The following is a 111,417-nucleotide window of genomic DNA, read 5'->3' as shown; positions in this document are numbered from 1 at the left end:
AGTTTCATATATCACCATGCATTTTGAGGAAAACTACTGCGCCAGAGGACGCTGGAAAAGCATTAAGAAGGAAAATCCCTCGTCTGTCTGCTCTCATGGCTCACTGGACAGTTATCTCCCCGAACAAACCAGCCTAAGGCAACAATGAAGCCTGAAACATCATTTTCTATCATTCACTTTCAACTGCTAACCTTTAAAAGATGAGCTTTTTATTGCACACAGTCCTCTTTCTGGTGTGTTCAAGGGAAACCCAGGACAACAGCATCACAGCAGAGAGTTAAAAAAAAAAAGTTGTCAGAAAAACTTGAGGAGTTCTTCCTGTCTGTCCTTCAGGCTTCCCTGCTCAGAGTCCTGCCAGGCATTAGGACAACAAGGGGGCAACTCAAAATAGCACCACAGCTGTGGAAAGTAATCAGCAGTGTTGGGGACAGCAAACCTGAGTCAGACCGCCTCAGCTGCTGCTGCACGGCCCTCACCCCACACAAATGTGTTTGCCGAGGTTTAGGGCGCCCAGCTCATGTAGACTGATTCAGCAGGTGAGTATGAAGGCTCTGGAACTGGTCTGAATTTTTAGCATTAAAGAGGATGACGAAAGCTTTGAAGAAAGAATTCGACTCACTTCATGTGTCCAATACAGGAAGATACCCTCGGAAAGATTTTGAGTCTGCTACTATCTCTCTACAAATTGTCCAAAAACTGATCATTAACTGGAAGAAAGTCATGATGTGAAGAAAAATGTATATTATATATACAAAAAAAATAGGGGTGGGACTTAAATGGGTTAGTTATGATTAATTAATTACAGCATTATTATGATTAATTAATTACAAAAGTAATAATTTGATTTAATCTAATTTAACAGTTTTCTCTCCAGACAACAGGGAACCTTTGTTAGTGCAGGAGTTCCTGGTCCACTGATCCCACTGATGCACAAGACATGTGGCAGCTAGGATGATAACAACAACAACAAACATGGAGGAATCCCTGATCATTAACTGGAAGAAAGGCATGATGTGAAGAAAAATGTATTTTTTTATATACAATAAAAATATTTTTCAAATTTAGTCTCTGAGCAAAATGACCTCAAGCGGCTTAACCGCTCAGTCTTTAGTATTGTAAGCATGGGTGGCACCAGAGCAACTGCAAACTGCAGCACTATTTCATCAGTCTCCTCTTTATTCTAACAAGCAGCAGTGTCATAGTTTTCCGTCTGCATCCTCCGAGTGTCCAGCTGTCACTTGAAGGAACTCCACCATGGAACAGGTGCTGCGCACTGTAAAAGAAGGCCTCCAGACGTGGGTCTGAGACCCAGACCTTGAGCCATCGTTGACAAAAAGCAGACTCCTTTTCTGCAAGTAAATTCAAACCCCTTCGACTGACACGACGTCTCTACCCGGGTGGCAGCTCTGGTCAGAAAATCTGACGTTTGTTCAGACTTTTTATGCCCAGGGGAAGCATGATGCTCAGAGATAAATGGATCTGCTTTTCTGCAGCACATCTGTGATTTAAAGTCGACGTCAGTCTGATTAGTTTACTCGGGTGGCGTAAGCAGGACAAGGCAAGATGCTACACAGCTACAGAAATGTCCTCAGATCAAGTCGGAGGAATGAATGAATGTTTATTTCAATCCTCTGATACATTACAAACATGTTACATGACAAGTTGTGGGACAGTTTTGTATGTATCATTCCCACTTTTCTCCCTATTTTTCACATCAGTGTTTAAGAGTAACTGTGCGTGAACCCGTCCCTTTGCTATGTCCTTGTGTGCATTTGTGCCCTTGTGGGGACCTTTTGCTGGTCCCCACAAGAGTAAGCCTCATTTTGAGGAATAAAAGTTCAAAATAACAGGGTCATTATAACTGAATTTAAGTTTGGTTTGGGTCCTGGTTAAGGTATGTTCACTCCCACTATTGCCGTGTGCATTACTCTCATTGAGGTTCTAGCATATGGCTGGTAGAAGTTCTTCTTCTTTGGTCCTCCTCATCAGGAGTTAGTTTCAATAGCCTTTGTAGATGATCTGGCTCTAAACAGGACCAGCAGTGTTTGTCTCTCTATTAGCTCAGGAAATGTCAGTACACTCAGTTCATCTATATTTGCTCAGTAATCTGCCTCATGTATTATTCTAACAGCCTTCTTTAGTAGCAGAAGCATTGGTCTTATATTACTTTGGTAGACGTTCCCCTCAGACCTTGACTTCTGGTGTAGTAGGTGTGGGAGTATCAGAGTAAAGTACAGTGTTCTCAACGCTCTCTCATTCAAGTAGAATTTGCATTCATTCTATACATATGCGCTGTATCCATTAGATCTGCTCTCTGTTGGGGTTCACGCGTGTGCGCTATGCAGAACAGCTGAACCCATGTTCAGCGGTATCCGGTGCCTAGAAATTTCACCTCTGATTCACGAACACAACTATTGCCACTATATGCCACGCTATTGCTCCCCTAGAAGACTGTAATACTCGGCAAGTTTCCCCTGTATACGTTTTCTTCTGGCTTGCATTCAGAAGGCCTCCTTGTTTCTATGCAAGACTTGTATGCAACGTTTATACATACAGTGGTACCTTGGTTTTCGAATGTCTCGGAATTAGAACAAATCAGAGTTCGAACAAAAATTTTGAGATTTTTTGCTTCGGATTTCGAACAAAAATCCAGAACTCGAACGCCCCCCAAAAAACCCGGAAAAAACATAACATGCGCGGACTGATGAGCTGACCCACTTTGTTATTGTGTATAACGTAGCCTCTGTATGCAGACGTGTCCCGTTAGCAACATTTACTGACTGTTTTTTCTTCATATTGAGGTGTAAAACCTTTCCTGTCTCCGCACTGGACCGTGGTAGAGTGTCACAGGGGAGGCGCTTGCTCACTCCAGGGTTTGATGTCCTGTTGTGGGCTGGAGCTGGGACAGGGATGAGGCGAGTCTGGGACAGAGCGTTACTTGGTTTATGACTTTGTCACAGCCAAACTGCACAGAAGCGCACATTCAGAGCTGGACACGCACCGGGCACCTCTTCACTTCTGGAGAGACGTCACTCACTCGGCAACCCCTCCCACATGCAGCGGCCACACACATAGACGAACAGCGCACCTGCAGCAGACACTCTACATTCACTCCTACAAAAGCCTGTTTTAAGGCTTGGAACGCATTATTTCTTTTTCCATTCATGGTAATGGGAAAAATCGATTCAGATTTTGAACAAATCGCTTCTCAAACGGCCGTCTGGAATGGATTGTGGTCGAGAACCGAGGTACCACTGTACATACATTGTCAATTCACCAGCGCTTAGTCCTGGTCAGGGTTGCGGGGAGTGCTGGAGCCTATCCCAGCAGTCATTGGACCAGAGGCAGGAATACACCCTGGACAGGTATTGGACGATATTTGCCACAGAAAAATAATACATATAGGTGTTTAATTTGAAAGAAAAACTATATTTACTCTATTTTTACCATAAATCTTTTGAGTACTTTGTTAAACTAAACTTAAAAAAAATGTTTGACCATGGTGTTAGGATTAGTATATCATATATAACTTACTAAATCAGATGTGTATTCATCAGATGTGAATGTAGTACAGTACAAATTGTCAAAGCAAAAGATCTTTTGCTGCCCTCTAGCGATAATAATACCGCATAACGTTCCAAACTTTCTTGACCGTCATTTTTACTTATTCGTACAAATATACTTTCTCGTGTCGCTGGGGATGTTTTCACCTTGTTATCTGTGATTATTATTATTATTATTATTATTATTATTATTATTATTATTAGTAGTAGTAGTAGTAGTCGTCCTATTGGTGTTGTTGTCGTCGTCGGTGATAAAGACGTATTATCATTACGGTATCACTAAATTATTATTAATTAATTATGTGATTAATATATATTTCCTATCAAGCCACTGTATTTTATCCCTCACTAATAATAAAAACCTGAGGTTCACGATAAATTTTATAATGCCTTTATTATACACCGTAATACACCGTTAAAAGAACGCATCTGTGAATTAAGCACAGTCTCTATAAAGTAGTGCGAAAAAAACGCACCAGAAATTAATAGTTCTTTATTATACGTTGAAATTAGTTCAGCACATGAAGTATGTTTTTGGTGATTTTTTTCAACTTATTTCTTTTATGGCAGGGTGATGTTTTGTTTTGAACTGTGTGCTTAGAATCACTTTGATATGAATGACTGTCGCCTAACTTGGAAATAAAAGAAATAATAATAGCAGTTCTCATTCGTTTTAATTTGTGGATAGATCCATTAATTATTGGGATAGTTCAATGGTCAGAAACAAACAATCTACAAACCAAAGTGTATAGAAACGTAGTCAATCATCTCTTCGTGCGTTTCGTATAATCAGTAACGTCACTGTTGGATCCACCCTTATTGACATCGCGTTTTAAGAGTGGAAGCAGACGCACGCGCACTTCGCTTGGATGACTTCCTGGTCCGGGAAAACATCGCGATAAGAAGAGAGTGGCTTTAGCGATTCATCTGTTAAGGGCCTTCTGGAATGTGAAACTATTTTTTTATGGAGCCCAAACAAACCACGAATTTTATCTTTTTTTAGCTCTTAATGCCGCTTCTTGTTGCTCCTCCGTGGATGTTCACATAAGGAAGTCACGCAGCCTGTGGTAAGCTTCATGAGCTTCTGACTTTAGCATGTGGCTAACATCGTCAACACTCCAGCGTCTGACAGCTGACCAACCAGCACTGTCGGGTAGCATTAGCAGCGTTAGCCGCCGGACAAACGGAGCAAATCTCACTCACCATGGATTACTATTTCAGGAATGTGTGGCTAAGCGGGTAACAACAGACTAAAAATACACCCTCGCTGCAGCGTGTGATTTAGAAAAGCCATCTGACACCGAAACTAGGCGTCTTGTTAACGTTGGCATGTCGTTGCTTGGTGCAACAGTGTGGATAAACAAACACGAGCTTGTCAAACTGCTTTCCAACGATCCGAGTATATGTTGATTTGAGTAGTTGTAGGGTGTAGCATGATTCGGACGTTGATGTCATCAGGTATGTTTTCTTATTTTATGGACATCTGTATATTGACACTATTTGAGAGACTTTGCTTGGCATGTTTGCTGCATGCTCCGGCTGTGTTGTGTGACAGTCCTTGACAGGCTCCGGAGTTGAAGCATAGATGCGAGTCCGATATATTTCATTTATTCATCTGCACAGGGGATGAGACGAGGCTGGAGCTTTGGGCTATTGCGGCTTTGGCCTCGGTGACTCTTGGTTTGTTGGCTCGGGATGGCGCAGGGAGGCTCTCAGCTCGACTACCACATCCTGCAGGACCTCAAGCAAAGATTCCCAGAGATCCCAGAGGCGGTGGTGTCTCAATATCTTCTGCAGGTACGAACAAAAACTTTATGAATTGGCATACATTGCGTTTGCAAATGGAGTCATACCTCCAAATCTAATTGTTAGTGTTATTTTTGTTTTGTAATTACTGACTCCTGACAAGATGTTTTTCATTTATTTACTTATCAATTACAGAAGGGGAAAATATGTATTTTTGGTGCACTATTTTAAATAATATGTGACTAAAATGAAGGATGGATTGCGCCTTTGCTGGAGTGTAGTAACCTTTACAATGGGATTAAAACAATAAATTTCCAGGTTACTGGTTTAAATTGCTTTAAGGTAGTGTACTTCCTGGATTGGTGATATACATAATCGGTCATGCTATGTCTTAGATAGTCTTACTTTATGATCTCAACTAAACCTAAGAGACCAACCTACATGCTCAAAACTTTAACACTAGAACACAAGGCATAATCCACTCTAGTCAGCAGGGTCCTGACCATTTAAATCTGGATTGTCTTGTAGACATTCAAATGAGTGTTTTTCCATTTGTTGTTTCCAAGTGACCCATGTAATAGTGCCGCATTACGTCTCAGTCATCGGCTATTAAGTCCTGCTTCACACACTTCATCACAACAAATGAACTTTCATAGTCACAGGCTTGTCTTTTTATTTGACAAAGAATTCACTGTGTTTCTCTGGTACATTGGTGGAACTCATCTTTTGTGTGGGGTTGAGTCACTTATTTGTTTTGGCATTATGATATTGGTATGTTTAACAAGCAATGGTGCCTGTGTGCAGGGATGTATGCAACAATAGTACTAATCTTGACTCCATATCTTTCTCAGAACAACAACAATCTGGACCTATGCTATCACTTATTGGCCCAGGAGAGTAATCGCTACCTGTATGAAGACTACAACCACAGTCCGGATGAGGGCCGGTTAAGTAGAAACAACATGCTTCACATAAGTTTGGCCCACCCAGGGTCTGAGGTGAATAAGGCAAATGGAGCCGGAGTGGGACGCTCCCTTGTGCACAGCACCAGTGACAGTCATATCGACCCCCAGCGGCCCAGCTACCCCGAGCCGCTATCAGCACCGGCCAACATGGCCCCTTCACCTGGTTACAATCCCTTTTTCATGAACGATCAGAGCCGCTCGGCCAGCACCCCTACACCCCCGCCCAGTGTGCAGGGCATGTCTCCCACGTTCTCCCCCGTCCAGCGATACGCCATGAACCCGATTACGGTCACGCTTTCACACAGTATACCCAATGTCCCCCAGGCACTGCAAATACCCCCCGGCCACTATGCTAACAACAGCAACGCCACCCTATATATCAGACCATCCCCATCTCAGAGCCCTCAGCCCGGAGCCTGGTCTTCGTCAAGCACGCCGGTCTATCAGCATCAGCAGTCTCCTTACAGTACCCCTACATATGTGTCACCTTATGGTTCCCCGCAGCATCAGGTCCAGCAGCAGCCCCAGCAGCCCCCCCAGCACCAGCAGTATGTGTTCCTCCCTATCAGCTCTCCAACCATTCCCAACATGCCCTACCACCACCAGCAGACGCCACCGCCGCCACAGCCTGCAGTCTACCGGCCGTACCACACAAAAGGTTCCATCATGAACCAGATAGAGCTCACGATGGAGGGACAACGACCTCGCAGTAACTCCCCGGTGCCCAACCCACACCCACAAAGTGCAATTTACATGGCCAACAGTCCCTCGCCCAGCTCCCCTTCGAGGGGCATAGCTATGACGGCTGTGCCAGGAGCGGCCAACTTCCACCCGGGAATGTTCTTGCAGCACACTGGCCCAGCAAGACCTCGCCCAGCCTCATCACCTCAACCTGGCCAATCTACCTACTCACTGAAGAGCAAGATGTCTCCAGGGGGTCAACCTCAGAGGCCCCCGAGCTCCCCACCTGTGGCCGAAGCCGAATCCCTCCTCAATATAGTTGACCATGGAGAGCACAACGCCGCACCACCGCCCATCCTTCCCATCTCAGTTTTACCTGGAAACATCACCAGTCAGTTCCCACAGATACCACGACGTTCAAGCTCAGGGTCTGATGACTATGCCTACACGCAAGGTACCTGTTTTCACATTCATAATGCAACTCCTAATATTCATGTCTGTTTTTAAATGTAATGCCTGGGGAAGAGGTTGGTTGGTGCATGTTCTCTGGCACTAAAGCGCTTCAGAGAATTCCTCAAATCACCAGCTGCAGATCATTTTGCTCTACTCTGTCTGCACCACAAGTGGGCAGTGTGGAGTGGTGAGCAGCATGTTCTGAAGGGTCTGAACAAGGGGTGGGATTCAATAAAAAATCTAATTAATTACAGAATTTGTGATGAATTAATCTCAATTAATCACAGTTTAATGGTATCAGAATATTTGCCACAAGATGCCACATTTTTAAATTTGAATGATTTGGTATATTACTGAATCATGATGGACCCATACATACATTTAAACAACAAAATATTGTTTATTTTGCATCAGTTTGTCAATAGCACAATAAATCACGATGGTGGCTATATTCAAGTTTTTATATCACCTTATTTAAACTGAAGCTCTTTCAATGTCTTGAAAATATTTGTATAAGAATTTCAATTTTATAAGAATTTCATGTTCATTCAGAGTAGTGGAAAACATCTCTGAACAAAAGCAAACAGATGCTTTTGTTTGCTTTTGTTCAGGGATTCCTCCATGTTTGTTGTTGTTGTTATCATCCTAGCTGCCACGTGTCTTGTGCATCAGTGGGATCAGTGGAGCAGGAACTCCTGCACTTAGAAAGGTTCCCTGTTGTCTGGAGAGCAAACTGTTCAAATTTAATTGAATTAAAACAATTAAAGGCTTAAACATCTTAACGCAGTTTTTCGCTGTAATTAATTAATCGCAATTAACTTGTTAAAGCCCCACCACTAGTCTAAACACAAGGTTTCCCCCTCAGTTCCCAGAGTGTCAGAGTGAATGACACACTCTCTGAGAACATTGAAGCCTTTTTCCTCACCATTTGTTCTTTACATGTATTTAATCATTTGGAACGTTTGTCTTGTTTACAAAATTCCTAGTAAATACCGTTGACTTGTACAAAGAAAGGACAGGCAGGCAGTAATTAAAATGGACTTCAGAGATTGTCTTGTAGGCTTTTGGTGTACCACCCTTAAATGTTGAATTGGTTACGCAGCATGAGATACGTGTAGAACATTGCTGTAGAGTACCATGGTGATTATGTGAATATTTGATAGAGGAATAAGGAAGTTTTGCTTTGCTTGGAAAGGAGCTGTCAACTGTCAAATGGTGATACCATTTCAGGAATAACCTGATATACTTGCAGTGCAAATACACACAGTGTGCAGTGCGGCTGCTGTACCTGAGATGTGCTCTAATTTAGTATGGAAATGTTCATTTGTTTTGGTTGTTTTGGTTAAGCAACTACTATTTTTTGCACTTGCATCGCAAAATAAAGTATTTGTCTCTCATACATAAATTCAGTGGTAATTAATTGACTAATTATGTAATGTAAAAATGCCTTAATTTCCCAGAACTTGCCAAAGGAATTAATTATTCAAGCTATAAAGCTGTTATAAAGCTGTCTCTCCATGCACACACCTCTTTTAGTGCTTGCCATTGTACCACCGTGTTTTCACCGTGGAAGTATTTCACATGACTGTATTTATTAAAAAGCGTAAAGCTGTTGCTTGTTAATGTGCATGATTTGTTATGATTTAATAAGTGTCATACTGTATGTGGTCCGGTAACTCCTGGATCTGTTGCTACTGAGACTTAACCATGTTGTTCGCCTCCAGCTCTACTGCTCCACCAGCGGGCTCGGATGGAGCGGCTGATGAAGGAGCTGCTGACTGAGAAGCAGAAGCTGGAGCACCTGAAAGCGGAGGTCAACAACATGGAATATGATGTTCTTCAGCGACGCTTCCGGCGTGTCAACACCACTGGCTTAACACCTCGGGTGTGTAGTTGTGAATGGGAATGTGTACACTAGGGCTGGGTATCGATTCTAATTTCAAGAATCGATTCGATTCCGATTCTCATGACTTAGAATCGATTATCACGATTCAATTCAATTCGATTCGATCCGATCCGATCTCGATTCAGGTTAGTATTTAAACCATTTTCTGAGCTGTTGGCATGATCACATGACAAGTTACACAACGTATTAATACTAGTATCATATTGACATTCAACAGGAAATGAATGAAGGATTCAGAGTAAATGATAATAAAGATCCAGACACAGAAGGCCAGATGTGACTGCTCCTGGGACTGGTGCATTATTAGAAATATGACATTAAAAATTCACCCAAAAGATGCTGCTGTTTAATACTAATGCGTTTTTATTTTATTACCAAAATGAAAAAAAGATATTCTCAGCCATTGAAAATGTAAACAGAGTGCTGGTGACTGACTTCACAGCAACCTGACGGTCATTGGTCAGTATGTAAACAGTTCTATGTGGTCTGTAGTACGTACGACAAGAGGTCCCACTCCTCAATATAGTGAGTTGTCAGATTCGTGTAAGATTGCGAAGATGTCCACGCATCACTTGTAATGCCCCCCTGACTGCTGACTGAAGCTTACTTTTCACGTTTTCTTTGACTGACTGGTGCATGTTTGGGATAACAGACGTTTGCGAGACACCGTAACATAGTGATGCTCTGTTACTTTCATTAGCCGCCTGAAGCCCTCGTTTCCAACGACGGAAGACGGGCGTATATCTTTGCAATCGCTTCAGTTATTTTGACAGAGCGTGCAGAATTACCCGCTAGTGGTAAAGTTCGCTCGAGTTTCATTTGTTGTGGCCCGGTAGATGGCTTGGACAGGAGCGCTGGGTGATGTCGCGTCACGTGACTCGTGAGGTGGGTCATATTTCCGCAATACTGCAACACTTCCAGTACCTCCATTAGGCATACGTGCTAATTGCTATGCTTTTGTCGAGCGCGTTTTTGGTTTGTCGCGTCTGAACGTTGCTAGTGTTGCCACTGTGAGGAGGCATGTTGTTTTGACTTTGGTGTCCCAGGTGCGCGCATGCGCACTTCACCCAGAGAATATGTGTTAAAACGTAAATTAATTAATCCGATCTTTGGACCTATGAATCGATTTTATGGAATTGATGTACGAGTCGATTCAGAATCGGAAAATCGATTTTTTTTAAACACAGCACTAGTGTACACTGACTGTTTGTGTGTTTCATTCTGTTTTCGTTGCTTCCCAGACTGAGGAAATGACCCGGTTGCGGAGTTTGAACCGACGGCTTCAGATTGACATCGACTGCACCTTAAAGGAGACAGATTTACTACAGTCCAGAGGTACACAAGGAGTAACAGAGTTCATCCATAAATAAATGCACATCCCTACACAAATGAGAAGCTAAATAGTTAGTGAGGAGATTGAGTCGACTTAGACAATGGGCTGCAAGGTTTGGGTCACTTAGGGGTTTGCTGCTGACATGGAACACTTTGATCTGGCTTTGTTTGTTTAGTTTAGTTTTGTGCCTGGATGTTTTCAGCGTTGTTCAATGACCCATTCAATGATGTCTCAGGACCAAGATTTAGAGACAAAGACAGCCTGTGCTCTTATTTGAAAGAATGCTGTGTTGTTATTTGTTGCTGGAATTCGCTTGATCCGAGATCTAATTTCCTCCTCAATAAACCTTGAGCTTGTCTCGATGATGGTGGAGTTTGGCACTCCACGCACACTGCACCAGAGCATACTGGTTTGTGCACACTTATGTAGCTTCTGTCCTTTGTTTTGAATTGAAAAATATGCCAAATTGATTTAGTAAACATACAGTAACTGTCACCCTCGGATTCAGTTCGTACATTGTCATTTTCCAGCCAAAATGCATGGATTTAATCATGTGCATAAGTGTCGGCGTCTGCCTTACGACCTTTGACCTTTATATTTTGAGTCATTTGTTTTTCATTTCTGGATCACTAAAACAATTATGTCGACTTTATGCCCCGTCACATGACCTCACCTGGGTATTGACCCAAACTGCACACACCCTCATTCATAATGACACTTATGAAACACATTGCAAGTACACAACCTGATAAACTGTAGTTCTCTTGAGTCATGTTCTTAATTTGTGTCTCTGTCCTTTTGATTTTGTCAACGTTTGAATCTTCTTCATTCAACAATTGACTTTGCCCTGCAGGGAAGTTTGACCCACAAGCAATGGAGAACTTTCATGCCAACCTCCCGCCGGGACCGATGGTGCCCCCCAAGCCTGGGAAGAAAGGTTTGTGTTCTCAGAATGTGTCAGCATCACACACATTTGTTCTTTCATCTACTTGTTAGGGTTTGGATTTGTCTTCAATCACATGGGAAATCTGGGACAGTTTTTTGTTTGCACTTTGAAACTACTTGAAAACTATTTTAAGTCAGGCTTTTGAAGTGTGTTGACATGGAAACTGGGTAGAACCAACAATCCTTACCATTCACATCCATCAGATTGTTGAGCGACAGCCGCACGAGCATGAAGATTGTTGTTGTTTTTTATTAACTTCATCACAGAAGATCAACATCTTTATCCGTGGTCTTCCTCTGTGTGTTCTTCAGACGCGGACAAAAACTCCAAACCTGTGATAGCGCCTCAGGGGGCGAGGGACGAGGACTTCGAAGGTGCTCACTGGAACTGTGAAAGCTGTACTTTCCTGAATCACCCTGCACTCAACCGCTGTGAACAGTGCGAGATGCCCCGCTACTCCTGAGCACTGCATCCCTTCCCCGACAATCCTTGGATGGTTTGGACCCCCTCCCACGCTGCAGATTCTAGTGAAATGGTGTACAAACTTTTTTTCCGGCCTGCTGAGGAAGAGTAACCATCCCTCTTTATCTGCTGCTCCCTGCTACTACTCCCGTGCACTTTGACCCTTGGACCCAGCGGCCGACAGTAATTCTTTTACCAGGACAGCCGGAGACTCTTTTAACGAATGTATAAATGAACATATAACAAGCTGCGACTTTGACGGTGACCTTGGCTGGAAACAGAGGTCATGCCGTCTGACGATGAAGGAGTTTACCTGTGAACATTCCAGGCAGGACCAGCGACTGCCCTGTTTACACAACTGAATTCATTCCTGAGTTGAAAGTGAAGCGGCGTCTGCTTCACTGCTGGACAGCAGAGTGAAGAATGCGATGATATGAAGGGTCAGATGAATGCAAAATGTAGACTATACACTGTATCTGGCTCTGCATTGGAGCTCCTTTCACTGAGAACACTAAAACACCTGCATTCAAGTATATTCACGGTACTTCTATGCATCAAACGGCACCACGTATTATGTGTTAAGGTGTCGATATTCTGTGCAAACGCCTCTGCTGTACTCAATAAAGGAGCTGATCATGTGACCTGACCATGTGTCGGTGCGGTATCCTCTTCAAACACAAACAGGTCTCTCACAGATCCCAGACCTGTGTGGCCACTCGTTATCAAGACTCACTATTTGGTCTTTCTTGAACCACCAACGAATCCAATCCAGTTGGTTCTGCAGATGGTTTGATGTTTCGTGTTTCCATTTTTCATCTAATGTCAGACATCTTGTACTCGCTGATGCTTCAGCTTCCTCTTCTGCGTCTCTGTGGCTTTAAGTAGAGATTCTAATATGACGTTTGGGGACTGGTACGGATCAAGTTGGTGCCCTTCTAAATGGGAGGGGGGGATTAACTGACCCGACCTGGACCATCTCTTTGGTGGACCTCACATGGGTTGCCGATGGGTGCTGCTGCCTCTCACATGCCCACAACACCACTGACTGGCTGTGGCGCGAGGGAGCAAACCTGAGTCTAGTTGTGACGTCACCCATTGTTGCGTGCATCTAAGCTTATATAAAACACATAACGGGATCCCCAACTGAATGTCGATTTAGGGAGCCACAGGCTGAGACACACACACACACACACACACACAGAGGCAATTCATGTTTGTTTTTCGTGATGTGAGTCAGGGTCTGGTGGCCATGGAGTGGATGTTGTGGGGCGAAACACTGAGATAAGCGTGTTATATTTATCATCCAAGGCAAACAAGTCAGTCCAGTTGGCCATTATGATATTTTACCCATGACTTCATCTGTATTTTCGATTATTGTGATCTATTACTGATGCCAGACATGAACCTTATGGAAGTACACCAATGAAAACATTGTGTCCTGCTAGCTTGGTTTTATTGCATTACAAATCAAACCAAATACAGTACGGAGCACAATAAAATAACAGTGACATGCACTGGCCACACAAGTTTATTTTTGGAATCATTTCAGCACCTTTTACTTCACTAATCTTCAGTTTGCTAATATAGAGACTATTTAAAAAAATATTTGTAAACACTTTGTCATATACACTCACCAGTTATTGTGACCTGCTGACTAATATTGTGTTGACCACCTTCACAGCGACACTTGTTGGATGTTTTTGGTCTAAAAAAAACAACAGCAATGAATATGCAAAAATGAAACCTGTTGTAAATGGAGATTAAAAAAATGTATATACAATATAAGAAATGACATGCACCAGCAACATATAATTTAAGCAAAATCACTTAAAATAGGTACATAATCTAAAAAAAAAATCCACTAGTTAACTCTCATAAATCATGTTTAAATTTAATCTCAATAGAGTAGCAGTTTACAATGTACTATCTATACAATGTTTATGGTCATAGCGGTATGCTTGATCAGAGTATTTCCCTGGAAAGATAAAACCAAAAGGATGTTATGCTGAGATTACATCCTGCAGAGAGGAAAGATGAGGAGGCATCACATGAGCAGGTCTGTGCTGACCTTCCACACATACACGGCACAGACAAGATCATTTGCCTTCTCCAGATATGAACCGTATTTCACTCACATGCTTATCTACAGTATGTTACAACAGCGTCAGGTCATCCAGGAAAAGGACAGTATATCTGCGTTTATTTCAGGTTTACTCTGCCCAATTTAGGTTTGAAATAAAGAGGAGAGTGAAGCACATCCTTTGTACTTGGACATGATTCCATTAGTGGAGGGAAAAGCTTTGTCTTAATAGAGCGTGTAGCATTTCCTCAGCTCTGCCCCGCGCTCGGTTAACATCCTGTGGAAATCATGTAAATGGTCTTGCTCTGTCCCCAGCAGTGAACCACGTTGTTTGTCTTCTGTGTTCTGATTATTGAATTGGTCCGATAGTTCATCATGGCATGAAGTCGCCGGCTCCATCTGTTCCTGGAAGGTTATGAGAGCTGCTGCAGCTTCCATGTTTTCTGATGATCTAGCTGTAGTGTACCAGAAAATCTTTTTTTTTTAAATCTTACATAAAACGTGTTAAATAAAATGTCTTTGTATATTTTTTACATTTATTTATTGAGTGGAATCAATCTGTTCTTTTTACACCTGAGCTTACTTTTATAAAATTTCATTTTTAGATATTTTTCAGACATATGGATTAAATTTTAAGAACAATATGTGTGAGCAGCAAGGTTACTGTCTTACAACATAAACAGATGTGGTGCTTTCCTGTGCCTTGGTGGGTTTCCTCCGGGAGCTCCAGTTTCCTCCCATAGTCTATGAACGTACAATCGATGGCTTCAATTTTCCGCGGATGTGAGTGTGTGCGTAAATTGTACTGAAATAGTGATGTGTATTTTTCGATCATAAATCTGGAGAAAAGAATGAACCACCTTTGATTCGCAACATTTGACACATTCCAAACTGAAAAGTCGTGGCATACAAACCCCGGAACAGATTGAGCTGTTGGTTATGGTTTGTTTTTTTGTTATGGAAAAAGACATGAATTTGTTTTCCCATGAATATAATGTGCTTTGCTCCACCTTGATTTTCTCTGGTGCACAAGATCATTTGATCACATGACTGTCCGGTTTGTCCTGGTTTGCAGTGGTGCAAGACACAGTCCTTTGGTCATTGTTTAGCAATATTCCTCATAGTTTTTGGGATGCATGCAGTAGAGGAGGCCGCCTCCGAAGGAGAAGATGGTGGACCCCCAGGCCAGACCGTAGCCCCAGTTGAACTCGTGGTAGACCGTCAGAGTGACCGTCTCTATGAACTTGATGGGGAACAAGACCAGGCTGCACATCTGCATCACCACTGCACATGGAGAGAAGGCGAAAAGTCAGTAGAGTGTGAATCATGAGAGCAACTGAGACACAATGACTTAACCAACTTTGGGAATGTATTATTATTATTATTATCACTATTATAAACCTCATCCCCTAACCCCACAGCCTGTTTGTCGAGGTTTTCATTTTGAACTATAAAAATGAATGGGGTCCTTCTGCTGCACTCAAGAATAAATAAATGATATTTGGACTTCGGAGATATCATGGTTGGAATGTGGTTTCAGCCAGTGCCTTCAGCGTCTATATTTTTAATGTCGTAAGTTCAGTAGTGTTGAGAAGAAGCCAAGAATTTAGAACTTGATGGACGTGTGGGTTTGCCTCAAGCTCCTGGACTCACAGTGGGGACCATCATGCTGCGAGGCTGCAGCGCTGGTTAGTGGGGGCTGCTAAACTTTTGCAGACAAACATCTCCATGACAGAGTTGCTTACAAGCTTTAACAACAGCAGAAACAAACCTGATTCAATTTGCCACTGAGTGCAACACGTTTGAGCTTTCATAAAAAGAGGCACTATGGAGCATTAGTGGCAACAGATGCCGCTGTTTGATACATGCCTCAACACAGTAACAGTAACAGTGTTCAACTCCTGGACGGCAGGTGGTTATCTGAAGTAAAAATAATAATTCACTTGAAAAAATGTCAGCATCTGCAAATCAAAATATGCTTGTCTTGGGAGACTAATTATAGCACCACCAACTGGCCGGGAGGGGAAACTGTCCAACACTGCCAACACCCGAGTCTTTTGTGCGTGAAACAAGCTGTTGTCAGTATGTTATCATACTTGTTTCTAGTTGTTGTTCCTTGCTTTTATTTTGTGCGGAAAAAACACATGTACATACCGGCATTGAAAAGCAGCACTGCCACGAGAGTGTAACATCGACGAACAGTGCCGACGCACATGGACACCAAAGCCACAATGAAGCACAGCAGCTTGTGGACCGCCCCTGCTAAAAGCAGGTTCACTGTGACCCTCTGCCAGTCTGGGGACAAAACAGGGACGGGGAGGGGGAGGGGGAGGAGAGGCATGAAATCACACTGAGACACCAAGTGACACAGGTAGCTAAATCCAGGCAGCCGAGGCCACGCTGCTGACAGGCGGGAGAGATGTTCTAAAAGAGGACACGCTCACACTGACATTCCCACACCGGCGCGGTAGCAGTAAACACAACTGGCACTGAGGATTGCTGCTGGCTACGCTTATTTTTAGCAAAACCAACCTGGATCAAGTGGGGGAAAAATGTCTCTGTTTACAGCACACTTGACTTTCCAGCAAGTTCCGCCGTGGATCGCAGTGTGAACCAGTGAGGTGGTAATGAGTTTCCCTCCCTGGGGGCTGATGCCGTATCAGCAGTGTTCTCAGCTTTCTTTCACGTAAAAAACGCTCATCTGGAAAAAAAAAATCTCAGCCACTCTTCCTGTGCTTGCTGGAGCTCCAAAGAATTCGTTCGTTCGTCTTCCTCCATGATGCCACGATACATACATAGTATCGACTCATTTAGAGTTTGGAAAATGTTGCAAATTTTATTGGAAAAACTCCCTCTGATGCAGTCAAAACAGAGTCTCGTACCATATCTGTGAGTGAACGGGGGATAGCCACAAGTGGCCAGCGAAACAGTGATGGAGCTCACCAGAAGTCCATGGTGAGAATAGTATACCGGTTCTGACAGCCGGACATATTTAGCAAAGAAAACCCTTGTCTTTTTGTTGTTGTTGTTGTTTTTTAACAAACGTTCATTACACGTCCATGTACAGCAGATGGATGATGTACTCAGTCAGGATCACCGGTACGTTCCAGCTTGTGTACTTTGGGGCACTTCAGTCATGATTTCAGTTACTTGTATATGTATATACCCTTGATAGACATCTATGGAGGGAAGAATCTTCCGGGATTTGCATTGTTAATTTCATTTTTCATCCCTATTTTTATAGCTAACCTACTTTCTAATACATTTATTTCAGCATGAGACAAGCAAAATAACACCAAACTCGCGCTTTTGTCCGTTTTTTTTAAATACTTTTGCTATGCTTTCAAAGCCTTCTATCCTCTTGAAGCAATTGTTTTGCCATCATCTCGCTGTACTCATTCAATCCTCATGTGATTATGTTAATATTTGATCATGTAAGAAAATAGGCGCTTCATGTCTTTTTATCATAAGAAGAAAAAAAAAAGCTGAAAATGAAAACTGGCAGGAGCTCTTTTCTTTGTTGGGGCAAAGATTCATTAAAACAGCTGGGAGAAAGTGACAAAACTTAAGCTGCTTAAAATAGACTTCCCACGCTTGTTGGAGGGAAAACTTCGTTCCAGAGCCCCAGCAGCACATATGTAAATAAACATCAACTCCTTTTGACCAAATATGGAGGTGGATTATGAGTTGAAAATGGCTCCTGTCACCACAGGATGTTGGAGTGAGCCCACAGAAAGCAGAGTTCGCCTCCAGCGTGGACGGAGTGACCGAGATGACTGACCCGGGACTTTCTCTCTGTGACCCACTGCTGTCAAAGCCCATCATCGATGAGCTATTGTCTCTAGGTCAGGACGATGCCTTCAGCTGCGTCGGTCGGCTGGCGAAAGCCTTATCTGTGTCCCTGAGAAACAGCAGGAAGTGGAGTCTTCTCATCTCAGATTTGGACTAAGTTCTGTAGCTGTGTGTGTGAAAACCTCAGCCAGAAGGGCAGCGCTCAGAGGTTCAGCGCGCTGGGAGAGCCAAACTATTAATCTGAGTTCTGCATGAGAACAGATGGAAACCAGAGATACGCAGCACAAGATTCAATCTGGCCAGTAATTACAGTCATGCCTGGCTCATCGGGCATTTATCAAGTTTTAGAATAAGAAACGATGGCCTTGAGTTTCACTCTTCATCTGAGACAGTGAGATCTGTGTCACAGAAGAGCTGCAAGAATCTCCCGGTCCTCAAACTGTCCTACCAGATAAGAAACAGGCCCATAGTCCTAACGTCATAAACAGTCCTGCATTACAAACCTGTCTCAAGTCTGTCGTCTCTGCTTATATGAATGGTTTGATGCATTCCATTAACCTCATAAGGAAATTCAATTAAGCCTGCCATGACAATGTCAGAAGCAATAGGGAGGTGAGCTGAGGCGCAGTGCAACACACTTGCAATGAGGGCTGCCTTTAAAATTCAATCCGTCGGAGTGAAGGATTTTGGCTTTCTGCGTATGGGATAGCTGCTGCACGTCCAATCTTCAACTTATATTCAAAATTAGGACTGATATCTGCCTGGTTTTTCTGCAGAAGACTGGAAGCTGATGAATAAAGTTGACCATCTTCGATATATTCTAACGTCACTTCATGAATCAATCAGAGAGATGAACTAAATATGTGATTTATTTATTGGACAAGGATCAGATCAATGTTTCTGACAAGAGTTGTGGTTTACAATAGTCAAGAAATAAAACTGAAATGGACAGCTGTTGATGGTTGATGGTGACTCTAAAGCAAATGATAAGGGGGTCGATGCTTAGTCAAGCAACAGAGGTACGGCGCGGAGTGTCCCTGAGAAAGGAGGTGGATTTATCAGGTATGACACTCTGAAAGATAAATATGGTTTGGGAAATATGACTACAGCTTCGAGAAAATGTAAAAATATATAAGAAGTGACCGTAAATATAAATATAAATGTCAAATAAGAACAGAGGGAAGCGGTGAGAGAGTTGGTGAGACAGATGCCAGTCACTCATGTGTTCTGGAAATTCCCTAAACTTTATTGTCATCTGAAAATTATTCACAGAGAACTAAAGAGTGTGTTGAATTACGACCAGATATATTTTATCTTTTAAATATTTCACAAAAGGTACTTCATGAAGAATTGTATTTGGGATGTATGTTGTTTTTTTCATCCTTCTGTATTGTTCTTGTTGTTTAATGAATGTAAAACTGAAAATGGCTAAATAAAGATTCAAATGCCAAAAATCAGAAATAAAATGTGCCTGTTGCGATGTGCCGTCAAACTGAGAGAGAAGTAAATAAGGACCATATAAAGTGGGAATATATAAGACCGTAATAGAGAACAAAAATGTGAAATGGGTTATATTTCAGAAAACTTAATTTTCTAAACAATTTATTTTAAATTTTTCATTTCATTTTTTACACATGGCATTACATGGAGTGGTGGCATGGTGGTGATATTTTCAATTGAAACAATATTGTCTGATAAAAAAAAGAGACTTTTTATCGGACGAAGGGCCTCATGTGGCTGTGGGTCACATTTTCACCCACGTTTGTTAGTCAACACTTTTTCAATACATTATTTTTTCTTTCTTTTCTTGCCAAAACTTGAAATATAGTCACAATTAATTCCTTCATGAACCATCCTCTAGTGAATTAGCTGGGACCAGGATCAGTTCTAGGAGGGTACCTCATGTGATTAGCCAGGAAAGTACTGTGTTGTGCCGGGAAAAAAAAGAGTTGAGTCTTGGATTTATCAGTTACTCTATATGCCCTCGCTTTTTCACAGGCCTTTGGTATCTCCCAAAAAATGTGATATCTCACACAACATCTCTGGAGGGGGTCCCACTAAGATATACGGTGAATATCTCTACCATTCAGAAAAGGCTCGGCTGCTCCTCCACATTAAGGAAAGGCAGTTGAGTAGCCTCCAGTCAGAGCACCTTTTATGCATCTATCTATGCTTGACTGAGGTGTTCTGGCATGTCCAGTGAGGAAGACCACTGTGGACATGCTAGAGAGATGAAGTCCTGGAAGCACCTCAGGTCAGGTCACTGTAAATAGTTCCTTTATTTCCTCATGAATTCATGATGGACGTCAAGGATTGGAAATGACCTGTGTCACCTCGGAGTCTGATGAAATGAGTTCACTCTCACACCAGTTCCACAATCCTCTGTGTCACACTGGTCTGCAAACACACACACAAAGACACACTTTCCCTATTTCAAGACGACACTTGACATCTGACCCTCACGTGAGAGTGGAAGACAGAAGCGATATTCCTGTTGTTGGAAAACATCAGGAGCAAGTAGGGAGGCAACATCTCACCCAAGCAGCAAATGATACACTAATGTACACACAAAGAAACACACACACCTGGCAGCCCTTCTGGAACAAGCTTCAAACATCCGAGTGGCCACATATTCTTTAGCAACTAACAGGATTATTTAATTCGGTGGAGCCCTGGAGGGCAAATCGTGCTGCCAAGAGCTGCATGAGGAACTTGGTGAAGCTGGAAATGGTTTTCAGACCCAGGTCTGACCCAAGCATCCTACCCACATGCACCTGCGACATCCAAAACACCCATGAAAGAGGACCACCTCAACAGCCTTTGAGGTCTTCAGCTGATGAGTCCAAACTTAAAAAAGCCAAAAAGCTACCTGTTCTTTCATCGTGACCCAGAGCTCTTGATCAAAGCAGAAACAAATATATGATCACGGCAGAGATCTTTTTCTTCCTTTCATTTCGCTGAAGAGACTCATGTCTCATGCCATGTATATCCAGGGATTTCCTCCAGCAACCTCGCAAGTCATTGCCAGAGAAAGAATAATAGATGTGTGTGGAAAGCTCAAACACTCTAAAAGCTACACGAAGAAACCCAACTGTGCATCTATAAACTGTGCGTATTGAATTCCAATGAATGGCATATGGGATTACAGCTGCTTTAATATTTTGGATCTGGAGCTTGAAACTGGATTGAAATCAATACACCCAGCCAAGCATTGATGGAGGAAATGGTGAGTGTGTGTGTGTGTGTGTTAGTGTGGAATGCTGATGCTGACACAGAGACTGCTTTACGGCACCAGAGTGCACTTTGTCTGCGCTGAGAGAGACGAACTGCTCCAGCGTGACCCGCTCTTACTCATCTCTCGGCTGGAGAGCAAACATTTTGTCATGCTAACAATAACAGCCCGGCACTGAGACAGACTCCAGAGTCTATCGAGAACGGATAGTTTTGAATGTCGTAATTATATCGTCTTAAATGAAAGACGGATGTCGTGACCAAACAGGAAGTGACACTGGGATAACTCTGACTGGGAACTTCTGAGACTTCTAGAGTGGGTGAGTCATGACGGAGAGTCTTCTCATGTCGGTGTTATTTTGTTATACTAATGGAAAAGCTGTCGATAAAGAGATGTCGACTCCAAACTGTCAACTGTTTTGATAGTCGACTAGTCACTGACACTCTTGCATGATCAGTCGTGTGCAAGTCGACGAACATGCAGACACGTTTATTTGTAGTGTTGTAAACAGTAAAAATTTATATTGTTGTTAACACTTATAAAGTGAGAAATGTGGTTCAGAAATTTCCTATTTGAATTTTAATTGCTCAAAACAAGGTTAAAAAAGCATGTTTGGCAAATGCGGTGTCTCACTTTGGCCTTGTTCCCAATGCTCCCATACATGGTGGCGGAGTCTCAGCCACTTCTCTGCTTCAGAATTGTGTTGAGCCACTGCAGGCACACATGGAAACACGAGCGCCGATGTCATGACTAGTGGACTCAGGAACCCGTCTGACCAACATGATAGCTGATAATGGTTGATTATGATGAATAGTCATTGCAGCCCTCACTGACACTGTGTTCTGTTTCATCGCAGACTCCCAAACTTCCCCTTTGTCCTGCCTCTTCTCTGAAGTTCCTTGCCTTGACTGAACACCCAAAACAACATAACTGTCTCAGCACCACAACATCAATCGTGTTATCATCATCTATATACAGCATATGCCTCGGGTCTAGTACCCTGACCGTCATTACCATGGGGTCCACTGGAGACATCCGGACAAGATGACCTGATGATCAAGCGCCTAGTCTATTTAAAGGTGGTAGCATATTGGACCGTGTAGCCACCAGTGAGAACCTAATGTGGTGGTTTCATTGAAGGCCAGAAGTTCATAATCTCGTATGGGTGTGGGCACGAAATGAAGCTATTATTTCATCTTCACTCTATCGTCATTCAATCCACATAGTAGCCATTCACTTTGGGGGCTGATAGGGGCCGGACCTTAGCTACATCTGGGGGGGGCAGAGTCCGCCAGTGCTTTTTATAAAAACTGAAACCTAAATAAGCTACTGTTTCGTGAAATGGAGAATCTAATACTTAGAGAGCGCTACAGTGTCTCTGAAAAAAATGAATTAATAAGTGGAGACATTCCTCTATCGTCTGCATTTTTGGGGTGCATCGCTGGTTTCCTGGGTAACTAATCTGCAGGCATCTGGACCTCTGAGCAGTTCCCCCCCTCAATTGCTCTGCTCCTCGGCCACTGAAGAACCCAACACAAAGGCTCATTTTGTGAGCAACAAAAGGCCAAATGAAACCCCAGCTGGACTGATCCTGAACAGGCGAAATTCCCAGATGATTCAGTCGGGCTATGTAACAGGAGTAAGAGTTAACAGGGCTTTATAGGACCCCGAAGTCTCGCCGCTGCTTGCACTAATGTTCCCATTTAGAAGCAGCAGTTACACGTTGCTTATTTGCTTTAATCCTAACTGCTAGCTACAATGATCGCACAGGCCCTGCAGGTAGTTGCTTTTGCCTCATGAACAAGTGGAATCTTCATGAAAGTCTGCTGATAGTTTTAGATTAACACAGCCACCTTTGTCCTCATCAATGGGTCGTATAATGACATATTCTCAGTTGATCATTCAGTGTCTGTGAGAGGACAAAAACATTATATTTATATTTAGAAAGCTATTTTCAAGTTATTATTCAAAATATTTGCTGCTGTATAATTCAATAGAATTGTGAGTAAATATAGGGGAAAACACAATATTTACACCTTAAGTAGTGAGATATATTTAGAAATGTGATATGCCATACACAAAATATGTTTCACCCTAATAAAGAGAATAAAGTAAGTTTTAAGACAATATTTAAATAGCAAGCTATAATAAAGAGAGCCTATATAATAAAAATAGTTTGAAATATATATAGCCTTTGTCGCAACCTTCATAAGATATTTATGAAATGAGATGTACAAATATATAAATTATAAGGAATATAAAGGAGCATAAGTTTTACATTAAGTGAAAAGTCTTAGGAAGTGAAAATGTATTCAATAATATTAAATAGCATTGGCAAAAAACCACTGCAGCAACATAACATATGCATAGTTAATTTAAAAAAATGTGTTAATAACAGATGGAGGCTGAAAATATTCTCCTATATGAAAATCATTTGTATGATACACAGTACTTAGTTTATTTTCAATTAAAAGGATGTGAAATACACGCATTAGAATTGCAAGGCCTCACTTATCATCATCTTACTTAGATCATGATCATCAACATCATCATCATCATCATCTCACCGGTGGTTAGGGTGAAGTCACAGGACCACTCCGCAGAGCCGAAGGTCTTCCTGCAGGACCGCCACAGGGACAGATAGTAGTGGTCATCGGCCGTGACCCAGGCCGGGCTCAGCAGGGCTCCCACATCCAGGCAGAGGGCGAGGAACACGCACACCAGACCCAACAACTTCGGGGGGGTCAGCGCCGGCACCCTGACCTCCTCTGTCCCGTTGACGGATGACGCCATCTGAACTGCTCAAACAAGTGGACCCTGCTGAAGTAGATAGAGCTCCTTGTATCCAAAAAGAGAGTGAGGTGGTGGTCGGGGTCGCCCCCCACCCCTGAATGTGTCGGAGCGGCAGGATGGAGCGACTCTACTGCTCCGCTGCTGCCGCTGCCCCATAAGTACGACTCAGTCTGTCTTCAGGGTCCTAGTGCCGCCCTCCGATAGTTGTGAAAACATTCATTTCTGCTGCAAGAGTTTGACTTGTTAACTAGAAAAGAAGACAGGACTGTGTGTAGATCGTAGCGCGAAATCTTGTCCATGGTCACCGGTATATGGAGCCGTGATGTGCTGAAACAAAAGTGTTCTGTTTAAAGATGTTTTAACTCGTTCAAGCCCCATTTGGTGACCTGGCTTCATCACTCTTCCAAATCCCTGCTCCCCTGGAGCCAACTTTCAAATCACTAATTGTTTCTTTCAAGTTCTTCTCTATCAAGACGTGTTCACTTCAGTAGGCCGTTCATTAATTTTTCTTTTTTTTAATTATTTTTTTTATTTAGCAAAGCCCTAAAGTTGAACTGCTCACTATGACTCTTGTTCATTTTTCAGCTTCCATGAATCCAGAAAATGGTGAGAAAGCACTTTAATTATGTTGGGGGAGAAAGACAATCTAGATTTAAATACTAATTTTAATTTTGCCATTTTAAAGTGCACACACTCACACAGCTGTGTATAATTAATCCTTCTCATTCTTGGTCTGGAGGGAAGCATCGCTGGATTAATTTCCATCTGCACATGAGAGACAAGGAGAAATGAAGTCTGACTCTGTTTAAATGTAAATCTAATTTTAAATGATCAATGATTAAAGATTAAACTGACAGCCTAATTGTAACTTTAAAGAGTCATCACCACCTGACTCTTCTGTTTCATGCTCCTGTATGCCCTGATGGGCAGGAGGCTCGGTGCTTGGTCCCCTACTTTTCCCCACTGGCTGTGTTTTGAGCACTCATGGTTTCTGCTATGACTTTTATGCTGCACAACATCAGGAGGGTACTAACATGGAAGGTGTTGGAGAATAATCTGACATGTCTCATGCTGGATTTTGTTCCTTTTCATTTTACTTTGTCATTTACTTTTGCATCAAGACAATGTTCAGCCAAGTTTCCAAGTACGCCAGAGATTTTCTTAGGAAGTGAAAGAGGCATCTGTCATCGCTAATGTTGGGTCATGATGGCTCAGGCAAAGCCCGTAACACTTTCAGTAATCGAACAGCCTACAATAATAAATGTGGTCATGTGTGTGTGATATGTGTATTGGATGGTGTAATGGATTCAAGGAACGGTCCAGTCTCTATTTAATGCATCTGTACTTGGACTGACCAATGACAACCTGATGCTGAGAGATGCTGTTATGCTGATGCTGATAATAAACTGAAGTATAGGACCCGCTGGTCGGACAACAAAGGCAGCACAAGTTCCGGTCCAGACTCTGGTCACACCAGACCTCTGCAGCTCATCGATAATGCAGCAGCTTGGCTTGTCATTCACCTGCCTTAAATTCACCTCCTCCACTCCTGTCACTGGCTCCCATAAATTCTGGACTTGGTACATTTCTCCCATCATCTTTTGAAGAACTGAAATTATATTATTAGTCACTATTCAGTACATTCAGGACATTAAACAGCAAGGCAACAGCATACATACAACACAGAGCTTAACCACATTGCATAGTTAAACAAATGTAGATTTTTCAAAACTGAAACATTCTTCAATAAATAAATAATACTGACCTTGTTGTGGCTCCACAGAATAAGGTCACCACTGATGTGTGCATAATCTTCCTCTTGTGATGTCATTGTGATGTCGACTGTAGTAGCAGACATTTCACCCAACTGTCTCTGCACATTTTAGATTCATTCAATTTATTCAACCTACTTTTGGCTTCAAACTGTTGGTCATGATGTTGTCCTTTTGTTCAAACGTTTGTTTTAAATATGACTACTCATATAAATCGACTACTTTTGATCCACAGTGCAAACTTCTCACACTGTTTTTTATTGGTTAAAAATCCTCAGTGCATGATGATAATTATGATAATTACCACACCATTTGTTCTCGGTCGTCAGAGTGCACCAGCATGGTGCACATTGGAAAGAGTGCACACAGTCACAAAGAGAACAAGCCGCGTGCATAAATCACGAGACACGCTGGGAGACGGTCTCCAGTGCCATGGTGTTTACCCAGGGACAGGCCTGACCCTGATTCCTAACTAGACCTGGATAGTTTCTGGGTTGAGTCACAGGCCAAAGATGCATTCAAGGTCAATGCTCGGACTGAGATCTCCCAGAACAGTAAACAAAAGCTTCCAGGAACTTCCCTCTGACAGTCCTCCTCTCTTTCTCGGCCATCATGAACAAACCCGGACATCATCTTATATAAACAAAGTGTCGAGTCATTCATTCCAGTCCTCAGTCTTTAGATACAGAGGTTGGAGAAAATAATGGAAACACCTTAAAGCTTTTTTTTTTTTTTTAAGCTTTAAGGTGTTTATTATTATTTTGTCCAACCCCTGTAGATAGACAGATAGAGCAAGAAAGGACATCGTTGTAACGGTTTAACTGCAATCACCAATACTGCCACTAGAGGTCAGTATTAAAACTGAAGGCTCCAAAAAGAGGGAACAAATCAATATTATTATTATTATTATTGTTATTATTATTACACACTGGTCGACACTGGTCGACTCTGAGTCTCTGGATCTGTGTTTATTTTATTAGATGGAGTGGTCTCATAGGCTATGTAGTAACAATAATAATTATGTGACATGTTTGAAATTTCAATCCACAATAATTTGGGATTATTGCATCAAAATACCTTATGATGAGCTATCACTAAACATTGTTAATATAAGTGTTGATATACTAAATCCATTATTTTTGTCATTTTGAAAGGAGAATGTTTGGACCGACATTTCTTCCTTTGTAATCAGATGATTATTTCATGAACACACTTGGTGCACATTGCTCGTACATGGGGCTGAATGTCTCTCTCTCTCGCTCTCTCTCTCTCTCTCTCTCTCTCTCTCTCTATATATATATATATATATATATATATATATATATATATATATATATATATATATATATATATGCATAGGACTGTATATATATACACTCCTATGCAAAAGTATGTGCACCCCTGATCATTTCCAAGATTTTCCTTTATAAATCATTGGTTGTTCGGATCAGCAATTTCAGTTAAATATATCATATAGCAGACAAACACAGTGACTTTTGAGAAGTGAAATGAAGTTTATAGGATTTACAGAAAGTGTGCAATAAACAAAAGTAGGCAGGTGCATAAGTTTGGTCACCCTTGTTGTTTTATTGATTTGAATACCTTTAGCACTAAGTATTGGAACACAAAATTTGTTTGTTAAGCTCATTGACCCTTGACCTACATACACAGGTGAGGCCAATGATGAGAAAGGGTATTTAAGGTGGCCAGTTGGAAGTTGTTCTCCTCTTTGCATCGTCTCTGAAGAGTGCCAACATGGGAGCCTCAAAACAACTGTCAAATGATCTGTAAACAAAGACTTTTCAACATCATGGTTTAGGGGAAGCTCAGAGATTTCAGCTGTCAGAAACATAGGGAGGAAATGGAAGACCACAGGCACAGTTCTAGTTAAGGCCCGGGGTGGCAGGCCAAGAAAAAGCTCCGAAAAGCAGAGGCGAAGGATGGTGAGAACAGTCAAACTCAACCCACAGACCTGCTCCAAAGACCTACAACATGATCTTGCTGCAGATGGTGTCACTGTGCATCATTCAACTATTCAGCGCACTTTGCACAAGGAGATGCTGTATGGGAGAGTAATGCGGCAGAAGCCTTTTTTCTTTGCACATGCCACAAAAAAGCACATTTGGACAAGCCAGCTTCATTTTGGACTAAGGTGCTGTGGACTGATGAAACAAAAATGGAGTTACTTGGACATAGCAAGGGGCAGTATGAATGGCGGAAGAAGAACACCGCATTCCAAGACAAACACTTGCTACCCACAGTCAAATTTGGTGGTGGTGGTGTGGGGCTGTGTGGTCAGTGCATGTACTGGAAATCTTATTCAAGTTGAAGGTCGCATGGATTCCAGTCAGTATCAACAGATACTTAAAAACAATGTATAAGAATCAGTGACACAGTTGAAGGTGCGCCAAGGCTGGATACTTCAACAAGACAATGACCCTAAACACTGCTCAAATTCTACCAAGGCATTCATGCAGAGGAACAAGTACAACGTTCTGGAATGGCCATCTCAGTCCCCAAACCTGAATATTATTGAAAATCTGTCCATGCTTGGAAACCATCAAACCTGACTGAACTGGAGATGTTTTGTCAGGAAGAATGGTCAAAAATACCTTCAACCAGAATCCAGACCCTCACTGGAAGCTATAGGAAGCGTTTAGAGGCTGTTATTACTGCAAAAGGAAAATCTCCTAAATATTGATGTCATTTTCCTGTTGGGGTGCCCAAACTTATGCACATGCCTACTTTTGTTTAAGTAATTATTGCACACTTTCTTATCCTATAAACTTCATTTCACTTCTCAAATATCACTGTTTGTCTGCCATATGATATATTTAAAGTGAAATTGCTTATATATATATATATATATATATATATATATATATATATATATATATATATATATATATATATATATATATATATATATATATATATTACGTCTTGTAGATCCATGTTGATTTGTTTACAGCATGGCTTGAGCAATTAAGCCATGCTGTAATAACGTGATGGATGTTTCGTCACTGAAATGTAAGTGAATGTAGGTCAGGTTTCTGGACTGTTGCTTTAAAACTGAAGGGAAGGGAGGGATGCAGACCAGACCGCGCATGCGCTGAGAGCACAGAACCTGAGGGGCAGTGTAGCAGTCGGGGGTCGTGAATGCGCACTCAAGGACGGAGGGGAGGTAAGGTTTATATTTCCAACATTTCCATTACTTTCTACCAGAAGTGGCCGACTTGTTTTGAGTAAAAAACAGTGGTGAAGCGGAGCTCTCGCGTCGTTTGTTCCATCACATTTAACGACGCTGCCCGTTCGTCAGCGGAGCCACAAATCATCTGCGGTTGTCAATAAGCGGCGCTAAACGACGCACTGTATCCACTAACCGACACTCGAAGAGCGGTGGTGATGCGGGCAGCAGCCGCAGAGGAACTCGGCGAACAAGGCTGTGGATCTCGGTGCAACATCTTTTCGTCGGTGTAACGGGCGGCGTCGCTTTGTTCGTGATGTCACGCGGCCGGTGATGACAGGATCCCCGGCCCTGCATCCGGTCACCCGTTTCCCGGCCGCGGGCGCCTCCATCGCGACGTGTTTGTGTAGATCAGTTCACACCTGGGCTCTGTCATTGCGTCACTTCTTCTCATGTTTTGGCGCTGCTTGAGATTTTCTGCTTCCCTTACTGATCTGGCTGTAATCTTGGTGTCATTTGCCCTGTTCACAGCCAATCCATCCGAAACAGAAGCGCAGGAATCATGAGGAGTGGTGAGTTCACTGTCACATGTTTTTAACCCCTCAGGCACTGAGCTTCACGTTGAAGCAAATCGAGTGAACCAACCCACAAGTATTCAGTTTGGGATGCAGCAAATGAATTGATGATGTCAGTGAGTCACATGGATACTATTAGTTTTTCCTATTCTGTTAAAGCGTGAATCATGGTTTAATTCAACATGTTTGGAGCAGAGCTGTGGCTTCTCATTAATTCCATTCGTCTGCTTTCATTTATGAGGTTCTGGGATTGGATCCAAAATCAAAGACGCCTTTGTTCTTATGCAGAAATCTGGGCACTGGACAGCTCCGTTTCTGTCCCCCCTCGCAGCCTCTCGCCCGCGTCCTCTTTTCTCTACTACTCTTACTCCTCCTCTTCTTTTCACGCTCTGCGCTGACCCCTTGTTTACCTTTATCTCGCCCATGTTTGCTCCCTCATCTCTGCTCCTTGAGTTTGGTGCAACTCCAACAATTCATTCCTCTTCCTTCCGAACATCCTGGCAAGTCGGCACATCAGGTTACTTTAATTGTAAGGAACCACGTGACTGGCTTGTCAAACCAATCTTCCAACCATTGAAGAGGACACCTCCTCACCAAGCAGGTGTTTGAAGGATTGGTTAACCCATGTGTGCTTGCAGGGTTGGAACAAAAACCCGAACCCACTGCTGCCCTTGAGCTTGACACCCATGCTTTCAACCACCAGATAGATCAAGAGTTGAAGATGTCCCCTGACACTTGCATTCAAGTTACACAAGGCATGGAGCAAGTGAATGAACATCTGAACCCAAAATTTTGCAAAGAAGGTTGAGGTTGTAAGAACAAAAAAATGCATGAGTTTCCCCATTTATAAAAGAAATTAAGGCGACCTTAAAATCACAAAGCAGAAGAGAAATACATGGATTTAAAAATCCATCGATGGCAGACAAAGATATTTGTATGCAGTAGGTGATAACTTATCGTACGTGATATACTGCCGAACACAATCTCCACAATGACAATTCTGCATCTCACGATAAATTCGAGAAGCACTCATCTCACTCGCTGCATTGGACCTGCACACGTAAACATGACGCGACAGCGCGTCGCGCTCTCCAGCTCTGCGGCGTTTGACAGTCGACACCGGCGTGTGACAGTCGTGGAGAGTGTGGAGGACTTTGGTACACGATCGTAGTTTTAAAGTCTTATTTTTAATCCAGGGAACCTTTGATAATGACACTGGTCGACTCTGAGTCTCTGGATCTGTGTTTATTTTATTAGATGGAGTGGTCCTCATAGGTTCTCTGACGCGGTCGTGTGCCTTGGTTCACATCAACACATGCAGGTCTCCCACTGCGCTGGCGGGAAACACCGCAGTGAAAATAGTTGGATATTTGGACGGAGCTCTGCTCCGGTATTGGCGGTAGCGTCCTCTTTCGCGTCCCCATTAGGGTTCATAGTCTGCCAGACAGCACTAATGCTACGACCCGGCATTAGTTATGGACCATCAACAAATTCTAAAGCAGTCAAAGTATTTGTGATATCTTCAATAAGGCAAAGGAAAACAACTCTTTTAGGAGAGAGAATTGTGTAAAGGTTTTCCATCACACAAGACAGATGACTGAAAGTTTGTACAATGATTTCCAGAATAGGATTTGACTAAATGATCATTTCTTCACATGATGTCTAATATTTCTTCAATAGCATCTTGGAAATATGTCCAGACTGGTCCACAGTTAAAGTCAACTGTTAAGAGATATGAGATACAGCAGAAAGACGGCTCAATTTAATCCCTACATAAAGGTGGCAGAGCAGTCTGTCAGACACCAGCGGCTTCTACCAGAGACGTGAAACATTGAATTTCTCATCTCTGCACTTAGTTAGCTATTATATTTAAACATACAACAGATAATGATGTTGGAGACAAACTCCACTCCATCAAGTTCCATCATAAAACAGCTTCAAGAGAGACTTTAGTGTGTCCAACACATGGAATAGAATGAAAATGGATTTATCATGATAATTATTGCAGGAATTACATTTATCGTGACTACTTTTTTTGTCCATATCGCCCATCCCTAGTATGCAGTATAATAATCAATGGTCACTAAATGGAGAATGTGGGAGAATATTGCTTGCGTTCATCATATGAGAAATTGGCTTCAGGAGAACAACATAAAGAAAGAAAGTGTAGTCCATGCTGTATTTGTATTTGTTTCCATTCACTTTTTAAAAATGTCTATTTTATTGCTTTGTAGCCAAGTCGGCTAAATATTTTTAATAAGCATTGTAAACTCCTTTGAATGTGATCCTAGGTGTGTACTCCTGCATGCGGTGCTGCTGGTGGTGCAAAGGGGCTTCCTCACAAGAGGATAAGAGGATTACATTGTTTTCATCTGTGCATGTCCCGATCATCTGTGTCTGATGCTTCGCTCGTGTGATTTTGTTTGATAGTTACAGTCAACAAGCAAAATGCTGATGGAAAACTTGCATGTTTACTTCATCCATTGCCTCGACAACACTTTATTTATTTACTCTGGGACTCATAAAGGCCAACTAATCTAATGTAATCTAATCTCAAGTTATGAATATGATTGTAGTCCATGGATGATGCCCTCCTCCCACTCGTTCCTCTTCCAATGTCTTTCTAACTTAATCCCTCACATGACTCAGAAGCGGTTCACTGTCTGAACTCTGCTGCTGCAAGTCATGAAACCTGATCACTGTCTTTTCCGTCCTTTGCTTTTCCTGGTGCTAATGATTGGAACGGTCTCTCCACAGTGTTCCTGCCAGCGAACGCAGCCCACTCGGTGCTGCGGCGGCTGCGCAGGGCCAACTTCCTGCTGGAGGAGATGAAGCAAGGCAACATTCAGAGGGAGTGCCGAGAGGAGATCTGCACCTATGAGGAGGCTCGGGAGGCCTTCGAGAACGACGAGAAGACGGTGAGAGCGTTTAGCAGATTCTCTCCATGAGAAGGCAGCCAGCAGATTAATATGCCAGACACGTGCTCCCCAGCCTCTGGCGGGAAACTTTTTTTTTTCTGGACTATGAATAGCTCTGTGGTCACAGTTGAGTGGAGGGGGAGTCATATTCAGATCATGCACGTGACTGTTGATCAGAACACAAACAGTCAATAGAGAACTGCACTGAATGAATGAGAGCTGGTGACACTCAACCTGGTGTGTAACTCGCTACAGGCTGTTGGGTTCATGTGTCCAATAAAGAAATCCAATGCCGACAGCACTGGACTCTGGAATGTGGGTGTTTGTTCGGGAAGTGATGATTATCAGCAGGAAGAACGGATGTGTGTGTGTGCGTGCTTTAGGTGGGAATGAGTTGTAAGGCCACTGGCGCTGACCACATAGTCATGTATTGTTATTGCTTTGTTGTTTAGCACTTTTTGTTTCAGTGTTCTAGGTTAACAATCCACACTGGGGCTCTTTCATTGTTTCGTGGACAGCAGAAACCAGAAGGTTTTTGATGAGAATAGTCGTGTTGTATGGACCACGTCGTGGTGTTGGAAAAAGTACATTGATTTTTTATGTATTTATTTATTTATTTTTGTGTGTGCTTGTGTGTATGTGATGGGGGGTGAATCTGTGTACCTTTCGTTCATTCATATTTTTGTTTCAAAAATAAACTCAAAGTTTTGATTTGTTTTTCCGTTTTCATTTAAATTTTTCAGTTTTAAATATGGAAAAACAAAAAAACAGAAAATGTTATGTTTACATGTTGAAACAGAAAAACTGAATGAAAAAAAGCTAAATTATTTTATTTTGTTCCAGTAATACTTTGCTCACAAATCAATCACAATCCAGGGACTCACACTGCAAGTGTGAATTAGTTCAGTCGACCATGTACATTTGTACATCCTGTATGGAGGGCGTTTTCCCATTTTAAAAAGATTGCATAGTATACATGAAGTGTGGCCGCCATAATTTTCGTTATTATTTATAATGTTGCATTATTCAGGCTCGCCTTCTTGCTCCCCATTTGTACTTCTGGGTAAGTCGCGGCAATGGCCGAAACTTAGAAACAAATCAAAACAAAAGTTTCATGCTTTCATTTTTTTTATGTTCTTGTCTGCGAAACTGAAAAATCGTGTTTCCGTTTTTGTTTCAAAACGGAAAAACAAATGTGATTTTATTTTGAAACAAAAAAATGAATGAATGAATGAATGAATGAATGAAGAAAAGGTACACAGATTGAATCAGGGTGTATTAAGAAATGTAGTTGTATACAACTTTTAAAATCACACTTTCAAGACGACAACTCTCAATTTGAACATTAACCCCCGTCACTTGTGTGACAGTTCTCACAATGGGCAGGAAACAGTTGCGACTCTTCCGACCTGTGACCCTGCAGTGGTTTGAATCTAAGTTGCTCACCTGATATAGTACAGACTGCTACAGAAAACTCGGCCTCAGAAGTGACTTCTCTTCTGTTTTCCTGTCCGGCTTGAACGGCAAGATGTTATGACTCAGCAGTTTATATTTCTCCAGGGTCTTAATGGAGAAGAAAAACCTGCCCTCAAGTAAACACGTATTAAAATACTGTTGTCATTGTTTCACTGCTCTGTTCTCTCACTCAATGGTGATGTTGCCGTGGAGACTAATAATGTGGTTTTACCTCAGTTGTGACACCCGGCTCTATACATGTAAGCTGATCTCTGCTGATAGTCAGGAAGACGGTCTGTGTGTTGATGGGGATCATACATCGCAGTTTGACTGCTGAGCTTAAGTTTGTTTTGGATGGAGCTTCTGGTGGGACGCAATGAAAGCGTGAAGTTCGTTTTCAGCTCAGTGAAAATATTTCTCCTAACACATGTGACTGTCGTGTTTCTGAACCTAGTTTTCTAAATTTGTGAGCTGGTTTTGTAGGAGTACCTGAACTTCACATCAGCTGGTTTATGACTTCATTGCAACTGACGTGTTTTAAGAGGACATTTTTCGGGAATGGATCAGCATTGTACTTCAGTAGAGTATGTTTGAAGATGCAGTTTCATCTTCCTCTCTGCTTTAAAGTTTGAAGTTTGAATAAATTGAATTGAAAGTGTACCCATTTCATGTCACTCTGTCAACTCTCTGCTGCCTCTGTAAATAGTATCATTTGTCTATAAAAATGTTATCAGTACACCTCTGCATAACACTGTATCCACTAAAGAAAAGAAAAGGTAATATAGATCACCTTACAATAAAGAATAACATTAACATTGTTTTTGTCTCTAAGAGAAAAGACTTAAAGTGCATCAATTTACCTGAAATAGAAACTAAAATCATGAGTGGATGTGCAACTACACTTTATTCTCGTACTGCAAAAAAGTATGTTCTGAGGTCACATTGAGCCCACCCCAGGCGACTCTGTTGAGACTGTTATTCAGCTATAGCTATAAAGTTTTAGACACATTTTGTTGGACTGGTTTACTTGAACTGTTGGGTGACTTGGGTGACTTGCATGGCTGCTCCTCATACCAATAGTAATGTAGAAAATGCTTGTCTTGTTCTACTACAGAAACGGTTCTGGGAGGAGTACGTGCGGGAAAGCAACCCAGCCGGAGGCCTGGAGACCATGGTGGGCGGAGTCCAGTCCCTCTATCTCATCGTCCCTTTACTGCTCATCGTTTTTGTCGTGGCCGCCGTCGCCATCACCGTGTGGCGCTACCACTCCCTCAAACGCTCACAGCGCAGCCCCAGCTTGCGGCACTCTCACCACGACCACGTTCTGTCTGTGGTGTCCATGGACCAATGGGGGAGGGACTACCCCCACATCGACCAATCAGAGCTCAGCGTTCACAGCAGCCCCGCGTATCCAGGGTCGGAGGTCACGTCGGGAAGAGGGGGTGCAGGCGACCCACCGCCGTCTTATGAGGAAGCAGTGGGACACGCCGACATCCACATAGAGACGGAGCCGCCCCCGCAATACGAGGACATTGTCAACACCAGCAACAGCAGGCACGGGAAGTAAGACTCGTGTCCGCACCACCCCAACTAAAGCTCTAACCAACAAGGATTTCTAAGCTGTGATGTAGCCGCAGCCTCGCGCCGGCTGCCTTGGCATGACAAGCTTAACGCCACAGCCAGCCACACTGATATTTGCACTGAACATTTCGACTGAGTAAATGGACGTATCGAAGCAGGACGATTCTGCTGTGACAAGGTTGCGAGCACCAGAATGAAGGATGACAAAGTGTTGATGGGGTTGGACTGTTGCGTTACTGAAGGTCACTGCCAGATTGAAATGATCCTCTCGTTTTCTGAAATACATTTTCACTCGCCAGATATTTAAAGACGTTTTATAAAAGACAATTGCCTTCATACAAACGCTCCAGCACGCAACCATGCCATGTGATATTCACACTCACAGTGCCATACTCTTTTTATATGTTATTGAACCAACCAGGAAACACGGTGTGATTGATGCCGTGTTCAGACGCTAATAATGACTTTTTATGTTTATGCTTTATTGAAACACATGGTCGGTGGTATTTTGTCCTGATCTTGTCTGACTACATGGATGAGAGTTAAATCTGGATTTTATTTATCACTCTCCTGAAAATAGAGCCTTATTTTATGAACTTCTTTTAAGAAAAAAAAAAGTGGTGATTCAAGTTTTGGTTTAACTTTAAGGATGGTTGTTTCAAGAGCAGATAAAAATATATTTTGCCAACCCTATGCAGTCAGTCCAACTCGACGACACACTTTGTGAATCTTAAAGATTTAGCATTTGAAGCAGAAGCCATCTGGATTTCCAGTCATCCTCCAAGTGAATCACGAGTCATGTGCTGACGCATATAAAAGCATGGTTCTCGGTTTAAACTGGCTCTGCGGTGTCCACCACCTCGGGACTGTTATCATTTTGACTGTGAATATCTGCAGCTATCCTGATGCACCCTGTGGAGGATGTATTAACATAGGTCTGTCGTGATGTTGTAAATTCAGAATGAATGTGATTGTATTTAAGGGACTACGTCCTGGACTAGCATGTGGAAAGAATGCCCCTGTATATAACTATGTATATATATATATATATATGTGTGTGTGTGTGTGAAAGTCTGAGGGAGATTGATAATTCATGCTGCAGGTGACTGCAGGGGCGTTTAATGTTGTAGGCACTTTGTGTTGAAGCTCAAATTGAGCCGAATTCGTTCTGTAACTGACGCAATGACCCTGGCAGTGTTTGTACACAATGCTGCTGTAAACTAAACCAAATGTACTCCACTAACAGCCACTGACAAATGTAAGACGGCACACTCGAGCACTGACCCTAACACCCTCCTCCCGGCCCCCGGTCGACCTTCGGATCACAGCACTTGCCATGAGTCGTGCTGGTTTGTAGCCATCTTGGTTGTTGTTCCTAACAGCTGTTTTTTGAAAATGCCTTATAAATGTTCAATTAACGTGAACTGCAAGGGAATCTATAAATATATAAAAAATACTTTATGTAAAGAATATTGAATTCATTTTTAATAAAATGATGCAAGTGCACTGAATGTTTCTACAATGAGAGTTTGCTTCAGCTGAGTGATGTCATGATGTGAGTGCAGTGTCTGGAGGTGTAGCACAGGGAGAATAGAATGGTGAAACACAGTGATTGACATTGCAGCACTTCATTTTGTGTTTACTGCCTTGAATCTGTAGTTTATTTATTGGTAAAGCAACAAAGTGTCATGACTGAAAGCTGGATCAGTCTCTGAAAGGAGTCATGGTCATTTCATGTTCATGTCTCAGCTGTTTTAGAGGCTGCTTGCTCTGCTGAGGAACTTAAATGCAATTTATCACCAGAAAGGCACTGGGACAGTGCATACTTCTGCCATACTTTGATTCTTTTCCCCAGATTATTGTCCTACTTCTATAGAAATATATATATATATATATATATATATATATATATATATATATTAAGTAATATAAAAGAACCAGAGTGCAATGACCTCAGATGGACAGCAGGTGCCTGAAGAATGATGGTGTTCCTATAAAACAATCATGGGAGACCTGAATATGGGGACATCAGTAAAGGATGAATGAGAAAACCTCGGAACTGCCACATTCATTTCAGCATTCTGTGTTTTATTAAATCGTGTTTTGCTGCTCATTTTCAGCCGCAGTCACTCGCATGAGCGCTAGCACCAGAAAATATGAAAAAATAACTATTTAAAAGAGTGTCTGCAAGGTCAAGTGAACCAACAGAACCCCACCAAAGTCAACCTTGGACTCACACCAAACACTGAGGCTCACAGATGAAGCAGGTTTGACTTATCCTGTTCAGGGTTGCGAGTGCTGGGGCTCTATCTATGAGTCACTGGGCGTGAGGCAGGTATACACCTTGGACAGGTGCACACACACCATTCACACATGCACACAGCAAGTGTTTAGAAGGTCCAGTTAACCTACTGAGCATGTCTTCGGGCAGTGGGAGGAAATTGGAGCACCCGGAGAGAAAAAACAGGAAGGTCCATAGCTGGACTAAAACCCAGAACCTTCTTGCTGAGAGGCAATAGTACTAAGCATTGCTCCACTGTGCAGCCATTAAAATAAACAACAGAAATATGTTAACTAATTGTACATACTCAGAAAAGCGAGAAGTTAGAAGGTAGAAAACAAACCCTGCATGGTCTCTGAGTTTTTGGAAATATTTTTGCCCTATTTGCAGTTATTCTGTTTACTGCTCCTCAGTGCAGCATTGATCACGTTGCGTGAGGGACATAAACAGCAGTTCAAAATAAAGGTGTCAGAGTGAGGACCAACATGACTTCCTGGTAAGAACGCATGTAGGACCAGCTTGAGTCCGCATGACCAGAACATGTGACGCATGCAAATGTTGCTCATGTTGGTTGACTTTTAATATTTGAAGCCACACAGGTTATGTGTGTTCTGCATTGAAATGATGTGTGCAATGATCAGAAAATGTTTGGATTGGAACATGGAGCGCGCACTCAGCACTTGTGACTGCTGCTGATCTGGTCGAACCTGGACGCTCCAGAGTGACACACAAACACGCCTGCATCACACCTTCTCCTCTGGGTCTCTCAACACCTCTGGCATTTTGGCCTCTTGTGACTCTCTGGCAGGCTGGTGCATGCGCTCCCACCTGAGTTTGAAACTCAGATTACTAAGCAAAACACATGCAGTGAAGCTGACGTCTGATCCCCAGGCTGTGAGAGGCAGCGTCATGAGGACACTCTCCAGTCTGGTGCCGGGCGTGGCCAGGCCAAACTTCACTTCCTCTGCCGTTCACCAGATTAAACTCCACGTACCTGCCTCGTCTATGATCACAATGTACCTCCACACCCTCCTTCCTCTCCACTCCTGCTTCCACTCTTTCTGCTCGGCAGTGAAGGGGTTGTCCACGCCACCAGAGAGAATCTCTCCTCTGTGGGTGACGTAGAAATATCCGTCACAGAAAAGTGCTTTGGTGCATTGTGCAATAATGAAAATAATAATCACATTAATAATAATAATTATAATAATGATAACAACAACAATAATAATAATGAACAAATAATAATAATAAAGACAGAAAAGACAAAAAGAAAATATCAATATAAAAAACAATAAAATAAAATAAAAAATAAATGAATAAAAATTGATGAAATAAAAACAAATGAAAAACAATAAGCTATAATAACTGACTATACTATAATAATAAAAGTAACTATTGAATACTTAAACCACAAGCAAGAAACAAACAATAATAACTACAGGGAGAGAACATCTCGAAGCAGCGCTCCTCCTCTCAGTGCTTCAATCCTGAAAACCAGATTGTTCCAGGCTCAGGAGGTGAAATGCCACAGCAAACATCCTGTGTAGATGACATGCAGGATATCAACGTTTGCAAAAGCTCTGCTGCTGTATATGCTTCAGTGCTACTCTTGCTATGGAATACATTATGTGCATTTATGTGCACTTGAGATAAATGTAACTTGGTAAATACAAACATTCAAGATGTTGTTTTGATGTGAAGCTACTTCATGAGTATCTGAGATTTGATTACTAAAGAAGATAAAATACACACAAGGGGCCCCTTAAGTTTGGGCAGGCATTTAAAACCTTGTGCAAATAAGGTGGAGAAGGTACTCAATAAACTGTCCCACTGCCAAAAATGTAGGGATGCCTGGTCACATGACATTCCTTGGATGAACTGAGACACAACACAAGACTGTACCATGTCTTGAGGTCAGAGTGGGACTGAGGATGATGCTTGTCACAGGCCTATTGCAAAGAGGACAGCATCGTCTTCAGTCGCATGACCTTCACAAACTTCCTGGGACACACAAAGAGGACGCAAACTTGACATAGAAGCTGGATGTGCCTCGAGAAGCCAGTCTCCACTGTTCAATCTCAAAAAGTATCTGTAGTTGAAGTGCATGGTGGGGATGTGAGGGCTCTTCACACTGCTCATTCCCATGCCACAAAGCAGCAACTTACCTGACACAAAATGAGGAGAGAGGAAGGAACTTCAGGTTTACTAACTCCACTAAGTTACATTACTTGGCAAAACAACTGAAGAAAGTGAACAAGATGTGTTTGACTCAATAGTAACTTTGACTCAGTTAAGGCTCGACTCAACTTAAGGCTCAAGGAACTGTCAGATTCCTCACTGAATTTCTTCTCATGCTAAACCTCAGAGGACCAGACACAGCTTCACATATTGGGTTCTTCTGTTGACTCATGTAGACGCTGTTGAAGAGTCACACTGTTTTTATGAGGTGTCCTCACCCAACTATAGACGAAACTTTCTCATGTTCTTTTTGGGTTCAGGGAAAACCTTCGGAGGTCTGAGGCGAAACACAAGTACTTAAAAACAAGTGACATCTGGACATTGACATTTTACCTATTAAAAGGTTTGTCTTTTTTCCACCCCCTAACAGGCGCAAAGCATGTTTCAAATTGTTTCAGGTTACCGATGGATTCCCCCAGAATATCCAGAAGATGTGGGGTGGTATGTAGACCTGCAGGGTGGTAATAAATCAATATCATTATACAAGGAATTATGCTTTCATTTTTTTTTAAATATGAAGAATATAATTTTAACAATGAATGACAATGGATTTTTTAAATGTTGTACAACCAGTATGTGTCATATGGACATGGGAATATCAGACATGTTTTGATGCTTTAAAAAAAAAACTTTTTAGTTTTATACGTTTTGGAGGTCTGAAATGGACGGGACACGAACGGTACCGCTTCCAGAGAATGAGCGACAAGTAAAGAACCGTTGTGAACCTGCTGTGTTAACCACGTTCCAGTGGAGGTTTTCATCCCAAGACACGCAGGATTAGAAGACCTTGTTGGCTCCTGAACCTCCGACTCACCACATCATCATTAAAAACAGACGCTGTCCATGCTTCTATGAGCTATGGATGGTTCATTTGTGACTCCCTCTCTTTATCAGTGCTCTTCACCAACCTCACCTGTGTAACCAACCAGGAGTAAGTTGGAAACAACACAAATGTCTCCCGGCTTAAATTCTCTCACTTTACAAGAGTTGACGTTCCAAAGCCGGCAGCAAATTCTCTGGTGAAACCCGACCCAGGGTGAAGACTCTTTGCCCAGGATGCGCCTTGTTTAACAAAGGCCCTACGTTTTGTGTTTTGGAAAATTATGCTTCATAGTGAGTTCCTCCTAGCATCTGCCAAACATGGTTTCAAAATAGATAAAGAAGAAAAGGGAGTTTGCCTAACTGATGAGGTAAATATGTGGGAGTAAACTCCATGGATGTACACAGTATTTATATATATATATATATATATATATATATATATAAACTTCTAGCTGCTCAACCAAATATATATATATGCATTTATTACAAAATATATATATTTTGTAATACATGTATCACAAAAAGTATTACATTAACATTTTTACAACTTGAAATGTTCTCAAAATGTCCAGTGAAGTAAAAGTAAAAATAAGCACGTTTCAGGTCTGGCAATTGTGAAGGTGGAAGCTGGAACTCAGCGGACTGAAGAATAGAGCCTCTCTCACTGTTTGACCACCAGAGGGCTCACTTTTCATTTCAGTCATAAGCAAGGTGAGTGATTTAAGTTCAAATTCCGTTTGCAGGTCTGACAAATAGAATTTTAAAAAAAAAAGGTGATGCATCAATAGGCACGACGTGTTGGACAAGTCTGAAATTTTACTTAAAAAAAGTAACATACAATGTTCACTAACAATGATTTTGTCTCGGAAGATCAATCACAAGTACAATGAGAAATGCTCTTTTTCATTACATTATTGTTATCATGATTCTCTCTCTCTCTCTCTCTCTCTCTCTCTCACACACACACACACACACAATGGCTCTATGGAGTCATAATGTACCTTCCAGTAAACCACCAGGAGACACATCAAGTGCACTTTGACAGAAGCACCAATCTCATTGCTCAGACAAACATGTCACGGCTGGAAGATGAGGCTTTCATGCATCAAAGGTAAATGTGACAAACATGATCATAAAGTCTTGGTAAACAGAGCAAGTGCAGCTGATCTGGTCAGTTGTGTAATGGTGTCATCACACCCACTCTTTCGGGTTTCTCAACACCTCCAGCATCTCGGCCTCTCGTGTACCTTTGGCAGGCTCGTGCATGTACTCCCACCTGCAGAGGAAGGATGGGCTTGGTTACCAGGAAACACGCACACACAAGAGTCGGCTCAGCGAGTCCCTCACATCAGGTCTGTCTGTTTTACTCGCGGATGATGTTTTTGTTTTTATAATTCAACATAAACTAATAAGTTTTGACAGCACCATGCCGTTCACACTCTGCACGCTGCTTTGGACATGAGGATCTTCTCGCTCACAAAATCGGAGTCACTTCCTCATTACCAACTTAAGAGCTAAGTCCGTATCGATTCATGGCAACTAAAGTATGTCAACGGAAAAGGACAACCCATTGAGTCAGTGAAACTTACTCATTAAATGAAAACAGCAAACCAACGCTTCTATCAGTTTATTAAGTTGTCGGAGGATCGTTTTTTAACAACATGCTAGGGCGCGCTCTTCAGGACAACGACAGCAAACCATATGTAAAACAGGCCAAAGCAATGCAAGTTTTTGCAGCATTAAGACTCAAAAGAAGAGAGTCATAGTCGTTTTGTGACTCATGGGATCATGTAACACTCCGGGTGATGAGGTGACCCTCTCGAATGGTGAGTTACCTTGCAGTGAGAGGCAGTGACATCAGGATGCTTTCGATCCTGGACCCCGGCGTGGCCAAGCCAAACTTCACTCCTCTGTCATACACCAGGTTAAACTCCACATATCTGGAAGATAAGATCGGATTCAATGGAGAGTCACATTTAGAGTTCAACAATTCCAAAAAAAGCGGAGTCGGTAGAGAGCAAGGGAATAAAAAAGGAGAGTAACAGCAGATAAACATCTGACCAACTAAGAGAATAAGTCAAATCACGAACACATACATGAATCGTGACTGGAACTAGACATCAGCTCCGACTCACCTTCCTCTCCGCACCTGCTGCCAGTCTTTCTCCTCAGCGCTGAAGGGGTCCTTCAGGTGTTTGTACACGATGGGCAGGTAACACGGCACCACGGTCTTGGCACAACTTTTCACAAAACTGAACGCCTCCTCTTGACTCGGGCCGTCCAGGTCGTCGAAGAAGATTCCTCCGATGCCTCGAGTCTCACCTCTGTGGCGGATGTAGAAGTACCTGTCGCACCTGGAGATCATAATGCAGGTTCATTTAAACAGGATGCAAAGATAAACACCTTTTGTCCAGTTTAAAAATAAATTCATAAAAAATGTTGCATTCATAATATGCCTCGTGCAATTCAGACAGCGGGTGGCAGTAGCGACATGGAGCAGCTACAGTAAAGCAAATGGGGACAAGAAGAAGAGGCTGCACTCAGGTGATGAAAGCCTGTTTTCACTGTAGCTGGTAGTTATTGCAACATTAAGTACAAGCCGAAAGCATCTGTTGCCAACACGTCTCACAATGACAAGAATAAATAGTTTAAGAGAAGAAAAACATTTTTTGTCCTGAAAATATTGTTTTTTTTACTGGATGAATCACAATAATTTGAAGGTGTTAAAATGAAAAGTAACTAGTAGAAACATCAGCCACCTGTGTGTCACATGTTCATGCTGTCTGCTGACTGGCAATAGAATCTTAGCAATGACACCAATTCAATTTCAATCAAAATAACAGGCTGAAAACATGTACTGTACTGCCAACTGGCTAACAATGCTATGTCATCAGTCCCTTGTTATATTCAACTTAATTTGTATAAGTAAAAGAGGAAACTCAAAACCTTTCGCTTCTAAAGGGTCCATGATAACAAACTAGTCCACAAAAAGAATTTATCACTTGTATTAAACACACAGTCCAGCCACCTGAGGTAGGTTCTTCTGGGTGAAATGTACTTCAGACGGCGGTCAAAGACGTACGTCAGATTGATTTGAGTGACCGTTGAAAAGTGAACTGTTTTTCTTTTCCTTATCATCAGCCCACAGTGAGTACACGCCCTGCATCACTTTCACACACACTAGCAACACATTGTCTGTACCATTTCTTGAAGTCAGAGTAGTACTGTGGATGGTGCTTGTCACAGGCCTCTTTCAGCGTGTTGTGGAAAAGGAAAGCATCGTCTTTGTTCACATAGACTGGGGTCAAGTCAGTGCCGCCGCCGAACCACCACTGCTTAGACCCTGAGACACAGGAGGAGGAAGGACACAAGGCGTTTCATTCATCGGCCGAGTCAAATGTGACATGTATACCAAGACACAGCTGCTGATGTCAACGACACTCACCATCTTCCTCCTCGATCTCAAAGTATCTGTAGTTGAAGTGCACTGTCGGTATGTGGGGGCTCTTGGGGTGGATCACAGAGCTCACACCCATGGCACAAAATGGAAGCTTTCCTTTGAGACAGGAAAGGGACACGAGATTGAACACATGGAGATGTTTCAAGAACACTGAAGAGAGCAGTATTAACCCTCCATGACCTCTGTCTTGAACCTTTATAATATATATATATAATATATACTAATATTAACTAATATTAACATTCAGGTTCAAACTACAGGCCATTCAACACATGGAAGAAAAAAAAACATCCATATTGGACTATGCGCAGGAAAATCGATACAGAACCATTCATCATTTTTTTTTTGTTTAGCAATTTGTTTATATTGGCTCGGCCCTAGTTTTAGTAAAGTGAAAATATTTTGCAGCACATACACAAAGCATGCCTTTAAAATGAGTGAATGTTTAAAAATACATGTGTATTTGCCAAGGCACTCAGGTTTTCATGGCATCATTTGTTCTTTCAATTCTGAAACTATTTTCATGGGGAATAATGAATGACTTTTACCAAATATAGATTTATCGGATTAAAATAATTGAATAAATAAAAGATATTTAAAAAAATAGAATAATAACAAAGTGTATAATATAACTAATGTACAAACATCATTACTATGTTATTAACAACAATATTTTTTTATAGTTGGTTTCTTACACTATCTTATTAGATGATGCATTTGGCTTTGCCGATAACATAGAGGTTATAACATTGTAATTGAGTACGGTGTTGCCTAAAGGTTTTGAGGTTTACTATTTGAAATGTCATTTAGAATAGAAATAAAATATGAAGTTAACAACCGTATGTCATGAGATAGGCACAATGCAATTGTTGGTATGGTCATGAAAGTCCATGTCATTAGAACGTTATTACTGCAGAGAAGAAGTCTTGGACTGAGAGCATTTCTTTTAAAATGGCACAAACCCCATGAAATACAGATGGATGCAACACACCGTCTTTCCCTTTGAGGACTTTCCCTCTGCTCCTCATCTGCCTGGCGGCCTCTTCAGTCAGGTGTCCAAACACCACCGACACGTTGACTCCAGCCTTCTCGAACACTTGGCCATCCTGCATCACGCAGCTGATTCCTCCCCCACCTGAAAACCACACCATCCTTTAACATCCGCACCTCTGAAGTCTGCATGAAGGGATGGAGGTTGATCCTCACACCTTCCTTCCTGTGCCAGCGGTCCACTTTGAAGGTGCCGCCGTCCACCTCCTGCAGGGCTCTGCAGAATTCAGCCTGGGTCTCCATGATCATCATCTCCATCCGGGTGCACATCTGCCCCCTCCTCTCCTGCAGCAGGCTGATGTCAGTGACGGGAGCAGACATAAAGCCCCGGCATCTTTCCAGAATATCCCCCTCGGGCTCGAGCTCATCGGCCGTCTGCGGTATCTTGGTCGCCATCTCAGCTCGCCGCAAGTGGTGACCGTTGGCCATGAGCCCCGCCACAGCCGCGGCTGCCACTGCTGCGACTCCACCGAGCGCCAGCGGGCCCCTCCTGCTCGCCCCGGCCGCGGACCTGCCTGCGGTCCCCTGGGACACCAACCGAAAAGTGAAACATCTCGCTCCTGGAAGCTGCCGAAGGCTGGGTTCCTCGGAACCTCTGGACCCCTTTATGTTCGAAAACAAACACTTCCTCCAGGGTAACCGACCGACTTTGTTCGCGGAACAGAAGGCAAAAGTCGCCATTTATAACGGTGCGTATGTCGTTAGAGTTTCGCGTCCTGGTGAGACCCACTTTATTAATAATCAACTCATCGCGTTATCAGAAGTTCAACCTGTGTGTTATCAGTCACGCTCCCAGTGAGCACTTCCTACTTCTGGACGCGTCTGGGAAATGTAGTTTTATGTCACCCACAAGTCCATAGTGTGAACCAGTTTCAAACGGTTAAGTGACTACGAGACCCAGAATGCAACGCGCACCTCAATGACAGAGTTCGCGCTTGCGTATTCCGGTAAAAGTATAACTCATTTCTGAATTCTAGTTAATGTTATTCTTTCAGAAAAAATAATTTAGCGTTCACTTTTCTAATCAACGTTTCAACTCGAACATTTTGCGAGTGTGTTCTGTCCATTATTAGCCCCACAAGATGATTGAACATGCAAAAGTATCTGTTTTCAGCTCAAAATATTCGTTGTTGCTTTAAAGCTATTCTCGCGGTTTATGACAGTTTATAAGCGCTTGTATAGTTTTATTAGCGGCCAGTCTCTCATCGTCGCCCCGCTGCGCATGCGCGAGTCGTAAAGCGTGTTGTGGGTCTCCATGGCGACGAGTCTGGTAAAGACGGAGCAGAAGCAGCTTATGAGCGCAGGTGCTGCTCGGCAGACAGACTGATACTGTCTGAGTGGGTTTACTTGATGGTCTTACACGCACCACGCCGCCTGCGCGCAAGTCTCCTCTTCATCTGAGCAGCGGAGCAAAACAACACAGTCTTCAGCTGGTGAGTTGACAACACACGGTGGCATCAGTTCTTCCTTCACCTCATCTTCTCCGCATCATCCATCTCTGTTGTGAGAGGACACGCGTTGGTGCGTGACCCGCTGCTATGAGGAGTATTGTGTTGCTTGGAAATACAGGTCAGTTGAGTGTGTTCAAGTAGGGGTGAGGAGTTTTACCTCTGAGCCGGTTGTGTGTCCAGTGTTTCACGGCCAATTAAACAGCCACAACAAACACAACTTGATCCTGAACATCCTGCTTAAGCAGCGCACCAACTGTCATGTGCCGAGTGCAATAACCCATTACTTTATATGCAAACTGTTGTGCATAATTATGCGATCATTACCAACTTTTCTGTTTGTGTTCAACGTGACCTATTTTATCTTTTTAAGTAACTTCTCAGGTTATTCCACAAAATGTCTGCTCCACTTAATTGCTGTAATAATAATAAATAAAGGCTGTTTTTGTGTACTTTTTATTGGTCCATTTTATCGCGTTCTGAGGCCACATGTATTTAAACATACCTTGATGCAGAAAAGGCTCAGGATCTCATCTTTGCCATCAAAGATTTGACTCACCTGATCAATCTTTCTTATGCTTTTGATTAAAAATTTAAATACAATTAAACACTATTTACATCTGCTAGAAATGTCAGACCTGTGGAGTATTTGATGACTGCATGGGTCTAATTCTTCATGCAGACCATTTGACCATGAGTGAAGTGGGTGTCACCAGGTCCCTGGAAGACTATGAAGATGACTTTGAAAAGGATCTGGACTGGCTCATCAGTGAGGAGGAGCGGAGCGCCGGCCAGGTGGGTCTCTTTATCTCACCATCCTTGGGAAATGAACCTTGCGGTTCTGTAACGAAAAATATTAGATATTATGGGGCAATTTCTGAACTGTTAGAGCACATTACAGTAAAACATGTGTAAAGACATTTAGCAAAACATAATCTGAATATGTATTTGGGAGTGTTGACCGGAAAAATTTAAATTATTATTATTTAATTTACCTCTGTCCAACAGGCCTGCTTTTCCTGCATCTGCCGCCATTTTTATATATTTATTTATTTTTACATTCGCACTACCTCCATCACAGTGCTTTGACCAGCATGTCCAAAGACACGCTGACAATGGGTTCCAGTGTATGTCGCTTGTGTGCAGTCATGGTGAAGGAACAGAAGCAGCACTGCCATCCCTTTCTGCCTCCCAATTCTCCTCTCTTGCTCTCTGTTATGCTCCTACTGCATAACTACAGCCCCCACTTTCACTTTAATTTTATAGTTTTATAGTTTATTTACTCCAAAACCTTGACTAAAACACATCCGCAAATGTTCCTCAGATTGAAGTTACGGGCGTCCGTCATCTACTTGTGTGAAGTAGTAACTGCACCTGGCTTCATGTTTGCGGCTTGGCTTGTTTGAACGCTGCCTGTTGAAATTTTACGCCGACTCTTTTGCGCTAACTCTAATCAGATGATCCTATGAGAGAAACCTTGGGCTTGGCCTGTGTCCAAACACAAAAACTCAAAAACACAAAATTCGTCCTAGTAATAGGCATAATATATTTACATCCAAAAATCTGTGACATGTAGCAGAAGAACACAAGGAATCAAAGGGGAAGGCAAATAAAATTAAAACAAATAAACAAAAACATCTTTAGATGGACATATAGAAAGATTGTTTTTTTTTTTTTTTGCTCGGGTCCTGGTGAGCACTGTGATCCAAACAGCTTCCAAACTTACCATCCTAGTTGAATGAATCAGTTGGGTTGTGGTGTGTCCTCTTTGGGGAGAGTGGTGTTGTCACCTGATCCCTCCATATTTGCATGTGAAACCTTCTCCCTTCACATACGTTCTGATACTTTCACCAAAGCGTGATGCAAAATTAATGACAATCCTACTCACACCTCTGTCACGTTAGCCTGCAGAAGAGTGCGCTATTGTGCGTGAACCACTGACCAACCTGCTTGTTTTCCTGCCACCAGGGTTCAGACTTTTACGCTATTGAGACAGAAATCGATAAAGAACTGGCTGAAGATGAGAAACACCAGAAGTTAAAGAAAAGGAAAGAGAAGGTTGTGAAAAGAGGCAGAAAAGGAGAGGAGAATGGGGATGATGAGTACAGGTGGCCTCCACCCATGGAACCTCTGGAGTATGACTCGGACAGTGACAGTCCAAGAAAGCTCTCCTCCTTGGTTCCTCCTCCTCCAGGGATGGAGGAGCCGACGGAAGAGGAGAGGAAGTACATTCAGGAGAAGATCCAAAGAGCTAATCGTGAGCTGCAGGACCAGGAAGCGCCTGATCTGAGTCGACGCAGAAGGTTGCATTTTAAAGAAACTCTGGTGACCATGGTGGTGCCTCCTGGGGAGCTTGAGAAGGTTGGAGAGGCTGAGATGGATGAGGAGGCCACTCAAGCTGAGGTGGAGGTCTCAGGGAAGATGTCAGAGCTACAACTGTCCCCAGGAGAGCAAAGAGCTGAAGGGCAAAAGGGAATGAAGGAGGGCAAAGTTCTGGTGGAGAAAGACGGCAAGTTCGACCTGGTGAGCCTGAAAGAGGTGGAGAGTCAAGGGCTTCTCCCTCGGCTCCCAGACAGCTCTCAGGAGACCCCGGGTCCCCGCAGGACGCACCGTGTCAGCTCCTCTCCTTGTTCTGGAGCTTCACCCCTCCAGCATGGCAGCGCTCAGACATCCATGATGCCTCGACCTCCTGCTCAGCCCAGGCACCGACCCAGTTCAGCCAACCACAGTCCGAGAGTCGGGCCCAGGAGGAGCGCAGGAAGACGGGTGCAGTCGGCCAGCGGGACCCCCTTTCAGGCAACCTACACCCTCACCCCCCAGCAAAAAGAACTGCTTCTCAAAATAAGAGAGAGGAAGGAAAAGCAGGCCCGAGAGGTGAGAGGTCAATTCCTGCAATACACCTCTGTCAATGACCCTCATTAAAATACTGCAGTGGAGTCTGTCTTTGTCACCTCTTTGTTGGGACTTCAGCCTCAGTGTGTGCAGCTCCATCAGCTGTTAGTGACATCTGTCAGTCGGCGTCTTTTGGACACATAGCCTGGGACACTTTTTCAACCCCAACTTTGTTCACGTCTGGCAGGCGGAGCAGCGAAAACGAGAAGAGGAGGAGCAGAAGAAGCAGGAGAATGAGCTGGCGTTCAAGGCCTGGCTGCTGAGGAAGAGAGGGCAGCTCCAGGAGGAGAAGAGGATCCACAGAGCTCGGGAGATGGAAAGAATTAACTCCAAGGTACAGTGAGAGAAGGCTACAGCAGTTAGCCAGGAACTGGGTGATGACAATGTTGGGTTTCACAGAGGGAGTCCAGTGATCCTGAGGAGGCCTTCAGATCGTGGCTGCAGAGGAAACAAGAGCAGCAGCAGCGGGAGAAGCAGCTGGTGGAGCTGCGGAGGCAGGAAGAGGACAGCGGTTATCTTCTCCGCAGCAGAGAGGAGTGTGAACGTGCCTTTAAAGTGTGAGTTCTTTTTGTTCATGTCTATATCCTCTCCCTTTTGAGTTGAGATCGCAGCAGTTACCTGCTGTTCGCCTTGAACCGCAGGTCCAAAACAAGAAAAAAATTTTATGTTTTAAGTCAAATGTATTACAAACCTGTAAATCAGTCTTATGACTCTGAACTGACCGGTCCTCAGGTGGCTGACACGAAAGCGAGCCGAGAAGCGAGCGGAGCAGCAAGCAGCACGGGAACGATCTCGCAAGTTGGTCCTAGAGGAGCGACGGGCACGGCGCATGAGAGACCTCATGTGTTCAGTCAGTGACTCCACTCCTTTCAGATTCACGGAGTCCTTCAACTATCGCTTCTGACGTTCCCTTTGTTTTGGGGAGAATGTCTACCGCTGCTGTTTCTTTACTTGCTTCATGCACATTTTGTGTACAAAGTTTACCACAGTGACCTCCAAACACACCGGTGTAGAAACGTCAGGTGTCAAGAAATGTCTTACCACAGTTTTTATTGGTTATTTATGTTGGTGTTTGTCGTGTGCCGTGAGTGACGGATGACGTCGTCTTTAAACTACTTCTATTAAAGCCTTTTGAGAGAATTCTGTGTGGTGATTGATTTTCTATCACCTTTTAACTAGGTGCTCTCCACAAAGCAGTGGAACCACTTTCAGTATTTTATCGCGTTTAGGAGGAAACAAACTGTGTTTGTAAGCAAACAAGAGCGAGAGGGAAGATGACAAATGACAGACATTCCTATCATATTTAATGTATTTAATTTATACTCAAGAACATATTTAGTTCATTTCTCATTAAATATCAGTGAAAGTGGCCAAATTCAATAAACATCAGGAAAGATTTGCTCAACACTAAAATGACGCTACGTCGACAAACCAAGCGTGTTTGTCTCCAACACAGTGCACAACTATCATCCGGGTCATCCACCACAAACAAAAGGATCATACACGTATGGTATTCCTTGAAACAGGAATGATTGACACCTCTTATGACAAAAGTTCCAAATATAAAATGCTGACGGTTGCAGCAGAATCCGTGGAAACATATAAATAAAAGAAACATTCAGAGACATTCCACGCACAAACACACAAAGACGCTTGTTAAATATTCACTGCTTGGACATAGTCTGTTGAAAAATATTCCTAAAAACAAGAACACAGTGCACTTTGAGGAGAAATGTTACTGGCAGTCATGAAAAGTGAAAAGTGAAGTTTTAAACATGCTGAATCACTGACGTTGTACTACCAAGTTTTGAGTGCACAAAGAAACCAACAAGTCTGTCTTTGGCTCCTTCACAGTGATCATAAATTATGGAGGGAACACAAACTCAAGTACCGGAGTGAGGCGCAATGCACAACAACAACAATAACACAAACAATATCAGCAAACTTGCACTTCCAACAGTACAAAAATAGAAATGCTCTGACCCAAAATTCTTCCTTAAATAAATAGTTAACAGGGACAGGGACGGCGGGATTATTAGAGTTCATCCTTAGGGTTGATGTTGAGGTCGTGACCCCAGACTGACTGTGTGTCCAGGGCCTGGATCACCTCGTCTGCCTGAAGTCTCTCCTGCAGAGGTGACAGAGGGGAAGAGTGGGCCAAAGATAAACCAGTGGATACATATGGTGTTCTCTTGACCCAAGAATTACACATACACTAAGAGGGAAAAAAATACATTTGAAAACATTTGGAATCCTTTTGTATGTTATGTGAAAGAGTGTGAATGGGACTCAAGTGCAGTTTCAAGTCTTTTTTTAAAATATATAAAATAGAAGTTTTTTTCTTGCACTTTGTTACTTGGTAAAGACAATAGTTTGTTTTTGCTGAATTATTGCTGATATTGTATGAAGTGTGCATGAGAAGCAATGGGGTGGGTGTTCAATTTATTTGATATTTTGTCTATGGATTTTTTTTCAACTTTAATTTAAATTCTGATAAAAATGTCATTTAATTAATATTGCTGTATAATTATTGTACAACCTTTAATTTATTCTTCTTATTTATTTTGGTTTGTGTTTTATTTTCTGCTCCCTTATTTGTGTCTATTAATATTTTGAAATGATAAATAAATACATGACATGACATTGACAAAAGAAATACATAAATATATACCAATTCTCTGAAGAGCGGGTCCAGGGTGAACCACAGTGCCACTGCACACCGCTGCCCCCGAGTGACAGCCTTCACGCCGTGTGGGTTCTCTCCTCCAGAGGAGAAACCCACCATCCTCCCACATTTGGGCTTAATGGACGCCTGGAGGAGGGAACAAGCAGCATCAAACCTCATGTCAGAAGAGATAAAAAATTTAAAACCTTCCCTGTATATATGTTTAACGCCCACATATCTTACCGTCACTGTTTTGGCATCCATCTCAGTGAAAATGAACTCGCCTCCTTCGAAATCTCCATTTAGATACAACAGCGCACTGAAACAGTAACAAGAGTGTAACTATAACGTAACACATGCCAGCGAGCTGCTGCGGCCGTGAACCTGTAGTCTCTGTAGGTGTAGGCCGGCGGCTCCTTCCAGCACTCGTTGGCTTCAGGGTCCAGCAGACAGTTGTCGGCATGGATGGGATGGCTCAGGTCGTTCCTGTGATCCTGCTGCCCTGTTGGAAGCCGTCTGTGTAAGGATCTGTGGGGTCAGTCCTGCGAGCGAGTCTGACCTGTGATGGCGGTCCGACACACCAGGTGAGTGTAAGAGAAGTGCAGGGTGGAGTTGAGCAGGAAGTAGGACTCGATGATGTGCCTGGCCCGTTCGCTGACTTCGTAGAAGAGACGCGCGCTCCTCATGGGCACTCGACCCTCGTAGCCGTACTGCGGCAGGGAATTTGTTAACCACAGAAGCGTGAGGTGAAAGAGGGTGAGGATACCTTCAGAGTTTTGAGCACAGTAGCTCCTTCAAACTTCTCGTTGGGAGTGTGCGGCGACATCCTCCCTCGGTAGCCGTCTCCGGCCAGAGTCACCGCCTGCAGTGCAAGACGACACGACACTTAAAGCTCTTCAAACAACTGTTTGGAATGACACTGAAGTTTGACACTGCAGATAACCAGCTGTGTTCATGGTCAGCGGGAGGAAACCAAAACAAACCACAAAGGCACATGAGAAGCTAAGACGCATCCCAGCAGGTCCGGCTTGTGCGGCTTCCCCACTTCACCAGCGGTTGCTGGCTCCAACTCAAACCTCCCGTGGTTGTGTCCTTACATGTGCCAGGTGTTGCAGCGCTGAGCACTCGTCCTCTGATATCACGTGATCCAGCAGCACGCGCTGAGTCCCGTTCAAGGCCACCGAGTTCTGCACCAGCTGCACGCCGCCATACACCAGCGGACCACCTACACAGATCACAGCACTGTGCTGAAAAGCCCACCACGCCGCAGGACTTCTGTGCAGCTGCGCCGACGCCCCAATCCCAACTGACCTTCTCTGAGCTGTTGCGGAGGAGCCACGGCGCCGTCCTTCTTATCCGAGATGGGGACGTACTCCATCCAACCGTCAGTGCCAGAGGGGATCCTGGGAAATCAGGACGGGTGTTTATTGGACGCTAATGATTCAGGATTCATTACCTGTAACTCACCTGTGTGAGTCGTCCCTGCCACCCGAGCTGCTCCAGTAGTTCTGAAACAGAAGCGACCCTCATCAATTTGTTCAATCCTTTCATAATGTACTGCATCGAGCTGCAGTCAACCATTCATGAATCACTTTAAAATGAGTTTCAGCTGTTGTAATTTGCGTGCCCATGACGTCATAGTGGCACACGTTAACACATCTGAGGGCAAAAACCTTTGAAATACTGCTGCAGTTCTGCAGTTGACCAGCAGGTGTCGCCAACAAAACACAGGCTCACAGCTGAGACACCTGTTGCTTCGGGAGCCGCTGCTCTGCATCACTCAGTCTTACCTTTGCGACAGTCATTTTCTCCCTCTCTAGTTTGAATTATGAATGGAAAACCGAGTGAGAACTCACCCCCTCCGTGAACTCTGCTCCCATTATCTCACTGCCGATCAGAAGTAGCTCCAGCTCTTGCTTGTGTCTCCTCATGTATCTGGAGGCTTGCTGCACACACAAAGACTCATTTTCAGGGCGACACATATTTACTGATGTGTGAGTGTGCAGAAAGCAGGACAGCCACATCAACCAGAAGCATCGAAGCTGTTGTTTAAGTTTGTGTGATGGAGATGGCTGCGTCCTTTGTGGTTCATTTGTAAAGATGAACCTCATTATTGACCTTCCAACGTTTTAATAGGCTGTGTGCAGTGATACGCTACTTAAATGGAAAACATCTGGCAAATATTTATCCTGTTGGACAGTGATGGTAGGTCCAAAGTTTGTTATTATTATTATTATTATTAGTAGTAGTAGTATTACTATTACTATTACATTGTCGTACAAAACATTCCAAGATTCTTTCTCTTTTGTCTGCTAGCTGTCCCTCAGTCTAATTCTAGAGATGACAGTGCCTTTTCTGTTGTTATTATTATTATAAAAGCTAAGGGTAAAGTTAATAGAAATGACTTTCTTGGTTCCTCACATGATGTTTGCTGTAATGCCATCATCTACCAATAGGAAGCTAATGCCTCGCCACCAACACAATAGCCCTCAAGGTCTTCATCGAAGGAACTTTGGTGCACTGTCATGTTGGATCCAATGCAACGCTGACTGAACGCCGGCAGACAGGAGTTGCTTATCGTAGTTCGGGGAGGAATCACACTTTTAAAAGAAGGAACTGAAGCGTTGACAGAGCTCTCAATACGTGCATAGAACAGAATAACATGGTGAGAAGCCCTTAAAAAAGCATCTCTATCACCACTCACTTTCAGAACCACTTCAACTTAACCAACCTGAGCCTTTGTTGTTTTACATCAGCGTTCATGCCGTCATCTTCAGCACACACGACTGACGCAATGCCTTCTTAAAATGACAAAAAAATAATGTTTTTTTCACTCTGATTCATGCTGCCAAGATACTGAACCTCATCATATCAGAAAGATAAAGTCAAAGGCGTTCTTTATATACATACAACAGGCTCAATGCACTGCTTTCACCTGTGTGACTTCCCGTCCATTTCTCTGCCGTGAAGGGAATAAACATGGGCAAGACAGCGCATTGAAATAAAAATGCCTGTGACTTAGTACACGCTAGTCTGTGTTAGCTGGGGAAAGGAAACTCCAGAGAACAGTTGATGACATAGTTTCGATCACAAATCATAGAGGCCAACCGAACACTTCGAATGGCTTGGCGCACTTACTGTGTCACCACAAGCAGCTCACAAACCAGAAGAGTTTTTGGAAGTCTGACTTAACTCTTCTCCTAGTGTCACAGTGCTGCATCTCAGCAGCAACACTGCGGTACCACAGAGACATTTATTAGGATGTTCTGATGACTTTGAACTGTCAAGAAACTCAAGACTGCCACCAAACAGTGAGAGTTTATCCTCTGACAAGTTGTTGTTTCTTGCTGTTTCCTCTCAACAAATAAAAAAACAAGATAAACGTGAATTTTGGAAGATGTATCTTCTTTGAGTGCAGTTCAGAAACATGAATCTGAAATGGGTGAGCACAAGAGTGAGTCTCTGAGAGTCAAAGAAGTGCTCTCAGTATCAGCAGCCTTCTATATCACAGACACTGACAGCTCTCTCTTGTCCTCTGCGGCTCCTGAAAGGCTGAATTCTTTGGCAGAGAGGCGGGTCAGTCCTGGCTCTGTAACTGTGAAGACTCCCACAGGCTGAGAACAGGCCGACATCTCTACTGTAAACTGAAGAAAAAAATCGAAGCTATGAGTAAAGACAAACACCAGCACGCCGCCTCCGACTGTGTTTATGTGACACACACATTCACAATATCGAAACACACACACACATGTGTGTCCTGCTGGGAGCGACGCAGGCTGTAATGAGGACCAGGCTTTCTAGGAAATCCAGGTTGCGCAATTGGATGTGGAACAAGGCTCAGTTCAGAGTGGAAGCGGAGAATCCTCGCCGCTCTGATGCTCAATTAGCAGGCATTTTCTCAGATGTCCGGGATTGCGGTGGAAAAACAAGCCACGTTGATGTCTTATCCTCGGGATGGTGAACAAACAGTAAAAGTGAAAGTACATTTTATGAGAAGGCTCCTGCCAGATGGTCCGGCCAACACACACGACAAACAACCTGCAGCCTCCAAAAAACCAAAGCGCGCTCAGATTTCCCGTTAATGTTCACTCTTCCCCCTGATTTCTCGTCTTCGGTTTCTCAAGTTCATCTTATACCTCACATCAACGGTCATGTTCTCCCAGTTTTTCCGCTCACTCACATCACCCAGTCACTTGCATTGTGCTTCACTTTATGCTCAGATTTCTCGGTACGACAACCGAGAAATTCAATTCCCAGCCTCCGTTAGGATGTAGGACAAGGGTTTTTAATAATAATAAGCAAGATTCTGCTTTGCTTTCATTCTTAAATTTACATTCCACTTGGCCTGAAGCTCTTCTTAGGCACCCACTATTGTAGCTGTCAGTATTTTGTAGCCCATTTTTTGTGTGACATGCAACGCTCAGTTAATTGTCAACACAACTGAAATATCTTCATAGCAACAGGTGTCACTTGGACTTTTACAGCTTCACAGTTTTAATACTTTGGATCAGGACTTTTAAGTTCTCGACCAAGTCTATAAATGAAGTGCTGTAATAGACAGCTGTTAGATGAACTTGGCATCTGACATTCTTGATGTTTTTGAATGTTATAAGCAGATGAAAAATGTTACGTGACTGAAATATCCGAACCTCACGAGGGCGGCCATCGTGTCCCAGCTCCTCTCTGTAGAAATCTCTGTTGTCCGTCATGAACTCTTCGCCCTCGTGGAACAGCAGATAGGTGAGTGCGCACTCTAGCGCCTCCTCCAGTCTGTCCACTGTGGTCAGGAAGAACACATCAACAACAACACAAAATAATATTCACAGTGAACCTTCCTTTTTTGGGAAAAATGCTTTTGTCAATAATGTGCCATATAGGCCACATATTGTTATCTCAACATCAAATTTCAAATCATATGCTTCAATAAATGTACTGTTTGATGATTTTACATTTCTTTTTAATACAGCCCTCTAGGAGGCTCTGTTTTCCATGGTGTTGTCTGTCTGTCGGTCTGTGTTCAAAATAACTGGAAAGTTACAGACAGATTTGGATAAAATTTTCTTTAAAAATTTTTTTCAACTGTTGACATGGGGGCCTAAAGGTCTCCTTACTACCTCGAGGAGTTAGAAGGTTTCTTTCGTCTTTGTAGAGGTTTGCGCTCTCTGAGTTGTTTTCTTGTTGGTTAATGTGCGTTTTTGGGGTAAAACATTTGAGCTCACAATGTATCTCTTGTTTCCATGAATAATACTTTGTATATCACACAGTGATTTTAAGTATTACATTACATATATGACACAATATCACATAATACTTTCTGTGCCACATTTGCAGACCTCCTTCACACCATTGTTGTAAATTGGCCTCACAAATGCATCTTTATTGGGCTGTAAAGTTCCAGGGTTAACCAAAGACTTCCTGACTCGGAGCGTCTGCTGCCGTCAGCTGTGGGTCCTCAGGTCAATAGCAGTCTGGCGAGTTCTGCTCCCTCGTCCCGAAAAGTCACCCAGAGTGCATTCATGAGGAGAATGAGTGGTTGCTGAGTGATGGCAACTGTCCACAGAAGCAGTCCAGCTGCTGGATGCTATGGACTCGTGGCTTTTCTACATGAGACCAGTCTAGTAAATACAGAGGGAAAACAGCTAAATATAAAGTGGAAACCTAAAGCAACTGCACCCAGGTTCAAAAACCTAATGTTGTGGTCACACATATTTCATCTTAACTTGCAGCATCTCACCATGATAGTAGGCAAACTGGAGATAGTCGTAGTGCAGAGGCAGGTAATTCTCCATGGGGGACAGACGTCCGGGACGGGTTGCCAGGTCTCGCACACACTCGTGTTCGCAGTGTATCACCTGGGTGAAGTGATCTGCAGCGCAGACATGGATCATGTGAACACGAACAGTGTGTTTAGAATCAAGTGAATTCATCTGGTCTAGAAAAATGTTAAAAAAATCAAGCCAAAATTTCAACATGAAAAAGATAACAAGAAGATATTAAAGGAAAAAGTATTGATCCCTCAGGAGCCACATTATGACAGTAGTGGGAAGACAAATATAAAGATTACATTAAATTGATAAATTAGCTAAAAAAAAATACTGATTTTCAATAATTTGACTATATGCACATTTTATTTATTTAACTACAAATCATGGACGAACTATGAACAAGGCAGATATGCCTGCAATCATCATCATCATCATCATTATTATTATTCATAATGTTCTTTCAATTTATTTTGAGTGATAGGAAATAATCGCAAAAATGCAAAAAGAAAAGAAGGGGACAAAGACAAATGTTTGGAAAACAAACATTGTTCTGTTTAGAGTGAAAAATTGTCAATAATAAAAGAGCAGCGAAAATCATTAATAACCAGTTGCTATATTACTTTACTCTGACATCACAAGGGCCCCATGAATGCAATCTCAGGGTCACATGTGGCCCCCAGTCCGCACTTTGCCCATGTCCGCACTTGAACAAGGTCAAATTTTAAGGGGTTTGAAAGCATCTTCTTCATCATATTAGTTCCATCAAGATGAAAAGCTGCTCTAAAACCTATTTTACAATTCTAAAGTAAATGTTTCAATGCCAAAACTATTTTATCAATTTGAAGATCTTCTGTTCATTGCCAAAGGTTTTTGTTTATGTCAAGTCATGCTGACCCTTTCATGGGACTGTAGACTGACATTTGATGAAAACACCAAAATAAGAAAGTGCAGTATATTTCATAATAAATCAAACCACCACAGTGTATTTGTGCATCACATTCTGGGCAGGTCAAAAGTGGATATAACACGCAGTGATGTAAAGCTGATGCTCAATCGCTCTGCAAGGTGTCGCTAAAATCTATGATCAGATGATTGATCTGAATGTAATCGCACAGAAACAATCCATGATATTTTCTTTTGCATTACAGTTTGATTGAAAAGATATTGTTTCAGTGTAGAATGTTCATGTTTGCTGAGCCTTTCCTCCAAGCATGAGCATGAAATATCACTTCATTATGTCAACACTGCTGTGTGTGTGTGTGTGTGTGTGTGTGTGTGTGTGTGTGTGTGTGTGTGTGTGTGTATGTAACACTTGTGCAACAGCACTTCTGCTCCTCTTCTCCTTAGAGAGGGAATTTCTCGAAGACCTTTAGTAACGTGACTTTTTAGTGTCATGTGAAATATCCGTCATTGTTGCTGAATCTCGTGCGTGTTTTCATTTCAAGCTTAAAAGTTGCCTGAAGAACACACAAAATATTCACAACAGCAGCCTGAGGTGATGGAAAAGAATCCACAGGTTGAAAGTTAAACAGAGCTCGTCCACAATGTCGTCTTTCCCACTGTTCTCTCAGGCCACGGCACGATCACTGGAGACAGATTTGTCAGGAGTAAAGCTGCAGCTACTGACCGTCCATACACACAGATAGCTGAAGGTAAAGCTGACCTGAGGAAACAACACTAAACTCCTGATGACTTTAAGAGTGAAGACTTAAGAAACAAATCAGTATCACATTTTTAATGAAGAAACTAGTCAGCAGCCATGAAAACTGAAACCTAAACAAAACTAAATGAGCAGAGAGTCGATGTATAAACACAGCAGGCCCCTCCCTAACAGAGAGGCTCGGGACCTGGGCCAAAGTTACCGTCAGACTTCTCTGAGTGAGGAGATGAAGCGCTTCAAATCCAAAATAAACCGTCCAGTTTGATAACACGACCCTTAAGAATAAAACTTAGTGTCACGTGAAATAAACTCACTCATGATTTGCAGAGCCACACAGAGACGTGGAGATTTATCATGCGGCTCCTTTCTGAATCAAAACTCTAGTAAGTGTTCTTATGTGTCTGTGTGTGGTGATTGATGTTCTTCAGACGTCACTGCCTTCACTCCCAGAATGTCAAAGTCAACATCCTTCATCACCAGAACAGACAGAAACCTCTATATCGACATGTAAATTTCAAGGCTTGTGATACGATTATAACTGATGATGTAGTCATACCAACCCGTTTCATAATGCACTGCAACAGTCAAAGTTCTTTTAGCATTTATGAGTAAAAGAACCACAGGTTCCGGATGAAACAGCAATGGACATTCAATAAATTCAATTGCTTTGGTCCTTCCTGTGAGCCCTCTTGCTGGTGGCCAGCATCAGAACCACCAGGTGAAAATAGCTGGGTCTCCAAATGGGCAGTACTTTAACTGTTTCCAGACAGTAACTCTGACACAAAGACAAGTAGCTGAGTTGGAAGGGTTGAAGATGCTGAGGGTTTGAGTGACTAGGAAAGACAGGTTTAGAAATGAGTACATCATGTTTGGAGACAAAGTTAGGGACATGTGGAGGAGAGACAGTAGACATGTAGGACGAAGACTGGTGCAGGAAAAAGTGGATGAGCAGGCAATAGAGAAGGACTGGGAGAGGGTAGGTGTGACTCTGGAGGAAGATCAAGATAGGTTGTGGTGGCAGCCTCCTATAGGAAGCACTGAAAGGAGACTGCAGCAGTGGCATCTTGTCCCACCTGATATGAGTTCATGGAGGCTGTATCGGTAGCGGATGTGATCGTGGCCCTCAAATCGCTGCGGCCCCTGACACAGAGCTCGACACTCCACATCCGCTTTGTAGTACTCAACCAGAGCGTCCTCGAACAGATGGATGGCTCCGTCGTAGTCTCCGGTGTCGTACAACTTCACTGCAGCTGAGAAGGCGTGCTGTGAACGACACACGAGTGAGAGAGTGGAGAAAACTTCATGTCAATGGCTTGACTTTTTTATCAATCCACCATGGCCATGGGCTTAATCAGAAGAATAAATCTATGGAGGTGTCACACTGACAGCAGAAAACTAGAAAGGTTTGGACTGCTGTCTTGATTGTGAGTCACAACAGATGTCGAGACACTGCAGACCTGCACTGGGCTTTGGAACAAACACTACTATACACCTCACTGATGTTCCTTTCCATCATTCTTCATCTCTTCACATTTTGCAGCGTGTTTATTTGGTTATTGGAAGTTGTTCATTTGACCGACTTCTTCGCTGTGAGAGTGAGGGAAGAGGAGCATCAGCACAGATCTACAGTGTATAGAAAGAATGTATAGAACACTTTCTAATTGTTCATGAATTATTGTCATCATATCATCCACCTCTAACTCCGGACAATTGAGGTGAAACTGGATCATTTCCCACAGCACAGCTGAACAATAGTGCACACCGGTTGAAAAACACTGACCAAAATAACAAGATTTTACTTATTAGCAAGTTGAAGCCTCCCTCCTGTGCGGCCTTCTATTTTGTTCTGCTCCCTCCATTGTTGGTCCTTGTCCCATTTGACAATTTGGGGTGCGATGTGCTGGTGCACGACATTCAGCTCATGACTAGTCTCAGATCAGTAAAAAGACATTTGGAAGAGGTACAACTTTGCAATTCGCCCACACAGTTGACGTGCAGAGGCGAAGAGCAGTACAAAAGCAGCAAGTACAAAAACATCCTCACTAGATTTAAGTACAGTTTTTGAGTATTTATACTCCATTAGATTAGATTACTTTGAGGGTAGTTTTACTGTTACTCCACCACATATGATAGCAATGACTTGACTGTACTTTAAATCAGCCTCTCGCTGGGAAAGGCTCCAGTACGCCCCGTAACCCTGAACTGGACTAAGCACTGGTTCACTGAAGATGGATGTTTCTTCAGACTCAGCTCCACTGGTTCAGTGCTTTTATTTTGAAAAACACTGAAAAAACCTGGAATGCATTGAAAACAAGGCGGTTCTATATATATATTACATTTTTTTTGTCGTTATAATGCAGGGTGCAGGACACTTCAATGCAAGTACAAAACCCAGGTTTCAGTTGATTTGTACTTTCACTCATTTTACTGACCCTCTTCCACCTCCGTTGGGATACAATCACTCTTGCAATCTTTGTTGTTCTTGTCTTTTGTCTTTTGCTTCCTGTGTTTACTGGGAGAAAGAGTCTGACACTGATTTTCATCTCATTTTGGTGCCGCAGCTGATTTTTTGTTTCCCGAGCCAGTTCAGTTTTGTTTGTCCTGTTGTTTTCATGATGTAATCTTTTTTTTTTTTGCTTGTTTGAATTTAGTCCTCAGCTCTTGGTTCTCCTCCATTGTCCTTCACAGCGAAAATATTATGCAGTTTTATTAAAGGAACTGACCAAAGACTATTAATACTAACTGTTGTGAGATCTTTTTGGACTCGGTTAAAAAAAAGGGAGCGACTCGGTGATCTGTTCGACAGAGGGGTCACGGCCACAGAGAGACCATCAGCCAGTGACAGCTGCTGTTTAGCTTCTTTTTAAGGATGTGAAGCAGAAACAGTGAAAACAGAGGAACAGTCAGACAAAAGCTTTTCCTGATCAGAGGAAATGTGCTCAGACAGAAACATCAACAAGGGAAGTCTGAAGCCGCTGTGACACAAAAACACCTCTTGGTTTATTATGGGGTTAAAAGCTTCATGTTTATTTCTGAGAGGCTGTTGACGAAAACCGCACACACACACACACGTGTTTCTTCACAACAGAAACCCCTGTTTGTTGGTACCTGATGTGGTCGAGCTTCTCGGTCGATGAAGTGCACCTCCTGAACTCCCCTCTGGTCTTTGTACTGCTCCAGGTTCTGACCCATCTCGACATGTTCCGGGTTAGCTTGGAAGTACGTGTGAGCAGCAGCCGCCGCTTTATCTGGCTGCTTCAGCTGCAGAGCAGACGGAGAAGGGACAATCACTCATTGTGATATTAAGAAGCTATTTAGTCAACCAGTTTCTTGTTGACGCTAAGATGAGAGGAGAAACAGTTGAGACTTTAGCAGAACATATAGGGAGAGAGAGGTCATGACATGCAGCAGGTTTAACTCCCATTAAAAACCAGAAGACAATTTCTGTGAATTCAAATAAAATAAGAGTAATAATATAGTTACTGCATAAAATTAGGAGCAACGAACACAAATATATATTTGATACTTCTAGAAATGATTGACAAGCTACAGTTTCAAAAAAAATAACAAGCAACAGAAAAATAAAACAGAAAATTGGCCAGGCAAAGTGGTCACCGTCGGGGAGGGGTATTGGTGTATTTATAAAGAGAACTATTTACACTTTGCGTCAGAGATAAGAGCCTGCGTCCTATAGAAACCTCTGGATCTGGATTAAATCACCATCAAGCCACTAAGTTCACTCCAGTTCTACAATGCGGGATGGTGCTTGATCATATTGATGGCATTAATCCAACGTCTACATCCTCAGAGGAACAACATCGAGCTGAGTAACCGGAAGGCGCTTAGCATCAAAGTTGTAATATGATATATGATAAATAATATTGATTTGAGTGAATTAAAAATTCGTATTCGATGTCATCATTGCAACTCATGCATGAATCAATTTTTAAATAGACATGATCAGATGCCATATTTTTTGTCATCTGAACACTTATATTCATATACAGGTTCCCATAAGTTGTCTGCCAGAAAGTCTCCACACTCACCCTGACATTTTAACACTCATCACCACTACTTATGCCTTTAAGGGGAATGAGATCACTCTCAATGTTCCGTCGGAGTGAGCGCCCCAAACTGGGAGTGACTTCTGAGATGCATGAACCTGGACAAAACGCTACAATAAACAATGGAACACCATATCCCTCATTCAATCCCCCCAAAAACCCTCTCATCCCCAGAGAAAGTCAGACAACACTGGGAGACTTCTATGTGGGAGAGACGCCTGAGAAGTCATGCTTGGTTACTCCTGCGAGGCTGGTGTGTGCAGCGCTGTCAGCCGCATTCCAGCTCAGATCACTTAAGAGAGAGGAGCTCACTAGAGCAGGCAGAAGGGGGACCAACAAATTCCTCATTGTTTTTAAGCATGTGAATATAAAATGCAAGACTTAAACTTGTCTGGTTGGTTCACCATTCTTGACAATTCAAGTCACATGTTTGAGTAAGGATGGACTTCTATAGGGGACAAATCCATTTCTTTCAATATAGAATGACGGCGTTTGCATTCTAAGTCATTGAATCGCACAGATAACATCAGAACCGGGGGAGGATGAGCTTCTCCTCAGTCACCTGCTACCTCTTCCTCCTTTAACCCCTGACTTCCTGACTGACGTCAGGGGGTCACTGGGGGGAGGGTCAGTTCTACAACACAAACACAGCTGCGATTCCGATCTATTGTTCAGACAAAGCCAACTCATGTCTTTCAAACTTCAAAATGATTGATGGTGACATTAGAAAAATAAATCACCTGATCTCACAATCTTCAATGTGGAATATTGAACCGAGAGAAATGTCTATTCTCTGAAAAATGTCTATTTTTTGACTGTAAAATAACATAAATAATCAGTCGGACTAAAACCTTCCTCGCCGCATCAGACAACATTCACTCATTCATACCACCGGTTCAATACAAACACTTCTCTGACAGTGTTGAGTAGCAAACATCTTGGACCAGACGGAACCGTGTCCCTCTCTGACACATTTCAAAGCAGCACCTGTGGTGGTGAAAGACTGCGACTCAGTCTGTGTTGAAGCGCGGCCTGTGTAAGAGTTGCGCTCCGCCAAGTCCGGCACTCTTGATGTGGCCTGCCCAGGAGTGCCAAGGCAAAGATGATTTGCAAGTTCCTCTCAGGGCGCTGCGCTTGATTCGCTGGTATGTCAACAAACGTGGACCGAAGACTCAACAGTGACAAAGAGCGCGAATGCAAACATCAAGAACAAGGCATGAGAAAGTCTCACAACACAACAGAAAACACCACGTAGAATCAAACAAAGACATTATCATATTAAAGGGAAGCAAAGTTGGTACTTTAACATATTCATTTCATGTTATTTATGACCATATCAAGTGCTATCATTGTCTCTTAATACACAAAACATGGCTGGATTATTGGTGCTGAGCTGCTTGGTGGAGGTTGTGGTCTCAGAGTGCTTTTCTAGTTGATCATCTATTTCTGTTTCACATTTGTGTGAGTTTTTTTTCAGTCTATGCTTTTAAAAATATTGTTGAATCAAAAGAAAACCAAAATGTGGCTCACATCAATTGAGTAAAATGTCCACCAAAACAATCAAAATCACATCGATGCAGATCAAGCACATAAAGCCAGACTGAGATGTTCCTCTCGCCAGAAAAAGAAACGTGCAGAATCACTTAAGGAGGATGGTCAGATTGAACGGCTGTTTCCATTGTTTCAGAAGCAACAGACCAGCCAAAACTGTCTGGGCAAGTATATACCTGCGCAATAAATATGACAACATCCTTCTTGTTGGCCTCAGAAGAAAAGGCTGGGAAAGTTCAAAGGCATTTGTTGTGACTATGGTCTGCCTGGCAACTGAAGACAACAATGTCTGTTTTTGTGTGTCTTCACAGTCTTTTCCCATCCGAGTTAAGAACCAGATTTAAATGCTAGACAGCTAACTTATCACACACCAAATCTGGAGTTTGACAACAGTGTGTGGCAAGTGTGCAGGAGATAGTTTGGTCATTTAAAACCCTGAATAAAAGTCATTCAAGGTGATAAACTTACAACTCAGTATTTATCATTTGTGTTGAGGGAGTGAAGCTACATAAACAACGAAGACGCGTCCAGTTCTCCGGTGGTGACGGATGACGTGGCCCTCACTACTGAAGTTAAAGCATCACATTTGCTGCTACACTCGATTAAAATATGTAACATACATTTCTGAAACTGCAACTTCAAAAGTAAGAACTTGCGTTCAACACACTACAGTTACATACACTAAAAGCAAATGAGACAAATTACAAACAAGACATCAAGTGTTTAAGACAAGGATACGTCCTCCAACTACCTCCAGAACGATGAACTCATAAACACCAGACGGACATACTCGCTCCAAGTCGGGCCTCCAACATTCCAATGTGTGTTATAATGGATGGGATATTTGCAAGTCTTTAGAAATAGCCAATTTGGAACCAGCATGTTTACGGTGGTTAAATCAATATTTGCATTATAGAGTGAGAGGAGCACAATATTTATCAACCCCCCAAAAAGCAAACAAAAATCACTCTGGGAGGATTCCTGACTAGGTGTTTGGTTTGTATGAAGCTTGATGAGAAAGACAGTGAAGGACTGAAGACTAAAGAAACTCATCTCTGCTCCCATGTATAACTTTGATTTCTACATGGTCAACAAAAATGCCTCCTGCTCTGCCGCAGAACACATGATGTTTGAAGTGTAATTGATGTGTATGAAGAACCCAAGAGATTGGGACTATCCAGCAAGGTATGGAGTCCGTCCCTTCTTTGTCACACTTCTTTCAGTTTCAGCACCGCTGGGCTCAGTATGTAGATGCCCAATTCACCAAGTCTTGAAAGTGTACAGTTCTGTTCATGTAATGTTTTACATCACTGTGGTGAAGACATGATATTGTTTGATAGCTGGTACGGTGAGCGGAGTTTCTTGAAAAGAACCACTTGAAAGGGAGTTTGGTGTGATCTCACAGAGGTCCCACGACACTGGTTGTAGTCCTGTTGATTCAGTGAAGCGACCACAGTTCTAAACGTGAGCTCACGTTCCATCGGGAGCTGAAAACCCCTCACAATCCTCCACCACCATCAGCTGAACTTACCTCAAGCCCACTATGACCTAAATGTACCTAAACAATGAGCTACCTTTGTTTCTAGCAACCCAGGGTGTTTAAATAACATAACTCAGTCATTAAGCCACATTTTAAAGGCTTATCTGAAACATTTTATTTCATTCGCCTGCTGAGGACAACACAAGTGCTCACTCATGCCACGAGACAGAGTCACCAGTTGCTGGTTCTGTTGTCGCACAATAGGATCCTCATTATGAGCAGTGCATTCTCTTTGAGTGAAAACAATGTGTACTGCATTGGATCCCTCAAGAAATGCGTATCAAGAAAAGGGTCTTGCGTGTGATGTTTACATTGCTGTAGTGGAAAACACAATGAGCCTGCAGACACTGTTAATCTGTGAGCAACAAGCAGCCTTGAGGGCGGTGTGGGAATTTGGACTGAATGAAGACAGTGTAACACAACACCTTTCTACAGGCTGCTCTGGGCGTGTATTGAAAGACGTATTTTAGGAACAACAGAGAGCACTGAAAAAGGCTTTCATTAAATCACAGTCACGTGGTTTCTAAAGTCTAATTCCGCCACTGTATGCTGAGTAAGCAGATCTACATCTGCGTTGAGGGTTTGATGAGTCTGACAGGGGTTTGTTTGAGTTCCCCCCCTAAAACAACCAACACTTTAACACACATCCTCGTGGTTTTGGAACCGGCGTCTCCTGTCAGGAAGCTACGGTGTACGTTACATGTCACATGTCTAACAGGTTAAACGCATGCTGAGGGAATGGAAAATCCCAGGAGTTCACCGGTGGCTTCCTGTTGGTGATGTCATGCGTGAAAGTGAACCTGTCTACAGTGATGTCCACTCATCCTCGCTCACTCCATCATGCCACCCTCCTTCCTCTCATCTGTGCTGACAAGTGTGCACAGTGGCCTCTTTCTACGTGTCCTGACTCCACCCTGGACCTCAGTGTGTTCCTCCTGTAAGGTCATGGTGAAGGAATTTCCTTGAAGAAGTTGAGGACAGTTGCTGTTAAAAGCCTCTTTCATTGCTCAATGACGACACCGGGAGAAAGACAAGTCTTTGGTTTGAGACTGTAAAAGAAAAAGCTGCCAAAATAATACTGCCACTGAAGGTAAGATGGTAGAACCTGGGCTTTCATCTCCATTTCAAAACAACTTTAGCGCTGGTTTTCTTTTCGCTGACCTCGGTCAGGGTTTCTTAACCTTTTTGGTCTCGGTGCCCACATTTCCCAGAACAAATGGCCCCGGGGCCCATTCAAGTAATAGAAGTGATACATGACTCTTGATTTCATTTGTGATCAATAACCGTATTTAATCTACTTACACGCAAACAAACCAAAAGCACATGATCATTGCAAAGATATTTGTCATCGAAAAGTTCATCGAAAAGTCCAACCAGCAGCAGAACCAAGTGCAAATCATATTCATCAAATGTAGTAAAGAAAAAAAGAAAAAAATACACTTGATGCGAACTGTTCAGAAAATTGGAAAAACTGAATAAAATACATATTATAAAACCATGTCTAAATATCATAACATAAAAATTATATATTTTATTTATTTATATTTTATTTATACTCCAAAGTAGATGTAAGTAAAGTGTAAATGAAAGTATTGCCATAAAATGTTTCAAAACTGTTTCAATTGTTGCTTTGGGGAAGCTTCACCGTTTCACTTCTATCCCCTTTTTTCTGCCAAGGGCATAAGCAAAACTGAAGCAAGACTTCTGCCAGGCGATTGCTCCATCTGGTACGATGACTTCTCCAGTTCAACAACCGCAACATTGCACAATACTTGGTGTCCTATGGGCATTGAAAGGGATCAACAAACCAGCTACACTGTAGATTGATGCCAAACCCAAATGGTCAGCAAAAAAAATAGAAATGCTGTGTAGTTTTGGAGCACTTCTGGAAATAAAATACTCCATTGCATGACCATATACTACGCCTTAGTAAAGGGAACGTGCCAAATGATTTGAGGATCTGGTAAAGTTAGCAGGAGGAGGTTCTGAGTGCTTTTGTACAGAACCTGTCCACTTCTAGATCAAACTACTAGTGGACCCTAAAACCTCATCATAGAATTAGGGAGGTGAGGTGTCGCAAATTTCCTGTTTATGACCAACAATTCCTCAGAAGATGATACTCCAGCTACGTTCTCACTGTGACTATGTAGTTGAAGCTCTGACAAATGTGTGACTTGAGACTGGAGCTGGACCGATACACATGGCGAAGACTAGTAATGCGGTCCGCATCTGAACTCATGTGTCCCAGAACCTGGAACTCGGGATACAGAATCTATTAGCTGTCCAAACACACTGCGTGTCGATTATGAGCTACTCGACATCAGGCAGCTTGAACCAAGGTGGCTGTTTGCACATCTGTATCCACGTCTACCTCGTGGCTGACACATGAAGGGAAATGACTGCTCTCATTATTCTTTCCATCCTGGGCGACAGCTCATTTAAGCTTTGTGGGAGACTGCGCAGCCCTTCACTCTCAACAGTCTCGCGGCCAAACCCACACCACATCAGCTACTGTATCCTTAGTCAACCATCACAATTTTTCCCATGTTCGAACTGGCTTCCTGCGCAATTTTAAGTGCCACAAGGCCAGCTTTGTGCGGAGCGCTCAAAAGGTGTATGGCTTGTGTTTAAAATAGTTCAGGCGGTGTGGAAAATAACCTCTAATGTCTTCCGTCTCCCCACCCCTCCCTCGCCTTCAGCCCAGGCCTGAATACAGTGACACACGTTTGAAGCTTCGAAAAACAGAAGCTATTTACACCTCTGATCTTACGACAAAATATTTTCCACTCACATAAAGGTTCTCTATTTGGACTTGAAAAACACCGCCAACCAGCTCCAGAAATAGCAAAAGAGCTGTGACTTGTCCTACTCACTTTGCTGCCTTCGCTTAACTGTGATGATTAATAGAGAGTGTCACTGCACATGAAAACAATTTAGGCGTGTGTGTAAGTGTGTGTGTGGGCTTGTTTATCCCACTTTGTGGGAACCAATGTAACAAAACACTATCCTTTTGAGGACCATATGACTTTGCGGAGAAATTTGGCTGGACCCCAACAAGCCTCATTTTGAGGATAAAAACTTTTTATTCATTATAATTGGGTTTCAGTTTAGTTCAGAGTCCTGGTTAAGGTGGGCCATTTGTTTTGGATGGTTAGGTTTAGAGTGAGAGGCTGGGGAAGGCAATATAGCAATGAGAAACCTCACAATGTCCAAACAAGGATAGAAGTACAAAGCTGTGTGTGTGTATTCATTCATCATTGATGACTTTGGGGGAAAATCTCCTGATGTGTGGACTGAGCTCTTTGAGTGGATTTCTAGTAGTTTGCATTAACATTCATGTCTGTGAGTGTGTTTGTGTCCTGTTTTAGCTTCCTTGAATTAAAAAAAAAGTCAGGGTGTCTATAAACAGGTCTGCAGATTAAAAAAAGAGGAGACCTGAGAATCCCATCTTCAAACTACAGCGCTCGCCCCGATGAGATCTTGACTGTATATTAAAATTAAACAATTGAATTTAAGTTCTATTCTGCGTCTGTTTAGGTTTTTTCTCTTCATTTTAACTCATGGGAGGAACTCGGAACAATTACTTGATTCAATGTGTTGCAAGTCTAAACCAATATTTGACCAGGCAGGGAAAGACCAGTCAAAAATGAGTTTCACAACGGAATACAAGGTCCCACCAGCACAGCATGAGCTGAACTGTGGTGTATCCGCGTGCACACAAAGCTTTCTTTTTTTTCACTTTCCACTGCTCAGTCTGGTCTCTTGTCTGCAGCCCCTCTTCAGAACGCCCGCAGCTCAAGCTACAAAGTGCTATGATGCAACCAAGCTGGTGTCAGTCATTGTACAGACAGTCATGAATGGCACTTTGGAATGTCGTTCCCTTCAACAGAGGCTGTTGCAAGACCAGATACGTCTCGCAGGAGCTCTCACTCCCCAATAAATCACAGGGAATGATAATGGGATTTCCCAGCTAAGAGGAGGAAGGTTACGGGCAATATTTACAGACACAACAGGCAGGGCCAAGGGTTACGCATCACGTGTGTGTGTTGCGTTCCTCATGTTTTCCACCAGCACTTTTGAGACACCGTTCTGGAAAGATAGCTAAAATTAGAGGCCTTAAAAGAACTGCTCTCACACGGCAGAGGAACTAAAGTCGGAGCATGTGTATGTTTGTAAGCCAGTGAACATGAGTAGACAATGCCAGCATTCATGAGGCAGCTCAGACTCTCACCCTCTCTGGCCCCCCCAGCGCCACCAAAGAATTAAAGCATGTGTTTATAGGGACAAATGAGAGTATGACATTTTTGCTTATGTGAGCGAGGCGGACGTAAACAGCCGGCGTGAGCCCTTCACTGACATCCGTTAATCAGGCTGGCGACATGAGAGCCGCCGGCTACCATGTGACATCTTCAAACGCTTTTGTGTGACTAAGTAGCCTAGGATTTTCCAAGATGAGGACATGAGTGTTTTAAGTGGCCCCAAAGACGGTTCCCTGGTAAATCTTAAGCCTCGTGCTCCTGCCTCTGATGAGGTAATAGATCCTGCAAGCTTGACATTTCAACAATGACATAGCTGTCCACCACAAATCAGTCAATGGTTCCGTCAGCCCCGGAGTGGGGAGAAAGCAAAACCGCCTCCTCGGGCCGACAATCACTTGAAAGAGGTCAAAAAATGGCCAGGAAGGTAAAGAAAAACAGTTGGACGTGATTTAGGGATTACAGAGAGGAGAGAAGAATGCACAGGCCTATGCAACAGCTAGCTGTTGGAGCTGACTTGAGCTTTATTTGTTTTCAACAATACTAAAATTCCTGAAAAGATTGCTGATGAATTCTCGCATGTGTTTGGATGCTAATGCTCTAGGAAAGGTAACATGCACATAGCAACTGCAGAGATGTCACCATGGTTGGTTTGTTATGGGGCACATGAGCTCAGTTAAATGTGAAAAAGCCAACCTGAAAAAGTTTCTTGAAACAATTTACTTCATGTATATTTTAGCTTGTTTTCACATTAGAGGAGTGATAGCGGCTATGCAGCTTCTGTTTCCATACGGGTATCCTTCAGCCATGTTTCGATTATCAAATGTATTTCTTAACCTATTATAAATTCACATTACATGCTAATATAACATGAGATGTAGTCTGGAGGAATTTCAGCAAGATCTCGACCGTGTCTCGCAGGACCAGATTGTCCTTCTGGAACACCAGAAAGTGGGAACAGATGTTTGGCCCTAACACAAGAAAATGTACTCTTTAAGCTCAGTAGCTTTGGGTTCAACACTTGAACACTTCATTTACTGACATTTTTGTTATCTTTTTAGCTTTTATTTTGTCATCGTGAGAAGTTTAAATAACCGCCCCAGGCAAGGGAAGGAATTCAGAATCGGAACCTTCACATAATTCAATATGGTTTTTGGAATGATCACCGCGCTCATGTTTGCACAGAATCTTTATTTCCTTCCAATGCGATTGAAGAACGCTCCGGTCATTAAAATTACGAGATAAGTTATGTCCGTAGTAGCTGGAAATTAAATGATGTTCTCTTCTCCTTGCTTTGTCAAAGAGTTGTGAGTTTCAGTGAATCAGAGCAGTAGGAAAATTGACTGAATAATTGTATTAAAACTGCATAAAAAAATGAACTGATACAGCAAACCCGTAAATCTCAGTAGAAGCCAGAAGACTCTGAATGTGAGACTACTTCTCTCTGGGGTGTTGTTTAAAAAAAACACAACCACTTGAAGGTGTTAAAAGGTCAACACACTGATGAACTTCTCCACTGCATACTCTCAGTTGTGAGTCACGAGTGAGAGAGTACCGAACAAGAGGCCCGACTGGTGTGAGATGAGCAGCTCTCTTCTTCAGAGGTGTGAACATGAGACAAGACAAAGTGGTTATTAACTGTGGAGTCGATAAGTATCCTGCAATTGAACTCAGATGAATTTCATAACACAAATCCACTTGTGGATTTCTAATCAACAGTTTCACCGCTACACGTGAATGTGACTTGATACACTTGTGTATAGATTTTCAAGCATAAAATGGTTTATTAATTTTCCATATTTGTTCATATTTGCAGGCTTTATTTATTTTTTAACTTGAAACAGATATTTTATTTTGTTATTTCCTGTTTTCTTGTGTGTTGTTTGCGTTTCCTGTTTTCTGTTCAACTTCACAGCAGCGCAGCTGGAACCCATCTGTTAATCAAGCTTCTCTGATTTCTACACCTTGGCTCCAGTCTGCGTTGCCAGATGGTTACTTGGCATCGACCGGTAAGGATCCCCTCGAGACTTTGTTCCATAGCGTTCTTGATACCTTTAGATTGTGCGTACCTTTTCTGCTGCTTCCTTGATTTTTGTAGCTCACGCTTTGTTTTCTCTTGTTGGCTTTTCTTCCTTGTGTGTGTGAGTCACTAGCGCCCACCACTGAGCGTTTTTTGTTGTTTGGGCCTCGTGAGTTAAACCGAGTGTGTTTTGGTTGTCCTCGTTGTTTAGACTTGAATGTAATTCGCCTTCTTCTTAGTTCCTCGTTTCCTGTTTGTGCCCAGTTTTTTCTGTTTTAATTGTGTGTTAAACCTTGTTAAATTTAGCCTTGTTGTTTTGAGTCCTCTGTGAGCCAGCAACGATCCTTGCGTTTGGGTCTGTTCTCCTAAGCCACCAAAACAAATGATCCTCAGGTCAGAGGCCAGGCAAAGAATGTGTCATTAGGATATAATGAAAACTGGAAAACAGGGTTGTGTCATGGTATCTGATGAAGGTACAGATGGAGGACCAATCAGCTGGCGGCGAGGTTTAAGGTCAGTGGAAGAGGAGTCATAAAGCCCTTGCCTGCATCCTCGGGGGTCAAGGGCTGGACTCCTGTGTGTTAAAACAATTTATCAGAGAAATGGAGAAGCCACATATCTTCCAAACATGAAGCATCACAGTGAGTGGTCCTCAAACTACTGCTGCCCTCAGAAAGTATTGAGAAACAGGATCCACATAAAGGCAGAGAACCAGTCTCAGGATTGAGAATAATGATTATTTTCATATATAATTATTAATCTATTGAGGAGTGGATCATCTGCAACCAAATAACCAGTGATGTCATACACAACTGAAGATTGGGGTGATGTTGACAAGGCATGAGGCGAATGGTTCTCTGTGATCCTGCGCATGAGCTTCCCTTTCTGAAGATCACACACCAAACCATCAATTGTGTGCTTTATTTTAAACAGATTTTAGTTCTTTTATGTCACACCTTACATAAACTGTGTACATGAGCAACATTTTTGGTTCTGTAGGATGGTTTTCCAAAGATTTGTGGCTTTCATAAGGACAAAGACGATACAAGTTTATGCTCCGTAAGACTGGAAACTATGTGTTTGTCAGAATTTAAACTTATTGAAGCAATTTCAGATGTTGAAAGTCATTCGATTCTTCATTGAAACTGATCTATTCACATTTATTTTGTCACATCAACATGTATTGAAGGAGTTGTGGTGAAAGAAACTATTGTACGACTGTGCCACACAGATCTGCAGGCCTTGAAAGTAAAAGACTAATCCTTCAGGAAACAGAAATTGCTCCTGTTTCTGCTGTCACATTGCACAAATCTAGCATTCTTGACACACAGCATGCAGCCTGGAATTCAGCACTCGCCGGGGTGACGAAGCATGGGTCACATGACGCTGATTTCCGGGCATATGATCTCAGCTTTTGTGTGAGGAAGGAAACTTTTAGATCTTCTCAACCAAATGATGCGTGATAGCGCTTAGTAGAAAACGCACCGCGTCTGTGTGACGGCAAACAAGTCAGCACCTGTTAGCTTCTCCCCGTCCAGTCCAGTACTTTGAAGTGACTTGTTATGAGACTCTGGACAGCACTGAGGTCAAAGGTCGTCGGGGTGACAAGGCTGGTGCCAGACCAGCATGACTCACATTCTGAAGTAGTAACAGCAGCACTTCAGCCTTCTCTGAGCAGAAGCACAGAGAGAGACGTCACTTTGAAACTGGTTTTAAACTACAGCTAATATCTCAAGTTAGACTCACTCAAAACTTGAAGTTCTAATGGCCCAGTGAAGACAAGCTTTCACTTGTTTTCTCCAACTCGGAAATGGAAAAACAAGAGGTGTAACCACCAAGCACAGATGAACACAATCTGATGCTACATCTGCAATATGAACCCAAACAAACCTTCTCATTCAATTTGATGTCAGTGTTGTCATGCTTGTTGAGGAGCCCTGGAGCTCCTATAACATTGTAACAAAATGAGGTGTGTGAAGCGAAGTGTCGATCGCTGCCGTTTGACTGCAACATATAATCTACATTGTTGGTTTGGATCCAGAAAAACACAGCAAGTGTTGGACTCAGTGTTCAGCAAGTGAAACCGGGGTGAAAAAAACAAGGTCGGTGCGAATATCTCACCTGAAGAGAAAACAGAGACCTGATCCAGGCTAATCTTTGACCATCATAAATTCAGGCCCAGGACTAATGCGCTCCATGTGTTTCCCTCCAGCCTTTAAATACAGTTCCAGCTAGGATTTCCATCATTCAATTCCGAAAGCTGCTTCCACTTTACTACTGCTCTCCAGTTTTCTCTGCTGCGAGAGAAGCCCTCACATGACTCGTCTGGTGCAGCTCTGCAAGAGTGGGCACAGATTTAAGGACACGCATTGACCCCTGTTGACTCCAACTTTGCGCAGTGAAGGTCTCACAGATGTTTTTTGGGAAAAGATATTACGTCAGCAAGTTTACTGTGTTTTGAAGGCTTGGTGCTTCATTCAAACTTGTTTGATTTGTTTATTAAAACTGCCATTAAAACTGAACAGCCGTTCACAGGTATTTCTGAACTACATGAAACCACTAAAGACAAGTATGAACTCCAGTCTGGGACTGGAGGTCTTCATTCTGTCTCAAAGCAAGAACAGCTGGATTCTGCTTGAGGGCACTTGACTACATAGATGTCAACAGTTATGATCATTGGTGGCTCTTGTGTGACCAGGCAAAACATTTCCACATTGTTCCAGGCACGAAAACCCAAAACTTCCTCATTTATGAAACACTTGAATATGGACAATAATGTCTGCGTCTGAACCAAAAATTGAAGACGAGGAGTGGAAATCACAGTCTCCAGTCTGTTTACAGCTTTGAATTATTTCAGTCTCAAATTTGTTTAGATTCTTATTACAGCTGCTGCAGGTCTTTGGGCCACACACCAAGAGTGAGTGGCCCATGTGAGTTCATCATTGTCTGGTGATGTGTGAGCTACGTCAGTGAGAGAAAAGGCAGAGAAGTTAACATGAGGGGTGTAAATAATCGCATCCATCAGTTTAGAAAGCAACTCATTTCCTGTAGATCAAGGAGTATATGTCTCCAGAGATCCTATCTTCCAGGCGTCCCGTCTATTGGGTCTGTATATACAAACCAGGCTGTCTGCTTCACGAGGCATGCACACAGCTATCACTCGAATTGTTTACTCTCAGAAGTGTAGACCTTCTGCCAGTTGACTGTTCTTAAAATCCAGTCAACAAAACCAGCCATTACACAGATCGACCAGTTATTAAGTGAAATGTGTGTTTGGTGAGGTCACTCCTATTAAATAAGGATTAGACAGCATGAGAATAGCCAGTTTAATAGACAGACGTGAAACAATGGAAAGAGTGACATCATTAACATTCACTGATGTTTCACTTTAAAATAACCATGAGCTTCTCATTAGCTCTAGATGTGTATTTTTCTATTTCAATACTAAGACTTTAATACTTTTACACTGAAGGCACAGTACCTCTCTCTCAGTTTGTGTGCACATTTGTAGAAGAGGTGGACCACTGATGTCACTACTCCAAACTATTTCTGCTATTTCTACATACATCCGACTTACGACCTGCTCGACATACGCCCACCCGTACTTACGACCACGGCCAGCAGATGCTTTTTTTTTTTAATTCAATGTCTGGCACCGCAGCACGTAGCAGCCCGGCATCACGTACGACAGTTACAGCAGCACAGTACCCCAGCATCTCACTCTCACACAGCCATCTACCACTACAGTAGAACTTATAACCCTCGCGTCGGGAATTTTGAATGGCATTCGACCAATTTCACTTACGACCGGTTGGTCGGAACCAATCCCGGTCGTAAGTCGGATGTTGTTTGTACATGTATTTCACATTCAATAGGCAAACAACAACTGTGAAGGTTGTTGTTTGGCTGTCATGGCTTCCTCACAAACCACTCACGATCAATAATAATTCCAGCACCTGCAGCATCGAGAAATGCTGACGGAGGGAAAGCACACCTTATGTGTCAATGTGCTGACTTCTTTTGGACAATTTAGGAGTGAAGCTTGTAGGTGGAAGAGCTTGCTCGTCCCTCTGTTAACATGTGACTTGGGTTCCAACTGACTGAAATCTCTGGGCCAGAACTCTGTACCTTGCAGCCCAACTACAAGCAAGAGATGGAGAGACTAGTCATGTGTCACACCTTGCTTCCATCAGTGAATAAGAGTGCTCTGGGGATACATTGAAAACACTAAATCAAACATCCCAAACAACAACTTGCAATGGCAGTAGCAGTGGTATGAATTCCATCCACCATCTTTCATTCAGAGCTCTGTGTTTATGTTCACAGAGAGTGTTGTTTTTTTATTATGGCAACAACTGAAAGGCAGATAACGTCACATTAAAGGCGCGCGTAAATCTGGTCTCACTTTATACAGTGTTCTCCAGAGAGACTTGTAAAGATAAGCTGGGGAGGCTGATCTCATGATGCACTCAGGAGACGTGGAGGAGTAAGAATGTTCTGCTGAAGAGTCTCACCTGTACAAGTAAACACTTCTGCCCCAGCGATCTGGCAGGCCGTTGTGTATCGACCGAGCATGTCTGCTCCGCTGACGCAGCATCTCAGCTAACTGAAGAGACAGGACAAATAATAAGTTTTGCTCGTCCATAAAATGGCAGCAGATGTTCAGAAATATTTGGAAACGCTTCGTCTCCAGTGACGCAGCAGAGTCCAGTCATCCTCCAGCCAAGCAACACAACACAATTCATGAGGATGTGTTGTTTCAAGAATCCCAAACATTTGTTCTCTGGCAGCTCAGACACTCGACTGGGCTCACTCGCAGGCTTATTTTCAGGGTTGTGACTCTGGCATGAAACGGCGCCAGGTGCCACTTTAAATCATCTGCAGAGTTTTCCTGTGGTAGAACCTCTATTAAAGGCCTGTTAAATCTTTCTTCCCAAAGCCCACAGTTTGTAACTACCACACAGTAGTCGAGGGAGAGGGCCAGGTCTACACAACAAACTGCCAAATAAAATAAAACCAACAAAACATTCTGGACACTTCTTGCCCTGGAACACACATCAGAACCATCACTTTCTTGAAGGCTCCGCATATGTCTTTTATTGTGACTGACGTGATCCAATGGGACTTTAACAAAAAAACAACCTGAAGACGGAAAACTAACTGAGCTGCTCCCTAAAGGCAGAAAATCTGATTTCTCAACCTGATTGTGTCATGATGAAATTGAATGTCAATTTTCATTGTGTGTTCCACAGGAAACCTCGTTCTCGTTCTCCCAGGAAAGATGAAGATTCCTGGTCAGCCAAGAAACATCAACTCTGCCTCGCCCGGAGGCCTTTTCACAAGCTGTTGAGTTGGTTTGAGGACATGGCTGAGACAAGGGAGCACACTGAGGACATGCGTCTATGACCTGTGGCCAGTGTGAGTCCAGTGTTTTCAGTTCCAGTGGCAACATCACGGAAAATTTCAGAGGCCATGGTCAGATGGCAGAAGGGACCCTTTGCTGATCTGGAGAATAGTGACAGTGCGAGAAAGAATCCCGAGAAACAGTCTGTCCTGTTCAAAATAGGGCTCACTTTTCAGATGTTCATCTGGACAAAAAAAAACAAACTTCGGTTTCCATGTCATGGTCAGATTGAACTACAACTCAGGGTTTCCGCTACATGTGAATGAGCATGGACAAATGTATTAAAACTAAGTGGAAACATCGAAACAAACAGGTAACACATCATGGAGGCGGACTTGAACGTGACGGTATTCAGCGCATTTTTCACGAAAAAACTCCCAACAGAAACATCATCATGACTGAAGTCTGTTACCTGCAGAACTGAAGTCGTGCATTCTGGCTGGACCACTACTGACTGAAGAAAGATTTACTTTTACGTTTTCATTGTCACCAATTCAGTAAATGTAAAACTGTATCCTCTGATTCATTGCGTATTTGTTGGCTGCGTTCCATTCCGTTCTTCAAAAAATCCTGGCAGAAACCCTGCAATTCAATTATGTAGTTTAGGATGGTTCATAGGTAGCGGGAACCCTGTGATTTTTGGGTGTTTTTCAGTCACTGGAGCAGGTAACCAATGAATTTTGGCCTCCGGAACCACCACTTCAGCATAACAGAGCCAAAACACTCAGCAAAAGTGGAGAAGAAATGACCAGCAGAAATGAAATGATATCTAATGAATAATATCTTCTTCCTCAGTGAAGCCTCTTGTGCATTATTTTATCTTCTGGGAGACACATGCGTCTCTTCAATATCCAATCAAGAAGAAACTTGCCAGTCAAATCAGAGTAACTAAATCACAATTTGCCAGGAGAATGAATCATTTGGGAGCTGTTCAATTCATGCCCTGACAACTTCTCTATGGTGGTGTGTCAGCTACTCCTTCATTTGTTTTCGTTCCTTCAGTCTTTTCTTCCTCACTTGGGCAGATCACCAAAACCAACCAAACTCAGCAGGAGCAGTTGATGGTGAATCAAGAACAAACCTCAACTTGTTACTTGTCAACCTCCTAAACACATTTATGCCTTTGGAGTGTGTTCCAAACATGTCCACCTTTTGGCTAGCAAAGATTCTTGTCTTGACTGGCTCAAGCTTTGATAGCAAGCTTGTAAGTAGAAATGATTTTGAGCATTAACAACTACTTTACAATATGAAGAAGAAAAATGTTCTCAGTTGGTGGTTGTTAAATTCATGTGCGTACAGACTCCTCTTCTTTGTGTCACACTGAGGGAAGTGCGTCAAAGGAAGCCAATGAAGGGAAATTTGACCTGGACAGGAGTCAAACCATGAGTTAGGAGTCGAGTCATAAACCAAGCTTTTCTTGGAAAAGACAAATGTGGTGCAAATAGCGTGAACGTTGATATTGGCAGTTGGATGCCTTTGTCATGTTCTGTTTAACTCAAGTGCATGTTTACTTTGCTCTATATTAACTGGACAGGCAAATCTCAGCGGAGGTAACAACGTACAAAGGCCATTTATTGGACACGCTTGAGATTCCCGGCAGTTTTTTTGAGGCACTTGAAAAGGATGGGAGAAGAAAAATGGGAAGCAAAATTTGGGCCAACAGGGCCCTGGTTCACCCCACACGAACAAACCTCATGGACTTCACACATAGTAGTCTACATGATATCATGATCGATCTATCTATCTATCTATCTATCTATCTATCTATCTATCTATCTATCTATCTATCTATCTATCTATCTATCTATCTATCTATCTATCTATCTATCTATCTATCTATCTATCTGTCTATCCATCCATCCATCCATCCATCTATCTATCTATCTATCTATCTATCTATCTATCTATCTATCCATCCATCTATCTATCTATATATATATATATATATAGATACCCATTTGTAGAGAATTATTGGCAGTCAAGGGCAAGGAAGGGCTGACAAATTCAAACAAGGTGGAAATGGCTCGGAACATGTTATTACTGGGAACTGAACGATAATAATGATTTGTTTTTGGAGCACGTCATCCTGGCTCTCCCTGATCAGCTCCACATTAGGGCCAATTGTAATTTAAAACTGATGTTAATGACTTGAAATGGTCTGCAATAATGCAAGATGTAAACTCAAAAGAATGCAGATGAAACGGAACAAAAAGGTTTAAAGGATTATATTCCCTTTAAAAACACAACTGTTGGAAGTGGATAATAGAGAATTGCTTATTCTAGAAGTGAGTCATCCCACAAACACACATCTGTTAGACTCTGTGATAACCACGTGAAGAGAAGTGTTGCTGGACAATGTAACTGGGATCAAATGACAACGGTGTCAGCGAAGTCAGGGGTGTGGACTTTTTAAGCAGAGTGAAAGTCCATCCACTGGACTGAGACATTTCCACTGAGTCACTGCTTGGATATCAAGATGTCCCCTGGGGTCGGGGAACAGAAATCCCCATGATCCAGACAGGACAACACAACCAGCACTATGAAAATAATAACAAAGGAATAACAAACTAAGGCAGCAATGAAACATTGTCTATAAAAAGTAGGTCAAAGGTGAAAGCAGCTGGGGATGTGTATGAGTCGGTGATGTGACTCTCATTTAGCACTGACCTCACTTCCTCCTCAGCTGGAGGATGTTTGACTCCTCAGAGTCAATGTGTTTTGATACTCCCACCATAGAAACAATCACAAATTGCGCAGATTTTGCGGCGTTTGTTTTCCGTTCACAGAACATCTCAGGCGTTTTTGTGAGAAATCTCTGTGATGTATTTGTGTAGGGTAAATTAAAAAGCAAGGCAATAAAAGCTTAATCTAACATTCTTCGCCCACACACCATCGGAAAAGCAATGCTTGCAATGGCCTGAGGGAGAACATGTGTTGGCAGCTAAAACTTGGCGAACAGCAGTAGACTTATTTACAGTACAACATCTGTAGTAGTAGAGCAGTATCATTTATTATTCAGACTAAAATACAATCAGTTATATCAGAAGTATGTTCCAACTGATCAGCAGCCTTGAAGTTGCTTGCAGTTTCTAAAAGGTTGGTGACCCCTGGTCCAGAACATCTTGAGCTATAACAACATTACACTCATCTCAGTGAGGAAAAACTGTGTGGGAAAGAAAGCAAAGGAACTTTTCTGAATCAACACAGCGCAAGTTCAGTACACAGCATCGCATCTAAGCTTCATATGGCACTAAAATCAGACTCACTGGAACTGAACTGACGAACATACAAAATACATACTTCTTAAATGATTGTGTTGAACTTGTATAATGATCTTGTATAATGTTATTCAAAGTTTAGTTAGGACTGCATCAGGTTCTCCTACACCCATATAGGTCTTTAGAAGTACAAAATGTTGCCAGGAATATATTAAAAGATTTAGTTTCACAAAGGTCTTACACTCACCATGTCAAAGACAACTGTATCTAAAAAAATACAAGGACTGTGGTCTGACTACATGATCATAAATGGTTGAACTATAAAATATTTCAAACAAAAGGAAGTTTTTAAGTTAACCCAGGTAGAGGACTGAACTAGTTCACAGTCATTTCTTATTTCTTGAGCAAAGGTTGGACAGTAAATGAACCGAAGAAACTGAAGCCTGCTTCGTAGAGCAGTTGACACAGCAGTTGTAAGTGTTCACATCAACTTCACATCCAAATGGCCAACAGTGACACCATGTCTTCACTGGCCTGAAGCTGACTGATCTCTAACATCACTGTCTCCACCAGGAACCACAGTGGAAGCGCACGGCTCATGGAAAACATGTAGCGGCACGGTTGCATGTTACAGTGAACCACAGAGAGCGACCGACCACCGACCAACAGGACAAGCAGAACTGTGTTTTTGCTGGCAGTAAGAGGCTGCATTCAAAGTCAGAGAAGAGTAGAAGATGAGAAAAATAAAATGCAGCTAAACAAAACAGCGTTACAACTGTATCAAAGTTACCACAAAACCACAAGACTTAGTCAATAAAATGACCACTTAAGAGCTCTGTGAGAGCCATAAATATAAAGCAGATCAAAGAGGATATGAACTCTGACACCTGATAATTTATTTTTAGTCTCAGTGTGAGTTGCCAGTCAAGCAACACAGCAAGACACAATTCTAAAGGTCACTTCCATCACAATACAAACAGAGGTTGTGTAGTATACATCAACATGATCAGTGAATGGATCTGGAAGTTTTGTCCCTTGGTAAATCCTCATGTGTATTGCCAACTGTAAATCCTGTAAAATATCAAACCCTGAGATCTAAAAGCCGCAGCACCATGAAGTAACTCCAACCACTTGAGACAGAGGACAGCTGTGAACAGTCCGACAGCTGCGTGATGTCATGATTCCTCCTCACCATAATGGCCTACTGTACGGCCACAGCGAGCTCGGGCCCCCCTCCATCCAAAACCACGTCTATATTACAGACTCTTTCTGGAATTAAACAGTTGTTTCCACAGGACGACACAGAATCCAAAACTCAGCCTCCTGCTCAAACCATTAATGAATTCCTGATTGATGATTCCACCACGTGACCCCTGCTGCTGACCCTGCTGCTCAGCAACCCACCCACAAGGTGCGCCACTGCGTGCGCGCACATCCATTAGGAGGTTTTCCCTCCAGGAAACTTTCTTCCTCCTCACCCTCACGACGTGTGGTGCAGTTAAAGGAGGAATTTACTTAATTAAAACGCAACTACTTATTATTTCTCCAGCAAGAAACCCAAACCTTCTCACTTTTGCACACGTGTGCCTTAAGAGATATCCGGGCTATAATTAAAACAAAAACCCTGTCATTATCATGCGCCGTCTTGTTTACAAAACATGCCGGGTCACTAGTTTTACAAGAGCCAGAAAGACATGAAAGCAACAACTGATCCTGCGACTATGTATGTGCTCTGAACCCCTCAGAGGAAAAGCTGTGCATCTAGGTGAGGACTGCTCTATTGACTTTCACCAAACAAACAAATACCACAAAGCAAAAGATGCAACTAAAGCACTTTCAATGGCTCACCAGTCAAATTCGCCTCACACTTATGGATCATTTACACTCAGGAAATGTCCTTGCTTTTGGGCCGCAGATGGTGAAGTCAAAAGAACTTTCTGTTAAGAACAGTTAATCCATCAGTATGTGGAATGTACTGGATCAAATCACAACACATTAAAAATAATCCCCACAAAGAGAATTCATTGATGGAGCACAGACACTAATTTTTAACTTGGACATATCAAGCATATCAAGTTTATTGCATCATGTCGAAGTTTAAGCAGCAAAAAGCGGACTACCCCACACACAAGTCAAAATTTGTTTATCGGACAAAATGCTACTCTTCACGCAATTATAAAACCATATTTTTGGCTCGGACAATAACAATGAGGCAAAAACTAACTGATATCAACATGAATCCTTCTTCACTTCTTCAGACATCTTTCCTCTGCAAAGTTCTGGAAACCTCAACTGACAGGGAGACGCATTTACGCTCCAATGTTTCTCCTCGTGAACGAGTAATGGAATTTCAAACATGTTCATTGTTGAGATACTTTTATTGGTTGCATGTGGAATTTATTTCTTGGCTCGGAGAAAATGATGAGCAAAAAGTTGACATTCTTTGCAGGAACGATCCCTCGGGCTGTTCGAGATAAAAATGCTAGTGAAATTGGTAATGGAATCAATCCCTTAAGATAAATATCCTCATGTGGATGCGCTGGATATTTTTCTTAGTGTTGGAGTCAAGACCACATATGTGAGTCGTGACCAAGACCAATGAGAGGTGGGACCAAGACCAAACTAAATACAGAACAATCTGCGAGTTTGTAGCAATTTTCATATTTCTGCTCTTGATCCAGTTTTGAGAAATTACTACTGTTTCTCTTACACTAAGAAATAAATGTGTGTATTTATAGACTAATGCTTCTGTATTGTGTACTCAGTCTGGTCTCAATCTTTCCATTTGTCTTGGTCTCCACTAGGTCTTGGCTCCTTAAGGGGCTTTTCAGACTGCGGACTCTGTCTCCAGACAAAGTGCATTTGCCTTAAAAAGTCTGAGTGAACACAAGAGAACCGGGTTTAGGTTCCGCCTGGAGAGCTGCACCATGGTAGAAGGATGAAAGAGTGTTCCGTGTTTGGTCTGTGACGCCACACGCCCTCAAGCTAACAGCTAGCATGTCGGTTAGCACGGAGCTAACTTGTTGTAAGTTGAAGATGTAGCGAAGTGTCCTCAGTGTCTCTCTCCTCCTCCTAATAATCTATGGTGTCTGAGTATCTTTAAGTTAAGTTCATTTAAATTTCTGTTTAACTTTAAGTTAATCAGAAATTCAAAATAGGTCCAAACAAAGGCAGTTCGTCGACTAATGGAAAAAATAATGAATACATTAGTCGACAAATAAAATAATCATTAGTTGCAGCCCCAGAGAATAAAGACTGGCCATTTTTTTACAGCGCTTTGGAATTTGTGCAACTCTATTCTAAGCAACTTGCTATTGCAATACAGAGATCTCACTACGGCAGCAACATTTCTAGCCAACGCCACATGACAGTGACTGCACATTCAAGAGCAGGAGCTTCAGGTAGGGTTCAACACATTGTTTGAAGAGGAAGGACAAGTTTTACACATCTGCGGTTCGGTCCGAATAGAAAACATTTTCCACATAAATATGATCACAAGGTGAAAGGGACTCACACAGAGCAATAAAACCTTCAAGGATACCTCAAGCATGGCAGGATTTCAGGAGACATAAACTGGGAATGCACCGCGTTATTTGCTTATCTTTCTGATTCTGTGGTTTTTGTTAGGCGCAGTGGAGTCCAAAGAAACTTCATAGCTAATTATAAAGATAGTGAAAACATCCAGAACACAGAGTGGACCTCCGATGGAAAAGCGTCCTTCCAAATGTGCTTAAATCATAGGTTTCCATTTCAACTTCTCGTTCATCTTCCTCAACCATGACCTGATGTCAACTGTCAACTGTCAACACTATTTAATTAAAAAAGATCTGGACCAGATAGAGAGTTCAGAGTCAAGAAGATGCAACAGTAGAGAAGGGTACGGGGCTATGAATCCTGGTCTGATGAGTAGAGAGTTGATGTCTGAAGGTAAATGGATTCAAACCAAACCTTGCTGAGGATATTTGACAGCTGTGGGGTCAATCCAGCAAAAACATAACACACCGCCTAAAAAAGGTCAGCAGCAGGGCTATCTTCATAATGATATTAAAAGGCCCAACACGAAGAAATTGACACACAAATGACTCGTGGATGAACGTTGGTGCTTCAAGAAGTCCAGAGTCTGTTGTAACTTAAACCTTGTTGTTTGTAACTTAACCCCATAACTTGTTTGAGCCATCTCTACCATTCAATCTAGTCATAAATAAATAAACAAAAACAACCTAACTGTAAATAAAGAATATACATGAATGAATACAATGAAAATATATACAGTTTCCCCCCCATTGTGCAGTAGTTGAAGGGTTGAAGAGACACTGAGGGCGGATGCTGTTCAAAACCATGTTTTCTTCTAGCTACATAGTGTAGGGCGAGAGGCAGGGAACACCCAGGAAAAGCTGCCAGCGAAACACAAGGGAGATATAGACAACGACTTTCACATACTGTATGTTTCGTCATTTAGGTTACATGGTACTGAGACACATGATACTCTGAGTTTCAGTTGATCATCAAGCCTGGGGTCATTCTGAAATGTCACCACAGTTGTGGTGCAGTGGAACAGCCACTCATTGCTCTGCAGTCATAGAATAGTTTCCCTCATTCAGATGAAATTCAAACTGAAGCCAAACTCGAAAGACATTGAGTCATTCTTCTGCAGCGCTCTCTGAATTGTGGTCAGCTTGGCTTTTGGAAAAACATCAGGCTTCATTATCCCACTGCACGGCTACTGTAAAATTGTGGTGGAAAAAGAAGACAACTTAAGGAGCGTGTACGTTTTCCAAGTGTCCCGGTGACCAATACTGTATGTGATCACTTCAGTTAACTAATATATATATAAAAAAAGACCACAAAGTTACGGCTGTGGTGCAACAAGTGTCACAACAAAAGATATATTTGAAGATGTGTGTAATATTGGGAAGAAAAACATAGTTTTATGACTGGACCTTTGCAAATTTGTGTCAGCACAGTATGTTTTGGTAGCATTAGGAGCATTTTTAAAGAACTGAAGCATGAAGACATCCTTCTTCATGGTGTGAACATCACTGGGTTTGGATGGAAAGCAGAGATACCGTCTGCTTTATAGATAACAACCTAGATGAAAATGATTTCAACATTCGCACCCGAGAAACAGCCAACATGAAGTTCAGCCCGTCAGTGAGAATGAACAGATGCCTGGCACAGTCGTGTTTTTTCCATCCTTTCGACGAGTCCTCCACTTAGACACCCAGGAGTCTTTGGCCAGACTCACACACAGACACACACACACACACAATCCACCTCTCACATCGGCACAGACACACGTGACCTGTCAAACAGCTGCTTGGATCTGGAAAGTGAGTCACGTGCCAAATCTTTCCTCTTGCGACAGGAGATGTAGTGAACCTTCATAAATAAGGAGTACTTGAGTCATACTGTGGTCACTGTGACAAATATTTTACTTCATCATAAGAGGATATTTGGGGGGAAAAAAACTCATGTGATCCCAGCTTCAGCTCAGTCCCTCTCACGACCTTTACTGAGGACAACGTTAATACTTTTGGAGAGCATGGAGGAAGAGAAAGGTAGTGTGTACCCGTCTGTCCAGTACTTCGATCATCGCAGGGCTATGTTCCAGTTCTCCACTCGAAAAATGAAAATTGATGATAAAGCCATTTGTTTTGCGATTCAATACAACTCAGCTTTTAAACACATTCCAAAATTTTTACAGCTCGCTGTTGCATTACTCGATGACAAAAACAAGTAGACTCTACAACAGAGTGTGGCGAGAACATCATTTAGTTTTTCTGATTTAGGCTTGGGGTTATTTAGCTTGACCCACAATTTAGCTCAACAACACAACTAACCAATGTATAAGTCATGGATGAGCCATATTTTAATATATAAATAAGTCAAGACAATTGAAAACCACATAGGTAAATGTGGAAAAAATTGCAATTTACCGTGTTTAGATTTTGCATTAAAATTTGGTTTTCATGACCTTGTGATATTTTATCTTCTCTTGATATCTTCCTGTCTTTTGTCCGGCTCACTTTTATGAGGCTTGTTGGGACCCATGCCTCTTAAGAAGGCAAAGTAGAATAGAAAAAGTCAGAGATAAAAGCGTTGGGCAAGCAGCTCCAGAATCGACTTGTTTGTTCAAGAGCACATAATAGAAGGAAATGAATCCTAATCCATTCACATTGTATGAAACAAAGATGATTCCATACGAGCATGAAAGACACAGAAACTGTCAACACATGACTCTGTTTAACTGGTGACATCAAGACAGCGAAACAGTGTGGCTTCAATGAAAGGTCCAGCTCTGTATCTGGACTTGCAAGGATGACATCTTGGTTCAAAGCACGTCCTTAAAAACGTTGCCTATTTAATACTGTTTTCCAAATGCAAAACAAAACAAAACCAAAAGACCTTCATTTTCTTTAGTGTCATGCTAGTCAACAAATGTCAAACAAATGTTTTCTGGACAATGTGATTTTTTCCCCCGTCAAATAGTAATGGCTCTTGTTGACAAATATGACAATATATAACCTTATGTCACGATTAATCGCGATATATCGTACCGCCAGAGCAGCCATAACACAGCCCTAATACGCTGCTCACTGTTTTTAGCTGACATTTGTAAATCAAACCTCCTGCGCTGACAGCTTTATAACGTTCCTGCTCTTAATCTTTCAGAAGTCTATTCCATTGGCAAAGTGAGAACCACATTGCTACCTGACAGATACAGTGGAATCACATAAATCTGACTTGGCCGACGAGAGAAAGCCAAAAGGACCTTTAATTGTTTCCATTGATTGGCCCAGTGTCCCTCTCTGACCTCCTCCTCTCCTCGTATTATTAGAGGCGGACGACAATAACATCACCTTAAATCCCTCCAAGCACAAGATTCACAGTCGAATCAAAGAAAACCCAAGGACATAAACGCGTCACCAATTCCGTCAAACTTGAGCTGACTTTCAGATGGTGTGGGAAACAGAGCGGATACACATACTTCCCCTCGCATGGTGGTCTCTGCGGCTGTTCTCCCTCTAGCCATTATCAGTTTTCATCAATATACGACTGAAAAAGTATTCCGCATCGCAGCTGATTCAAATTTTCAGTAGACAACCCACATACTGGGTGGGGCTTCCATCAGAGCCTTTGAGAAATGTATCATGGCAGTCAGAATGTAGGCTTCACCGGGAAATTTGCATCTTGGTTTTAGTAAAATAACCTAAATATTGGCAGGACACAGACTTGCATCAGGCTGCCACTGGTCACTCCATCGATGACTTTTTGACAGGTGGGGTTGAAGCCAATAGGTGGGGGTCGGTAGTTAATCACAGGGGGAAACACAACAATTCACAGTGAGCACCTTCAGGCCATTCAGAGCTTCCAATTTGACTGCACAGCAACAAGAGGAAACTAGAACACCCAGTGCAAAGTCAATGAGGAACTGAGACTGATCACAGACCAGAAAAGTGTTACTCACAAAATGACTGTGTAATTAGAAGGAAAATCTAATCTAACACACGAGCCCACGTGACATTAAAGCTGGCTCAGCCTTCCTGCTCAAAGCTTTTTGTCTGTCCACTGAGCACTTGCTCTACAAGAGGGAAAAGTCACTATAAAAATGGGAAAGGATTTGATGACGTAACAGACCACTGTTTAGAATACATATTTGAGATAGAGTACGGCTGCCTTCCAGTTACCTGGAAGTGGGAAATCGGAGCTGCGAATGATGTCACAACTGATTTCACTGCATTCCAGTTATCATCCACAGCAGCTACTGTCACGCTTGCCTTGTCTGGATATAAGCAACTTCTTGATAAATATGCTCCCTTGTCGACTAGAAAACCCACAGGATGAAGAGGAAATTCACCAAACATTTTTCCTGTTTACGTTCAGGGAAGCCATTTTGGATTGCGTATTCGGCGTCGTATTCGGTGTCTATAATAGACTTTTCATTTAGCAACTGATATAGTCTACCTACACAGCCGGTACCAAATGTGTCACCTTCTGGAATCTGACAGGGCGATGACGTTTTAATGGAAGTTCAAATAAAGGACTTTCTATGCAGCACATTTATATTAGCAAAGGACGATATCTGTCTCTTCTACTTCCTGGTCTGACGCTGACTGCTACGTGATTGGTTGATATGCACCGAGTTGTGGTCAGACCAGGAAGTGGCCTAGACTCAGTCTGAAAGGGCGAAAAACTCAGTCATTGATGCACATTTTACAAAAGAGGTGAATAAATGTATCGTCTGTGGTGCGTAATTGTCCATTCAGAAGTCATTTCAGATTTTTGTGTGAAGGCAAATAAAAGCAATAACCCGTATATGTCAGCCAATGACGATGCATTTGTCGTATAACCACAAAGATATGGTTGGCTAACAACCTGCTATAAATGTGTGGTAGAAAGCGCCATCAAATACTTCAATTGATGTTCCATTTGCTCATTAAAAAGTTTCCAAAAATCCAATCACGACAGACAGTCGTGACGTAATCGTCCGGACTCATCCCACAAGTGAACACACTTGTTTCCTACACAGACTCCGTTGATGCAGTTGATGCTTCAAGAGTAGAATGAGATTCAAAGTCTACAAATACCGCTAAGTTTCTAAATTTTATTGACTGGCCTCAGCATGAACGACTTGACTGGTACTCCTGCACCAAAAAAAAAAAGAACTCAATAGTATTCAGAAATAGGAGACATCGGAAATACTGGGCAACAAACAACAATAGCTTGCTGCCCTTTGAATACCTCCTTCATACCTCCTTCTTCTCTCCTTGTACACTCACAAGATCTTGTTGTTACGAGAATAAAAAGAACAGCTAAAACCAATGGAGGAATTAGGAAGGGATGCCAATGCCACAAAGTACACAAACAAGTCAGTACGGACGATCCTGACAAACATGGTTACAGACGCCTCTAGAACAGTTTGTGCCCAGCATAGCAAGGATTGATGTCTGTTGCTAAATACATTTATAGTAGCTGAAAGAAATGTGTTTGATATGACACTGAGACCAACACGGCTACAACCAAACCCTGGTCTTAAGAAGCTCATTTGACACGAACACAGGTTCGAATTACCTACATAATAATATATCTTTGGTTTAAAAATGGACTTTACAGTAGAAGTACAGAAAGAGGAAAGGAAGAATGAGTTCTGTTTTTGTCTGCATCCAGAGAGAGCAGAGTCATAAAACCTATGAGATTAGAGAAACATCAGCAGCAGACACTCTCTGGAGCCGTTGGCCCCGGGGCCAGATCCAGGTTCTTTGATCCTGCAGCAGTCGGGCGAGGGCATTCACTTTGACTGCCATTGAAGTTTGAGCCACTATAAAATACCCTAAAATACCCGCAAAAGGTGGTGTCTCTTTTTTTAAGCTGAGTAAACACACATAACGGGAAAATGAAATATTTGTTGGGCGACTTGGGAACACTTGACTGTGGAGTCTCTTTAAAGAGACCCAATAGAAGCTTTATGCCAGTGGAGGGCGTGTGCTGGAATGTTAAATACTGTGGGAATGTTGTTTATTTTCACAAACACCAAAAAGTACAGCTGCACACATCCACACACACACACAAGACTCAGGTGTGATGTGATCACCGTGACCAGCCGCTGACTCGATCCGCCCCTCCAGACCTGAGCCAAGGTCAGCTGCGATGTTCACAGGACAACGTTACGTGCCGTGCGACGTGAACGCTCAGACATTCGCGAGTAGCTGAGCTTCCTGTTTTGTTCGTGGAGAAAAATGTGCCTATCTATTCCAAAACAGATGTCGGAGAAATCAAAAATCCCTGCTCCAACAATGACAGGTTTGTTTCCAGCTGAGCGGATCTGAAGCCAGGTCTAGACCGGAGTGAATCACATCAGACAGAAAAGGATGCGGCCGTTTGCACAGCGCCAGTTAAAGCGCTTAATAACTTCCCACCGCTTCTGAGTGATGGAAGCTGTGTGTCATCGCCCACAGATGGAAGCAGTCAGCATCCAGCCAAGGGAATGAATCACAGTGTCACTGGATACCTGGATAACAGCGAGCACAAAACCACTTGATGGTGCTGCAAGAATCCAGCCACTTTTAAATCAATTTCCCCGTCCAATGTTGGAATCACACTTGATAGTAAATGATGTTTTTCATGATGTGGTCAAGCTAAGTTTGCCTCAACATCTGTAAAGCATATACTAATTTGAAGGGAAAAGGTATCAAATAATTCCTAATTCACATCAGTGTAACAGCAGGTGTCATCCATCATTCACTCTGGAACATGACTCAATGACTCAAGAAAACATCAGTGGTTCATGAGCAGGGACCCTCTTCACTCCAAACAAAAGATCTCATGGAAGCAGGTCATGGAGGTTATGATTTCATCATCGACCACAGAACCCGTAGACCTGAGTACAAGGTAAGTACGTTCTCTACGTTCACGAATGTAACCAGGAAAGACAAGAAGTCTGGTGTGGTCTTGGATCATGTGTCAAAGTCAGGGACCGTGGGCCAAATCCACTAATGCAGGGTTTCCGCTACATGTCAAGGGTTGTGATCATCATGAAATCTCACATGATCATACATATTTAAACAAAGTGGAAGCAGCCAAACAAACTGATAACCGCGAAATGCATCATGTAGGTGGAAATGGTTTTTGGCCTGTTTTCAACACAAGAATCCCAAAGGAAACATGACTAAATTCAGTCGATTGCTGAACTCAAGTCGCACATTCCAGCTGGACATATGAAGAGACGGACCGCGTGAAGATGGCTCCAGACTGGAGCGAGCTTTACTAGTCACGTGTAAAAAAGAGTGTTTTCATTGTAACCAATTCAGTAAATGTCCCCTCTACTTCATTGTTTCCTCACTCGCTTCTTGATTGCCTGCATTGGTTACACTTGGTTGTTGAGTGGTTCCTTGTCAGTACTGGTATTCTAACCACAGACTTATTTACGATATTCTCATTCCTGAGATCCATTTTTCAGATACTTTGTAGGAAAACCTCTGTGGTTGCTTGACAAACAACAGTGGGAGATCGAAATAAACACTCATTCGCTCACTCATATGCCGCCATGTTTATACTGTTGTACGACAACAGTTGCTCCTTGAAAACACCGACAACAGGAAGTTTAACCCACCAACAACTTCAAAGAAGATTTTCAGACAAGAGGAAAGACTAGTCAGATGGAGAAGTATATGGTTCATATATATATATATATATATATATATATACTTAATAAGAGGAGAGAAGAAGCCTCGAATGATGCTGTGACCTTAACATTTCAGCCAACCATCCTTGACTGACTTGAAATGGCCTTTCCTGGTCCCATTTCTCACGGTGACCTCCTTGCTCAAGGCTGTGCTTTCCACAATCAACACTGCGAGGATGTTGTTCATGTTAGCCGCCAGGTGTCCAACACACTTCCTCAAAGGTCTATTTTCTTTCAAACAACTCAATATCAGTGTGTTTGGTTTCCATTTGAGACATGTGTCTTTCCATTCTATCCTCGGACCTGGAGCAGGAGGATTGGGAGATTGAAGGCATGATGTCATTAGAAGCTGGATTTCTATTCTTTCTGTTTTTATTACGCAGGGTAATGAAACCAACCTTCGATACAGTAACACTTTTGCTCATGACTGATGCTATACCTTCTTAAAAAGCAGATTGAAGAAAACATGATAACTGCGGAGAGATCATGTTCAAAACAGCTCACACAAGGGGTGTGTTTGTGATCAGCTGTAGTCACGTTAAATACAGTGAAATGTACAAAATATCGCAGTGGGATACGTCAATTCCTATTTTAAAAACAACACACTTGTCCATCATTGAATGTCGGTTCTCAAGTTGTCCAAAGCGTTGTGTGTCACTCGGTTCCCACGCCTGCTCATCCAAGTCCCCGTCCAGGGACGGACCTCAGGGGGAGTATTGGTCTGGAAATGACCGCCAACACTCAGAGTTTAATAATGGAAAGTAATAAAAACAAAATACAGCACAAGGTTTATGTGCCGACTTTAGAATGTGACAGCGCTCACGGATGTAAATAGTCATTAAGACTTGAGGTTTAAAAAGAAAAAAAGTAACAGTGAAACCAAACTTTCCTCAAATAGCTAAACAAAACGCAGCAGCCAAAAAGAACAAAGTGGAGATGTAAACAAGCAAAAGTATGTTCCAGAACAAACGGCATTAAATGTTACACTAACAATATACTGCTACATAAAAAAACGGTGACATATTCATGTACTACACTTTAGTCTATGTGTGAGATCCTATGGTCACTGCAGCACAGCAGCAAGCCTTTCAACAGCTTCCTACTTTTTATGATCGATGTGCAAGATAAATGTCCATCAACAAACAGTTCCCTAAAACAGCCAGTGCTGAAACAGAGCATCATTTGTCAAGTATCAGGAATAGGTTCATCCATTTTTCTATTCATTCCATTCCATAATGGCATACCACTGTGAAGGGAAGGGCAGCTGTCATCCGTAGGAGACTCAAAGCAGAGCTCAGTTTGTGAGGTGCTTCACTTTTATTCACGATTTTATGAGACAGATCCGACAGCCAACACTCACCTCCTTCAGTTAGGAAGCTTAAACCCAAGGCTCAGGGGCCAATTCGACTCACCCGTCATGGATATGAGGCCCGTAAAGCGCTTCAAATACATGTAGTTACTCAAAATTACATTCAAAGGGGCTTAAAAAGAAGGGAAGCTGAAGTTTACTTGTGTTCAGTGAAGGTGAGAATACATTCACTGTACAGAGACACAAACAGAGATGCTTCATGCTGAAAATGTGGGACTGATATCGCATTTTGTTTTGACAAAGTCTGGCCTGAACAAACATCTGACAAATGATAACGTGAGCGACTACAAACTGATAATGCCGATTCCTTCATGCCCAAACCTGTTGATGTCCAGCTCATTCAGGCTCCACTTTCTTCAAGCTAGTAAATGGGCCCTAAGGTAATGTGTACATATTTTGTCAACACATGTTTTTGATTTGTTTATTAAAAACGAAATACAGACATTAACTAGTGCCCTTCTACAAAACAGTTTTATTACATCTTTTAGATTTTAAAATTATTCTATCCAAAGCTAGTTATGTAGTGTACTCTATGTTGACTGGTGTGCAATTGTATTTATTTTTATTATTATTACTATTTTTTTTTCAAATGCCATATACCACCACTGAGTGATGAATGAGTGAACGTGAAAGTCTAAGTTACAGATCAATGTACCTTCTGATAAGCCATCTGGAGGTAGTTGTAGGGGATCCTCCGGTGGAAGTCTTGGAGCACATCCTCACTCACTCTGTGCAGGGACTGGACCCCCAGCTTGTCCTCGATGCAGGAGTTGAGACACTCAGCTCTCCGGAGCACCAGGTCAAAGAAGTGCAGGTCCGAGAAGCTTCCGCTGAACTGATGCTGGTCCTGGCAGCTGAGCCGGCACCGGACTCTGGTGGACCGGACCTCTTTGTAGGAGCCGAGGGCTCCCTCCATGTACCGGACCACACTCCCATAGTCGCCGCGGTAGAAAGCCTGGACGGCGGCGTCGTACAGCAGGTCGAAGGGCTCCAGAGAGGCGCGCGTCGGAGGGAGTGCGGCGGCGAGCAGCAGCAAGGACCAGAGCAGCAGCGGCGGCGGGAAGGTGGCGTCCATCGTCGGTTTGGCTTCACTTCAGTTTATCGTCCATGGAAGCGCACGTGGGATCACACGGAGGCAGGAGTGCTGCTTAAGTCGGGGACACATTTTGTTATGACCCCTCTCCAGATCCGCAGACTCCTCCCTCCTACCCGGGGCTGAGACCACCGGCAGCTCGACCCCCTGCAGCCGCGGCTCGGGGGTGGACCCTCGAGGGGCCTTGGACCAGTTCTAACAGGGTGATACCAACTTTAAAAAAATAATATATAATAATAATGCATCGTTATTACACTTTATTCTTCACATGTGTTGCTGGTGATTGTTTACTATTTAAATAACTTACATTACGAAAACAGAGTTTTTGCTTTAATAATCTATAATTTGTGAAGCAAATATATTGACAGTTGATACTGAGTATCGTAAGTATTTTCACCTTCACTATCAGCCATCGGTCCATTAAAATTCATTGTAATTTCGTTATTCGCCAGAGTTTCTAAATGTATGACTGGAGTAATACCAGACCCAAAAGAGATAGCGCTCCTCCTGGTTGCAAGACTTCCAAGGCGCGTCTGTGGGCTGACTTGACTTATTTGGAAATAGGCGTCTCTTGTGGTGATAAGGCGGCATGGCAACTCACTCTCGCAATATGGGTGCGTGTTTTTTATTCATATGTTCATTCTGACGATTGACATGCGGGCGATAGCTGGCTGTCAGGCGTTGTAATTACACTTAACTTAAAAAAAAAAAATGCATGGAAATTGGCAACATTAGACAACTGCTAGGTGAGACAAAACAAACCGCCACATTAAACACACGTGGACTTCACAAGAAGTTCACAAATATACACGCACACGCAGAATAAAAAAGAGAAAAAAACCCCACAACATTTTCTGACAAAATGCGCCAAACAAAACACATAGTCCAATATCCGAATCAGAAAAAACTTTATTAATCCCAAGGGAAATTGTGTTCGTAACATGCTCTGTACTCAACATATCACAATAGTGCAAAAAAAAAGCTAAACTAAAGAGCTTAAAAACCATGTGAACAATGTCCAAGAAAATGCTGTTCAAGAAGAATCCTTCATTGTATTTTGTTCAGAGATGAATTATATACATAATATCAGCTAATATGTATACATATATATATTATCTAAAAATAACAACAACAATAAAAACAAATTGTTGAAGATTGTCGGACTTTCTTTTTGTTTGGGAGACTGTGGAAAGCGCTGGAAGCGTTAGAATAGCAACAGCGCCGCTATGTGGTGGCTAGCCAATAACGCAGCACAAGTATCAACTTCAGAGTCGCCTGAAACCTTATGAGTTGGGCTCATCCACTCTTAAACGCAAAATGAAGAATTTAATTTAATTTTGTGGTATGTGTGAGGCAGAACGTGTTCCTGCGATTTTTGGCATTATTCGGGACGGTGCTATTTAGTTCCTATTGCGGTGGCAGCTATCTATGAAGTGGTATGCTGCTGTTAACAAACAATTTTTGTTTCATTGTGTAGGAGCCGAGTTTAATAGTAGATGTCACCCATGATTGTGCTTTATGTTTTGCAACAGCTATCTGTTTATGTTTATGTCTCACAGTGTTTTTGTAGATCGTTGTTTGTACTTTATTGACTGCGTGAAAATAAAAGGGAAACTTTGTGATCACGTATATATATATATATATATATATATATATATATATATATATATATATATATATATATATATATATATATATATATATATATATATATATATATATATATATATATAAACAAACCCAAAATGTGACTGTAAACAGAGCAACTGGGATCACAGAAAAAGACATTAAAGGCTATGGGTGAGTACATGAGCAAACGCAGTGTTAACCAAATAGAACAAATTCATTGTCTAAGGAAAGACTCAGCACTTAGAAGCCAAGCCAAGAACATGATACTGTATTTTCAGTGACAAAAAGACTTGAAAGTTGATCATCTCAGGCTCTTCACAGAGAACCTCAGCAGGGACAAGGTGGGATACAAAAAGGAAATTCTTATTTCTTATCGACCCTGTACAGTGGACAATCTGTCTGGCAAAAGAAAATACATTTTTAAAAAAAGAGGATTGAAGGAATTATAAGATGTTCCCCTCTCTGCGTCTTTTCGATCCCCAGATATAGTTGATATGAAAGTGTTGTTGAATGTAGAGTCAATACCAACAACAAAATGCAAATGCTGCAACTATACAGTTAATGTGACACACAGCGAAAGCAGTCAGACCCAGGCAAAGATTCAAGCCTCACCCAACACCTAAACAATTGCAGATGAGTGACACATTTCCCCTCAGCGCTGCCCTTCATTCCGCCAAAATCATCTCACCTCCGAGGTAATTGTGCATCATCTGGTGAGCTAATAAAAACACATTATTGCAGCCACCTCCACAATAAAGCCATTAGACTGGTTTATCTCCGACTCTCAGGAAGGAAACAAAAGGAGAGGTCCCGTATCTGGACTTTCTTGGCTGCAGATTTACCACATGAAAACAATGATACACTCCTGGATGTAACCCAATGCGGCAGAAGTGAAAGCACCACACGTTTCTCGTAACTAAGTCGCACTCCTCGGTGAGAAATGTGTCTTTGCCTCACAGTGTTTTAGGAGAAGACAGGCTGCTTACTTTACATGCTTTAAAACAGCGTGTCGGGAGAGGCTCCGCTCCGAGTCTTAGATGACTAGGCTAAGGCTTGAGGACACAGCTGCTAATAGCGTTGTTGAACTCCTCCAGTTCCAGTCTTCTCCTCAGACGGGTGGGGAATCACGTTGCCTCGGTGACCCAGGAAAACTTCGACAGGCTGCTTACACGCAGAAGATTCGTTCAATCCATCTGCTAAGTTGGAAACTACAAGAAACATATGGAGTTTCATTTGTAAATGTCTCATGTCCGTTACTCTGCTCATGTGAGATGAGTCATACTCGCTCACACGCAGAAAGGGAAGTGTTCTGAATAGGAATTGTGGATGCAGATAATGAATCCTATGAAAGTGAAAGCCCAAGTGGCTCACTCTGACTGAACAGTCGAGTTCAACAAGCGCAGCTCTCTGTTCGTCACACTAATGTGTACAGGTTTTCAATTGCACTTTTCTTTCCTTTGGAAACAATGGCTCAATAAAGCAGTGAGTCACACAGAGAATGCTTGTTTTGGCGTTACTTTCATTTAATTTCAACGAAACACAACGCCCCAATCTTGTTTTCCTTCTCATGGTGCTGCTGCGTCAACATATTCAGGAACACTGTATAAAAGAGGAGCAGTGTTGTGACTGCTGTGGAGCCTCGGTCTTTCTCTTCTTCGAAAACAAGATGCAGCATTTGAACACGTGCGCCATTATCGCAATCTTCTTTTTATCTAGAGGACTAATGGCAAGTCATTAGGACTTTCCTGTTTTCAGAACGTGACCTCTTTTCAACAAGTGTCACGCAAAATGTTTGTCGCGTCTTCATACATTCTAATTCTTGTTGTTCTCAACCAGGACACAGTTGTGAATTTCTTTCCACCAGGACTGTATGGAATCATCAGGTCGGGGACGTAGATGAGGATAAATGACACACTAAATATGTTTAAATGGAAATAACATTTTTTTTTTACATTAAACTTTGAATAGGTCCATTTTTCACACTACTCACACCCTAATCACTGACCGCAACTTCCTCTAGTTGCTTTCAAAACAAGTCGGCTGCTCTTGTTGAGAGGCAGGTCTAAAGTTAGTAGGAAGAAACGTAGCCCTTCATCTACAGCGGAAGTATATCAAAAGTAATTCAAATCTGGACCCACCGTATCCACCAGTGGTCATCCGCTACCAGTAGCTTGTCCTCCACCTCGTTTCTGCTTGGTGACAAAGCTTCCCTCTCTGCAGACGCCACTGTAAAGCTCTGAGTTCTGATTCTATAAACACAGCACAAGTCATTGCCAGAGCTCAGATCTATTAACTTCAGAGCTGCCTGAAACCCTCTGCGACCGTGTGGCGCCAACCAAGTCACAGCCCGCCCTTCACAGGTTAGTGCACTCAATGTGTCACACAGTTTTCACATTAAAACAAGTAGGTCAATCTGACGGTGACGGGTCTAAATATAGTGGAAAGTCAAAATGGCAGATAAGGCACATAGCCTTTTGATCGACTTTAAAACTCGGCGAAACACAAGAAAACAGAACAAGAAAAATAAATAAACAAAAAAAAATTGGAGGCTGCCACCACCTCTGGGTCATCACTGAGATGTGAATGTTCCTCTTCTCTTTCTTTTCACTTTTTCTTCTCAAAATGGACTGAAGCCCAGACGTGTCCCACACCCACTCACACATTGCAGTTTAACAGTTTGTCACAAGTGATCACAGTCGTACGTTGACTTTACTTGTGACTTTTGCCATTTCATGATAGAAAATGAAAGATAAATTTAACAATGTAGCGACACAAATGAAATGAATGAAATTTGAAAATTAAAAAATGAAAAATGAAATTTCCAATTAAAAAAAACAACAATTGCATCGAAAATATATCAATGTGGGATTTAAAACATTTTCTGACACTGAGACAGGGAGCAGAGTTAGAAGTGTCCGAAGAGTTGAGACCACTCAACTCAGAAGAGATAGACCAGCTCAATGGGGAAAGAAGAGACAGAGTTCCGTGGGGAATATCAAAGAGGTAGGTACCAGGTAAACAGAGAGGAGGAAGACACGGATGAGGAAGGTTCGTGGTTGGGGTTCATGACGACATGAACAGAACCAGATGATCGAGAGGTGGAAGAAGCTGACTTGCAGTAGTAACCTCTGATGGGAAGTTCTGGCCCTGAGTTTTTCTATGATGAAACTAAGAATGAAATGAAAAAAAATGAAAATGAAACTGAATTTACTCCTAAAAATCTGAACAAAACCAAGCATTTATTTGAAACCCACAACACAGAAGAGCATTTACAGACAAGTTAAAAGTAATAACAAAAGAGATGTTGCAGTGTGATGAAAAGGGGTGCAACCTTTCTTATCAAGAAACATATTGAATCAAAACGTTCCATCAAAAGCTTTGTTTTTTCTGAAATATGAGAGGTAAATGAGTTGAGATAACAATGATGGACCTGTTTGTGATGACTAAAGTAACACGTGGAACCTCAAATGTTCATGAGAAGGGTTCATGAATATACCATTCAGACATAGTTGGACCCGTTTGAAATCAGCTGGTTGGAGCTTATCGATCCAGATGACGACCGAGTGCATCTGCGACAGCTGAGGAACATCCCACCAGCCACTGTGAGCAGACCACCGGCCCAGCTGACGAAGACCGCCTTACCAAACTCATATCTGCACAACACAAATACATATCGTGAAGCCTGAGCGTGTGAACAAGACTGTAGAGCGGCACCGCACCTTAAAATATCCTGGGATTTGTGGAAGGACTGGACAATCTTGTTGACATACCAGGAGGTGATGATCACTGTCAGCAAGCCTTGGACAAAAGAAGAAACAATGAAGTGCAGGTGGGACAGAGTTACTTTCAACAAACTTTAACTAAAGAACAGTTTAACACTGAGGATACCATAGCCACATATGGGTGAGAGGGCGGGGACCACTACTCTCAAACACATTCAACAACATTCACAGACAGTTCAGAATGATCAACTGTTTGTGTTTTGGACTGTGGGAGGAAACCAGAGAGTCCAGGGGGGCCTACGTGAGCACCACACCACAGCCCTTCTGGTGGAAACTATGTTGCTAACCAGTACAGCACCGTGCCTCCAACAATATACATGAACTAAAAAGGCCAGTCTCAGTCACACCCACTCACTTTGGCAAACTCTTCACGGCACATAAAACAAGATTTAACTTGACAACAGTGTGTCCAAATTTGAGCGTGAAGGTCTGACCAGTGTGAGCGACCACTGAGATGGAACGCTCCTGAATGAGCAAGAGCTATGGTCCTGAGGGGTCAAGGAATGTGGCCGAGCTCTGTGATAAGGCTGAGTGAGCGCCTTATCAAAAAGAATTCTAGTTTGAAGCCACGTCAGAATAGCCTCCGCTGTGACGGAGTGCATGTACTGAACTCACCTGACACAATGAACATTATCCCTCCAATGGAAGCCACGGTTGACTTGGTCTTGACACGCTGCTCCATGAAGCGCGTGCACTTCATGCCCACGGTGGAGACGACGAGAGCCAGAGTGGAGATGAGGATGCTGAGCAGCATCACGGCACTGGTGACCTGGACCTCAGCTGTCGGCACAAGATGTGACACCAACTCTCCTCAACATGTGAGCCACACTCATTCTTCAAAATGACATTATATAATGCACTGTTTAGTGGTGGGTAACTTAGTTGCAGAACTAGACTATGACCATAATCGAGCGTACGCTTCAGGTCCAACAGATCCAGTATGATCCCAGAGACCATGAGTGTGGAGCAGGTGAGCCGTCTCTAAGGGTTTGGCCGAAATGGTGTGTCAAAATAATGAGCTTGAGGTATTTGGAAACGCAAATCTGCTAAAGCCAGAGGATACAGAGATGATACTCCAGTTGTGTTTCTCCAAGTTCATGCACCCATCTGTTGAGTCTTCAACGGAGTTAATCGGTGAACCTGTCGGCCATGATGGCCATTAATATCTGCAGTTCTCAGCAGCTTTGTTGTCTCCTCTGGAGGTCTCACTGGGGAAAGAGGTGCAGCACCTCCATGTCTGTGGTCGGTACCTCTCTTCACCTGAGGTGGAGAAGAGTCAGCAGCTTCTTCTTGACTGCTGGAGGAGATATGTACTGAGGAAAAGCTCAACTAACAACACAACAGAAGCAGGGCTTTTGGCCTGTAGGTGTCTTTCCCAGGGTCACTGCGACCAGCAAAGGTCTTCACCAGAGACTTGGAGTGGAGCCATTGCTTCTCCCTGATTGAGGAGCTGGCAGGTTCACCAGACATGTTCAGTTGATGCCCATTAGTCATCAATATTAGCTTACGTAATTAAAACGTATGCAAAAAATATGTTCTGAATGAACACAATTATATGAGGACATTAAAAGCATTTCAGAAAGAACAAACAAATAAAAAATGTTTGATTTTCTCATAGCTAAATAGATGTTTTGTTAAATTTAACATAATAATAATAGAAATAAAATTATTATCATTATTATTATTTAAAAAATAATAATATTCTAAAGTGAAGAGTGGGGTCAGAGTTTGAAAAGGAGTAGATACAGCAGTTGAATTAAAACCAAAGACCATGTCTGCTGCAATCCTTAAGTCCTTCACCATCACTCCTGGTGACCCCGGCTGACTTGAGTCTAATTTTAGGTGCTATTGTTGCTGGAAGGAATCTCAACAAGAAGCGTCTGGTGCGAGAGGATATGCTGGGAACTCACATGGCAGTTTGAGAAGCGACTCGTAGATCTCGCAGGTGGTCCTGTGGCTGCCGCTGCACTTCATCCACAAGCCCTGGTTCATGCGGTGGGCCCCCTGAGACTGTCGTTTCCATTCCACCATGAAGGTGGCGGCCCCGGTGGCAGCGAGGCCCGTCACGGCGAGGCAGAAGCCGAGCAGCTGGAGTCCTGAGCTGGCCATGAGGTCGCGATCTGATAAGAGCGGTGGGAGAGTCCTAGTTCCTGGAGCAGGAACGATGAAGAGCTCAACATGTGGTGTGGCGGAGTGCTGCAGTTCCAATCTGCTCTGGCTTTTTTAAAAGGGCCCGAGGTCACGTGTGCCAGTCCCTGGTGATGGGAAATGACTTACCCTGGGCTACAGGAGAAACACGCCAGGGGAGGAAGCTGCTTCATTGTAGGCAGGTTGAATACGGGAAAGGTTGACAAAGCAACATCCACAGAAGAGTAAAGAAATGATTCACCACTTCTGTGTTACAGGGTTTTGGAATAAAGAGGAAAGACTGCAAATATGAACGTTCAAACTTTAGATTTTCTTTCGGCTTGTTCGTGTGTTTACATCATGGCAGAATGACTGCCACTGACTTAAGGCTCTGGAGGTTCTAGTGGAGGGATTGCTATCACACCAATCCACCGTTGATGCAACTGCAAAATCTTATGTTTGTTGCAAAGATGTTAACTCCAGTCAGGCTTTATGACCATCTGCTATTCAGGACTAACACTAAGAGCCAGATATATTATGAAGTCAATATTTAGTCACAATGGAAAGGTACTGAGCTATTCCAGACTCCGTCTACATTTGGGTCACATGAGGCTTTATTTATTTCAGTGATTCAATCCGACGTTATATTTTAATACTTTGCATCCAAAGGTCTTAAGATGTGACGTGTAACGTCACTGTAACTGAAAATGAGAAGAGAAACAAACAGTGACTCGCTAAAACATCAAGCAGAAGCAGCCATTAACCTAAATAGCTGAAGTTTAACACACTCAGTGACGCCTACTTCCGCTGTGATTCGTGGCAGCCTGTTTGTATTTGTCTTTTTAGACATTGTCTTCATTCTACCCAGACAATTAACACATGATTTGACCATATTTGGTGCATGTGATGCCAGTTTGTAAACATTCTAAATTTGTCCAGTAGATTGGATCTGTGTCCACCCTTTCCTGTGACGAACACAGGGAGGAATAGGTGAAATCACGGAGTGTAGGATTTGAGTTGGGAATGCTGTTAGGGAAAATGTTAAAATTGATCACAAATAAATAAATAAATAATATTTTTTTAATCGAACAAATGATGATGATGATATCTCTCTCTCTCTCTCTCTCTCTCTCTCTCTCTCTCTCTCTCTCTCTATATATATATATATATATATATATACAATTACAGTCCATTAAGAGAGAATAATCAAAACGTCTTTCATGTTTTAGACAAATGATGCCCATTCAATTGTGTGTCCAGGATACAATTACAGTACATTAATACAAAATAATAAAAATGTGTTGGAAATGTTTTAGACTAGTAAATCTAATTATAATTCTAATAATAACCCAGTATGTTTAGCAAATTAACGGTCAGTATTACTGCATATTTTCAAAACCTATTTCACACATAGATTAGATAAAGGGCATTTGATCTAATCTATATATAAAATAGGTTTTGAAAAGTGAATTACTTACGCCATCCACTAGGTGGGGCTGCACATTCGACTATAAGAGCGTCTTTTTTTGAGGCTTATGCAGGAATGGAAACCAGTAAAAACATTTTATCAACCACCAGGAACGAGGGAGTCTGATTATTACCCACAGCCTTAGACATTTGTCCGACATTTTTCTGTGGCCTCCTCCTCCAGTAAGTGGGTCAGAAGATTTCCTGAGTGGCGGTTAATAACCCAGGAAATTGCGCTTGTGAAATGAGGCTGATGTTTTGAGGCGCCTCACGTGCGCCCATGTGTTCTTGTTCCTAGATGTTAGTGAGGTATGTATTGATAAAAGATTGATTTTAATATGTATTGCAAATTCAAATATTTTACATTTTTAGATAAGTATATCAAAATGATTATGTTTTGTTTTTTTTTTTTAACATTTCAGTACTTGTAGTGCAGTTCTGGCCCTCACATGTTTCTGGAGTGGGAACTAGGGCTGTGTATTGGCAGGAATCTGGCATACGTATCCCAATATGGGCATGTTGGTACGATATCGTATTTGTAAACAAGCTACTGTTTTAATGAAAAAAATAAAAAAAAAACAGTACAGAGAGCTAAAGATACTCACCTCAAAGTTGTCTGTAGCATTCAGTCGTTGTACATTAACTGTGCAACACTGAGCCCACATTTTATAGCAAGATCACATGGTCAAATACAAGGAGTTGAAGGGAGAAAAGTGGCTAGAAACTTTAATGCAACATATCCAAGTATTTGTCTTTTCAATCGGCATGTACCATGCTTTACATATTGTTACATTATGGAGGTATTTCAGAGTAGTCCTTTAGGCTAAGAGCATAGAGTAAGCTGCAACACACCTGCATCTCACATATCAAGTCTGCATGCCTGATATCATCACCATGAAACTCTCACAACATTCTTTCACCAGTGAGTCAGAAACCAGTCCCATCAAACAAATCTGTTCCGTTTAATTAAATCAAACAAATACATTTTACTCTATTGTTTCATGCACACGTGAGTCCGTGACTGTGAATGTCGGACACGACACTGAAGTTCATCCAATCCCATGAAGGAGGGCTGCATTCCTTCAGTCTTTTTAAATGTCGCTGCGGTGATGAATCTGTGGAGCCTCTGCTCCAGGGAGTGTTGATATCCTTCATATTGCTGTGTCGGCAAGAGCTAGAGTCAAGCGCTTTCCCACAAAGCACAAAGCCTGTTGTAAATGTCCGAGCGCAGCATTTGCTCTCGAAACAAAACACTTCACAATGGCCACTCTCAGTCACAGATGTCAGTATAGAAGACACTGAATGAATGAGCAAAATGGAGAAAGGTGTTAAGTAAAGGTTTACAAAACCACTGTTTAGAAGCATTTAAACAGCCAGAACCTTATTTGATCACATCTAATAAAACACAAGGATTGGTGCAGATTGATGTCTATTTTATTAAAATTCCACAGTGACATGAAAGCAACGATTCTTGTGTGTCTTAATCAGTTTACTCTTATGTCACAGTTATTGTAAAGAAGTCAAGTCAACAAAGGAGCCTCCTGTCAGCTGCATAAAGAAAAGGGTGTGTATTACTGTCAGAGGTCAATTACTGAAACATTTCATAATTACAGATTAAAATTCCTATTCTGACTGTCTCTATCACACAATGGTCAATCTTATTCACTGGAGAGGTGAGTGAGGTTAGAATGTGAATAAAATGTACAAGTTTAACTGAGCTGCGACCTTTTATCCTGACTACAACATGAATATTTATTTACGTATTTATTAGCCAGTGGGGCGGTTCACTTCTGCTTGCCCCAAATTTTTATTTAATTTCATAATTATTTTATATTTTTTATTACAACAACATCTAAAGCACTTTCAGACCCCATGACTTTGCAAGACTATTAACACAATTTACACAGCCTTGAGTTTGACTTAACATAAATAAACTTTCTTTTTCCCAGTAATAATGCATCTTTCATCGTTTGTAACATTTACAGTAAAAATTCTAGGATGTTCTTCCATTTTTTTCAGAACCGAGTCAATATTTCGCACATTTGTCGCAACTCAAAGGCAATGACAATGTACTGTAGCTGTTAAGTGTGACAATTTCACAGTGTAAGAACTTTTCTGCAGCTTCATTTAAGGGCTCACTCGCAAGACTTGATCAGAATCATACTTGGGGATAAAAAAACATTGAAAAGCAGGTGAAGGGCTGAATTAGAAACTGAGTGTTGTGTAAGGTCACCGGAGAAGCTGTGAGCGAGATACCTGACAACATTTTCTGGAAGGGTGTTTCTCTCTCAGCGATGCCCATTCAATTGTTTCTTTGAGACATCGAGCCAAGTTTCTGTGGTTCGCAGTGTCTGAACCTTTCCTGAGCGAGTGCTGCACTAAGTGCATATATAACAAGCAAACTCAGAGGTAAGGTCATGTCAACAGCTGGGTTCATCACCTCCACATCCATCCTCAATCCTCAACAGCAGCAGTGTGAACCTCCACAGATCTCTGACCACAATACACCTGAGTGAGGCGGTTTAGAAAGAGAGCTTCCGAAGGCCTGGTATTGGTCTGAGTCACTCAGCTCCACACTTCTAAAACTCAAGTGTACAAGAGCAGTTTACAGACAAGTGGAACATAAACATTTGTTCAGACATTTCAAATGTGCTGTTTGTCTGTTGTCTGGTAAACAAAGATGAGTAGGTCCACCGAAGAACAAACTGCTGTTGGTGTAGGTAAATAATACATTCACTTCAGACTACCATCCAAAGTTATTCTTCACGCTGAGAAATGAATTAGCAAGGAATGGGAAATGTTGGTGACAATGGAGGACAGGCAGAGGTGAGGTGGTGGGTCAGGCAGTAGGACATGGTCAGCAGGGAAATAGAGCAGTAAGATGTAAGTGAGGGCAGCTCTTTAGCGGATGAAGAGTGGGAAGGCAGTTGGCCCAGACAACGTCCTAGCAGAGGTGTTTGGCTGAGCAAGCAGTTTCAATGTGACTTTGACAACTACTTATTGAGCTGTCACATCATGAAGCCTGGCATTTTTGGACAATTGTGCACAGTTGGATGGCACAGATGAGGACACACTGTATGGGTCTTCAACAACTCTTATTGTAGGTCCTGGGTCTCAAAGAGACAACAACCCATCCTGACTGCCATGGCATAATATATTGACGTTCTGGTCTGGATCGACGTAGGGAAGAGGGACAAACAGTCCATGTCCAGGATGAGAAGGGTCGGCTCCGATCCGACCTGCATGTCTCTGGGTCCTGGAGATATACAGGTCATGAAGAGGTGGCAGGCTGCAACCGATCACCTGCAGTCTGCCCTTGTCACTGGAGGTGGCGCTGCTGTACCAGACGGTGAGGATGGACTGGATGATGGCCATGTAGAACTCCACCAGCAGCTTCGTCGGCAGTCGTAGTTTTCATAGCTGCTGCAAGAAGAACATTCTCTGCTGGGCCTTCCAGATGAGGGACCTGACAGTTGGCTCCCATTTGAGGTCCTCAATGATGGTGGTTCCTCGGGAGCAGTAGGAGTCTACAATGGGAATGAGCGAACCAGTCAACATAAGAGGGGATGAAGGAGATGTGATTCTCCTGAAGTCCATGATCATCTCCACTGTCTTCTGGGTGTGGAGCTCCAGGTTGCTGTGGCTGCACCAGGACACCAGCCGCTCCATCTCCCTCCCTCCTTGATCAGCTTCACAGACTGGTGGCCGGAGGTGCAGCAGTTGCTGTAGAGCCATGGAGAGAGAACACAGCCCTGAGGACACCCGATGTTGAGGGTCCACTTGAGGAGTGATGTGACACCCCTGATATTGGTGCTGTCTGCATGATGTGCTGCGCTTGGTTTGTGCTGATGAGGTGCACACAGGCCAGTGAAACCAGGGACAGGAAGTGACCAGAAGAGTGGGAAAACAGTTGGCACGGGTGGTACAGTAACACGTCAGCTTTGGTAGGCTAGGGTTCTCAAGTGAGAGACGCATGACTGGAGCAGTGTCAGACAGTGTTGTATTGTGAGTTAAAAAAAAAAATTTTTAGATTAAATTTCCCTCACTCAAAACCTCCAAAAACTATGGTAAAAATAGTAATGAAAAGCAGCTGCTTCAGAGAAGGAAAATCTAACACTGCATTATTCTTCATTGTTATTTATGTTGCCATTATTGTCAGAGTATTTCAAAGTCATTTATGTGATTAACAAAATATAGAAATTGACATCTGTATCATTAAGAGCATTAAATGCGTCAGAAAGTATCAAAACACATAAATGTCTTGAGGTACTCTGACAGCCAATACATGAATAACATCACTGAATACTTAATGAGTTTTCCCAGCAGCGTTTATGATGATTTTTTTTACTCTGGCAAGAATGAACTTCCATAGAAAGCTCCCCTCCTCTTCCAGTTCAACGACATGGCGGCCGGATGGTCAGACCCCCACAAGTCCTGAGGGCTGCTCAGATGTGTAATAGCTCGGCCCATTCTCACTCTACCAGGTTGGAATAAGCAATGAGCTCTGTGGAAGACTGACAGGTAGCAGGACGCTCCTCACCTTGGGGGGGTACAAGACTCCTTTTGGTGCGGAGGACAACTGTACCAGTAGGTCAGGATCCTAAAATAAATCCAGTAGTAGTCAAGGTGCAGGCACAGACAGAGCAGGGAGGGAGGAACCTGGCACACAGCGAGGGCGACTCCCAGAGCATTTTGGCCGCGACGCTGCTCCAACCAGTCTGATGTCATTCCTGCATCAGGCGCAGCTCGCAGCGCCCGAGGCCCAACGGCCTGCCTTCATCTTACACCCTGTCATGAGAATATTAGCATTTGCCCACAGATGATAGCAGCCACTTTCCGCACACCCACAAGATCTGTGGAGAAAACCCCGCCCCATTTCATCTGGGGGCGGAGCCTCAACGTGCAGCGACGGTTTCACACGTTCACATTTGCTGCTTGATGAATGATGAATCGCAGCAAAATGTGAACCGACTGTGGGGTCAAGGCCAAAAGCAGTGTCGAGTGTGTTTGTTTGCGTTGTGTCTGTGTTGTGTTTGTAGTGTGAGCAGTGACAGTAGAGTGCGTTTCGAAGGTGTATTACATGTCGTACGTCTGTACAATGATTGTACACACATTGTCTATACCTCACACAAGTCAAAGCAAATTTGGTTTATCGCCGCAAATACAAACATACGCACATGTATTTTGACAAAGCACGTTACAGTGTATTTACACACAAACACTCGACATCAACCATTCCATTTCCCTTCTATTTACTGCCACACAAGCTAAAAAACTTTCGGTCATAACCCAGACGTGGAACCGAATAGAGCCTTGTGAAGCCAAACGGAGCCTCAGTTTTATCACATCGACTATTGTCAACCCATGTTGGAGCACGAACCGGCCCATAGATCCGATCACCCTTGACACAACGTCCATGAAATGTTTCACCACAACGTCAATGGGAACTATTGCACACAACAGATGCATAGAGAATGAACAGTCAAGCTGTCATTGTAATATCACATCTATACTTAACCAGGGCTTAGTCCTGGTCAGGCACACACACACACACGTAGGGGTCATTTTGGAGTGTCCAGTTAACCTAGTGAGCATGTCTTTGGACTGAGGGAGGAAACCTTATAACCTGGAGAAAACCCCCCCACACACAGGGAGAACATGCAAACTCCATGTAGAAAGGCCACCGGTCCAACCCAGGAATCTAACCCGCAACCATCTTGCTGCGAGGCGAGAGTGCTTTTTTTTTTTTTTTTTTTTTAATTATAATAGAAAATTATCAAAAGAAATAATCATATTTGAAACTTAAATCCGCAATTCTCTTCTCCCTTTAGGCATCCAAGCCTTATACACCGATAAATCAAAATTATTTAACAAATGAAGTTTTTTCTCCTTTGTTTCATCCTCACTTTCAGATAATTTATTCTATTTTATAATAGCAACTTAAATGTATCCACATTTAGGTGATGATCTAGGCCCGAGTGCTAACCGCTAGGCCACTGTGTGGCCACCTCATTTTAGTAGTCTACAATTACAGGCTCCCAGTCAAGTGTTCTCCCATAAATTGCATCACAAAGACCCTGCAAAACCGTTTAATCGGCAAATAAATGATAAATAAAAGTTTAAGCCACAGAGGGATGTGTGACGTACAAGAGTGATGTGTAATCCATGGCAATATTCATTCACATGTATCGAGGGCAAATACTTACTAAAGACACTCTTCACTTTTCACCCCTGTTGCTTCTCTTCAGAGCACTCTGAAGTGTTGTTTGGTTTCCCTTCATTTTCTCCTGAGCGCTGGTGTCAGTCAAAATAGTTGTACGACTCCTTACCGGTTTTTCCTGAAGATGTGCCCCGGGCTTTATGAGCTCTCTCTCTCTCCCTTCCTCTCTCGCTCACTCTGCTCGCTCTCATAAGTAAGAGGGTGTGTAGTCGTGTCTCAACACGGTATGTTCCACTTGACAGACAGCTGCACACATTTTACCTGCCAGGTGAAGAGAGAGAGAGAGAGGGAAAAAAGAGAAACCTGTCTTGAGATCTGAGCTCACAGATGCAACACGCTGGTCTCATGGTGGCAGCCGGAGCGAGGGACTGGAGCCTGGACAAGGCCTGGTGAGTTCAAAGCGGATTCTGTTTCACTCCAACACCTGCTGGTGATCTTTGTCAGCGTGGAGTGTCGGCCTGGTAAACACCTGCTGTCACCAGTCATCTATGGGCCACTAACTTTCAACAGTTGTTTGGAGTCAACACTGGTTATTCTTGTCTCCGCAGAGCTCTTTCTCCACAGTTCTGCTGCCCACACAGCTGGAAACTTTGCCTGGGAATTCATCCTTTCAAAATTTCAGTCATTGTTTCTGGTCGTGTGTGTATCATGATAAACCAGCAGGTCCAGAGGAGAGCAGGAGGACCTGCATTGATCCAGCTGAAACGTTGCTGGACAACCCTTTAAAAGATCGGTAACATTCGAGTTTTAACCTGCAATAGGGAATCAAAGACG

The 111,417-nt window shown here is 42.6% G+C and overlaps 7 protein-coding genes across 10 annotated transcripts; 3 read left to right on the top strand and 4 right to left on the bottom strand.

The window, feature by feature from the left end:
* Nucleotides 1–4,442: 4,442 nt before the first annotated feature.
* tab3 (TGF-beta activated kinase 1 (MAP3K7) binding protein 3) lies at nucleotides 4,443–12,749 on the top strand. Its single transcript, XM_053873312.1, has 7 exons — nucleotides 4,443–4,630; nucleotides 5,187–5,360; nucleotides 6,161–7,409; nucleotides 9,133–9,293; nucleotides 10,556–10,649; nucleotides 11,501–11,584; nucleotides 11,905–12,749. The coding sequence occupies exons 2-7, from the start codon at nucleotides 5,259–5,261 to the stop codon at nucleotides 12,054–12,056; spliced, it is 1,842 nt and encodes a 613-aa protein (XP_053729287.1). The 5' UTR covers nucleotides 4,443–4,630; nucleotides 5,187–5,258; the 3' UTR covers nucleotides 12,057–12,749.
* Nucleotides 12,750–13,503: 754 nt separating this feature from the next.
* Nucleotides 13,504–24,053, bottom strand: tmem47 (transmembrane protein 47). The gene is made up of 3 exons (XM_053879537.1): nucleotides 23,727–24,053; nucleotides 16,290–16,430; nucleotides 13,504–15,419 (listed from the first exon to the last, which is right to left on the bottom strand). The coding sequence occupies exons 1-3, from the start codon at nucleotides 23,950–23,952 to the stop codon at nucleotides 15,241–15,243; spliced, it is 546 nt and encodes a 181-aa protein (XP_053735512.1). The 5' UTR covers nucleotides 23,953–24,053; the 3' UTR covers nucleotides 13,504–15,240.
* Nucleotides 24,054–28,818: 4,765 nt separating this feature from the next.
* prrg1 (proline rich Gla (G-carboxyglutamic acid) 1) lies at nucleotides 28,819–36,936 on the top strand. 2 transcript variants are annotated; one of them, XM_053854358.1, is made up of 4 exons: nucleotides 28,819–28,908; nucleotides 29,443–29,483; nucleotides 32,244–32,404; nucleotides 34,974–36,935. In XM_053854358.1, the coding sequence occupies exons 2-4, from the start codon at nucleotides 29,474–29,476 to the stop codon at nucleotides 35,424–35,426; spliced, it is 624 nt and encodes a 207-aa protein (XP_053710333.1). In that variant the 5' UTR covers nucleotides 28,819–28,908; nucleotides 29,443–29,473; the 3' UTR covers nucleotides 35,427–36,935. The 2 variants fall into 2 exon arrangements, with proteins under 2 accessions (XP_053710333.1, XP_053710334.1); XM_053854359.1 differs by lacking the exon at nucleotides 28,819–28,908 and having other exon boundaries at nucleotides 29,454–29,598; nucleotides 34,974–36,936.
* Nucleotides 36,937–41,577: 4,641 nt separating this feature from the next.
* On the bottom strand, nucleotides 41,578–46,083 carry cpox (coproporphyrinogen oxidase). Its single transcript, XM_053854223.1, has 7 exons — nucleotides 45,450–46,083; nucleotides 45,233–45,376; nucleotides 44,227–44,337; nucleotides 43,983–44,124; nucleotides 42,917–43,135; nucleotides 42,617–42,721; nucleotides 41,578–42,057 (listed from the first exon to the last, which is right to left on the bottom strand). Exons 1-7 carry the CDS (start codon nucleotides 45,970–45,972, stop codon nucleotides 41,973–41,975), a joined length of 1,329 nt encoding a protein of 442 aa, XP_053710198.1. The 5' UTR covers nucleotides 45,973–46,083; the 3' UTR covers nucleotides 41,578–41,972.
* A 433-nt stretch (nucleotides 46,084–46,516) lies between these two features.
* Nucleotides 46,517–50,762, top strand: ccdc181 (coiled-coil domain containing 181). Of its 2 annotated transcripts, none has more exons than XM_053854221.1 (6): nucleotides 46,517–46,860; nucleotides 47,422–47,534; nucleotides 48,708–49,613; nucleotides 49,819–49,965; nucleotides 50,031–50,188; nucleotides 50,364–50,762. In XM_053854221.1, exons 1-6 carry the CDS (start codon nucleotides 46,830–46,832, stop codon nucleotides 50,533–50,535), a joined length of 1,527 nt encoding a protein of 508 aa, XP_053710196.1. In that variant the 5' UTR covers nucleotides 46,517–46,829; the 3' UTR covers nucleotides 50,536–50,762. The 2 variants fall into 2 exon arrangements, with proteins under 2 accessions (XP_053710196.1, XP_053710197.1); XM_053854222.1 differs by having other exon boundaries at nucleotides 46,518–46,724.
* A 213-nt stretch (nucleotides 50,763–50,975) lies between these two features.
* p3h2 (prolyl 3-hydroxylase 2) lies at nucleotides 50,976–95,519 on the bottom strand. Of its 2 annotated transcripts, XM_053864696.1 has the most exons (15): nucleotides 94,981–95,516; nucleotides 62,830–62,982; nucleotides 60,795–60,984; nucleotides 58,031–58,162; nucleotides 56,946–57,073; nucleotides 54,153–54,242; nucleotides 53,764–53,804; nucleotides 53,608–53,699; nucleotides 53,394–53,521; nucleotides 53,063–53,158; nucleotides 52,856–53,006; nucleotides 52,681–52,798; nucleotides 52,540–52,615; nucleotides 52,303–52,443; nucleotides 50,976–51,759 (listed from the first exon to the last, which is right to left on the bottom strand). In XM_053864696.1, the coding sequence occupies exons 1-15, from the start codon at nucleotides 95,398–95,400 to the stop codon at nucleotides 51,667–51,669; spliced, it is 2,049 nt and encodes a 682-aa protein (XP_053720671.1). In that variant the 5' UTR covers nucleotides 95,401–95,516; the 3' UTR covers nucleotides 50,976–51,666. The 2 variants fall into 2 exon arrangements, 1 of the variants encoding a protein (XP_053720671.1); XR_008414513.1 differs by lacking the exon at nucleotides 50,976–51,759 and having other exon boundaries at nucleotides 52,373–52,443; nucleotides 52,681–52,793; nucleotides 94,981–95,519.
* A 3,499-nt stretch (nucleotides 95,520–99,018) lies between these two features.
* On the bottom strand, nucleotides 99,019–103,021 carry LOC128758638 (claudin-1-like). The gene is made up of 4 exons (XM_053864807.1): nucleotides 102,740–103,021; nucleotides 101,445–101,609; nucleotides 100,767–100,845; nucleotides 99,019–100,700 (listed from the first exon to the last, which is right to left on the bottom strand). The coding sequence occupies exons 1-4, from the start codon at nucleotides 102,936–102,938 to the stop codon at nucleotides 100,547–100,549; spliced, it is 597 nt and encodes a 198-aa protein (XP_053720782.1). The 5' UTR covers nucleotides 102,939–103,021; the 3' UTR covers nucleotides 99,019–100,546.
* Nucleotides 103,022–111,417: the final 8,396 nt, after the last annotated feature.

The sequence above is a fragment of the Synchiropus splendidus genome, chromosome 1 (genome assembly GCF_027744825.2).
Source record: "Synchiropus splendidus isolate RoL2022-P1 chromosome 1, RoL_Sspl_1.0, whole genome shotgun sequence".
Classification (NCBI taxonomy): domain Eukaryota; kingdom Metazoa; phylum Chordata; class Actinopteri; order Syngnathiformes; family Callionymidae; genus Synchiropus; species Synchiropus splendidus.
Note: the sequence above shows the minus strand (reverse complement) of the source record. Positions and strands in the feature narration are given on the sequence as shown.

Bases quoted from the DNA above. Each gene is read 5' to 3' on its own strand.
- ccdc181 (XM_053854221.1), top strand. From the start codon at position 46,830: ATGAGGAGTATTGTGTTGCTTGGAAATACAG. The intron at 49,966-50,030 runs GTACAGTGAGAG...TGGGTTTCACAG, and splicing joins TGGAAAGAATTAACTCCAAG to AGGGAGTCCAGTGATCCTGA. The intron at 50,189-50,363 runs GTGAGTTCTTTT...ACCGGTCCTCAG, and splicing joins TGTGAACGTGCCTTTAAAGT to GTGGCTGACACGAAAGCGAG.
- tmem47 (XM_053879537.1), bottom strand. From the start codon at position 23,952: ATGGCGTCATCCGTCAACGGGACAGAGGAGGTCAGGGTGCCGGCGCTG. The intron at 16,431-23,726 runs GTGAGATGATGA...TTTTGTCCCCAG, and splicing joins TGACTTCACCCTAACCACCG to ACTGGCAGAGGGTCACAGTG. The intron at 15,420-16,289 runs GTATGTACATGT...CTCCATGTGCAG, and splicing joins AGTGCTGCTTTTCAATGCCG to TGGTGATGCAGATGTGCAGC.
- cpox (XM_053854223.1), bottom strand. From the start codon at position 45,972: ATGGCGACTTTTGCCTTCTGTTCCGCGAACAAAGTCGGTCGGTTACCC. The intron at 43,136-43,982 runs GTACAGACAATG...TATGATCTCCAG, and splicing joins TACTCTGACTTCAAGAAATG to GTGCGACAGGTACTTCTACA. The intron at 42,058-42,616 runs GTAACTCACCAT...CTTCCTCTGCAG, and splicing joins TCACTGCCTCTCACTGCAAG to GTGGGAGTACATGCACGAGC.
- LOC128758638 (XM_053864807.1), bottom strand. From the start codon at position 102,938: ATGGCCAGCTCAGGACTCCAGCTGCTCGGCTTCTGCCTCGCCGTGACG. The intron at 100,846-101,444 runs GTGAGTTCAGTA...CTTTTGTCCAAG, and splicing joins GATAATGTTCATTGTGTCAG to GCTTGCTGACAGTGATCATC. The intron at 100,701-100,766 runs GTGCGGTGCCGC...TGTGTTGTGCAG, and splicing joins AAATCCCAGGATATTTTAAG to ATATGAGTTTGGTAAGGCGG.
- p3h2 (XM_053864696.1), bottom strand. From the start codon at position 95,400: ATGGACGCCACCTTCCCGCCGCCGCTGCTGCTCTGGTCCTTGCTGCTG. The intron at 53,522-53,607 runs GTCAGTTGGGAT...TGATCTGTGTAG, and splicing joins TCCGCAACAGCTCAGAGAAG to GTGGTCCGCTGGTGTATGGC. The intron at 51,760-52,302 runs GTATATATTTAT...TCACCTCTGCAG, and splicing joins ACCCGCTCTTCAGAGAATTG to GAGAGACTTCAGGCAGACGA.
- prrg1 (XM_053854358.1), top strand. The intron at 32,405-34,973 runs GTGAGAGCGTTT...GTTCTACTACAG, and splicing joins TCGAGAACGACGAGAAGACG to AAACGGTTCTGGGAGGAGTA.
- tab3 (XM_053873312.1), top strand. From the start codon at position 5,259: ATGGCGCAGGGAGGCTCTCAGCTCGACTACCACATCCTGCAGGACCTC. The intron at 10,650-11,500 runs GTACACAAGGAG...TTTGCCCTGCAG, and splicing joins AGATTTACTACAGTCCAGAG to GGAAGTTTGACCCACAAGCA. The intron at 11,585-11,904 runs GTTTGTGTTCTC...TGTGTTCTTCAG, and splicing joins CCCCAAGCCTGGGAAGAAAG to ACGCGGACAAAAACTCCAAA.